Source organism: Emydura macquarii, unplaced genomic scaffold, assembly GCF_026122565.2.
Source record: "Emydura macquarii macquarii isolate MOO-44397 ecotype Brisbane River unplaced genomic scaffold, CSIRO-AGI_Emac_v2 contig_968, whole genome shotgun sequence".
Classification (NCBI taxonomy): domain Eukaryota; kingdom Metazoa; phylum Chordata; order Testudines; family Chelidae; genus Emydura; species Emydura macquarii.
Window position 1 is genome coordinate 5,753,799 of NW_027131105.1, and position 137,664 is coordinate 5,891,462.

Here is a 137,664-nt window from a genome sequence, read left to right on the forward strand (position 1 = left end):
CTCGGCTCGCTCCCCCCATCCCCGCCCGGGCACCCTCCCTCCCCGCACTATCCCCTGCCCTGTCCGCACCCAGAGGTCGCTTCCTTACCTCCGTGGTCCCGAGGGGAAGGGGCGGGGGGGTCTCAGCCTGCAGGATCCCGAGGGGGGGGGCTAGACCCGCTGCCCCCAAGTCTAGCCCGGCTGCTGCTCCCCGAGCTTTTGTTCCCAGGCTCGCAGCGCCCCGCTGTCTCTGCCTGTCCCCATCGCTCCCCAAGCCCGGGCAATGACGTCGCCGCAGCTCGGGGCCAATGGGAGCTAAGGAGGCATGTCCCTTACCTCGCCGGCCCCGCCCCTTGCATCCCAGTGCCCCGGCTTGCCCTGTGGCACGGGGCACAGAGAGCCCCGGAGCCAGCCCCTCGCTGCCCATCAACCCTCCGCTGCTCCGCTGAGCCGGCCACCCGTTGTTTGGGGGAGGGAATAACGGGGTCCCCCAAAGACTCCTTGTTCACAAGGAGGGGCCGGCAGGCTGGATCGGCAACCGCAGCCAGCTCCTTTTCCGGGGCACTCGGGCTCCTAAGCCAGAGGGGAGCCTGGTGTGGCCTGTCCGCGGGAACATTCACGGTTAAATGTCCCCCCGGGTGCCCAGCTGGCCTCCATGGTGCAGGTGTGGGGGAGGCGGCTGCTGGAGGTGCAGGGTGCATGGGGAGACGGGCGGGGGTTTGGAGAAGTTCCTAGCGGGAGAAATAAAAGCAACAAAAACTGAATCAAAACATAAGACGGGCTTCCCTTTTAATACGGGTGTCGCAGTAGCACCTAGGACCCACACTCATGGACCGGGCCCCCACTGTGCTAGGCGCTGTATAACCACAGAAGGAAAGATGGTCCCCGACCCGGGGAGCTTCCTGTCTAAGAAAAAGACAAGAGACAACAGCTGGACAGGGACAGAAGGGAAAGTGCAAGGAACAAGAGGCATTATTGTTTAGCAGAAAGGCAGTGATCTCAGCACACCAGCAGCCTAACTGTTAAGATTTTTATGGGCATCATGGCAAAGGAGAGTTTTAAAGAGGGATGAAGATTGTGTGTGTGTGACACACAGATTGTGGGTGCAAGCATGATACAGTGTATGTGTGAGCAAAAAAGATTTTGTGTGCATGTGTCACAGACTGTGCATGTGTGAGGCAGAAAGATTGTGTGAGTCTGTGTGTGTGTGTGTTAGACAGACTGTATGTCTGAGCGACATCTTCTGCATGTGACTATTTGAGAGGCGAGTGTATGTGAGTGTGAAACAGCCTGTGTGTGAGAGATACAAAGAGACTGTGTGTGTGAGTGATTGTGTATTAGACACTGGGTGTGAGACAGAGAGCATATGTATGTGTGTAAGAGACTGAATGCTTGTGTAAGACGGTGCATGTATGTGTGTGTATGACACACAGACTGTGGGCATGTCTACACCACAAGATTAAATTGATCTAATTTACATTGGCATACAGCCACTGCAGTAATTACATTGCTTGCACATGACTACACTTTGCTTCTTGTGTCGACAGTAACATCCCCACCAGGAGAGCTTGATCAATTGAACCGTCAGTGTGGGGCATTGTGGGACGGCTTCTGAAAGGCAGCAGCAGTTGATGTGAACATCGCAGTGTCTCCAGGACATTTCGTAAACTAACTACATCAACACTGACTCTACGCCCGTCGCAGAGGTGGAGTTATTAAGTCAGCGCAGCAGGCGAGTTACATTGACGGGAGTGAAATTTGAGTGTAGACGCTTACAAAGTTAGGTCAGCGTAAGCTGCCTTGTGCCAACCTAACTCTGTAGTGTAGACCAGGGTTCAGTGTCTATAGGTGTGTACGGACACACGCACGCTCCACTGCCTCCTGCTGCCTGGAAAATCACTTTCCAGGTGACATTAAACAAGAAGAATATTGGTTAGACTAGTGGTTTCCAACCTTTTTGAGTGAAAGCCCCACTAGTAAACGCTAGGTAAAACACGTGCCCCCCTGCCCCGCCCCCTCACCGGCCATAAACACCTATAACCCCTATAAACACGTATAATGATAATAACAACAACACTACATTATATAACTAAATACTGCTACTACTAAATTACACTGACCTGAGTAAGAAGGTGAGCCTGTCCCGGCACAGTCGCCACCACATGCCCATGTGGGCCTGCCTCCTCCCCATCCTTAATGGGGTAATGCAGGTGGGCCCTGGTGGGTTGGCTGGGGCTGCTCCAGGCCCCCACTGGCGCAGGGCTGCTCCTCTCCAGCTGGGCACCTGCCTGGCCGGTGCAGGGCTGTGGGGGGGTTGCTCCTCCACTCCGGCCAGAGCAGAGCTGGGGGGGTCTGCACCCAGTGTGGATCTAGGGGGGCTAAATGACCTCAATATTACTGAAGCCTCATGGACCCCCTGTAATCTTTGGCACCCCTCTAAGGGGGTCCCACCCCCCAGGTTGGGAACCATTAGACTAGAAGATTGGGCGTCAGGATTCCTGTGTTCTATTCCTCTCTCTGGATAGCAAAATTGCTTTACCTATTATTATTATGACAGCACTTTAGAGGACCCAGCTGAGATCAGGGCCCCCATTGTGCCAGGTGCTGCACAGATGCAAATGAGAGGCAGCCCCTGCCCCGGACAAAGGAGAGATTATTCTCCCTGTTTGACAGATGGGGAAACTGAGGAGCAGAGGGATTCATCACCAAGGGGTGTATGTGGCAGAATCCGGACCCCCTGGCTTCTAGTCTGGAGCCTTACCACCAGGCCACCCTAGCTGAGAGGCTCCTGGAGTGGTGAGGACATAATGGGATGTGGCTGTGAGGTCGTGGCTGGTTCTGGAGCAGCCCATGTGCCAGGCTGTGCCAGCTCCCTGGAGATCGGGCCATGGCTGCCATGGTGTGGTTTCTGCCCTTTCTGCTGCACTGGGTTGTCCTGAGCGGGACCCTGTCCCTTGGCCGGGCCGAGGGGCCCTGCGAGAAGCAATTCCGCATCAGGCAGGAGGGGCCTGGGGCAGAGGGCCGGGCAGGGAGCCCAGTGCAGATAGTGATGGTGTGTGGGGTGGTCGTGGCTGTGCTGTATGGCCTCATCAAGGCTGTGGCCTCGGAGCCCGACTGCGAGGAAGAGGAAGAGGCAGAGGAAGCACAGAGTGAGGTGAGGGTGCCCGGATGCTAGCATCTCAAAGGAGGTGGGGATGCCAATCCAATAAAGAGGGCAGAGCCCTAGCCAGGAATAGGGGCAGACACACCAGTTTGGCAAAGGAGGTGGAGCCCCTGGCTTGGCACAGGTGGGTGGGGCAACTGGCCTGGCAAAGGTGGGGCGGGGACATCTCCAATCCAGCAAAGGGGGTGAAGGCCTATGTGTCAATCTGGCAAAGAGGGTGGGGCTAAATCTTGGAGTACATGTCCCTCAGATGACAGCTTCTGCCATGTGCATCACATCCTCCTACCCTCATGGTCCCTGTCCTTGGCTGGGATCTTGCTGACATGGGGGATGGGCTGCCTTGGACATCCTCATGCCCAAGCCCTCGCCCTTTGGCTCTGAGATAATCTAGCCAGGCATGCAGACAAACTGTCCATAGGGTCCTCACAGCAGGAGACAGCTGCGGGTGAGGAGATTGGGGGCCACACACCCCTCGGGCTGCAAGGGCGGATTTGCCATGGGGTCCTGGGAGGAGCCAGGGAAAAAGATGCAAATGGCAGGGAGGGAGGAGGGTGTGGGGCTGCTATGTATGTCCATCTCCGTACACACCTTTCCATCTGTCCATCCCGCCCACATCCATCCATCCCCCACACCCATCCATCCCCCATGATCCCCTCCCTCCATCTTGCCCTATACATACTAGTCTATGTACTCATCCATCAATCAACCCAGCCTCATACACATCCCTCCGCCCACCCATTCGCATACATCGCCTTCCATCCATCCATCCCTGATGTGGGGACTTCCCATGTAGAGAGGAAGTTAGGATCACCCGGGCCCTGACCCCAGCTCTCTCTCCACGGCCAGGCCAGCGAGGGCTCCAGCACGATAGGCAGTGAGGTGGGCAGCGAGGCACTGGCAGTGCCCCCATGCCCTGCACCCACACCCAGGAAGGCCAAAGAGAGATACCTACGGAGGCTGAGCCAGATGGAGAGGGAGCTGCAGGGCTTCCTGAATGAGCTGCGGAAGCGCAAGAAGGTGCTGGAAACTTGGGGGCTGCCGGGGGCTTCGGGGGTGCAGGCAGAGGAGATTTGCCCCCCGGAGTGGGACCTGGACAAGCTGCGCATCACTGTCTATGAGATTTCAGAGGACTCTGACTAAGGGGGTAATAAAGAACTGGGAAGCCCAGTCTGTCTGGTGCTGTGGCATTGTGGGGGGTGGCGGCAGGGGAGTGAGACCCATGACTGTGGGGAAGACGGGGGGCAAAGGGATAGTGGGCGAATCAATGGGGGGAGTTAGGGGGCAAGTGGTGGGGCATTGGGATGGAGGATCAATGATGTAGGGGTAAGAGGAAGAGGGTGGAGGGAGATCAGGGTGGGAGAGGATACGGCATGTGGAGGGAAGAATGTATGATGGAATCTAAGCTTTGAGATATTTGGGGGGAACTTATGTAAAAAGAGGGATAGAGAAAAACTGAGATAGTGTGGGAGGGGGTGGGGGATCTGAGGTTAGGGACAGAAGGGTGTCTGTGGATGGATGAATAAGGGGATTGATGGGGGGATGAATGGGGATGGATAGATGGATGAGTGGCTATGGGGATGGATGGATGAATGTGTATGTGTCTGTGGGGATAAGGGTGTGTGTAGATGGGTATGGGAATGGATTAGTGGTGGGTGTATATGAGGATGGGTGGATGGGCGGAAGGCTGGGTGTATATGGAGATGGACAGATGGGTATGGGAATGGATGGGTGGGTGCACATGGGCTGGGTGGACAGACAGATGGCTGGGTGTATATGGGGATGGATTGACCTGTGTGTGTGTACGGGGATGGGTGGAGAGCTGGGTGGCGATGGGGATGGTGGGGTGCAGGTGGGTGTCTATGAGGTTGGGGGGAGGGATCGATGCCCAGGGTTTGGTGCTCAGCTACAGGGGAATTACAACTGAAGCTGGTTCTGGGCCGCTCACTTGCTCAGTTCCGATCCAGGCCCCGTTGTGGTCCCCCCGCCCCCGCGTCTGGACCAGCCCCCATACAGTCAGCCTCCCCCACCCCATCGTAGCCACCCTCCAGGTGCAGAGTCCCGCTTCCCTGCAGCTCCCCCGGCCCTGGATGGAGTCAGTCCCTCGGCTGAGCAGCAGAGGGCAGTGCAGGACTAATTTTAGGGGGGCAAAGTGTCAGCCATTCCCCCTCCCCCCACATCCCCGCCCTCTCCCTGCCGCGGCCAGTCTCCGTCGCGCAGCGCAGGGGATGCCGCACTAGCCCGCGGGTCCCTGGCTCGAAGGTAGGGGGGCATCGCGCAGCGGGGGGGGGAGGGTCCCCGGGAGGGGAGCAGCTGGAATCGGGGGAGGGGGGGCGCTCCCTGGCGTCTGCACTGGAGCAAGACGCTCCGCCTCGGAGCCGGGAGGGGGCATGGACGCCAGCCCCCGTCCCCCCCTTCAGGCAACCCCCGCCCCGCGGGAATGCCCTGCCGTGGGTGCGGGTGTCTGCAGCACTTCCTGGCCCACGTGGGGAGGGGGACTGGGGAGAAGAGCCCCACCCCCTAGCCGGGGAATGGGCGGGGAGTGGGGTCTAACCACTCGGACTTGGAGGGCTGGGAAGCGCCCAGCTCTTGGGGGGAGGGAGTGGCTTACAGCTGGGGGGTGGGTCAGGATTCCTGGGTGCTAATCCCTGTTTTAACTCTTTGCGTCCCAGTCACCCCACATCCGATTATCCTCTCTCCCACCTCCTCCTCTCCCCCAGACCCACAGTGCCCCCTGCAGCTGCCCAGGGGATTTTCCATGCACACAAATCTTTGTGGAAGGGCAGGACACACCCCCTCTCCTCATCCCCTGCTGTATCTCCACCTCAGCCCCCTTTCCACACACATACACACAGCGACACAGAGTCCCCTAACAATATGCCATTCTCGGCTGGGGGTGAGGACTCCTGGATTCCATCCCCAGCTCTGGGAGGGGAGTGTGATCTAATGGGTAGAGCGGGAGGCACAGTCTCTATAACTCATAGTGAGCTATCCCAGCCTCCTTCAGCCCCTCCTGTGAGCTCCCTTCCTGCCTCCCAGCTGTTGTCGTGTGGCTACAGGCCAGCAGGCTCCCTTAACTATGTGCCCACAGTCTTGGGCTGGGATTCAGTTTGTTCATCTCATTCCCTACCCCACTCCCGCCACCTGGAAAGCCCCAGGAGGCTCCATGGTGCTGGGCCTGGAGATGGAGGCTCTTTGTCAGGCAGAGTGCTGGGTCTGGAGTCAGGCTGGAAAACCCTACTGAGAGGCGGGGGTGGAGGCGGAGTTTAACCCACTTTTCCGTAACTTCCCCCTGTCTTCAGCTTGGGATGGGCGATAGGGAAAGCCCCACTGGGGGTCCCAGCTACTCGCCCTGCCTCCTGGACCCAGGACAGTGTCGGTCACTATGGTCCATCCCCCAAGGATCTGTGCGGATCTAGTTTTCAGTTAACAAAGACTTAAGGCTCGAATGCCTTCCTCCAGGGCGGAATGTCCCAGGAGATCCCAGCGGGCCAAAACAGATCTTGTCATATTCCAACCCACACTGGCAGAGCCCCATAGACAGCAGTGTATCCCAACATGTGACATCAGATCCCAGTGCATCCCAACACATCCCAGCAGGTCTCCACCGATCCCAGCAGATCACAAGAGATCCCAGCAGATCAAAACAGGTCACATCAGATCACAATAGTTCCCCTAAGGCCAGTCTGACCTCCTTTGTATCACAGGCCATTACACTTCACCCAGGTACCCCTAGGCCCAGCTCAATGACTTAATTAGACTGAAGCATTTCAGTCCTCAGATGACCAAACTGCTGTGGGCCCCAGACAGAGGACAGGAGAGAGCCAGGTGTCTTCGGTGTCCAAGGCCCCTGCGGTGGCAGGGAATTGGGGAGGTGAGACATAACCGGATAATCCCAGCAGATGCCCCATGTAGCAGAGGAAGATGGAAGGTCCCTGCCAGTCTGACCTGGGGAGAAATTCCTTCCCAACCCCAAATCTGGCAATCACTTACACCCTGAGCATAGGAGCAAGACTTGCCAGCCAGGCAGCTAAGACCGAGATGTCTCTGGACTGTCTCAGACCAACTGTCCACCCCAAACAGTGTCCCTTCTCCAGCGGCGGCTGATCTCTGAGGCTCCAGAAGAAGGTGGCACCCCTCCTCCCTCCCAGAATCCCTCTGTTCAATTGTGGATTGCGGGCGGAAAATACCTTCCTGTCCCCAGCAGGTAACCAGCTGAAGCCCTGAAGGTGAGATTGCAACACATCTCAGTGGATCTCACTAGATCATAGACGACCACAATGAATCTCTGAAAATCTCAGTAGATTATAGCAGATAAAAACAGATCCCGCAAATCTCAGTAAACCTCAGGGCAGAGTACAACCCATCTCAGCTGATCTCACTACATTTCAGTAGGTCACAGTTTATAAAAGACAGTAAATCTCAGCGGATGCCAACAAATCACAATACATAACAACAGATCTCAATATGTGTCAGCACATTTATGTAGATCACAAGGTCACTGGCTCTCAACAGTGTAATGTTGCACAGAGAATCTGAATGGCTCATAGGGAATCTCAGTGGCTCTCAGCAGATCACAACTGATTCCCATAGGTCCCAACAGAACACAAAAGTAGATGACAATCAATCCCTATCGAGCTGACCAGACCACAGCAGATGCCTGAGAGACCAGTATGGATCTCACACTGGCTAAGCATTGACTGACATAGATCACATAGAGCATGACAAACCAAACTACGCATACTAGATCACTGATCACAACTCTAGTGGATCTCAAACAATCACACTAGATCACCGTGGATCAAACTTGACCACCTGTGGTTGGGAGTCTTTCCCCAGCTCTGGGAGGGGAGTGGAGTCTACTGGGTTAACGTAGGGGGCTGGGAGTCAGGACTCCTGAGTTCTGGGTCCTGGGGATAAATCCCTCACCCTGCTCTGTGCCTTAGTTTCTCTCCTGGCCAAATGGGGAAACACGGCTTGGTCTGTGATGTTGCATCTCCTGGGGAAGGGTGATCCTGGCACCCCCAAGACTAGGGTGACCAGAGAGCAAGTGTGAAAAATCGGGACAGCGGTAATAGGATCTTATGGGGAATAATAGGGTCCTATGTAAGACAAAGCCCCTAATATCAGGACGTCTGGTCATCCTACCCAAGATGGGCTGGGCGTACGGGGGTGGGAAGGTGGTTAGGAAAATTCCTTTCCAGCTCTTTTCTCTCTCTTCCCCTTTCAGGCTGGTTGTGAAATCACTTCTCTCTGGGCCCTTGGGTGCACACCAGGCAGAGACCACAGGTCTGGAGCTAGGCTGGGTGAGGGAGCAGAGAAGGGAGGGCAGTCCCCCAGCATATCTGATTAACCCTTCCCTCTCTGTGCAGCTTTCTCCACAGGCCGGACCCCATTCTTTCCTAGCGATGCAGCGCCCCAGCCTGCTCCCCGTCGGGCTCCCCGGGGCAAGGAGATGCCACACGCGGTCAGGCTGAACTGAACCCCAAACCGGAGTGCCCGGGGGGAGACGATCTAGGAGGGGGTTCAGCCATGGAGGGGCTCAATGGCATCAAGGCCTGTCCGAAAGGCGTCTCCCAGGCCCTGGCTCAGGAAGGGCAGAGTTGCCCTGCTCCAAATGGGGCAAAGGAGGGTGCTCCGGGGGACCCTGCGTGGAGAGGGGAGCCGGTCCAGGGCCCAGTGCTCCCCACGGACTTGGGGGGAGAGGGACCGGCCTTGGATGGTGTAAAGGCATCTCCTGAGGACGTCGCCCCAGAAGGAGTCCTGGCACCGTCTCCTCATGGTCAAGGGACCAAGGGGAACGTGGGTCCCCCTGAGACCCCCCAGCTGCCCCTGCTCAAACACCTGGCTGCAAGGGGGCTTAGCCACGGCCACGGCCACGGACACAGCCGCTCCGTCTCCAGCTCCTCCACCTGCTCCTCCTTCGAGTCCTCGCAGGAGTCTGATGAGGTCTTCAGTGAGGAAGAGGAGAAGAGGCAGCCTGGGAGGAGGAAGCTGCTGAGGAAGGTGAGACAAAGGGTGGAGGTGGAGCTAAATGCTGCTTTCGGGGTGCAAGGGTCTGGCAAGGGACCCAGAATTGGGATAGTAGGGGGCTACAGATTGGGACTGGGAGGGCACCAGCAGAACTGGCGGGGCGAGGAGCCCAGGGCTGGGATAGTGGGGGGATTTGGGTCAGAACTGACAGGTGCCCACTCTTGTAGCACCCTTAGGTGACTCTCGGACCCCCTCCCCCAGTACCTCCAGCCCAGCTGGAGCTGGAGAGGCGGGTGGGACGTACGGCCCTTTTCCGTTCCCCGTCTCTGCTGCCTCCCACGCCTTCCTGCCCACGGCCACGAGCCCGGCCCTGCTGTAGGCGTGGGGGGGAGGGAGTCCCTGGGCTCTGAGCGCATTAGTCTCACTCTGCCCATGCAGTGACACCCCCCTACACACACACGGCCTGGGCTGGTTACTGCACAGAGATGTTGTGTGGTGCTGTGTTGTATATGCTGCACAGAGGGGTTATTGCATAGAGGCTGTGTTGGGTAGAGGTTGTGTGGTGTTGTGATTGCGTTGCATAGGAGAGATGGGTTGTATCTGCTGCACAGAGGGGTTGTATTGTTGTGCTGTGCCTGCTGCGCAGAGGGGCTGTGCTGGCAAAGGTTGTGTTGTGTATGCTGTGCAGAGGGACTGTGTTGTGTAGAGGATGTGTTGGGTAGGAGTTGTGCTGGGACTGTGCTGTGCATGCAGGTTGTGTTGCGTTGTGTTGCAGGAGAGATGTGTGGTGCAGGCGTTCATTGTGTTGCAGTGTGTTGTGTGAGGGTTGCCTGTCTCCTCCCTGCTCCCTCTCTCAGTATCTGCAGGAGGTGGAGGATTCCCCTCTGTGCTCTGATGTCACTTCCTCTCCCCCCCCCACCCTATGTTGGGGGGGGTTTGCGGTTCCCCTGGGTTCCTCAGCACTGGCTGAGCAAATGGTGTGTCCCGTCCCCCCCCTCCCCCCGGAGTCAAGAGAACAGGAAGGAAACTGTTGGGGGGTGGAGGGCTGGCTGCCTCAGGAGGTGGAAATAGGGCATCCCCTGGTAGCTGGTGTCAGTGCCTGGATCCTGCCTCCTGGCCCCATGGAGTCAGAGGCCAAGCCCTGATTAATGGAGGGGGACAATGTTGGCTGCCCTCAAAGCCCGCCCCCCGGGGGTCCCCTGTAGCCAGCACTGGGGCCACAGTCTTTCTGGGCCCCCTCTTTGAGCATCAGGTGCCAGCTGCCTGCCAGAACCTCCCCCTAGCTCACCACCCCCTTCCCATCCTGAGCAGGCACCCGGAAAGTCAGCACCCGCTTGCACCTGCTGCCACAGCCTCCCCTTGGCGTGGCCTAGGGCAGGGAGGGGAACAGGGAGGAGCAGGGGTCTCTGAGCTCCCCCCACCGTGTGCCCGGCCCAGGGGAGGAGGAATATGAGAGTGCATCCTGGCTCCAGCCTTTCTCTTAGCATGTCAGGGAAGGAAGCGGGGGCGGGTATAGAGGGGAATCCATCCCTCCTCCCCACACTCCTGGCTCCCCCTCACCCTCCAGCACCCAGATCAGCCCTACCCCTTCTGGACACTCAGATTTGGACAGATGAACCCCACAGGGATCTGCTGGAGGAAGTCAGGATTGGAAATGGCCCCACTGCCCTCCTCCCCGCTGGGATTCCCTCCTCCCTCTCCCCTGCCCGTGCTCCCTATGTCTCATGCCTCCCACCTCCCCGGAACCCTCCCTGCTCCCCCCACCGTGGCCTGTGCCCCAAGCCGCCTGCCTCTGGCAGGATCCACCCCATCCCCTCCCAGCTTTCCCCACCCCCTGAAGAGTTAATACCACTCTTGGCAGAACCAGGGGCCAGCTGGAGCGACTGTTGTGGAAAAAGTGAGCTCTATTGGGTGGGTGCCAGGCCTTGGGTTTCCTCTGCAGCCTGCAAACTGGCTGGGAGCGGGTCGTTGCTGGAGAGGGGCCAACTGGGCAGGGCTCGTGCCCTGCCTGGAGGTGCTGCATTGGGACCCCTGCAGGCAGCACAGGGGATACAGGGCACTAACGTGATTGCACAAGTGTATTTAAGTTTGAAAAAGCAGGCAGGGCTAGTGCAAGCTCCCCTGCTGCACACTGTAGCAAAGGTTGAAATCAGTGCATGGCACATGCAAAGTGTATGTGTCTGTGTGTGTGAGAGAGAGAGAGAGAGAGAGAGCAGCAAGGCTTTGCACTTGGCTCTGTGCCTCTACAAAGTGTGTGTGAGTGTGTGTATCAATGCATTGCACCTGGCTCCATGCCTCTGCAAAGTGTATGTATCAATGCATTGCACCTGGCTCTATGCCTCTGCAAAGTGTGTATCAATGCATTGCACCTGGCTCCATGCCTCTGCAAAGTGTGTGTATCAATGCATTGCACCTCGCTCCATGCCTCTGCAAAGTGTGTATCAATGCATTGCACCTGGCTCCATGCCTCTGCAAAGTGTGTGAGAGTGTGTTTGTGTGTGTGCGCATCAATGCATTGCACCTGGATCCGTGCCTCTGCAAAGTGTGTATCACTGCATTGCACCTGGCTCCGAGCCTCTGCAAAGTGTGTCTGTATCAATGCATTGCACCTGGCTCTGTGTCTCTGCAAAGCATGCGTACATATGCAGCACTGCTCCATGACTAGCTCAGGGGTTTTTAGGGGTGCTGTTTGCATCCAGGGCACGTCTGCATCAATGCAGAGCCTTGGCTTCAGGGGTGTGCATCATGCCAATCTCAAGACATGATGCCCATGCATCAGTTCTGAGTGTGAGCACACCCCCTGCAGTTTGTGTATGTGTGTTTGTAGCAATGCATCACACCTGGTTGTGCGGTTCTGAGTGTGAGCACACACCAGGCCACTCTGCCTACAAAGAGTGTGTGTGTGGTGTGCGTGCACGCCAGCTGGGAGCTCCTCCCTTCCTGTGGGCCCATGGCCACCAAGGTTGCTGAGCTGAGATTGGAGTGGCTTGGCGTGGCTGTGAACACACAAATCCAAGACAGGCAGCCCCACCACAGCTGCACCTTTCTCTTTGAAATCAACCAGCCTTCCCATCCACACCAGTCCCCTAGCACTAGGGGGGGCTGCCTGGCCCAAGCTGCATGATGCACGCCTGGGGGAGCAGATGTGCTCCCCATCCCTCATGCAAGCACCAGCCCTTCTCTGAGCCCTGGGTGCATTTTATCAAGGCGCCTGCAGCCGGCACTGATGGCAGGAAGGAGGGTTGAGTCACAGCATGGCCAGAACCGTAGCACGGGTGTGACTCAGCACCAGGCAGCTCATGCAGCAGCAAGGCTGGGGCAGGGACGACCTCACCAGGGGACACCGCAACCTGGAGATGCGGCCGCCTCTAAGATGGTGCACGAGGGCTGTTTATACAGGGCTCCCTCACCCACTGCTGAGATGCAGCCACCTCTGGGGTGGGGTGCACAGGCTGTTTATACAGTGAACCATCACCTGGCGCTGAGATGCAGCCACCTCTGGGGTAGGGTATGGGGGTTGCATATACAGGGATCCTTTGCCTGGTGCTGGGATGCAGCCAGCTCTGGGGTGGAGTGCACAGGCTGTTTATGTGTTAGGGGGCTCAGTCCAGCACTAGGACAAGAGTCTCACTTTCAAAGGGGGTGGGAAATAGACTGTGGGGGGATAATCTCAGCCGGGGGGGGGAAACAGTCCCTTGCCAGGCTGACAATTGCCATGTTTCTCTTTAGACTAAGTCCTGGAAGACGTTTTTCACCATGGTACACTGGTCCCTGCGGCGTCACAGCTCCTGGGTGCAGCTGGCAGGGCATGAAGGTGAGGGGGGGGAGGGACTCCAGCCCGGCGCCCTACTCCAGATCGAGAATTGCTGGATTCTCAGCCCAGTTTCTGGTGGTGTGGATGTCCAGGTGCCTGGGGACAGTGTTGGCATGGGGAACTCCTTGCCACTGGCTATCAGTGTGGCAGGGGAATTAGCCAGGGGAATTCCCTGCCACCAGGTATAGCCCCACACCCATTTGTTCCCAGCCAGCCCCAGGACACCTGGCTCCCTGCCTGCCCATCGTTATCCCTTCTTCCTTCCTTAGGTAACTTCAAGCCTAGTGAGGGGGGCCAAATCCTGAAGAAGTTCAGCACAGTGGAGAATGCCTGTCTGGAGGCGCTGATGGGTGACGCACTGCGGCCCTATGTGCCTACCTATCACGGCGTGGTGGTGAAGGATGACGAGCGCTACATCCAGATGGACGACCTGCTGTGCGGCCTTGATGCACCCAGCATCATGGACTGCAAGATGGGGGTGAGGTCAGTGCAGCTGATGGGGGGGACATATGCCTGTGGAACTCCCTGCCACTGGAGAGTGGAAATGATATCCCCTAAAGGAGAAAGGCCCTCTGTCCCATTCCCCACCCCAGCCAACCAGAACCCCACCCTGCAGCCACATTGAAGCTGGCATCCCCTAGAAGCAAAAGACCCCATGTCCCATTCCCCACCCCTCTGCCTTTCTCTGCAGGACATACCTGGAGGAAGAGCTGACCAAGGCCTTGCTGAAGCCAACGCCTCGCAAGGACATGTACCAGAAGATGGTGAAGGTGGATCCAAGTGCTGCTACGGCCGAGGAGCACAGCCAGAGGGCAGTCACCAAGCCCCGCTACATGCAATGGCGCGAGCACATCAGTTCCACCGCCTCCCTGGGCTTCCGCATTGAGGGCGTGACAGTGAGTGAGGGGGAAACGGGCTTCCAGCCCTGCAGGGTTTCAGCTCCAGGCTGCAGCTCTCTATATAAACAGTCCCTGTGCCCCACCCCAGAGGTGGCTGCATTTCAGCACCAGGCGAGGGATCTCTGTATAAGCAGCCCCACACGCCCCACCCCAGAGGAGGCTGCATCTCATCACCAGGCAACGGCTCCCTGTATTGACAGGCCCTTTCCCCAGCCCCAACCCAGTTGCGTATTCGCACTGGATGGTTGCTCTGCTTGGGAAGTCTCCCCAGGGCTGCCCATCTTTCTGAGCCCTGCCGTGTGTCTCTCAGATAGAGGGCGGAGCTGTGCAGAAGGATTTCAAACAGACCAGGACCCAGGAGCAGATCATCGAGACCTTCCTGATTTTCACCAAGAGACAGAAAGGCATCTTGGTAAGGGATAGACACCAGGTTCCACGGGGTCACTGCAGGGGCCCCTCTCTCTGCGGGAGCGGGGAGCCCAGGAAGGGGCGGCATGTGACAGATGGTGGGCTGGTGGTATTCAGAGAGCAAGAGGAATCTCAGCTGAGTCTTGGGGACAGACAGCTCACAGAGGGGCATGGACCAATGGGCAGTGGGACCATGCCATGTTTGACGTGCCCTCAGGTGGGGAGAGACTGTTTGGTTCTCTGCCTGCTCCACACCCCACTGCTCCACAGAGCAGAGACCTCCCTTCCTCCCTCTCCTGGGTACCCTCTGATAGCCTCCCCCTTTACCTTGCAGAGAGCTTACCACAGCCGCCTGGAGAGCATGCGGAGTGCACTGCTCGAATCAGCCTTCTTCCGCACCCATGAGGTGAGTCCAGGGGAACCCAGGCATCCAGGACTTCCCCCTCCCCCAGCACTGTCTGAGAGGTGCAGGGCAGAAGGAGCAGGGGAGGGAGGAGGGAAAAGCAGCTCCCTGCTAAGTGGAGGTGTGTGGGGCCAATCCCCCCGAGCTGAGCCTGCACCTCTAAGTGGGGTGTCCCATTTCCCATTGCCCAAGTCAGCCAGTCCCCCAGCCCCAGGTGGGACCAGATTGGCGCTGGCGCTCCTGACGGGAAATGGCCCGTGTCCCATCCCTCACCTCCCTGGGGCTGCAGTGGAGCTGGTGCCCCCTAGCTGAAACTCCCGCGGATCTCTCCCCCCAGGTCATTGGGAGCTCGCTGCTCTTCATCCACGACCGCCGGGGCCGGGCCAACGTGTGGATGATCGACTTCGGCAAGACGCTGCCAGCGCCGCCCCAGCTGGCCCTGCGCCACGATGTGCCATGGACCCGGGGCAGCCATGAGGACGGCTACCTGATTGGCCTGCACCACCTCACCCACACCCTGCAGGCTGCAGAGCAGCGGCTGGGGCCGGAGGAGACGCCCGCCCTCAGCCAGCCCTGAGGCCGGAACGCCACCGAGCCCTCCGGGCTGGGCAGCCACCTCCTCCGCGGACGCTCCACAGCTGCTCTCACTGTGTGGGAGTTGTGAGACCCCATCTGGACATGACTCCCCTGCCTCCTCACTAGGGCTATTGCGAGGGAGGTGTGTGGGGCTAGATGGGCCCCCAGCACCCTTGTGCATCTCTGCTGGCATCGATGGAGACTCGCCCGCTGGGGCAGGGGCTGAGTGGGTCTTTCCTCCATAGGACGCCCCAGGAGACACCTCCACACCCAGGAGACAACGTAGCCATCAACCCAGCCACTGAAATCTGGGACAGGGCTCTCAGGCAGACGGGCCAAGGGTTCGACGGCCTGGATTTATGCTACTAACTCCTAACAGCCAGCAGCAGGAGGTGACAGGCGGGAGTGTTGAGGGCCGCTAGCCACAGCCCGGGGCTGCCTTTAGTAGCAGTTGCCAGGCAGCAGTAGGCCGTGTTGGCCATAGATCTGGTTGCCTAATCTGGGTGATGGGGGGGAGGGGGAGGGGCAGGAGTTTAACACCCCCTTGGGCACCCAGAGTGGGAAGGAGATTCCCTGCAATGGCGTCAAGATGGCAGCGACCTGCTGCCCCAGGCAGCCCTGAGGCTACTCCACTCTGAGCAGCCTTTACTAGCCCCTGGGGCTGAAGCTTGAACTGGATACAATAAAACATGTTATGCAGGGTGCTGATAAACAGCTCCCACGCACCATCCCAGAGGTGGCTGCCTCTTAGCAACGGGCAAGGGGTCCCTGTGTAAACAGCCCCCATCTCCCACCATAGTGGTGGCTGCATCTCATGCTAGGGGGGAGGGAGGCAGGTGGTGAGACACAATGAAAAGGGGCAGGGAGTGGAATTTAGCCAAGAAGCAAACTGGAGCAATTAAAGCCCCAGCATGTTAGCAAGGAGGATCCAGTTCTGCTCCAGTTTCTGGGGCTCAGAGATTAGGACAGGCTTTATATTTAAGACCTAGCAAGTTCTGTGACTAGAACAGGGCCGAGGGATGCTAGTTTTCCCCCTGTTGCTTCTTCAGCCACAACAGGAGGGGTCACATCCCAAGGAGAGAAATGAATGAGGTGTCCATACAGCCAAGCAGGTGCCGCTCAGGGGCTGGAGTTGGCAAAGGAGCCCCTGGCACATCCCCACGCCCAGGCAGCCAGGTCCCCTGGAGTGATGCTGGCTCATACTGACCAAGCAAATGATAGCATTGGGACAGGTGGCCCCATCTGTGGAGATTTCATACCTCAAGCCCAGCTCCCTGCATTGCCTTAATAAAAGTATGTTAACCCAGCAGCAACTTTCAGCTCTTGCTTTCTCCCCGCTGCATCCAGCAGCTTGATGCCCCTGGCTGAGGGGGAATGGGGGAAGGGACACTTAAGAAGAGGGGGTAGTGTCCTGTGGTCAGTGCATGGGGCTGGGAATCAGGAGTCCTGGGTTCTAATCCTGGTGGGCCCAGAACTGGGGGATACCTACAATCACTTCCTCCCACCTGTCTGGGGGCACAGGCCCACCCCACCACTAATTGCACTTCAGCAGTCTCACGGCTACTTGCCCTCCCTTTCAGCCACCCAGCTCCCCTCTGCAGCCACATACCCCCCTCTAAAGTGTCTGTCACCCCCCACCCTCAAACCCCAACCCTATATCTCTCCCCCCCACAGATCAAAGTGGCTTGGCTGTCCCTTCCAACTCTAATATTCTATGTCTGCATGCATCACACACAGCTAGGGGGTGCTGGGGGGTCCCTAGCCCAGTGGAGCAGGAGTGTGTGTGTGTTTTGGGGGTCACTGAGGCAGGAGTGGGACCCTTTGGGGCATGGGGTGGGGGCAGTGTGTGTGCGCATAGGAGGTTCCCTGCATGCACGTGATGTGGTCAGGCAGGCTAACATTCCAGAGCCCCTCCCCCCCATCACCATGGATACCAAGGCACAAACAAACCCAGTTCAGGGCCGCCCCAGGGCAGCTGGGAGGGGGTGGGGAGCAGCTGAGGGCTCCCTCCCTGCAGGTGCTTGGGAGCCAGGACGCCTGGGTTCTAACCCCATCTCCGCTTCCTTAACCAGGTCCTGGCCTGGGCTCCCTCAGGGTGGATGGGGCCCTGCTCTCTGCGCTGGGTGTTCTCATGCCTGCCCCCACTGGAGCCAACGTCCCAGAGCCAGACACCCCCACCCCTTCCTTCCCCCACCTTTCAGATGGGGAAGGGGAGGTTGCAATCACAGGATGTGTTGCCATGGCGACTGCTGGTGCCAAGGATACAGGTTGTGGGGAGAAGAAAAAAACCAGGGAAATCAGCTCCTTCCCGAGCTGTGCATGGCCCACAGCAGGCGCTCACAGCACAGGCCAGGGGGAGACAGCTCCCCCCAGGCGCACTCAGCTCTGCCTGCCATGCCACTGCTGCCGTGGGCCTGCCTGATGTGCCACCCCCCCCGCCGTAACTACCCCCGCAGCCAAGCTGCCCACACCCAAAACTTCTCGCCCAGTTCACCCTCAAGGTTCAGAGCCTGCTTTGCCCAGCCTGGAGCTGTTTTCCTTGGGCTGCCTGGAAAGGGGAGTCACTTCCACCGAGACACACCCTGAGAAAAGGGCACAAGGATTTTGGGGGCCAGAAGGGACGCGATGGGCTGCGTGGCTGTGCTGCTGCCTAACACTGAGCAGAGAATCGATGCACCTGCCCCCCACTCACTGTAGTAGCTGGGCACATCCCACTCATTACAGGATTGATCCTCATCCCTCTGGCCAGTGCTACTGGCTGCTGTTACAGATGGTGAAATGTAGGCACCGAGGGGGTAAGGGACATCCCAAGCTCCTGAGCCAGACCAGGGACTCACACCCACAGCGTTATTGACCATGATCCAGTTCCCCCTTAAGCTTCTCTTCCCTAACCCCATCACACTGCATGGCCTTTGCCTCTCCCAGCCTTGACTCACTCAACAGGACACTCAGTATGTGCACAGCTGTGGCATGGGTGTGAGCGTTTGCCCCCTCGCTCCTGGGCTGAGTTTCAGGTGTATCACCCTTAATCAACATCAGTACAGAGGCTACAACCCAGCTGCAGTTTCTTACCACTACTGCAGGCAGCAGGGGTGGGGGGCCCTGGGAGCTGGAGCACCCCACAGGGTGGCAGACCTGGATTTCTAAAGGGGCAGGGTTGGTCTTTCCAATTCCACGTGCTGAACTGAGGCTTGGCTTGCAAGAAACTCAGGGCTGGCAAGACGAGCTGCTAGGGAGTGCATGGCCCCCTAATCTGCTCCCATCATGCCCAAGCCCTCCCCGGACAACCCACTCTGGCACCGACATGGGGCAGCAGCCCTCTCCATCGTGCCAGCGAGCCTGCCCCCGCCCCCGCGCAGGCTGGGAGGTGGGGCGAGCTAGCCCCACAGCCAGCATTGTCCAGCCAAGGCACCGTGGCACAGAACGCTGCTGCTTCCCCTGGTGGCAGAAGCTCGCTATTACACACACGGGGGAAGGGGGATGTGAGCATAAGACTTCCCCATTCAGCCAGGCGAAGGGGAAAGTGCAGGGGCCCCGGGCCACACCCTCAACCACACTTCCAAGGCCTGGGTCACTTTAACAGACCGACAGAAGCAGAGGGCACTCCCGCTTCCGCTGGCCTCTGGCTGCTCTAGGAAGCCGACCGTCCCAAAGCTCTCTGGTGCCAGAGGCAAAGGCAAGACGGGACCCAGCAGGCAGACGGGTCGGTTTCACCTGGGCACAGCTACAAACGTGGCCAATAGGGCATAACAACCTACTACCTCTGCCAGCTCCCAGCAATGCTCCTTTAGCTCAACTGGTACAAGCCGGTTCCAGGTGGCTGGGGGTGCCAGATTTGGTTCCTGCTAGCACTCCCCAGGGATAAAATAAGCCAGGCACCAGCTGCATCAGTTTCCACGGGCCAGTGTGTCTGTCGGCCCTGGCTGCACTGCTCCAGGATAGGATACAAATGGGAGAGGGATGAAGGAAGGGCTGCAAGGACAGTTTGAGGCCCAGAACACCTGCCTTACAGTGACAGACAAAAGCAGCTCAAGGCTATTTAGTTTCACCCAGAGGAGGCGAAGGGGGTGACTCGCTGCCAGTCTGTGAACGTGGAAAGGGGAGCTCAGAGATCACAGGGCTCTAAGCCAGCCCAGGCAGAGCGAGATGCAGCATCTGGGTAGCACCTAGGGGAGAAGAGGGGAAGGGAGTGGAGGAGAAAATGTCTCCCCCCCCCACCCCATGCTCACATGCTTGGGAGCTTTAAATTAGGACATCTGGGTGAAAGCTCTGCTCTATCATCAGAGCGGGGCTGGACACAGGGAATTTTGGGTAAAGGTTCTCCCACCTGGTTTATAGAAGAGGCTGCAGCAGATGATCCACAGTCTCTCCTGGCACTGAAATCTGGGCCACAGGGGCTCCCTTGCCACAGTTATAGCCCTAGTCAGCCACTGTAGGGGCAGCGGCGCAGGCGTGGGAGGATGGGGCTCAGGACAACGCAAGCGTGGGCAGTGCCATCCGGCAAAGGGGCACAGCCCAGCCTCTGTCCAGATCAGCACAGGAACCCCTGCTCCTACGCGATGAGAGGAGGAGCCTTGCAGTACAAAGACTAGATTAACTGCCCCTGGGCCAGGAGCTGCCCTCTGCCCCAGACACAAAGCAATGACAACCGCCCCTTTCTTTGCTCTAGCACTGAGAGTACAACACGCCCCTGCAGGCACACTGCCATGGGAAGAAGCTGACATACAGCCAGACAGCAGGCAGCATAAGCCATGCTGGTAGATGAGGAGTCACAACACCTTGTGCCTACTCCCCGCTCCACCCCAACTCAATTCCCTTCACCTAAAAGTTCCCTTCACCGCTCTGTGCCTCAGTTTCCCCTCTCACACTGTCTATTATTCCCTGCCCCAAAGAATTTCCAGTCTGTCTGGCACTGGGGCGGGCTGCATGGTACCCAGCATGACGGCAGCCCACCCTGAGCTTGGTGGGCCAGTGCCTGGCCGAGTGGGCCCGCCCCCCCCAACTCAGTGGGGGCTGCTCTAACAGCGCACACCTGGAGGAGGCTGGGGGCTGAGGAGTACTGTGCTGTACTGTGGCACAGGGAGACAGAGGATTCAGTCCATGACCTCGGCATGGTCCCTTTCTCCCCTGACACAAAGCTCTCTTGGCCCCAGCCTGTACTGAGGCACCATGTGCCAGCAGCTGCGCGACACATGGGAGGGCAGGTGAAGGCGGGCAGGAGGGTGGGAGACTGTGGGCACTGCTGACAGGGGGACAGGCCTTTGGGCCACCCACCCTTGAACAGGGCCACCATCTCCCACCCCAACCAGTGGCTGGGAGGAGGTAAGGGCACAGCAGTGGTGAAAGCGCAGGTGAAGCCAAATTCCCACAATCCCCCCCCATGCCAGCATCTGGGGTCAGAGGCAGGAGGGGTGGCAGGGGTGGTAGTGCTGAGAGCCGGCCATGCAGAAGGTTTTAAAAAAAAATCAAGGGTCTTATTGACTTGTGATCTGATCCCCCTCCCCAGCCCCCCGCAAAGGCTGCTTGGCCCCTGGGGAGGGACAGGGGCTGGAAAAAGCCAGGCCAAGGGACCGAGTGAAAACCACTCACTTCCTCCTTTAATACGCAGTCTCCTCATTTGGTTTGGGGCGGTGGGGGATGCAGGGGTCATGCAGGGGAGGAATCAAGAGGTTCATCAGTATAAAAGCAAGTCCCAGGCAACCATAAGGGGGGGTTAAACTAGAGTCCCCCCCCTTGTCTCAAGGGGACAGCACCTCCCCTTTGCCTCCCGACTCCTGGGTTCAAACTGCAGTCCTCGCCACACTGTGTCCATGGCATGGCCTGATTGGAGGGGCCAGCAGCTCGTAGAAGGGGGTGGGATTTGGCGCCCCCCCCCACTGCCCCGGGGGGCGGATGGTCAGCCGTCACAGTGTCCAGAGGTGGGGCTGGGCTCTTGTCACATGTACCCCCTCAGTCCTGGCTTTCCTCCAGCCGCCACTTGAGAGACTCCTCCTTGCGGGCATCTGGCTTGATCTGGTTGCGCATCCCACCCAGCAGGTTCGAGGTAGCCTCCGAGGCAACGATAAGGGGCTTGACCACGGTGGGAGGTATCTGGCGCAGGACTCCACCCACTGCCCCTGTGATGCCCTTCTGCTCATGGCCCCGGGCAGCCACATCACAGATGGTCTGGGCGGTGTCGATCACGCCCTACAAAGGAGCAAAGTGGAGCTGTTAGGGATGGCTCAGGGTTAACCGTGGAAGTACCTGCCACCGGATTTAACTGGACTCTGAATGATAAGGCTCCCGACCCTAATGCTTCAGGGCACGTCACCTGCCCCAGTCAGGAGGGAATCTCCAGTCGTGGGAATAGCCTTGGTTCTCTGCATGGAAGGGGAAGGGTCTTAGCAGAGGGAGGGACCATACCTCTCGGAAGGTATCATAGGCCTTGGCCACGCCCTCACGGAGGTCAGCTGGCTGCTGGCCCCGCCGCAGTTTCCGGGCATGCTTCTTATCCAGCAGGGTCCGTGTCACAGGGGAGGTTGGAGACAAGATGTCATAGACTGTCTCAGCTGTGGCCTGGAGGGGTGGGTGCATTAAGAGATAAAGAGACCCCAACAGCACTCCCTGTTGAGACCCCTTTCCCCCCACCCCCCCCCCACACATCCCAGCTACCTCCCACACGCCCTCTATGCACAGACCGTCCCCTGCCCCCTCCCTCCCCCTTCCACACACACCCTATGAACCAGAATTGACTTAGGGCAAGAAGAAAAGCATTCCTGGAAGGGGAGTAGAGTCTAGCTGTTAGAGGAGGAGGGTGGGAGACTGGAGCCAGGACTCCTGAGTGCTGCTCCCAGCTCTACCATTGACTTTGGGCAAGTGCCTTCCCTCCCTGACCCGTTTCCCCCATGACACGAAGATTTTGGGCCAGGTGGGGGGAGTATCTGAAGAGCCTTTCCAATGCCATTGCAGACCCTGCCCCTTTCCCCACCCTGCTTTCCATGCTGGCTGGATAGGGCCATCCCGCACCCGCACTGCGGAGGGATGGGAGAGGGGCAGGGTTCTCACCTGTATGGCCTGCACCAGGCGATTGCTGAGTTCCAGGGCGGCCGAGGCCGTGGAGGTCCCGAAGGAGGCAGCCCCACGCTGCAGCCCCCGGATGATGCGCCCGTCCTTGCGGTACTGCTCGATGGGCATCCAGAGCAGGTCGCGCAGGCCGTGGACTGGGGGAGGAGGAAAGAGAAGCCAGCTTAGCAGGAAGCCCCCTCCAGGGCAAAGCACCCTTTCAAATTCCTCCCCCCCCCAAACAAACACCATAGCACCCCTCCCACCACCATCACCCACCCTCCATGCTGGGCTCTAGGGTCCCCCCATTCCCTTCCCCATCACCCACTCCACACTTGGGCCAGGCCTCCCTCCTTCCACTCACCCCAGACCCCCCCATATCCCTTCCCTCCATCACCCACCCACCCTCTCCCCCCGATCCGTAGCGAGGTGGTTCTCCCACACCCAGCACTTGCTGTTGTGGCGGCTTGGCACAAAGCCAAGGCCGGGGGGCCCCCCATGCAGGGATGGGGCAGGGGGGCCATGCTGGGAACTCACAGAGCTGGACGACGGAGTGCATGGGCCCCACGCCACCCAGGATGCCAGGCAGCTGGTTCTTGCGGATGTCCGTCAGCCACTCAGTGAGGGCATAGCTGATCACCTTGTCCACGCCCAGGAGCCTGGCGGGGCACAGACAGAGGGCATTGTGGGAAAGAACGAGCAGCCACTGCCATGCCCTCTTAGACTGGACTGATCCCCGGAGCCATGCTACACAGATGGCGCCGCACCCCCACCTCGGCAACTAGGAGGGCTCCATCGGTGCCATTCAGGGCAAGAGAGCAGGGCAGAAAGAGGCAGTTCCATACGCCAGTCTTAGCCCTGCCCAGGGCTGCCCATGCAAGGGGCACAGATCACACCTCCTGCATGCACTGGCCCTGCCCCCCAGAGTCCGGCAGCTCACCCATGTCTGCAGCAGAGGCGCTTGAGCTTGAGCTCGGAGCAGTTGAGCTGGGCCAAGCCGATGAGGATCCCGGCGAAGGTGCCCTGGGGAGGGAGGAGAAAAAGGGTTAAAGCTCTATTGGTGCACAGCACACCCCCCTCCCCACAGCCCACATGGCAGCCCCTGCATCCCACCTCCTCCCCCCACTCAGCTCCACCCATTTATGCACAGCCCCCCCATGCCACTCCCCAGCTCCCAAACACACACAGCTCCCTCCTCAGCATTCCCCTGCCCCACAACCCCACCTCCCACAGTGCCATGCACACTGACAGCCCCAGCACTTCCCCCCACGCCTCCCAAGAGCAGCGCTGCCAGTCAGGAACTCCCTGCTTCTAAACCTGGCTCCCACACTCTGCCCTCCTTGCCTGAGTTTCCCCAGCTGTGGCATGGGGATTATACCACCTGTGAACAGCCATCCTGCCCCAGACACAGGCGTGTCTCCACCCCCACCCTGCAGATGCCCCTCTGGCAGCAAGAGAGGTTCGCTCGGTCCCCACAGCCCAGGCAACCAGGGGCAGTTTTGATGGGGTCTCCCTTGGCCAGTCTGATCTCACCTGACACCATCCTGACTTGTTCACACACATCATCAACCCCACCCTGATGCCAGCAGGAGTCAAGCCGGTGGCCTAAGGGTCAAAGGCTTCCCCAAGGGTCCCACTGCGCCCTCTAGTGCCAGCTCCAGGGGCTGCATTAAGGCCCACCCCACAACAGCCAAGGGGTGGATTCTGCAACCCCTGGAGAAGATGCTCTGCGCTGCACCCCCAGACCCAGCCGAGAGGGAGCATCATCCCCACCTCCCAACTCTAAAGCCTGCCCCACCCCAACCCTCACCAGCATCAGAGCCCAGTCCGCCTACCCCTGGCCAGAGCCTGCCCACGTATCACTCTAGACCAGATCTACCCATCCCCCCGGGCCAGGTGCCACCCCACTACCAACTCCTACCCCAAAGTACCCCAAGCCCAGATCCTGCCCATAAGGCAGAGCTCATCCCACACTCACCCCCCAGTCCTCCCAGCAAGAGGCAAGGTATGGGATTCCCAGTCACCACCTCCCCCACCACCCAAAGGTTCACTGGCATCTCCCCACACCAGCCCCACTCACCACCTGGTCCATGGTCATGTGCTTCCCTTGATAGTCCAGCCAGATGGGCACTTCCGACGTGAACCGGAACTCCCTGAGGATCAACCAATCGGGACAGAGGGCTAGAGAGACTGGCAGACGAGGGGGCAGGACTTACAGCCAGGCCACCTCATGGGTACAGATTTTATGCTAAGCAGGGTCCAAGCCCGGATGGAGACCACCAAAATCTGGGTGCTGCAGGGAGCACTGATCCCAGCACGGTGCTAGGGGGTGCTGTGCGGCAGGGAGCAGAGGTCAGTGAGAAGCACACTCTCCCCCAGACAGAAGGTATAACTGCGGTCCTGCCGCTGCATGGTCATTGCTGGTCGCCCGGTACTGCCCCCACTGATCAGGCTGTGGGGAACCCCGGCATCCTGGCTGCTTCCATCATTTCTATTCTGCCTCCTTAACTGCTCAAGTTCCCCCACCTGCAGCTGCAATTCAGAAAAAGATTCTCCTTCACTGCTCACTGTTCAGCAGCCCCTGCGTCCTACCCCAGAGGCAGCAGCACCTCATACCTGAAATAGATGGGCTGGTCCGCGGAGGATGACGCATTGGAGGAGGAGCTGTTTTCGCTTAGTGTGGTCTCCACAGAAGCCATCATCTCTACCCCAGCCGCTACCAACCCTGGCCCCCGGCCCCCTTCATGCTCCTTCCCCAGCGATTCTGACTCGGTGGCTGGGCTGGCTCGGATCCCGGGGTCTGGACGGGCTATTGGGGGGAGGGGAGAGAAAAAAGGAGGGATCAATAAACAGGAGCTTCACATTCCTCCCCCCCGCACTTGGCACCTCAGTTTCCCCCTCTCCAACTCTGTTTGCAGCTGCCTTAGCAAGACCTCCATCTTGTGGCACCAGGTGGTAGTACAGCTGGCTGAGCCCATGAAAAGCAAGGTCACCACATGGGTCCAGGAGCCCAGGTTACAGTCATTGTAAAGAACTTGGTGTGGCCAAATGCTCACCTGACCTGAGAATCTGTCCCCTGCCTCAGTTTCTCCAGCATTAGGAAGGTTTATGCAGGGGCTACAGAGCCAGAAGATCCTCGGGGGGGGTGGGGGGGAGCTTAATGCCCCCCCAGCCAGCCAGCACCTCTGGCACAGACAGGGGCTTGGGCTGCCTTTGAACTCACCTTCCGTCCCAGCCTCCATGGGCAACACAGGGTTAATGCTGGCAGCCAGGCTGGTGAAGAAATCCTTCAGGAAAAACAAGGCATCCTGGCAGGGGAGAGGCAGAAACTGGCAGTGTTATGGTAGAAGGTGGGCAGCCCTCGATTCCAGACCTGACTATGCTAACTACCATTCTTTCAGGCTGAATGGCAGGAACAGTTTAGCCCCTTTACGGTAGAGAGAGCGGGAAACAATAGAAGCCACCAACCAAGGTCACAGGCCTGAGCCACGTGGGCTGTGGGGTTTCCCCAAGACTAGTTGCAAATGCAAGGGCTGGGGGATTGTTCGGCAAGCTGGGTGTGTGTGAGAGGCAGAGAATCAGCAGCCAGCAAGAGACGCAGAGGTGAGTGTGGCCCTGGAACACAGCAGAGGCACAGAGCTTGGACACAGGGCTAGGTGGAGAGGCAGGCTTAGAAACTGTGAGCAAGGAACCTGCAAATCGGAGGGGACAGGAAGGACGTTCTTTTAAATAGACAGGATTGCACCGGAGAACATGCCCCCCTTGCATCATCAATTTCTCCTCTTGGGAACAACCTGGCAAGACCCCACATGCTGGCAAATCTCTCAAGCCAAGGGGGCACCAAGTGGAGTCAGAGCCCGTTATTTGGCTTGTTATTTGGCTTGGTTATTTGAATGTAGTCTGGGGAGGGACAATGCTGGAGCCCAAGAAGTTGGGGAGGAGAGAAAGGATTAATCCCATTCAAACAGGTAGACATGGGCCTTTCTACTCTAGGGGGCACCAGCTCTGATCTGTCCCCAGGGCAGGGGACTGGCATATAAGGCCTTTCCCCTCTAGGGGGTGCTGGTCTGAATCCAGAGACAGGTCAATAGGGACCAGTGGGAGATGTATCTGGATCAGGGCTCCCTCCAAGCATGGGGCCAGGGCAGGGAGCCTCTAGGCAGGGCCCCCGGAGATGCCTGCAGCCCCACTCACCTGGTCGATGTTGAGGCGCAGCGGCAAAAGGGAGACACGCAGGCAGCACTCGGGCCCGCCCAGCCCAGACTCAGGGCAGACATGCAGGGCCTTGATGGTGAGCTGCAGGGGAGGCAGCTGTCACTCGTGAGGGGCCGGGGGGTGGCCCACTGCCCTCCATCAGCAGGGATGGAGCGAGAGCCACAGCCCCCGCCCCCAGCCCAGATCCCTCCCCCTCCATGCCCCAGTGCCTATCCCATACAGAGCTCACTGCCCCCCCAACCCAGTTACTCCCCCACACCAACCCTCCCCTCATGCCCACCCGATACCCCCCAATCTGTATTAGCTGCCCCACATCAACAGCCCTCAGAACTCACCCCCTAGCCCAGGCCTAGATCCTACCCCACAGACTCTACTCAAGCCACAGCACTCACCCCATGCCAACTCCCTAGTATCTGCCCCCATTACGATCCAGATCCCAAGACAAAGCCCCAGACTCCACCCCTGCCCTTGCCCATCTCTGTCAGCTCCTGGCAGTACCATGTTGGAGTGGGCCCGGCGCGGCATCTTCTCGCTGGTGTACAGGTAGAGGAACTTGTTGATCTGGGAAGAGGCCAGCCGGTCCCGGATCTCCAGCTCCTGCACAATGAACACCTGCCGTGACATTGGCTGCTCTTCCATCTCCGAGGATGGCTTCTCTGTCCCGCTGGGGTAGCTCTCATGTTGGAAACTCACCTGGAAGGAGGGGGAAGGAAATCGCTGGGGGGCCCCTGGCAAGCCAGGTCCTCCCACACATAAGGGCTGGGAGCAGGATCTGGTCCCATAGTGTCAGGGGAAGTTGAACATCATGTCTATGGACAAAGATCAGCTCAATGGGCCTAGCCAGCCCCGGTATCCAGTGGCAGGGAATTCCCCAGAAGATCCTTTGTGGGATGGATGCAAGTCCCACCTGCTCCCCCTTGCCCTCACCTTGGTGAGCTGTATCTCCATGAGCAGGTCATGGAGGCGCCCGGTCCCGCCCTGCGTGCGCCAGGTGTTCTGGGGCCGGTTGGCAAGGGAAGAGCGGGAAGGGGAGCTGCGAGTGCTTGAAAGGCCGGGCCTCATCCTGCAGGGTGGGGGGAGAAACAGGGTCAGAGCTGCCCAGCTCAGGCCTGGCCACGCCTGGCAGGCATCAAGGTCTCACCTGGGTGAGTGGGCGTGTCCTGGGGGGGCGCGCCCGACCCCGAAGTCCCGCCCTCCATAGAGGTGCCAGACCACCGAGATCTCACGCAGCATGACCCGGCTTTCAGGCAACGGGAAGTGGGCCGGGGCCTTCAGCAGGTCCGTGCTGCCCAGCGGGCGTGAGAAGTAGCCGTCTTTGATGGGCACTGGCCCCTCCAGCAGCTTTGTCACCACTGGCTCGCCGTCCTTGGGCTGGGGGGGGGCGGCAGGGAGACACACACACAGAAGCAGGCCTCAGAGCAAATCAGGGAACCCAGATGTCCAAGCCCTGCCCCTGATATCCCATTGCCTCATGCTTCCCAAAGGAGCCAGGCATTCGGGCCCAATCCTGCCCACCCCAAACCTCTCCCTGTCGCTCCCAGCTCCCCATGTGCCCTGCCCTCTTTTGTCCACAAAGCCCCAGTCCTGGTCAGTCACAGCCCCCAGTGCCCCACAGCCCCCAGGTGCCCTGCCTCCCCTTACTGGGATGCCCATGCCGGGCGCGTCCAGGATGCAGAAGTCATCGTTGTCAGTGACCTCGCTCTCCTCCTCGCTACCCTCCGAGGAGCAGAAATCTAGGCCCACTTCCACAGAGGCAGGGGACAGGGTTGTAGGCGGGGGGGGACAGGGCTTGCCCCCAGCACCATTCTCCCCCGGGAACAGATAGACGGAAACGGGGGAGGCTTGGCGCAACTGCCCGGCCTCTCCTGGGAAGGGAGAGGGATGCAGGTGAGATGGGCCCCCAATGAGATACTCTTGTCACCCCAAATCAGCCCAATGGCCCCCCCAACCCAACATTTCTCCCCCCCCAACACAAATCAGCACCCAGCCCGACATTCCCCCGGCCAGCTGACCATCTGGGGAAGGGGGCAACACTCGTTTCTCTAGCCTCGCAGCAGGAGGGATGCAGCCAAATGCCAGCTGGCCTCCAACCCTCCCCCTGCCCCCGCTGGGCCCTGGGGCTCCCAAGGAGTTTAGGGGGGGGTGAGGGGACAGCCTGGTCCCTAGCCCCCAGGGCCTCACTGGCCCCCCTACCAGGCTCTGATGCCAGGTCCCTCAGGCTGCGGTCGGTGTCGATGAGGGCGTCAGTCAGGTCCCGCTGGTTAATGGTGGCCGACTCGGCGGGCAGGCAAGAGGGCAGCGAGGCCGGGCTCTCCGACAGCTGGGGGCCAACAAGAACCCGGGGGTGGGGGTGAGGGTGGGGTGTGTGTTATGTATGGAGTGGTGGGTTCCCAGGGGTTAGCACCGCCAGGGGACAGTGCCCCCTGCTGGACTGCCACTCTACGGCACAGTGCCCACCAGCACTGCACAGGGGCCCTGGGGTCAGCACGGACGGTGAGGGGAGCGCCTCCTGCTGAGCCCCCTCCCCGCCCCACTGCTGGGCCCCCTGCTGGGCCCCCTACCCTGCTCCCTGCCCCTCAGCGCCCCCTGCTAGGCCCCGCCATGACACTGGAGTCTGCACTGATTGCTAGGGGACAGCATCACCTACTGAGCTCCCGCCAGCTTCTGCTAACATAGGACTTTCCCTCACAGACGTTCCTGTCCACCCTCCCTGTGAGATCCCTGCATCCAGCCCAGATCTGGTGGTTGAGCTAGAGGGCAGCTTGGAGACAAACACCAGAGTCTTGATTTCAAGACCCCAAAGGCTGGAGCCCACCTCTCTTCCCTGCCTAAGTTGCTGCAATGGTGAATCTCCTCCCTGCTAAAAGGAAGTGTGCCTTATTTCTCATCTGATTCGTCCAGCTTCAGCTTCCAGCTGTCGGCTCTCCCTAGGGTAGGTCCTCCAGCCAAGCCCCCAACTGGCTCAACCCTGCCTAACTAAAACAACAAAAGACCTGATCACGTCCCCCATCCAGGCCCTGAACTGGCCTGACCCTGCTTAGCTAGAAATGAAACCGGTCCAGCCTTCTCTGCCTACCTGCACCTTCTGGCCAGCAATCTCCGTGGGACTGTCCTGCCGTGGGGGTGGGTGGAGGTCCCCGTGGTTGACCACGTACTGGATAAGGTTGGCCAGCATGGCGCAGGAGTCGGCACAGGTGTGGAGATGCACCACGTTGTTGGAGCAGCGCAGCTCGAACAGCGGCTGGGTCTGGGGTGGAGCGAGAGGGAGACAGCGCACGTCATAGGGGAGGGGAGATGTCTCCCAAGGGCCAGGGTGTCAGAGCAGACAGCACAGAGCTCCGGCGGGGAGGTGAGACAGCTTAGGTCGCGCAGGCTCAAAACGAAGTGAGGCAGCTTCGGAAACACCAGAAGCTGCACTGGAGAAGGCTCTTGCACCACAAGCTATAGTAACAGACAGGGAGGGCTGGGAAGTCACCAGCCTCCTGTTTGGCCACATGGATCATCCTCCCCACCCCACCCACAGTCCCCTCTTAATGGGGGAGTCCTTCCCAGGATTTACACTGCAGTTACCAGGACCACCTCCTCTCCCCCCCTTTTCCGGCTGGGCTGAGCCTCACCAGCTTCCCGCTGGCATTCCCCTTCCACGTGGTAATGACCAGTTCGAGCAGATCCACGTCCAGGACGCACACGTAATCTGAGGCCCAAGAGAAAAGAGATTCAGCCCAACTGGACTCCTGGGGTCTATTCCAGCTCTGGGAGGGGAGTGATGTGTAGTGGTTAGAGTGGGCGGGGAGAGGGGTTTGGGAGTCAGGACTCCTGGGTTCTACTCCAAGTTCTCTCTGTAATTTGTTGTCTGCCCACTCTTCTTTGTGCATTGATTTCCCTGCAGCAGTAACAGGCTGGGGGGAAGGTTAAATCCATTCAAATATTTAGGAAGCCCTTTGAAATCCACAAATGGAAGATTACGAAATAATACTGGGTGTCTTCTACAGAGCCCCCGACCGGTATGCTGGGCTATCAGTGCCGTACAGACACAGAGCTGGCTCTCCCATCCAAACACTGAGCCAGAGCAACCTGGCTTAGCTTGCAAGATCTGACAAGAGCCCAGCCTGAGAGGCTGTGGGGGCCCAACGCTGTAATGGGAGCCGCAGGTAACTGCGGGTTGGCAGTGCGAGGCGGCCGCCCAGAGCACAGCAGAAGTAAGAATACGCAGCCCGTCCAGCTCCTACCCTTCCGCAGATCGACCGTCTCCACATCGCATTTGTCAGACAGATAGATGGCAGAGTCATCCAGAATAAACCTGGGGGGAGGGGAGATGGAGTTAAACCCTGTCTACACAGGCTGCCCTCCCCAATAGACATACGCCAGCCGGGTTGAGTATACTCAAGATCTTGTCTGTCACTGTACAGTGTCCATGAATCCAAGGACCCCACGCAGCGCAACAGACAGCAGCAGGGCCCTCTGCCTGTGACATGGACCCCAACTCCCACCCTGAATACAGCAAGCAAGTGCCGGGGAGTGGCTGGCTCAAGGAACAGGACGCGGGTCCTTTCCACTCTAGAGGGCACCAGCCCCAAGATGGGAAGATAGGGAATGGCACATGGACCTTTCCCCTCTGCTCTGGCCCCACAGCAGTAGGGCTGGCTGGCTCATGAGGGCGGAGAATGGGCTATAGGGCTTCTATGGATGCTGGCTCAGGGGGCAGGGAATAGGACACAGGGCAGGGGGCCTGACCAGCTCAAGGTGGGGGGTTGGGAGTGTGTGCATGTGCGTCTGTTTCACTTGGAGCTGTGATCATGGTGGGGAGAAGCTGGGTGTCTGAGGGGGTCACAGATGGGTGTGCAGAGACCGTGCATGTTGGAGTGCACTTCGTGGGGTGATCACGTGTGGGGTGAGACTGCTGCAATGAAGGGGAGAGCGGGGGCACGTGTGCCTAGCCCAGTGGTTCACCGCTACCCCCTAAGTTACTGGAGGAGACGCAGGCAGAGAAATCGCTCCCGATTCCTTTGTACAGGGGTCCTCCGACCACATCCACCACCACGGCACCCAGGCACCTGTACGCTGACAAGAAGGTGGCTTCAGAGCTGCTGACCCCAACTTCTCCTACACTAGCCAGCACTTGCTTATCATGAGCAGGCCTAGCGGGAATGGGTCTCAAGGAGCCATGAGAATCTCAGTAGGGAGCCCCCTGAGCTCACCCCCCCGGAGAAGGGAGCAATCCTGGGCCGTCCCTCGCTGGAGGAAGCCTACCTGAGCAGGAAGATCGACGTATCCACGATGATGTTGCTGGACAAGGTGAAGGTCTCGGCGGTGATGAGCACGCGGACGGGGAGGTACAGGGGCCTGAAGGGCGAGAGGGACTTTACCATGCAGGATGGTAGAGACAGAACCAGTGCGGAGGGGGAAGGGATGAGCGGTCTAAGGGAACCTCCTCTCCCTAGCATAGCAGGGGGACAGACGATCCACAGCTACCCTTTGCTGGGTCCTTACTCCTGGCTCTGAAGCACGTAGTACTGGACAAAACACTGTACCCGACAGATGTCGATTCTAATCCTATCTAGCCAGTCCAAGGCTCCTGTCCCAGCTGAGACTATCTCACGGTGCCAGGGGCTCCCACCATCACATCCAGTCTCCGGGATGCCAAGAGAAGCAAGAGCAGACAGCAGAGACCAGGCCGTCAGGTTTTGCTTTAACAAAAAACCCCACTCACCTCTCAGAGCTGGGACAGAACCCAGGAGTCTGGATTCCCCCGGATCAGATCTACCCATGTAAGTTCTAGGTCTCTCCTGTTTTCCTATTGTGTAAACAGCCTAGGGCCTCTCCTATTTTACACCCATCCAGATGGGAAACCCCTTTTCCCCCACCCTGCCCTGCTCCCCTCAGTACCTGTAGTCAACCGCACAGCAGAAGAGGTGGGTGTGCAGCACCGTAATGACCGTTGGTGGGACAAAGCCCAGAATTGGATCGTCCAGTACATCCAGGAAGTCAATCAGCTGAAAGAGAGGGTGAGAGTGCGAGCAGGCGCACACCTGACTACAGATCTTCATGGGGGCAGAAAGGCCCACCCCCAACTCCCCAGCTGGAGAACCTCACCCAGGGACTAGCCCATCACCTGTGGTTGAACTAGGAGGATCTTCTTTACACGGAGAGGGTCAGACATACAGATCCAGCCCCGAATCTCAGCGTTCATTAAAAAAGGAGTCAGTTTCTAGGCCTCACAGCTACAGAGACAGACTCCCCGATGTGGCTGGAGGATGGCGTCTGTCTGAGTCTGCAGAGAGCCTGAGCCAGTGAGGGGGAGACATGGCAGCTGCAAGGAGTGAAAGTGACGCAGCGACCTACTCGTCTCAGAGCCGACCTTTCCACCTGACGCTCTCTCATGTGGCCCAGATCTCTACCATACTTATCCTCACAAACAGCCCTTGCCGGCAGGGCAGGAGTATTATCCTCCTGTTCAGATGGGCAAACTGAGGCACAGAGGGGCAAAGTGATTTGCTCAAGGACACCCGGCAGGCCAGTGGGGGCAGAGCTGGGAAGAGAAGCCAGGTCTCCTGCATCCCAGTCCAGGGCTCTAGCCACTAGACCACACTGCCTCACTCCACCGCCACTTTATAAAACAAGGCACAAAGACTCACACAGAGCCCAGGTCTCAAATGCCAGGCTAGTGCCCTAACCACTGGGCAGTCCTTCCTCTAGTTCAGATCAGCTGTTCCACTCTGACCATTGCAGCGGAAGAAAAAGGGTGAGGGTTTAATCCTTCAAGGGACGAGAACTGCCATAATTGAACAGGGAATCGGGCTCTGTCCAATGAATGAGTTCGACACCCTTCTTTGGGCACCAGGTCTTAAGTCCAAACCTCCCAAGCAATGAAGATTCAACCTGTCCCCTGGGAAAGCTCCCCACCTTGTTATCAGGCTGGAGATGGCCCAGCTTCCACTCCAGGCCCAAATCTCCCTCAACCCCATGGCTGTGACATTGCAGAGCTCCCTCTGCTATTCAGGCTCCCCCCCACCCAGGATGGGTGCTTCTGGCCCAGGCCGTACCTGCGTGTACCAGCTCTGATTGGTCAGTGCCATGTGATGTCGCATGGTGGCTCCCTCGAGCCTCAAGGTGACCAGGAACTCCTGGATTTGGGTGGCAAAAGGGGAGATTGGGGGTTCTGAACAGGAAGCGAAGATAAAAGGGGGGAGACTCCCCAGCCAGGGAAAGGGGGACGCAGTTTATGAACCACCTTATGACATCGCCCTCCCTTTCCCCAAACACACACCAGGGCCAGAGAGCTTCTAGCACCCCCACATGGGAATGCAGGGCTCTTCTGCTCATCCGACCCAGCGGGACCCCATACAGACCCATAGCCGTTCAGGCCAACTCGCCCCCACATGAGGCAGTGCACAGGGAGAGTCACGTCTGCTGATTCACCCCCATGCCAGATCAGAGCAGCCCTATTTGCTTCCACCCAGGACCGTCCTGGTGGCTCTGTGAGGTGGGGAAGGAGTGAGGGTGGGGGCAGGAAGGGACAGAGGAGATCCGACAGGGAAATATCCTCTGGGAACAGCCAAGTCAGATGAAAGTTGGATCTGAGACGTTTTAAAAGTTAAACAATAACTGCAGATCCCAGGAAGGGGGTGGTTTGGCTCTTATCCTGTGAGGAGACAGGGGAGCGGAGGGAGCCCTCCCAGCTGAACCCCCTCCTCCCCAATCCACTGGGGGGATGGAGACAAAATACCTTGATGTTCTTCTTCAAGTCCAGGTTGATGCGGATGGCGGCCGAGAGCATCTTGAGGGGCCTGTCCTTTCTGCCGCCCGCCAGCCCACTCAGCACCCCCTCCTCTGAGGAGTAGATGGTGGGGTGCAGCCCGTCAGGGGGGGTGAAGCTGGGCATCTCCAAACGACTGGCCAGGAAGTAGTCCTCTACCACAGCTGAACAGGACACAGAGCGCTTGTCTGGCTGGCTGTCAATCCATCCCTCCCACTAACTCCCTCCAACTGGGCCCCAGAGAACAGTGCCCTAGTGGCTAGAACACTGGACTGGGACTCGGAGAGCTGGGTTCTGTTCCCAGCTCTATCTTGGGTCACCCAGCAGGCCAGTGGAAGAGTCACTGCCCCTCTATCCCTCAGTTTCCCTCTGTGAAATGGGCTAACGAAACTGGCCTCCTTTGTCAACCACTGACAGCTCTGGATATGACCTAGGGATTAACAAGTCTTGCAGCTGCATCCCCGCCCTCTCCAGCATTGTTCTGTCTCCTTAAGACCCCACCCCACCCTAGATCTTCCCGTCCACTCTGCACTGCCACTGGGTGCAAGAGCCTCCTCCTCTGCAATCCCCACTGCAGGGAACTGCCTCCTAGCAGGCTTTATCCCAGCTGCCTCTTCGGCCCATTAGCTGCTCCCTCCTGCAGTCACCAGGGGTCGGGCACTGAGTGCAGCGCAGGCCCGGCCTGCTGGCCCTTTGGACTGGAGGGGCCAGGTGAAACTCCAGCTCCAAAGTGCTTCATCTGATCCATGGAGAGCAGTGAAGAAAGCAGTCTGGTCCAGAGTGCACTCGGCAGCCAGGGGATCTAGACTGACCGTGGTCCCCAGCCAGTTGCCCCAGTCAGTAAATGGAGATAGGTAGGAATCCATGGCTCAGTGGGAGAGTTGTGAAGAGAACCCCGGAGTCCCGGCTCCTAATCCCAACTCGCTCTAAACCACTGAATTCCCACTTCCCTCCCAGAGCGTCAAATGGAACCCAGGAGTCCTGGCTCCCAGCCCTGCCCCCCATTGCTTGAGCCATACCTTTATGGTAAAGGGTGACTCTCTCCGACTCTATGCAGAGGTAGCCGAGATCCTCCTGGCCCTTGTACTGGGACACGCTGAAGATGGTGCAGTTGTCCACATCCAGCACAATCTCTCCATGGGACTCATCCAGCTTCTTCCCTGCCTCGCTCTGAGGGGAAGGAGGAAGAGGGTCAGACGCCCCAGCGTGGACCGTTGCCCTTCTATCTTGAAGGGTCAGATGGCAAGACAGTCACCCAGCACTGAGATGCAGCAGCCTCCGGGGCTGGACGCAGGGCTATTCATACAGGGCTCCCCTCACCTGGGGCTGAGAGGCAGCCGTCTCTGAGGAAGGGTGTGGGGCTTATTTAAATAGCACCCAGCAACACTATGCAGTGGCGTGGTACAGTAGGGAAGAATGCAGTGTCGAAACAGATCTGCAGAGGGGGTTGAAGGTGGCGGGTGGGCCTCTGGAGAGGCAGAGAAGAAAGACCCAGGCTGGAATCTGGCCTGGCCGTTAGAAGGAGCGGCCCAGTTCTAGGGAAAAGTCGGAGCTCCCTATTGTGGTCCCTGCAGCACAACACCCCCCAGTGCCACACTGGGACCAGCAACGGCTGAGCAGGGAGGGCGCCTCCTGCTCTGCTCTGTGCAGCACACAGAGATCTCTCGTCCAAGCAGCGCCCCGGCCAGGCCCAGTCGAGCGGGAGCTCAGAGGAGACAGCCTGGCAGCGGCTCCCTGGGGGTCACCCTCACCTTGGCCTCACACAGAGCCGTCACCCTGCCCTTCAGGATAGTGACCACGGCCGAGAAATGGCTCTGCTGGCGCTGGCTCCGCTGTTCCCCCTTCCTCTGCTGAGCCACCGCCTCGTCCACCGAGTAGAAGTGAGAGTCCTCATCCTCAGAGTCCGAGTCTGATGGGGACAGGGAAGAGCGGGGGTAGTGGCAGCCCGCATCCCACATTGTGGAGAAACTGAGGCACGGAGGGGAAGGACTTGCCCAAGGTCATGTCAAAGCTGGGTATAGAACCCAGGAGTCCTGACTCCCAGCCCCCCAGACACCCTCCTACCTTCACAGAGCCTGGGACTGGACCCACAAGTCCCTTTCCTTACCCTGCATCCACCACACAGTACGCAACTGTGACGCTATCCCCACCCAGAACCCTTTGCTCCACGTTTCCATTAAAGCTTCACAGGTCCGTGCGGGTAACAGGAGCCGTTCCCCGGGGGTGGGGGAGGAGGAAGGGACCCAGCTCCTTACCCAGTTTAAAGGCAGACTTGCACATCTTGAAGTTGTCCTGCCAATACGCAGGAGGGGGCAGGTGGCTGGGATAGAAGGACATAGGCGCCCCCGCAGACCCGGAGGAGCAAAGCAGGGGGCTGGCTGGCTCCCACATCAGCAAGTCGTTATTTATCCTGGGGAAGGAAAGGAAAGATGCTTCAAGCTCCCAACGGCCTTTGCCTCCCCTAGCCCAGGAGCCCCTCAAAGCACCCCCAACCCTTCCCCAGGCCCCGGTTTGTTATGGACCAGCCCCCAAGATGCTGGGCTGTACTGACACAGAAGGAGAAGGTCCCTGCCTTAGACAGTTTCCCATCTATAGCAGTGCTGACAGGGCATCTCTAGGATGCTGCAGGGAACAAAATGGGCCATTCAATAGGTGCCGTCTCCTAATTTGCAGGTGGGGAAACAGAAGCACAGGAAGGGGATGCAGTTTGCCCAAGATCACACGGGACGGCCCAGCCCTGAGCAGATGATCTTGCCAACCTACAGCTCTTCTAACCCCCCCACACAGACGGAGCCAGACTCCACATGAGCCAGGCACTGCTGGGGCCCCCTTCTGCAGACGGAAGGTCAGAAGTCCAGGGGCCAGAGAGGATTCAGGGCCTGATGCTTCGAGGCTGCCCGGCCTGTGGTTGCTCTGGGCCAACCAGGATACCCAGCTAGATGCGCTCCCGGTACCTGTTATAGATGCTCTCGTAGAACTCCTTGCTAGGCAGGAAGATGTGGACACTGGGCAGGGTCACTTCTAGGGCCGACTGCGAGGCAGCCACCGTCTTGGCCTGGAACTCCGCCATCTCCTCAGGGTCTCCAGGGATCACCATCTTGGGGATAGCCCAACACAGGAGGGGTTAAAGACTTAAAGGGACAGGCACCTGCTTTGGCCCAATATCTACTAAATCAGAGGGTTGTCAACATGGGGGTTTCAATCCACATGACAGGGGGAGGTTGTGACCCTGACCTTTCCTTACTGGTTAATGGGAAGAGAGAGCCCAAGCTAGATGGGAAGGGGTCCAGGTACGAAAGAGGTTAAGAACCCCAATGGGGGTCCTTCCTCAGGATCACTCAGCCCATACCCTAGGTCCTCCCTGCTTTTTCCCTTCTGTCTTCGTGGGCAAAATGAGCCACCTGCCTCAAAGAGACCATTCAACCCTTTCCTGGCAGGATCAGACACTCTGGCAGAGGAAGGTGGCATTCTGTGCCCCCGCCCACAGCACTATTCCCTCCCCACTGAGAGCCATTTAGGGCCCTCTCCCCGCTTACCTCCTCTGTTTCATACATGGTCCTTTTGGAAGAGAAGGGGGAGGGGGAGGGTCGTCGCAACTCACAGGGGCTCTCCACCATTGACAGATCCAACTCCTCCACCTTGTCCATCGCCAAATCCCACTGGGATGGGCTGGGCGGGGGGTTCAGGGTCACCGTGATCCTGCCGCAGGGTGGAGGGGAGGGAAGAAAAAAAATAAATAAAAATAAGACGACAGTGTAGACCCCCACCCCACACAGAGCAACCAGCCCCCTTCTCAGATACAGCAGTGAAATCTTACCCCTAACACATCTGAGCTGCCCCCCACCCCAAACCTGTGCATCAACCGCAGGGGGCGCTCCATGAAACCAGAGGATGCATGATTGGATGACAGTTAGCCAGGATGTAGGTGGGGGAGGGAGCTGATGTGATGGGAGGGGTTCTGTCTGAGGGGACTGCTCCTTCCAGGGTGCACAGGGGCTGGGGGTGAGAGGGAATCAGCTCACCAACGCAGACTCACTTTGGGAAGAGATAGTTCTTGCCTGGTCCTTTGGCCGCAGGGTCAAGGGCTTTGCTCACCCGGATGCAGGGTACGGATAGCTTCTCACCATCTTCATACACACCTGCAATGAGAGTAGCTGGACTCAGTGCCCAGACAGCCCCCCTAGCCCCCTCCCAAACACTCCCTTCTACTCTACGCCAAGGAGGGCTTTGTAAAGGGGCTTGGGGAGAGAAGTCAAGATGCAGGACTCCTGGGTCCTATCCCCAGCTCTGGGAGCAGAGTGAGGTCTCAAGGATAGAGCACGGAGGAGAACAGGAATCAGGATTCTTGGGGTCTGTTTCAGGATCTCAGGGTCTAATGGTTAGAGCAGATGGGAGTGGCAACCAGGACTCCTGGGTTCTATTCCTGGATCTGGCAGAGAGGAGAGCAGCCTACTGGTTAGAATGAAGAATGGTGTCAGAATGGCTCTGGTAATAGCATACAGGTTTTTGTAGGCTCTACAAAAACAAGGAGGGATCCATTTAGAAGCCTCCCCCCTCCAATTTTACAGCAGGAGACCTGAGCCCAACGTTAAGTCAACCTGGGCTGAGGAGTTCCCGTGGGCCTCACGCCTTGTCCCTTCGGCCCCTCAGGCGAACAAGAAACCACCGGGCAGGTCGTTGGCAGCAGGGATACAACCCCGGACCTAGATCCAGAGCAGAGCTTGCCCAAGTCTACTATCCCAGAGGCTACGGCAGCGTCAGCCTCCATGGGGAACCCTGAACCCCCTTCAGGGCAGCCACAGACTTCCCAGGAGGTCTTGTAGCTCAGCCCTTCCCACGCTCACCATGCAGGTCACTGAAGGTCATCTCCAGCCGGGTAGGCTCCCGGGGCCCCACTGGCCCCACCTGCAGCTCCGTCTGCACCACCACCTCGCTCAGCTCCAGTCTCAGGCTCTCCTTGCGCACGGCTTTCTCCATCCAGGGCCGCCGCTCCAGCTCGGGCCGCAGATCCGGCACTGGGAACTGCAACCGCAGGGTGGCGTTGGGAGCCGCCAGCCGCAGGGTCGTGTGCCTCTCGGGGGCATGGGGAGACTCTGCCTGGCGCCCAGCCACAAGAGGGGCAGAGAGGAAAGAGTTAAAAGGGGCCTGGTCTGCCACTGGGTCTGCCCCCCATGCGGGCAGAAGCACCTCCTCCTCCACAGTCATCTGGGAACAGGCTTCCCCTACTGGCAGAGGTTCCATCCCCCACACTCACCACATGCACATCTGCATGGAGGCCAGGCCGTTGATCTTGTACAGATGTCGAGGCTGCCAGATGGAGGAGGGACCCAAGCCGGTCTAGGACACCCAGGTCCACATCAGAGTGGAACTCTGCCAGCTCTGCCAACAGCTCCGAGCTCCGCTTGGCCCCAGCCTTCTTGAGATTGCTCTGCAGGGAGAAACAGAGCCCTGGGAATGCCTCCCCAGCCCGAGGAGAGTGCTGCCCTATGCGGGGGGCTTCTACAGAGCACTAGAGAGTGAGGGGGCAGCACCTGAGCTTTCCCTCGGTGTCTGGGACTGTGCAGACTGTTGTATTATTATAGTGTCTCTTGTGATATTCTAGGGTCACCTAGGTCCACCTGCTTGGCTTCCCCTGCAGCTGATGCAGCCCCACCCAGTCTGGCTGTATAAGATCAGGTGTCCCTGCAGGGCCCAGCACATGAAACAGATCTACGGCCACTTAGCCACATGTCAGGTCAAGCCCACAGAGCGTGACTAAGAGCTTCTGCCACCCTCAGGCCAAGCCAATGGCACACCAACCGCAGGAGAGCTCCCTCTCCCCCACACCTGTTCCGACACATTGTTGAAAGGTGGGCATGTGGTTAAGGGAAAGGAACACTGATCCCAGGAGTGCTCCGATCACAGCAAGGCAGATAACCCAGCGCAACCACATCCCCCCACCTCCCTGCTGGGAGGGCCCAGTGCAACACCATCAAGCTGCAGCCTGGGATGGCTCCACTCCGAGATGCTTTTGTGTGGGGAGGGAGGGGAGAAGCAGCACAGCAATCGCACTGACTCTCAAGACGCCCTCCAGCCTCAGGCAGCGGCTCACCTTGGATGGCAGCCTCTCGGACTGCTTGTAGTGGATCTGGGCGCAGGGCCGGGCCGAGGAATTATAGGTGAAGGCACTGGGGTTCTTGAAGGTCATTAGCTGAAGAGAGAAGGGGTGGGGTGAAGATTTGCACAGCTGGTCCATACAGGAGCTGCTCAGTCAGTTTCCCCAGAAATAGATTCAAGCTGCCCCACCATCCACCCACCCTTCTATGGGGAGATGTTTCATCCCATCAGGTGCTGGCACAGGAGCTGTTGGGGACAGAAGGCTCAGGCGGCCTAGTCCCCTCCTAGCAATGGGCAGAATCATCAGGGACCCTCTCCTCCAGTCCATACAGTCTGTCCTCCAAGCCAGTCCAATGTGCCATGCAACAGGGCTGCTACGGTAACCAGTGGGGGAGTAAGGCTGCGTAAACTGATGAATCCCTTTCATTGTTTGTGATCGGGACAATCTGTGCGGATTGGACCTGCCATTCTGTGACAGAAACGGATCACGTCTGAGAAGCTCGTGAAGGGCCATTAACTCTGAATAACCCCCTCCCGGTGAGGCAGTGCGCCCCTGGCTGGACACTCCCCAGGCTGCTGTGTTTAGACCCATGGGCTTTAAGCTCCTGTTTGTCTGGGCAGACTTCAATCATCATCCCTTTCCTTGTTTTCTCTGCCACACTCCTTGGGCACAAACCATCTGATACCCCTCCACCGAAGTGAGATCCTGCAGCCCAGCTTCCCTAGGCCCCCGGTGCTGAATCCCGCCCACTCCCAGACACTTCAGTAGCTTACGCCGACCCTTTCCCAGAACTTCACCTGTGGGCAGGGCATGCTGGCTCATAGTTAAGGTTAAGATTTTGTCACGGTAATTTTTAGTAAGAGTCAGGGACAGGTCACAGGCAATAAACAAAAATTCACCGAAGCCCGTGACCTGTCCTTGACTTTTACTAAAAATAACTGAGACAAAATGGGGCTGACTGGGGGCATGAGAGCCGGAGCCCTACTGGGAGGGGGGAGGTCCAGCACCCACCAACACTGCAGCTCACAGCTCTGGGGTCCTCTACCACCCTGCTGGGCTGGTGGCTCAGAGCACTGGGTCCCCCCACAGCCCTAAGGCTGAAGCAGAAAATGTCAGGGAGGCCTCCGGAAGTCAAGGAATCCATGAAGTCCATAACAATCTTATCCTTTAACCCCTCGGGACACGTGACAATGCAAGCCAACAGACACAGACTTGCAGAAGGATTTCTGCAACCATCACTGTTCAGACGACACAAGAGATCTACAGATCCAGGTAGAACAGACGCCTACATGCCATTCTCTGCCTCAGTTTCCTCACAACTGGGGTGCTCTTTGTCATGGATGTTTAACCAGCCACACAGCAGGGCCAGAGGATGGAAAAGCCCAGCAAGGGGAGAGAGGCAGGAAAGAGGAGACAGAAGTGGCTTTCCGAAGCAACAGGCTCTCACCAAGGGGCCAGGCAGCTGCAGAACCAGCAGGCTGAGCAGGAGGGCCATGGCATCCCTGAACCCAAGAGACTCTCAGGAGCAGGCAGGGCTCTGAGGGAGGGGATTGTGTTCATGTGTTGGGTGCTCCTCCACAGATCTTCACTCTCTTCTGCTTCCCAAGAGCAGCGTGCGGACGGGGGTTGGGGAGGGGGGCTTAAGGAGCTCCTTGGTGAAGCCTGGGCTCCTTGCTTTAACTGCAACACGGGCCCCCAAGGGTTAAACTATCTACAACTGGAGGGCATACACGGTAGAGCTCTGGGAGAAGCATGCATAAGCTACTTTGGAGATGTGGGGTGACGGCCAGCACTGGTTCGGGGGCCCAGGGCAGCCGGGCTGCAGTGCCCCATCCCTCCAGGAGCAGAGCCAGAAAGGGAGTCTGCACCACAGGAGTGTGCTACCGAGGCCAGGACTGGAGGCAGCTCAGGCCCAGTGAGCTTAAAAACACAGGGGATTCAAAGGTTGGGTCCATGCACCAGCTTGGTGATTGGGGGCCCACTGGGGGGGTGACTCTGCCAGGGCTCTAACACCCCACCCAGCCCTGCCCTTTAGCCTCTGGATTAGGATCCCACAGGCCTAGCCCTGCCCAGGCATCAGCCTGGTCCAGCCTCCCCCCAACAACAGTAATTCCCCTCTCTCCTTGGGGTTCACACCCTTCTGAGCCATGCACATGGTTCTCCCACCCCACTCAGACAGAGCCAATGGAGAACTGATAGCAGGAATGCTCCCCACTCCCCCTAGGCAACGCCAACAGATTCCCCATAGCATAGCCAGCCCTTTCCCCAGGGCTCAGTGCACCATAACTGCAGGCTGAGGTCTAAGCCCCCCAAGTTGCCCCCCCAAAGCCAGGTCAGAAATGAGGAGGGCAGGAGAGCCATTCCTGGGTGCGGCTCTGCCATCTGCCCGCTATGCCTTACCTCAGTGTACTGAGGCTTCTGCTGCCGGCGCTCCGGGCTGGCGCTGGCCCACAGGCACTCCAGGATCTCCAGCATGCCGCAGCTCACCTCCGAGCTGAGCACGTGCAGGTTGCCGGCTGTTCTCTGCTGGTAGGTGACCTGTAGGGCTGCTCCAGTCAGCCTGGGGGCAGGAAGGCGGAGTCAGAGTCTGCAGTGGGAGGAGGGCGGCATTGCCAGCCCTGGTGCTGGGGCCCAGGCTGACCTCACAAGCTAAGCAGGCACAGGGACAGTCAGCACGTGGATGGGAGACCTACAGGAGTGAGGTGGGGGGTGCAGCACAAGGGGCGCTGTGCCACGAGGAGGAGGTGCTCTCCTCTCAGTCAGTGTTGGTCCCAGTACGGTGCTGGGGGCATTGTGATGCAGGAAGTGGGGTGGGAGGTGCCCTCCCCTGGCAATCAGCATTGGCCCCACCTCCCAATGTCCCAGCCCCAGGGAGATCATAGACCTAAAACATCCCGTCACCTGCCTCTGCACCGCTCCCCAGATTGGGGTAAGGAGCAGCCAGGGTGGATCCCAGGTCCCGCACCGGGGCAGGGAGCTGCACCCAGCCTACCTGAGATGACTGCAAGGACAGGCCTTCTCGAAGCCCTGGCGCAGGTGCCCAAAGTCCCGCCCACCGAAGGCAGCGTCTTTGAAGAAGGCCAACTCGGCAAAGAAGTGCTTGGCCAGCTGGGGAGGGGCAGGCGGGCTGGGGCACTGATGTGGGACCGTCAGGGTGAGGCCGCCCACGGTCACTCGGAGCAGCATCTCTGGCCGCAGGCTCTCCAGGGAGGGCAGCTGGGAGGCCTTGCCTGCAGCAGATCAGACAACTCGGATCAGATAGTCCGGGCAGCGAGACATTCCCCCTCCCCCCCCAGGCTAGTCCCAACACTAGCCATTAGCAAAGACCACCCTCCCTACAGCGGGGCTCACATCATGTCTCCCACACCCAACCCCGAGGGTGCTGGGAACCCTGCAAGGGCACTGTCCCTCCAAGCAGGCGATGCCCCGCTGCAGGTTGGCATTCATGGGCTGTGGCAGGAGCGAAGGGACAGGCTGGTGGGAGCCCTGGACCCCAGCACGTCACAGGGAGAAAGAGGTTGTAGTTTGACAGAGGTGGGGTCTTCCAAAGGGGAAGAGCCGGGGGGGGGGGGAAGAGGGAACAAGAGAAGAACCCAGTTGTGACTCCCAGGCCCCCGCCCACTCTAACCCACTAGAGCCCATTGCCCTCCCAGAGCTGGGATAGAACCCAGGAGTCCTGCCTCCCAGCCCCTGCTGATCAACCCCACCAAACCCCACTGTCCTCCCAGAGCTCCCTACCAAAGTGCAGCATGAACCCAGCCGGACGTCCCCCACTCACCTGGCAGTTTGCTCAGGCCCTGCAGGCCGGGGAGGGTCGCAGCAAAGGGGGATCGGCCATAGCGCCTGGGGCTGCTCAGGATCAGCTGCAGAGAGAGGCGGAGGTTAGGGATGTGGAGCCAGACAAGGTCTGGCGGCTTTGGGAACGGAGCAGGCACAGACAGCTCCAGGGGGCTGCGACTGGTTCTAGACGCGGGGAAGAGGGTAGCTAAGGGGGTGGGGAGGAGGAAACCGTGTCAGATGCTGCCAGCTATGCCCTCCCCACACACGTCCCCCCCACCAGCGAGTTCTCACCCCCGGTGCGAAGGAAGGCGGTTGCAGGGGGCAGGTGCTGTAGTCGCTGTGCACGGAGGAGTCGAGGTCGATGTCGGAGAGGTCGCTGACTGAGCGCACAGAGGTCACGCTGCTCGTCATGGCAGCCATGGAGAAGAACATCTCTGGAAGGCAAAAGAGGAGAAGAAAGGTTATGGGAGGGGGAGCCCCAGCAGAGGTATAGGCAGGCTGTTGTACTGGAGACAGGCAGCATGTGGGCAGGCACACCAGAAAGTGCTGCCCTAACGTAAGATTTCACACAGTAAGGGGGCTGCGGGTCAGGCCTGAGGGGCACCAGCAGAGCTGGGGGAAAGGGGAGCAGGGCTGGGATAACACAGGGGCTGTGGGTTAGGAATGAGGGGCACCAGCAGAGCTCAGGGGTTGTGAGTGGGTGAGTCCCGGACGGCAGAAGCACACGCTCTGGTTTTGTAGTGCACCAGTGTGTCATGTAATCCCTCTCGCCCTGCAGCAGGAGGGCCACACAAAGGATAAGAGACCTACTGCTGCTGCCGGCTCAAGGAAATCCTGCCTGAGCTCACGTGGGAGTGGCCTATGCTACTTCTGGAGCCCAAGGGCCCAAGATCCTAGTCTTGGCTCCCCAAGCAGGGTTTGGAGTGGGTGGATTTGTTTAACAGCTGAGTCTTCTCTGCAGCACACAGGCCACAATTTAGCCCAGAATCTAGCACTAACACCCCCCCCTCAGAGCCATCCCTAGGGTAGGGCAAATCGGGGCGACTGCCCCGGACCCGGCACTTTGGGGGGGTCCCATGCTTTGTGCCAGGACCGGACAGGAGGCGGGTGGCTGCAGCCCACGTCCCAGCTGGGAGCAGGGACCAGGCAGGAGGCGGGCAGCTGCCACCAGGGTCCTGGCTTCACCACAGGCCCCGCACTCCCCTAGGGACAGCCCTGCCCCTCCTACATGCACACACCTCAGTGCACCTAGCCCATTCATCACCTCTGTTCTCCAGACCCAGGAAGCTCTCCAACTCGTCAAGCCGGCCCGGCCCCAAGCCCTGGCCTCCATGTAGCTGTTGGCTCAAGTCCTGTTCAATCAGCTTCAGGTCCTCAGAGTCCAGTGGGCGGTTCTTGCTCAGCCTCTCCTGAAGGCCATTGGCTTCTGAGGAGGGAGGGAGGCGAGGAGGAGCCATGGGGGTTAGGAGACAACCCCTGGGTACCAGCTGGGGTAGCAGTGGGGAAAGAGGGGCTTGGGCTGGATTCCCGTGGCACATGGCTCGCCAGGCAGAGACAGCTGCTCCCCAGAGATAGCTCCCCAGGCCAAGGGCAGCACTGCAGCCTCCCGAGATCAAACAGCAGGAGTCAATCCAAGAGTCAGGAGACGTTGGAAAAGATCATGGGTTTGGTCCGGCTCTTGCTGCCCCACATTAGGTACGGTGATGGGCGGGGTGTGTGTGTGTGTGCGTGTGTGCGCGTGTGTGCGTGTGCGTGTGCGTGTGTGCGCGCTGCAGCAGGGGCCGCGCCTGCTCCTCCCCTGCCCACCAATTAATTCTGCCCCCTGCCCGTATGTCCAAGTCAAACCTGTTCCTCCAGCCCCTCCACCCCGTCCCATCCACCCTGCTCCTCACTTCAGCTCCTCCTGGGGTTCTCCAGCCCCCACTTCCCAGGCTGGCCATTGCAAGGAGGGAGGGAGGGAGAAGAGCCATCCTGAGCTCTCTCTGCTCCTCCTCTCCCCATAGCACCCCTAAGCCTTGCTCACGGAGGGGGAAGGACAGAGAACTCAACCCCTCAGCACAGCTCTTCTTCTCCGCCTCCCTTTGTGGGAGAATGGGTTCAGGCTGCTGAAGGAGGGGGAGAGAAAAAAAAAAAACTCTTCCTACAGCAACTCCGATTGGTTGTGCTGCCCCAGGAGGTGGGCAAGTGAGACAGGCAGCCAATCGGAAGGGACTTCCTCCAACCCTCCCCTGCAGGGCTCCCACGCTCCTGGAAGGGCTGAAGCGTCTGGCCCTCTGTCTCTGCCCCCAGGCTGGGCTGCCCAGCCAGCATCCGCCCCCGGCACAGCATGCGGAGAACCGGCAAGGGGCACCTGGTGCCCGGGCAGGCAGCTGAACTCCGAAAGCAGGGGCACAGGGATGCTAGGCATGGAGAGCTGAGCCCAGATCATAACAGCGGCTCCCCAGAGTCTCACAACGGAACAAGGAGCATGGAGCCAGCAAACCAGGCTGGCAAACCCCAGATTTCTCCCCCCAGGGGTCCTGACCCCCAGCCCTCTCCTGCTCTAACCCACTAGATCCCCCCCACCCCGCCCAGAGCTGGGGACTGAACCCAGGAGCCTCTTTAGCTGTTACCAAGAGCTGCGTTTAGCCAGGGGTGGAGGAAAGGGCGAATTGACACCCCAGCGGTGGCTCACCTGAGACACTCAGCGCTGTCAGCAGGTCATGCAGGTAGAAAATCTGCTGGGGGGAAACCAAGAGGTGCAGGGATCCTAGCTTCCCATCCAGCTCCAGCTGGGGAGAGGGGACAAGCAGAACTCAGTAGGCAGGTTCCTCCTTCTCTCCTCCCCCCCTCCCCCTCCCTCCAATTTAGAACAGACCAATGGGCCCATCCAGTACCATCTGGCTCCCCCTCCCAGATCAGACAATGGGCCCCCCAATCTGGCTCCCCTCCCCACCACAGGATGTTACTGAGGCATTGAGTTCCACAGGTGAATACCAGTAGGTGGTGCAGTGCCCCACTGCTCCACGAGACCTTCTCTCAGTTGGGGAAGCGAAGAGGGATGGGATCCCCCCGCCTGTTGTTTCTCACCTTGGGCCCAGGAAAGGCCTCATTCTGCTTGAGTTTGATCCTCATCTCCATGTAGCCGGAGCAGCTGCCAATCTGCAGGGGAGGGCCAGGGGGGTCAGGAACCTCAGGTGCCTCTCCACTGGCTGAGGACAAGGACTCACTCATCTGGGATGGGGGCTGAGAAGATGGAAAGGAGAGTTTGGTTGCTAAAAAGGGGTGAGGACTGATTTGGGACCAGCAGCCCCTCCCCAAAACAGCAGCCCCGTTACCAAAACATTCAGTGGGCTCTCTCTGCATGGAAGCAAGGCCGTGCTGCCAGCCCACACAGCCTTCCCGTGACACAGCCCAGAGCCTGCTTGTCCGCCCCCCTCCCCACCCTAACCCACTAGACTCCAGTCCCCTCCCAGAGCTGGGGATAGAACCCAGGAGTCCTGACTTCCAATCCCATGCCTTGGGTTCAGATCAGGACCCCTGGGTTCTTTCCTGAGTTCTGGAAGGGGAGTGGGATCTAGTCGCTTGAGCAGGGGGCTAGGAGCCAGGACTCCTATACATTAGACCCTAAGCAGGCCCAGCTCTCCCCTTCCAGGGCTGTGCCTTGAGGTACCTGGGAGCTGGGCACAGGCGAGGCTGCAGTATCGGGAAACTCCTCATAGTACAGCAGCACACCACTCAGCTGCAAGATCTTGTGCACGAAGGCCGGGGGTTGGTGGATATCGACTGGGAGCACCTGGCTGGGGTCCTTCACTGCCTCATCGCAGTAATCCAGCCTGCGGGAATGAGTCACAAGGGACGGGGTTAAATGCAGCCCCATGGGTACCAGAGTTGAGCCAAAGGTGGCTTCAGACAGCCGGGACACTCAGCACAGCCTAGCACTTCGAGCACAATCACAGCTGGGAGCCAGGACTCCCAGGCTCTATTCCCAGTTCTGGGGGGAGAGCGGGGCCTGGTGGTTAGAGCAGGGGCTGGGCACCAGGAGCCTGGAGGGAGGAGAGTGGGGTTTAGTGGATTACTGTAATGGGAGGGCTGGAAGTCAGGGCTCCTGGGTTCAATCCCCAGCTCTGGGAGGGTAGTGGGGTAGGCTGGTGGTTAGAGTAGGAGGTGTTGAGAATCAGGATTCCTGCATCATTGGGACAGCACTGAAAGAGGGGCGAGCACCCCTTACTGAGGCCCCCACACAGCTCCCTGTACCACCCCATTCCCCGGGATGTCTCCCATTGATGTACCGGCCTGGCTTGACCTAGTTTAGCCCAAGTTCAGACAGGATCCCAGAGGGGACAGTCTCCTTCTGCACACTTCATCAGATTCCCCCCTGCACACTCAGGATCCAACACCCCCTGCACACTCAGAGATGGGGGAAGCAGAAACCGCCCCACCCTTACCTTTTAATATGCACCTCCAGGGCCACCCCGGTCTGAGAGCTGCTGGGCACGTGCTCTACCCGAACAATGGTATCCAGGAATGTCACCTTGATCCTCCGCAGCACTGGGCAGGGGATGTCAGAGAGAACCGGAGACATTAAGGGACCATCTCACAGCAATTACTGGTTTCCATCCGTAGACCTCAACATGCTTTACAGAGGAGGTCATCCCCATTTTACTGGTGGGGAAATGGAGGCAGAGATTTGCCCAAAAATCACAGTGGCAGACCTGGGAATAGAAACCAGGTCCCCTAAATGCCTAGCCCAGTGCTCTATCCACTAGGCCACACTACCTCCCCACCTAACAGGCTGGAAGACACGCCCCCATTCACCCCCCCAGGGAAGCCTGTACTGAGCCTGTCTCCTCAATCTCACATTGGTTCTTATGAAGGGTGGGTTATAGGGGCTTTCAGCCACACAGCTGAACTCTGCCACAATCTCTCTCCAACCTCTCCCCATGGGGAGGTTGGGGGTGCAGTGGAGAGGTATGTCTTGGTAGTGTTTTGTTTATCTTCCACCCCTATGTACATGTTACTCAGCGTTTATACCAGACAAGAGAAGTTGCTTACCACTTAGATTGGTGGTTAAACTGGCAGCCAGGACTCCTGGGTTCTATTCCCTGCTCTGGGACAGGGGTGGGGTCTGTGTGGATTAGAGCAAGGGAGGCTGGCAATCTGGCCACTTGGTCTCTATCTCCAACTCTGGGAGTGGATTGGGTTCTAGCAGGTTAGAGCAGGGGTGGGACCAGGAGTCAGGACTCCTGGGTTCCATTCGAAGTCTCCGAGCAATTAACCTGCCCCCTTGGTTCCCCAGCTGCAGTCAGATTCCCCTTGCCCCACCCACCACCATTGCCCCCCACACCTACAAGATCCCAAGGGAGACTCACCCGTCTCGATGGTCTGGGCAAACATCTCAAGGCCCTCCAGGGGCTGCGGGGGCTCCTCAGCCTGGTCCTTCAGGCACTCCTGGGCCAGCTGCATGCTCGTGGTCATGCATGACGACCAGCTCTGAGACTCCGTTCCTGGGGCGGCTGTGGGGACGGAGGAGAGCTGCGTTACCGAGGGGTATAGACAGCAAACAATGAAGGGACTGCCGGCCCCAGCCCCCCGAAGGGAAGGCGAGGGAGGCACACGCTCACTGTCCCCTTCAGAGCGCGAAACAGAGGCGCAGAAGAAAGGGACTTGGGCAGAGCCAGGATCTAAGCCCCAGGCCGCCCTAGCCACCAGGCCTTGGTTTCCACACCTAAAACTGGAGATAATCCTTCTTCTGTCCCGCCTGGGAGCAGGGACTGTCTCTTGCTAGGTTGGGGCAGCACCCGCACGGGGGGCCCTTGATCTCAGGCCTGGCGGGGTCGGTGCAGGACCGGCAGTGGTGTGGGGAGGGACTCATGCGCTCACCCTGGGGAGGGATGTCTATAGGGGCCATTTTAATAGCCTCTCAGCATTATTTATTTCTATGGGAGTATTTTCTGCTGGGATCCCAACAGCTCCCCCAGCGCTCGAAGGGCCAACGACCCTCCAGAAGCAGCAGAGACCCCAATCAAGTGCTGGCCAGGGCAGGATGAAGGCTAAGATTGTCACCGTTATTTTAGTAAAAATCACCGACAGGTTACAGGCAAGACACAAAAATTCACAGAAGCCTGCGACCGGTCAGTGACTTTTACTAAAATTAATGGTGGGGGGAGGGAACCTTGAGGGGGACGAGAGCCCTAGCCCCACTGCGGGAGCTATCGGCGCCAGCCCGGACCCCACAGTGCTGGGGCTCCGAGCTCCCCCTTGGTGGCTCAGGGGTCTGGGGTCAACCCCTGCCCATGGCTGGAAGCTGTAGGGTCTGCGCGCCGTGGCTGCTGCCTGCAGGGGCTCCGGGGTGCCCCCCCACCCACCTCACCAGACAGCAGCAGGGTCACAGCAGAGCCACAGGGTCCCTGCCTCTGCTGTGTCTCTGCCACCCATAGCGGCTTGGAGCTCGGGGGTTCCTGCCACCCATAGTGGCTGGGAGCTGCAGGTTCCCCCACCATCCGTGGTGGCTCAGAGCCAGGGATCCCTGCCCCCCGCCCCAGTGGACAGCAGCGGGCTCCCCGCCATGCCAGTGGCTCAGAGCCACCAGGTTTCTATCGCCCACGGGGGCTCAGAGCTGGGGGGCCCTGCTGGCAGCAGGTTGGAGCTGGGGGGGCCTCCACAGCAGCTGAGAGCTGCCCCCCTCTGCTGAGGCCTCTGGGACCCTCGCCGCCTGTGACGGCTGAGAGCTCCCAGGTCCCTGCAGCCCCCAGAAGCTGACAGCCTCAGCCCCACTGCCCCAGGACGGAAGCTGAAGAGCGCAATTTCACAGGCGTCTCTGGAAGTCAGAGGATCCATGACTTCCGCCACCTTCGTGACAGACTCGCAGCCTTCGGGAGGTTCCCTGAAGGCTCATCAAAGCCACCTTTTCTGCAACCCACAGGGCAAAACGCACAAGTCGGGGGGCTGGGGTGGGAGACAGCCCAGCAATTAGCTAACAGGGACCCCACTTCAAGGGATTGGCTGCTTGTGACCTTTGACCTTCACTGGGGCTGCTGGGAAACATGAAAACAGGGTGAAAATCATGGAGTGCCTCCACGCTGCGGGGAGGAAGAGCAGCACATTAAGATGCCAGCCAGCAGCACCGGCTACCAGCACTGCCTGGGCCTGCATGGAGGGCACAGCCCCCCAGGCCCGTTTCAGCCCAGCTCTCACCACTGCGGTACTTGGGCCGGCATGTGATCTGCAGTCCCGTCACCTCCACGGTGCAGTTCTCCGTCACCAGCGCCGACCATGGGATGGTGACTGCGATGCTGTTGATGAAACCATCCACAATTTCCAGTGGGGCGTTCACTGACTCCAGGAGTTCGTTCACCGACTGCAGGGAGAAGAAAGGAACATTTAGACAGGGACCACTCACCTGGTGCAGAGAGGCAGCCACCTCTGGGGTGGCTCAAAGGGGCTGTTTATACAGGCATCCCTTGCCCAGCACTGAGATGCAGCTACTTCTGGGGTGGGATGCAGAAACCAGCAGATAATACCTTCACTGTTGCACAGGGTTATTTGACCAAGGACAGCATGGAAAGTGGATGTCAGTTTTCAGAGTCCCCCCCAGCTGAGAGCTTCCTGGAGTTCAAATCATTGTAACCTTCAGGCCCCAAACTGATTTTGTCAGGGTTCCTCTCTGAGCCAAGGGATTTCCAACTCGTTGCTAAGGCAACCCAGCCATCCTCAGGGGCTGCTGGGCCTTCAGCCCTCCTCAGTGAAGGGCTGCGGGGTTAAGCATCACACCAAGTATTAAAGGCAACTTTACTACCTACCATTCTACTGAGAGGTAAACTGAGGTAGGAAGCCTGGGGTCACACAGCAGGGCAGGGAATAAAACCCAGGAGTCCTGACTCCCAGCCACCCCTACTTGAGCCACTAGACTCTCCCCGCAGAGCCAGGGTTAGGACCCTGACTAGCAGTCTGCTACCCTTTTTGAGAACAGAGCTGACTCAGCACTGCATTCCCCGCTCCTCCAGGCAGAGGCAGCTCACAGCTTCCCAGGGCCTGGAATTAGTAGCCAGATTCCACTTCAGGGCCCATCGTTCATCTCAATTACGAGTGATTCAGTGTGAGAATCCAACTGGCCTGCCCAGATTCCAACAGGGCTTGTGACTAACACGCTGGGCACTTCAGGCAGGCTGCACTTCCTGTCCGAGGCTAACATGCCCTGTAGTGCCCCACTCCAGAGCAGGCTGCATGTCACCCACAGCCCACTGATCCTTGCATGCTGCCCTGTTACCTGGGAATCCTCCCTCTGACGCCAGATGACATGGATTGTTATTCTAAAATCCACCCCGTGACAAGGGCAGGAGAGGTCAGGTGACTTGGTTACAAAACCATTGCAGCAGAGGAAGTAGCAGGCTGCATGGACACAGTTTCCAGCTACTTAGTTGTAGGCCTCATAGAAGTGCTAAGTATAAAGGCTACTGGATTATTCTGACAATAACGCTTGGGGTCCTGACTCAGCTCAGAGCGCCCTGCCCTCCCCCCCAATCAGGCCAGAGGCTCCACAGCCTCCTCCCCAAGATCAAGGCGCTCCTATAGGGCTAAACATTGCCCAGAACAAGATCAGGATCCCCCCAACTAAAATCAGAGGCCCCCGTTGGTCTGGGAGCCATGCAGACCCCCAGACCAAGATCAGGGTCCCCCAATCGCACCAGTCCCCAACCCGATGAGCTTCTAATCTAAAGAGACAAAGGATGGGAGGGGAAACTGAGGCACAGAGCGACAAGACTTGCCACAGGTCAGTGGCAGAGCTGGGAATAGAACCCAAATGTCCTGCATCTGAGCCCAGTGCCCCGGCTACTAACCCACACTGCTGCCACGTGTCACACGGAGCTGGATAGAGCCGCAGGAGGCAGCCTGTCCAGAGGCATCCAGCCGAGGGCTGCGTTTTGCCTCATGGAATAGCTTCCTGGAAAGCCAAGAATCGGGAGGGTGATTGAGACACGGGGAGGAGGGGTAAGTACGGGGGGGACACAGTGGTGGGTGGGACGTACAGGCAGCCAGTCCCAACATGCCAGGGGAACATCGTTGTAATAGGTGTATGGTGACCACAGCTGCTAATTATAACCCACTCAGGAAGGGCAGCAGCCACGTTCCCCAGCAGGTAGGAGAACAATCACCTCAGTGCAAAGGGCAGGCCTCACTGGCACCCAGATTATGGGCTGTCATCATCCCCCACTGCCACCCCCGCCCTGGCAAGGAAACTGAGGCAGGGCTCGACCAGTGCTGAGAAAAAGGGGAGCAGATTTCCTGAGGGGATTTAGTGGGTTAGAGCAGGGGGGCTGGGAGTCAGGACTCCTGGGTGCCGCCCCAGCTCTCCTGCTAACTTCCTGCATGACCTTAGGAGATACAGCCTCGTGCCTCAGTTTCCAATCAAAGACAATGCCTCGCCTCCCAGCCCAGCCCAGCCCATCCTTCCCTTTCCCACCCCAGGAAAGCTCTGTGCTCATTTTGATTTTGAAGCCAGGCACAACAGACATTCAGGAAACCCTGAGTCATGGAGCAGGTTAATGAGCAGCCCCCGGCCGGGCGCCCTGAGGTGAGCCCAGGACATTCATCAGTCCTGGGATCTGACCGCTCCCCCACCCCCTTGGCATTCTCCATGTCCATGGCTCACACCATCAACACACGCACACGCACACGCTAACCTCAGCAAGCAGCGAGGCACAACCAAGAGGGACATGCACACACCAGCCAGGCACTGCTGAATCCATTCATGAGCAGGGAAATCAAGGCAGAGAGGGGAAGGGCAAAGGTCACAGAAGGCACCATGTCAGAGCCGGGATTCTGGCTCCCAGTCCTCCCCTGTTGTAACTACTGACCCTCACACCTCTCCAGAGCTGGAGAGAGAACCCAGGAGTCCTGGCTCTTTGCCCCTGCTCCAACCCACTAGATTCCACTCCCCCATTTTTATACTGACATCAAAAATATCACCCCCTCAATTGCTAAAGAAGGCGGGGGGGTGGGGGGTTGGTTTCAATTCCTCACTCTGCCACAGACTCCCCTTGCAAGTTTGGGCCAGTCACTGCCACTGCTCTGTGCCTCAGTTTACCCATCTGTAAAATGACCTTTCAGGGGGAGAGAAATGGAGAAATCTATTAACAACGTTAGTAAGGCTTCCACAGAGGAAGCCACAGGCGCAGCTTAGCAGTGTGTGTGTGTGTGGGGGGGGGTCGGTCCAGTCCCATAGCAGAGAGCCCAAGAGACCCTGGCAACTTCCTGTGGCCAGGACAGAGTTAAATGAGGCAGCAGCACTCAGAGGAGAGATGCCATGAAGCATGCTGAGCCATCTAGATTGTGCCCTGGCGGTGCCCCCCTCCCACTCGCGCCAGCATGACTGGCTCGCTGAGGAAGCCCATTCCCCCTTGGCTGTCAGGGCCCACCAGCTGAGGGAGGCAGCATGGGCATTGGGGGCAGTATCCTGCAACCCACTAGCAGACTTCCCGCCAAAAACCTTGCTCCCCCTTCCCCCTGCTCTGACCACAGACCCCAGGCCCCTTTCCTTTATCCCTGGGCCCAAATACCCACCAGCCAGGAGATGTCTGGATCCGAGATGGCGTGGGTGGCAGAAATATATGGGGACTCTGCCCACACTCCCAATCCTCCCGGCTGCCCCACCCCAGAAGTGGCTGCATTTCTGGGGTTGGTCAGTGGAGAAGTGAGACAGGAGATGGCAAGGCGGATGGCCAGACACATCAGCTCATGGCTTTTCAGCGCCCAATCCTGGAGGCCAGCTGACTCACCCAGCTGCTGTGGTCACAGTCCACCCCGTGACCGGGACCATGACCCTGGTCCCACTCCCATCTCAATCACAGCACCTGATGTAATAACAGGGGCTCAAGACGACCAGTGACCCCACTGGCAGCAGCTATGAAAGCCCAGGGGAGAGGCAGAGGTACACACATGCTGCATTGGGATCGGCTCCAGAGGAAAGAGACCACCCAAGAGCCATCTACCGCCAGAGTCCAATTCCTGAAGGTTGGATCAGAACCAGACCGCAGCCAGCAGGGATGTGTCACATGAGAGCACCACCCTACCGTGCCAGGGATGCTGTGCTGCAGCGAGTGGGGGGCTCAGTAGGAGACAGTCTCCCCTCCCCGTCAGTGCTGCACCCACTGTCCCAGCCCCAGGGTGGTGCTGAGGAGGCACTGTGCTTCAGAAAGTGGGGTGGGGACTCATCGGGGGCACTCTCCCTTCTGCAAGACCCCAAAGGTGGGTCACAGAACTGGTCCCCCCACCTGCTTGCAAGCAACTAAACCCATCCCTCAGCCCCCTGAGCTCTTCACGCCCCCCCCTCGTTCCGCTGACACCCCTCAATCTCAACCCACAGCCCCATCCGCTATCCCAGCCTGGGGCAGCCCCCACATACACACACAGCTCTGCTGATGCCCCTCAATCCTGCATCATCTCCTCAGTGAGTGGTCACTCTGATTCCCCTTCCAACCCCTCTGCCTCCACTACTCCCCCAAGAGCCACACGCTCCAGGCCCAAGCAGCTTCCTTGTCCTCCCCATTCCCCTCACTGTGGCATGGGGCACTAGAAGTCCTGCCCTGACGCTCACCACAACACCATGCTGGGCTATTATTTGTGACCTGGTGACATGACCCACAATTCAGGGGACACACCCCACTTCCCCAAGACACTACATCCAGGGTGACAGCAAGGTTATTAACCCAACAGCCCTCCTCTACCACAAGGTGGGCAGAAGCCAAGGAAGGGAAGCCCAGCTCTGAGGGAGGTGGGGAAACTGAGGCACAGCATTGACATGAACATAAACCAGGGGAAGAAACGTAAGAATGGGCTAGGTGGGTGAAGGGCTCAGATCCAAGCACCAACCCCACCACGTGGGGTAACACTACAGAGTTGGGTTCCCCCAGGAGTGGGTGTGAAACATACAGCATTAGCTCCATCCCAGCCTAGGTAGGGGTAGGAGACAGAGCACTGGGCTAGGAGAGGTTGCGTCTGTCCAGCCCCATCCTAGTTGTCCCATATCAGCAGAGAAACTGGCTGGACAGAGTCAGTGGAACTTCATCTCCACCAAATGAAATCTACAAGGAACAGGCCATGGAAATATACCGGCATCAGCACCCCATGGACCCGTCCCTAGCACACAAGGTGGTAGTTTAAGGGGTAACCCAGCATTCCAACTTCCCCATGAGGCCACTTTCAAGTGGTTTGACATCCCCTGGCCCCCATACAGCTACTGCCCTACAAGCTGGGTATTTTATAGACATGGCCCTGAGCAGGAAGTACTGTCCGGGCAACCGGGAGGCGGTGAAACGCGCAAGAGGTGGCATCCCATCCCACCAGGAAGTGCTGGCTTCAAGATCAATACACACCCACCCCGATTCTATACCACCTCTTCCCAGTTCCCTCTGCCCTGTGTCCCTGCATACACCTGGGTCCTATGCCAACCCCACCCCCTCCTCATCCACAGAGCCACACTGCCGTGTCCCTCTGCCCCTCACCTACATATCCAGGCAGATGCCCTTTCTGGACCCCATCCCAGGCCCCCAAACCCATAGATTAGGGGATATGACCCCCATCTGGGATCCCCACATCACCTGGTTCTCCCCTCTTCCCCTTCGGCTCCCAGCTCCAGATCTAGGCTTGCCACTTCCAGGGCCTCGGCACAGATTCCAACCTCTCCCCAACCAACCTTCCCGCCCATCCCCATTTCCTCCTCAGCATCCTGTGCCCCCTTGGCTCACCCTGTCTTTCTCCAAGGCCCTGCTGCCAGAGATTGGGGTGAATGTTCCACAGCACCCAGGCCCCCCAGTACTTATTTTAGCCCCGTCCCTTGTCTCATCCCCGCCCAGTTCTCTCCTAGGCCACATCCCCCGCCCCTCACCCAGGTCAAGTGGATGCCCCACAGCGCCCCTACCCCTGGTACCTTCCTCTGCCTCCCCAGGCTCCCACCCTGCCCCAGGGTGCCACAGCCCCTGGTCCTGTTCCCCGGCCCCTCAGCGATGTGTCGAGGTGAGTGTCCCGCAGCGCCCCCGCCCCGATCCCCGCCCAGCCCCAGCCCCGCCCCGATCCCTGCCCCGGGTCCCCGCGGCCCCTCACCCATATGTCGAGGTGGATGTCCCGCAGCGCCCCGGCGCCCTGGTACAGGTCCAGGCTGAGCTGCTCCAGGCTCAGCCGCTCCTCCAGGTAGTGGCCCAGGTAGTGCTGCAGCAGGTAGCGGCAGGCCCGCTTCTTGATGGAGCTGGACCAGGGGAAGAACCAGCGGGACATGGCTGGTGGGGGCCGGGGGCCTGGGGTCGGCTCTACCCGGCCTGCGGTGCGCCCTCCCCGCCTCAACTTCACTCTGGCCCCCCGGCTCCGTCCGCGGCCGGCTTGTTTTCCCCCAGGTTCTCCGGGCCGGCCCGCTGGCAGGGCAGGCCCCGCATTGATTGGCTGGGAGGATGGGGACCGCCCCCTCCCGCTGTGTTCTGATTGGCTCCGCGGGGAAGCGCCACAAAGCGACCCCGGCCGGCATGAAATAGATTCCAGATACAGAGACTGCGCGTGCGCACGTTTTTGCCGCGTTAAAAGGGGTTCGGACCGTGCATGCGTCCTATTGACCAGAGCTACAAATGGACGCTCCGGGTGCTAAATAGGTCCCGACACCTCCTGATCGCGCATGCGCGCAGTGGGCTGAGCTGAAAAAGGACACGCCTAGTGTCAAATAGGTGCCACCCACCCGTCTCCGCAGCGCATGCGGAAAGTGGCCAATACCCGGAAGTTTCTGTGGGAGGTGTAAATAGTGCCTATTGCCTAGCCTTCCTCGCGCCAAATAGGGACCGAAGTTGGAGTGAAATAGTTCCCAAACCCTATTTTACAGTCAAGGAACTGAGGCAGAGAGAGGTTATGTAACTTGCCCAAGGTCACGTGCAAATAAATAACCGAGGCTAGACTGGAACATAGATCTCTTGAGGCATTGTCTTGCATCCTAGACCCTGGACCAGCAGCTTTGTGGCCTTTGTGCAGGCCCAACCAAGGGGCCTAGCTAATATGGTGCCTGGAAGGGGACATAATGGTGAGGGATGAGAAAGGTTCAATTAAACTTTGGACAGGACTTAAGAGGATGGAATTATGTTGCGATGTCATCTCAGTACAATGTGATGCCATCATTCTGTGTGGTGATGTCATTGTGCTCCTTTATGATGTCATTTCACCTCTCTGTGATGCCACAATAAAATAGGGCCCTGCCAGGGCCATGCCTGTAGCACATAACTGTTCAGTCTCCGAGGAATGAAATGCTTTAATTGTGATGTTAACTAAAATATTTGAGCTTAATATTGGTGTAGCTGGGTGAAATTCTCTGGTGTGTGATATAGAGAAGTTCAGACAAGATGATCTAATGATCCCTTCTAACCTTAAACTCTGTACTATGAAACCAACCAGAGACTCCAGCTGGGAGGAGCAAAAGCAGCCAAAACAAGGACCTTTGCACAGCCAGATAACTGTCTACAGTTTGGTTGGACTTTCTCTGCCCTGTGCTGATTGGCTGTTTGCTCCAACCCTCTACCTCCCTCACCCTTTTTCCTCATGCTTCCCTCCACTGGTGTCTCTCTTACCCGCTCCTCCCCTGCCCTGCCTCCCCCACCATCCTTCCCTACACTTTTCTTCCCATTTAGTCTCTCCCCTCCTAACTGAACCCTCCCCAAGCCCCAAAATCATCAGACTAACATGCTACTTGCTTTCATCACATTGATGGCTCTCCCTGTGTCTGATACCCCTTCCTCACCCTATCTATCTGATTATTGAGATTGTAAACTCTTAGGGCCAGTAACTGTCTGCTACTCTGTGTTTGTGCAGTGCCTAGCACAATGGGGTCCCATTCCTGGCTGGTTGTTAGGCCCTACCATAATAAACATGATTAACAACAATAATAGTGCTGCATTGTAATGTCACTGTCACATTGTGATATCCTAGCACTGTACTTTGATGTCATAGTCCAGCACTCTGATGTCATTGCATTACCTTGGGATGTCCTAGTGCTGTGTTATGAAGTCACTGTGTCAGCAGCATGCAAGCTGTATTGTGATGATATTGCACTGCCTCATGATGTCACAGTGCTATATTGTGATGTCACTGTGTCACATTCTGATATCACATTGTGATTAGCTGCATTGTGATGTCATAGTGTTGCCTCATGTCACCGTGTATCTTCACAATGTGCTTGCACCCCAGGAAAATGTCACTGACCGGCACTGGTAAAACCCAGTGAGGCACTGTCAAAACCCACTTGTTCAATGTCATCCAGGTGGCAGTGTGGAAATGCCACCCTGGCAGCACATGCAAAGTGCCCCCACTGTGGCACAGCACCGCAAGCTGGTGTCCATATGCTGCTGCAGCATCAAGCTGTCAGCACAATTACATCAGGACAACCCCCAGGCAGCAGCATGGCACATGGAGGGGATGCTGTGGCATCTTATGGTCTCCCCAACTTCTCCCGGCAGCTGCCAAAACCCAACAAACAGAATCTTCCATGAGGAAACTGGGAAGACTGTGGAGAATCCATGATGGGCAGAAGCTTCAGCTGTGGCTAGGCAATTCCTTTCCTGTACTTGTTCTGTGTTTTGTACAGCACCTAGCGCAACTGGGGCCTGGTCCATGGTTGCAACTCCCAGTGCTGCTTCATTATGGAGAACAAATAACAACAATGATCTCATTTTCTCACCACTATAGTCTTATTTTCCAGCTGCCTCCAACAGGTAACTCTGCAGGCTCCTCAGCAATCACAAAAGCTGTGGCCAGAAGGGCACAGTCAATCGATTCCACCATTTCAGGGAATGTTCTAGATCTCGGTGGGCAGCACTTGAAGGATTATGGGGAAATTCAGAAAACCAGAAGAGCCCTGTTCCACTAAAACGACCAACCTGGTGCAGCAGGCAGAGGAAGCTCTGTGGCGCCACCTGCTGCTGCTTAGGAAAATCACAGGCGGTAATATGATTTTTCTCACCAGGTGGTGTACAGTGTGACCTCCACAAGCAAGAAAATAATGTACAGCGCCTAGCACAGGGGATGCTGATCCATGAGTGGGGCTCCTGAGCACAGCTGAAATGGAAACCCTAAATACCAGAGCAGCCTTCTGAATACCCAAACCTGCTGTGAGAGTTTGTGAGCTGTGACAGCAATCAAAGGGCATCAGCACTGAATGGCTGTCTCCTGGTGAAACAAGGGGGTAGCCACTGGCAGGGCCATTGCCTTTGAAGGGACTCACCTCCCATCCACGGGGTGGCATTTCCACAGCCACAGACACAAGGCCCAGAAGGAACACTTGCATCCACAAAGGACTGGGACCAAACCGGGGCTGAGGTTAGACAGAGGGGACAGCGTTCAGGTGTTTGGTGTTTTCCATAGACCTGATGTATCTCTAGTGCTTTCTGAGAAAGAGAGAGAGTGTGTGTCTGTCCGTAGGTCCCTGCTGCCCCCACCTAGAGGGAATGAGCCCTGCTCTGTGTGCAAGTGCTTAGTCTGTGCTTTGTTGTTTTACTGCTGAGTTATCCCTGAATGGGGTAACTAGAAAGTCCAGAGTTCCCACAGCCAGGTAGACTCCTGGGGTGAAATATATAAGCAAGTGGGGGGCTTGGGAGGACTGGGACACCGTTTCCAGGGTCCAGGCAGTTGAAGGCCCAGGTGGCTGAGCAGCATGTGGGATCCAGTAGTTGGATCCCACCACAACAAACCAGTGCCCATTCAGAAAGCAGGACTGAGCCAGTTTGTGACCCCAGCATGTTGGCAGTTGGCTGTCCTACCTTGCTACATGACATAGCAAACACACGCTACACAGGGTCCATACTAAACCCCATCCTGGACTACTGCAGTCAGTACTAATTCAGGAAGAAGAGCATCCTATTGATTCCTCAACATGGCTTCTTATCAGCTGATATTGCTGTGGCAGGGTATGTGTGTGTGTGTGTGTGTGACCAGATAGCCTTACAAGTTATTTTCCTTACTGTGGAGCAGCATTGTCTTTGAAGTCACACTGTATCATTGTTGGTTTTATGATGCATGGACTTTCTTTTCAGGTTTGCTGCTGTTGTAAAAAGCATGAGAATTTGCTCTTTGCCTTAACTCACATCAGTTCTGTGGGGCAGAGCAGCTCCCAGGGAACCGGTCATTGACGGTTAGGTGGAGTTTACAGAAAGAAGGGATTATCTGTCGTGCTGTTTGTGTCCACCTCTGTTCCAGGACTGGTGCATATAGTGTAGAAAATAAACAAGCTACACTAAGAAAATACCCACAGATTCTGACTCACTTACTTCTCCTCTGATAGGAAATCAATTTACAAGGTTCTGACATCAGCTCTGGCAGAGGGGTGGCGATATTAAATAGGTACATTTCAACAGAGGTCACACAAAAGGCTTTCCATACAAAAACCATTCTTGGCAAAGGAGATTTTCCATGCAGCTAATAGATATTGAGGAAGGTTAACGATACTGAATAAAATACCATCGTGTTAACAGGTGCTAAGCAAATTGATTCAGAGTTCAGGCTCACCAATTTCGCCCCAGCATTTGCTAATCCCTGATGAACCATATGTAAATCAATTGTGATAACCACTGCAAGCACGTCGATTCCACGGTAGTATTTGATCCCTTCCAGAAAGAGTTAAATACCCCAGCTTTCTAATGGTTTGCAGTCATCCTCATGGGAAGAAATTTCTCCCCTCTTGATCATGTGGCAAATGTGCACCAAGAAAACTAAAAATCAAATCTGGAGAATCCCAGATATAAACGACTCTTTCAAGATTTTGCTTGTGTGATAAAAAACTGGATGTCCAGTTCTCTCTATCCATCTAGGTTCTGCAATGGGGTCTCATCATGAGAGTATGTGAGTCTCACACGTATTAACAGATTTATCCCCATAGCCCCCACTGCATAGGAAAGCATCATTAGCCCCACTTTACAGATGGGAAAATTGAGTGCACAGTGATGAAGTGACATGCCCCAGGTCACACAGGGAACCAGGATTTGAACTCAGGTCTCTGGAGGCCGATCCAGTGCCTTACACAAGAGCGTCTGTTTAGAATTTAGTTATTTTGGTTCCCTTGGCTTCTTTCTTCAGTCCCTCTTTCTTGCTCCTTTTCTTTCTTGCTCTACAAACAAAGGGAGAAGGGAAGCAGAAGAAGAAAAAGCACCAAATGGCTGGATCATTAACAATTACAATGAATAAGTAATGACATTTTGTCCTTTCATCCAAGGCTTCTTAAATGCTTTACACATCTGTCCTTCTGTCCATCCCCTAGTCACCCCAAACACCACATCCATCCATCCATCCATCTCCATACTCACACTCCTCTAACCATCCCAAACACTGCAGCTATCGATCCATCCATCCCCAGACACATACTCCTCTATTCATCCCTGTATCGTACCAGGGGCGAGGGATGGGAGGGGACCATGGCCGCGGGGCGCCAGCTGGGCCCTCCTTGGAGGAGCAGCCCCCCGCTGACATCCCCAGCAGCTGTGTCGACCCCGCCCCTCCACTTCCTGGCCCCTCCGCCCCCACGCTGGGCTAGGCGCAATGAGGGAGCTGGGCCTCTGTCGGTTGCAAATCTGATGTCACTGCCGCTGCCCCCACGGGGGGGGGGGGGGAGGAAGAGGGTGAGAGCGGGAAATGGGCCAGCAGACACCCACCCCGCAGGGCGCTGCTGCCACCAATGGGAGAGGGGGGACGCAAATACATGTATTGGCCTCTGGGCGCTGGAAACCCACGGTACACCACTGCCCTGTATTTTGCATTTATCTATCTCATTATCCATCCATGCCCATGCACCCCCGTCTATCTAGCCATCAAGCAGACACTCACACACCTGTGTCCATGTACACACACGTTCTCCTGTTCACACTCATGCTCAGACACACACACTCCATCCCATGCCCAGCCCACTACCCATCAAACCCACCTGTCCTCCACCTGCTCCATCGTGTCAGCTAGTGGGATCCCCAAGGTCTCTGGTAAGCAATTGACGAGGATGCCAGCTGTGATGGGCACTGTCCCGAACAGGAGAGGGGGCAGGAAGGAGCCAAAGGCCTTGGTCATCTGTATCATGGGGGCTGCCACTGCTCCCAGCCGGGCCATCATGTTGGTGACCCCCAGCCCTGTCTGCCTAGGGAGAAGGGGAAGCCACAGAGAATCCCAGTAAGGCTGGATACTGTATGCAATTGAGCAGATGGTCTAATTTGCGATTTTTATGAATAGGCATCCACTTATCTGCATAACCCCCTTGCAGTCAAATCCACTGATTCCTACTCCAGACCTACCAGTTCTCAGCTCTGCCTCCCCACTGGATACAGAAATACATCACTGCGCCCCTCCCTCTGTGAGCCATCCCCAGGAGCTGTGCAAATGAATCAGATGCAGACTCCTTGTTTTATTGTATAAGTGAGAGCGAGGTAGATGTAGATTTTTTCCTTTACTGTTATGATAATGGTGTTAGTACTGTTCAGTGTGGCCTAAGTGAACTCCATCTTGTGAGTTTCTTAAAGTAAACTCTAGTCTTTCCTGAAACTTGTACTATTGAACCTAAAAATACCTTGCTGAATTCGCTTCATGTGTGTGTGTGAGTGAGAGGAATGTATGTGCAGGACATAAAAAGATGCCAACCTAAACTGCTCTGACAACAGAAAGGGGAGTGAAGATGCCACTGCCATCCTGACCCTGAAGACCGAAAAATGCATATCAACAACCCTAAAGTGCAAATAAACTAACCTAAAGTACAGAAGGATCCACCCTGGGAATGGACAAAGTACAGAAATAAGAGAATCGTCATGCTTGCAATTAGCTGGTGATTAACAATGATACTGAACCTGGAGAATTGCTAACATAGTTCCTATTTTTAAGAAAGGGAAAAAAGGTGATCCAGGTAAATACAGGCCTCTTAGTTTGACCTCAGTAGTATGCAAGGTCTTGGAAAAAATTTTGAAAGAGAAAGTAGTTAACATCGAGGTTAATGGTAATTGAAATAAAATACAACATGGGGCTTTATAAAAGGTAGATCGTGCCAGACCAACTTGATCTCCTTTTCTGAGATGATAACAGATTTTTTAGACTAAGGGAATGCAGTGGATCTAATTTACCTAGATTTCAGTAAGGCATTTGATACGGTTCCACATAGGGAATTATTAGTTAAATTGAAAAAGATGGGATTAATATGAAAACTGAAAGGTGAATAAGGAACTGGTTAAAGGGGAGATTACAATGGATCATACCGAAAGGTGAACTGTCAGGCTGGAGGGAGGTTACTAGTGGAGTTCCCCAGGGATCGGTCTTGGGACCAATCTTATTTAACCTTTTTATTACTGAGCTTGACACAAAAAGTGGGAATGTGCTAATAAAGTTTGCAGATGACACAAAGTTGGGAGGCATTGCCAATACAGAGAAGGATTGGGATATCATACAGGAAGATCTGGATGACTTTGTAAACTGGAATAATAGAAATAGGATGAAATTTAATAGTGGAAAGTGCAAAGTCATGCATTTAGGGACTAACAACAAGAATTTCTGCTATAAGCTGGGGACGCATCAATTGGAAGTGACAGAGGAGGAGAAGGACCTGGGCATATTGGTTGAACACAGGATGACTATGAGCCGTCAGTGTCATGTGGCCGTGAAAAAAGGTAATGCGGTCTTTGGATGCATCAGACAAGGTATTTCCAGTAGAGCTAGGGAGGTGTTAGTACCATTATACAAGGTGCTGGTGAGACCTCATCTGGAATACTGTGTGCAGTTCTGCTCCCTCCTTGTGCCCAGCCTAAATAGCCACTAGGCTGGCTCGAGAAATGCATAAAAGGACTGGTAATTATATGACACCCGCTTGCAGAACTTCTTGGGTGTGAATGTGTGTGTGAATGTGACAGCTTTTTGAAATGTGGCGTGTTGCCTTGTCCCCCTGAATAAGATCCTGCTAGTCTTTTCTTTTATAAATACGACACCTCCATTAGGATCCTGCCATGCACAGCTCCAGGGCTCCCCCAATGGGACACCGAAGCACTGCTTGGGAGCTCAAGTGGGGGCAGCTGAAATCAGGAGGCCCCCGGCCAAAAGGGGAAACTCAGCAGGATCTGGGAGCAGATGGGGGAGACACCCCCAGACCTCAGCGATGTACCAGCTGGGGGGGAAGGGGCTGGGAACTGCTAGCTGCAGGAGAGGGGATCACCAGGGAGGGACATCGTGGACTTGAACAACAGGACCCTTAGGCTGGGCCTTAGGGTTTAATTCCTCACCATGTGATGTGGGAGGTATTAGACAGAACGTCCGCAGTCACTGGACCCCACTCCCCATCCGGAGGCAGGGCTGGACCCCAGGAGGTCTGACTCCCACCCCTGCCCCCCTCTGCTTCAGCCAGTGCAGCCGCCATTGATGCTGTCCAGCAGAGGGTGCCACCCCACTCACCTGATGACGGTGGGGTACAGCTCGGTGGTGTAGAGGTAGGAGCAGCAGGAGGAGCAGGAGAAGAGTCCTTTTCCCAGGACAGTCAGGGCGATCTGCAGCACCTCCATGTCTGGGGGGGGAGGGGAGGAGGACCCAGAATGCATCAGGCTGAGAATAGAACCCCCCCCACCCCGCCCGCCAATGCGCTGTATCCCCGTTTGCTCTGGGGGTGCCCGTCATTAACTCAGAGACCAGGCACTGGGTGATGGGGCCCAGCACTCAGCCATGGCTAGCCCAGGGCACCGGTCACTGATCGATCCCCTGGGCCACTCGCAGGGCTAGAATCTCAGTCACTGGCCAAATCCTCCCTCTCCCCCCCCGACCCCAAAACTGCCCCCGATTCCACAACACCATCGCCAGGCCAGCTTCCTGTGCGCTAGGGAGGACGGGAAACCAGGCCAGACGGGGCCATTGGTGTGAACCGAGGTGGCAGGGGGTGGCCAGGCCCATGGGTCTGATGTGGGAGGAGGCTCCGTGCCGATGAAGCCCAGGGCAGCGGGGGATGCTATGCCGGCTGGGCCGCTGGTCGTGTCCTCACCCTGCGGCACAGGGATGCTGGCCAGGATGAAGAGCCCCCCCAGGGACAGGCAGGCGGCCTGCGTGAGCCGACGCCCCAGACAGTTGGCGGCTGTGGCCATCAGCATGCGGAAAGGCATCTCCACCGCGCCAAAGATCAGCTGCACCAGGAAGATGCTGATGCCCCCAAAGCGTTGCAGGTCCAGGGCCAAGTAGTAGAAAGAGAAATTGTTGGAGAACCTGCCGGGGGGCGGGAGGAGAATGGGGTCAGGGACCTCAGAAAATGGGGCTCAAAGGGAGAGACAGAATCTGGCCATCTCCCTGCCCCATTCTTGTCTGTTTCTCTGTCTTTCCCTCTCTCCCCCGTCTGTCTGTCTCCCCTTCATGTCTACCTGTTTCCTCTTGGGGGAGACTTTCCTGTTCACATGAGGGGGGATCCCCACAGGGTTTTGATGACACCCACATTTACTTCCAGGGTGTTCCTCCCACTGAAGAAACTCCTCCCCTGACAAATCCCAGCCACCTGGGGGCCACAGAAAAGTGAAGCGCTTCCCCCCCCTCCTCCCCGACCTCCCATCAGCTTAGATCAGTGCTGGGGAGATAAACACCCCCTCCCATCCTGACTGTGGGGGCTAAGCAGTATGGGGACTAGAATTCAGATCCTCCTGCCATCTGTGCCCCTGGGGAATGCCCCTCCTCAGCCAGCAATACAGGGGCTCTGACACACAGCTGCCCCAAAGCCTCGCCCCCCTGCCATCTGAGCCCCATTCAACTGGGGACACTGGTGCAACCATCCTCCCCAGCCAGTTCACCGCACTAGTATTGTTAGCTTGGCAGGTGCTAATGATGGGAGCAAAGGGAGCCCCTTACCAGGCCAGCATGAGGCAGCAGGTGACCACACGCATGGGCGCTGTCCGGAACAGCTCCAGAGCCGAGCGGCGGGTGGGCCCCGAACTCTCTTCCTCCTGCTGCATCGCCAGCCTCAGTGCCTGGAGAGGGAGAGAAGGTTGGATCTGGGAGCAGGGGGGAGAAATCACCCCTCTTCTTCAGAGGGGGAGATGGGCAGAGCTGGGGAATGAGAACTAGAATCTAACACACTAGGCCCCACACCCCCCCGGAGCCCAGGATAGAACCCAGGAGTGCTGACGCCCCCCCCCCCCACTCTAACCACTAGACCCCTCTCCCTTCCCCTGAGCAAGAATAGGACCCAGGAATCCTGACTTGCAACCCCCACTGCTCTAGCCACTAGACCCCACAGAGTACCCTGTACCCTTCACCTCCAGGGCGGTGCCCTCCCCTTCCAGCTTCTCGCCGTTGAGCCGGGCCACCCTTCGCAGGTTGCTCAGCGCCTTCTCATGCCTGTGGTTGATGATGAGCCAGCGCGCCGACTCTGGGATCCACCTGGGGAGGGGAGGGGTTGGACCCTAGCTCAGAGAGAGAGGAAGGCACGGTGCCCGCTGAAGACCGGGCATCCATGTCCCCAGGGCTCAGAGCAACGGGGGTGGGATTTTGTGCTTCCCTGACAGCTGGTCTATCAGGGGAACAGGGCTGCAGGGTCTCCATTTGTGCCAGGCCACAGGCTACCCCTGCCATGGGGTCTGTGCCCCCTCTGGGCTCCCATCCACAGGGTCCTGCGTCTCCTGTGCCCGCCCTGCCTGGAGCCATAACTCCCTGTGGATGTGAGGTCCCCCTGCCCCCCAGATTCAAGGGCACTTACCAGCTGCAGAGGAAGAAGAGGAAGAAGGGCACGGAGGCTGCCAGCTGCAGCTGGCGCCAGTCACGGATGGCGTATGCCAGTCCAGCCAGCAGCAGCTGGCCAAGCGTCAGGCTGCAGGAGAGGACGGTGGCCACCACGGCCCGGAACCGGGAGGGGATCCACTCCATGGCTGGAGGGCAACGGGAAGGGTGAGAAGCGGCACCCCCAACCTTGGGGAGCGGGGCTCAACCCTGCATCCCTCTGTGCTGGGCGGGCCCAAGGTGGGGCAATGGGGGGAGAGCTGCCTCTCCCACACACAGCCCTCCCCCCACGCGTCCCCCATATCCCCAGGACCCCCATACACACTCTCTTCCCCACACAACCCCACAGCCCCCCAAAATACCCCACAGCCCTTCCCACACACAGCCCCCCTCACAAGTCCCCAACAGCCCACATCTCCAGCCCCCCACCCCCTATATACATCCCCCCCTAAACTCATGGCCCCCACTGCCCCACATACACCCCCAATCCTCTAGCCCACACCCCCCCAACTCACTCAGGCTGAGGCTGTTGAGGACGAAGCCCGCGGTGCCGGTGCCGCTGAAGAAGCGGAAGGCGCAGTAGGCCGCCAGGTTGGGGGCAAAGGCGGCACCGGTGCCCATCACACCCACCTGCAGCAGGGACCAGAGCATCATGGCCCGGCGCCCCAGCCTGCAGCAAGGGAGACAATGCCATTGGTGAAAGGGGGGATATGGGCTGGGTGGACCCATGGGGTGATCCAGGGCATGGGGGGTAATGGCTGGATGGGTCCATAGGGTGATCCAGGGGGATGGGGGGGTAACAGCTGGATGGGCCCATAGGGTGATTCGGTGGGATACTGTTTTACTCACCTGTCTGCCAGGCTCCCATAGACCAGCGCTCCCACCAGCACCCCCGCCATGTAGATGGACTGGGCAAAATCCTTCAGGGCGCTTCGGCCACAGACCAGGTGCCACTGGGGAGGAGAGGGGAGAGGGGTGTGAACCCAGGGGGGCCCCATGGAGCCCCGCCTTGCTGGGCGAAAGGCTGACTGCACAGCCAGGTGGGTTCTGGGGACGCAGCTGGCACAAAGGGTCAGGCACCACACCTATGTCCCCTGTGCCCACCTGAGCTACCGGAGCCCTGGCTATTACCTGTACCATGGCAGCACCTAGAGGCCTGCTGTGCCAGGCACATGTCCAGCTGAGCCACCCACATCTGCCTGTGCCCATCTGTGCCACCCCCACCCACTTACGCTGCCCATGTCCGCCCAACTGCGTCATCCGTGCCCACCTGAGCCCACCTTTGTCCTCCAAGCTCCACACATCCCACCTAAGCCCCGGCTGAGCCCAGCTGTGGCCTCCAAACGCCCAGCACCCTCCTGTGCCATCCAAGGCCACTGATGGGTTCTGAGTGCCCATCTGTGCCCCTTCCCCATCTGCCACTGTGCCATCTGAGCTCACTTGCACCCACCTGGGCCCACCAGGTCAGAGCCCAGCTGGGCCATCCCAGCTGCCTTGCTATCCATGCCCACCTGTGCCACTCAAACCCACCCTTGCTGAGCATGCCTGCCTGCAGCTCCCAAGCCCACCTGAGCCCTGTGACCCCCCCACCTTGTGCCCAAACCTGCCAGCATCCATGCCTTTCAAATGCCCTCTGTCCCCTTCCTGCCATGCTGATTCCACGTCGCCCCTTTGTACACCCGCTGCTACCCGACAAAGTCCTCATCCCCCCCATGGAGCTGAGATTCCACCCCCTCACCCAGGGCTGGAGACAGGACAATGTGTCCCCCCCCGCACACACACACACCAGCTCTGGGGTCTGGAATGATGGGTGGGGCCTGGATCTGGGCGACTATGGGTTGCTCCAAGCAGGTTACTGTGTAACCCAGCGAGTGAGACGCGGGGCGGCTGGCAGCATGGCTTGCCAGGAGTGAGCTAAGGATAGGAGAAGGGACTGGCACGGGATCTGCGCCAAGGAAAACACCCGCTCTGTCATCCATTCTCCCGGCCCTCGGAGGGGTGCTTGGTGAATTTCTGCTGCAGCAGGCCCCCGGGGCAGGAGGTGCACAGTGGCACGGGAGGGGTGATGCCAAGGCAGAGGTGCCATCTTTTGGAGAGGGATCCTGAGCCTCCTGCCCCTTTTGTGGGGAGTAGCCAGTGCCCACCCCGTGGAGCAGGACTGAGAAGGGGTGCTGCCCTGTTAGAGGTGCTCCACCCCCTATTGAGGACCCTCACCCGTTCCTGCAGCACAGCGCCCCCTAGCACTACACTGGGGTACTGGAGTCAGCAATGCCTGCGAGGGGTGCGCGCCCTTGGCAGAGATCCCCCCTGCGCCCTGCTCCCAGCAGCACAGAGCATCGCAGTGCCAGGCTGGGGCAAGCACCAGTTCAGAGGGGAGAGTGCCCACTCCTGAGCCACCCAGCGGCATGGCACAGCGCCCGCTCCCGCTGGGGTCAGCACTGACTCCAAAGGGAGAGGCCTCCTCCCCCAGGCAGCCACCCTCCATCTCCCTGCCGCAGCACAGTCAGCGCTGACCCCACAGGAGAAGCAACCCCCAGGGAGCTCCCACCCTGCTCCTCAGAGAAGTTGGACCCTCCTCCAGGGTCTCCCATCCAACTGCGGCACTGGTGGGGCCTTGCTCAGGTGATGAAACCTGTGAGGGGGCATCTCAGGGTCTCACTGAGTCCTCATGGAGCTCAGCCACCCAGGGAGCCTCCATGCTAGCTCCTCCCACCTCCAGCTAGCTCCTCCCACCTCCAGCTAGCTCCGGACCCCCCTGCCAAGTGTCACCATCATCCAGTGAGCTTGGACCACCAAGCTGTGCGCACCCCCCCACCCTTGCTCTGGGCCCTGCCAGGTCACAGCTTTCGTCCTGATCTACAAAGGCAATCACGGATCAGATGGCAGCTACGGTGGAGGCATCTCCTCCACCTAGGGTGCAGGCAGGGTGCTCCTCCAGGGCCATGCTGACCACAAGCTCAGGCCTGGCCAGCCAACTGCTCCCAGCCCAGGGGAAAGCTTCCAGAGGACAGGGGGCTAAGCCACAGCTCGAAGTTCTCGCCGCTTCTTAGATAAAGGCTTGGCCATCAACTTGATCCAACAGCCCCGCTCCATCGAGCACAGTTCGTACGCCTCCGAGAAGGAAGGAGAGCCAGAGACTCCATGGAGTCCAGTAGGCACCTTGCTATGCCAATCGAATGCATGAGACAGGCTCAGATACTATAGTGAGAGCGAGAGCAACAGAGAGAGAGAGATGAGGAGTGGATGGATAGGTAGTTGGATGGGGCATAGACAGTGGCAAGATGGATGGATAGATGGGTAAGTGGATAGATAAGTGGGTTAGTGGATAGATAAGTAGGTGGGGGGTGGATAGGTAGGTAGGGGAATGGTTAGGTGGGTAGGGGAACAGATAGATGGATAGTGGGATGGACAGATGGATAGTGGGATGGATAGTTGGGTGGGGGATGGATAGATAACCAACCCATGATGTTGTCACAGCTCCAAGTCCCTGCTCCCCTAGAGTGAACCCTCATGCTCCCCTCTGTACCTCAGTGATGATGGTGGAGTTGAAGACACTCCTGTCGTATGCCCACTTATCCAGGCAGGGCTCAGTGGCGTTGACACTGGTACCGTTGGGGGCCAGGAGCTGCCAGTGTGGGTTGCTGAATCGCAGGCACCTCTCTGGCTCCTGGTTGCTATCCATAGGAACATAGATCTTCAGCAGGTCTCCCGTCACCTCCGTGCTGTCATTGGCTCCAGCTGGGATATAGCACCAGTGCCTAGGGACAGCAGCTGTGAAGTTCTGCAGAAAGTTATGGGAAGCCACCATGAGGAGTGGGAGGAAGACCAGGGCAACAAGGACGGTTTGGAAGAAGCCCATGTGTTGCTCCTTCTCCAGCTGGATTCCAGGGGCCATGGAGGCTGTGAGGAGTGGTGGAGACCTTCTGGAAACCCCTTCCTGATTGCCTTCTCCAGATCCCCTGGCTCGTATGGCAGTCAGGCTTTCTGCTCTGCCGTACAGTAGCCCGGCCTTTGGCCTTTGTAAATCGTTGACCAGCGTCAAGGGCAGAGCTCGGTGGGAGACTGAGAACTTGAAGGAAGGGGACAAGGTCCAGCAGAGGCGATACAGACGCATTACTCATCTACCGTGGTGCTGGGGGGGTGACTGGCCAGGTCAAGAAATGGGACACGGGGCCTTTCCCCTCTAGGGCGTGCTGGCTCCAAGCCAGTCACAGGGTGGAGTACTGCCTTGGGAGGGGCAGGGGGAATGGGATACAGGGGCATTTCCCTCTAGGGCTCTGGTTCCCATTCAGCCCCCATGACTGAGTCATTCCCAGGTGATGGCTCCCATGGCCAGACGCCGTGGAGTCCCCTGGGTTCCGCTCCAGTTCCCCCACGTCACAGAAGCTTCCGAGAGCATGAGGCATCAATGAGCCAAGGGGACACAGAGGGCTCCCCTGGGTCAGGGCAACAGACAGGATCGCTGCCTTTGGTCGGGGAGGCTTTAACCGGAATGAGAGTGGGCCCTCATCACAGCCTTCCTCCTGCCTGGCACTGAACTTTGTGAGTGGGTAGAACCTAGAGACCTGTACTGAGAATAGGTGAGGTCCTGTACAAGGCACGGCACAGACCCCAACTGAGATCAGGGCCCCCATCATGTTGTGTGGACACACAGTGAAAGACCGTCCCTGTCCTGAAGAGCTTGCAGTCTTAACAGACAAAGAACGAATTATTGTTCCCATTTTACAGAAGGGGGAAACTGAGGCACACAGTGAGATGGCCATCGCACAAGGAGTCTGTGGTAGAGCCAGGATTTGAACCCCAGTGTGTGAGTCCTCATGTGAGCCATCCCCAGGAGCTGTGCAAACGAATCAGATGTAGTCTCCTTGTTTTACTGTATAAGTGAGAGAGAGGTAGATGTAGATTTTTCCTTTACTGTTGTGATAATGGTATAGTACCGGGTGGCCTAAGTGAACTCCATCTTGTTAGTTTCTTGAAGTAAACTCTAGTCTTTCCTGAAACTTGTACTATTGAACCTAAAAATACCTTGCTGAATTCGCTTCATGTGTGTGTGTGAGTGAGAGGAATGTATGTGCAGGGCATAAAAAGACGCCAACCTAAACTGCTCTGACAACAGAAAGGGGAGTGAAGAAGCTACTGTCATCCTGACCCTGAAGAATGCATCTCAACGACGCTAAAGTGCAGATAAACGACCCTAAAGTACAGAAGGATCCGCTTTGGGAATGGACAAAGTACAGAAATAAGAGAATCGTCACGCTTGCAATTAGCTGGTGATTAACAAGCATGCTGAACCTGGAGGCAGCATGACACAGCAATGCCCATAGACTTACATGAGAGCCAGTAACTATAACAGATGGGGTAAGAACATGGGAACGCTGAGGCTTGGCTCTCTCCTTTTATCTGCCCACCAGCCAAGTTGGCCACTAGGCTTGCTGGAGTTGAGCACCCCATAAAAGGACTAGTAATTATATGACACCAGCTTGCAGAACTTCTTGGGCATGAGTACGTGTGTGAATGTGATGGCTTTATGATGTTCTTACATTTGCAATAAACGCGGCGTATTTGCCTTGGCCCCCTGAATAAGACCCTGCTAGGCTTTTCTTTTCTAAGTATAACACTCATCCAGCGACGTAACTGCATGCCCACCCTTCCTCCTCAACTTGGGACCCCGCAGCCCCGGGCAGCCCAAACCGTGGCAGGCTTTGCAAAGGTTGCCCACAGTCAGTGGAGTCCCCGAAGGGCCTTCTTCTTCTCAGGCCCCTGCAAGGATTTAAGTGGGGTCTGGATGAGCTGCTGCTTTTAGCCTCGTGAATAGGAAACCAGCACCGAAGCAGAAAAAGCAAAGAAACGAAACTTAACGCTCAGAGGAAACACAGCTCGTGCCCTTCTAGAGATCTTAACCTTGTGAGTATATCCTAGCCGCAACGACCCACCCACTCATCCTTTGGCTGGCTCTGTCAACGGCCTATCCCTGTAGCCGCTGTTCGCAAGGCAGGGTTTCTCATCTGGTATCAGATATGGGGCCTCATCCCCTGCTTTCTGAGCATCCGCTAGTTGTTAATGTATTTATCCTCCCAAACCCCCCTGGGAGACCAGCCACTGTAATGATGGGAATTGCACGGTATCCCTTTAAATAACTTATGAGCTCTCGACTGGCGCTCACCGTGTTTGATGGCTGCCAGAAGAGAGCAGCCCTGTGTACATGTGGCTAGGCCTGGCGAGCTTGGGTAACGCTAGTAAACATGGTTATTTGGACCCCACTGGGCCTGGGGAGCGGGGGATGGTTCTTCATACTACTGGTGTGCAAAGAGCAAAGCAGGAAGGTTCATCCCCATTTTAAACGTGGAGAAACAGGCACAGGGTGGTGGGGAAATTGAGGCATGGGGAGACTAAGGGTAAAATTCCTCCCAAGCACCAAAGTGACTTAGCAACCCGAATCTCATTTCCAAAAGGTATTTAGGATCTTTTTTTTTCCCCTCCCCATTTTGCAGCTGGAAAAGCGTGTGTGCGTGTGGGAGGGAGGGAGGGATTCCACTGCAAAGTGTTGAATGAAATGGAAATATTCTGGCTTAAAAACAAAGTTTTGTTTCCCCCCAAAAAGGGCATTTCCTCACCAGTTCTTGGATACCTGCAGCATACCTAAAGTGGTGCTACAGTGCCCACTGGGGGGTCACAGCCAGAGGTCAGCAAGGGGCGTTTTGTCCACCTGAGGCATTTCTGAGCCATGCTTAGCAGAGAAGAGAGAATTTCCCAACCCCTCCTCCTTAGCCTTGTAATGAACCCATGAACCACAGGCAGGAGCTGCTGTGACTGCAGATAAAGAGGGATCTCCTCTAAGCTGGAGACAGCAGTAGTAAGTCTTTTATCCCATCCTTGCTTCACGGCTGTCTCCTGGTTTCTGAGTCACCTGTCCCAGCTTGATACACTTTGGAGTCAGCCTCGATTTCTTTGCTCTTGCTGTTTAACCAGAGCACAGAGAGCTGACTGAGGTTTTCCATAAAATAAAGGGAAGGTTCTGATGTCATCCAGCTGACAGATAAGGGGCTGGATTGGGTGGCCGCGGTGCTGGGCTAATTGTTAGTCATGGGCCCAGGGCTGACACCCAGGAGGGACACCCTGTGCGGGGTGCCACATCTCTCCCAGAGAATGGGGAGCTGACCCCCCCTCCACGCACACACACAGCTACTGCACGCACACACATATACACAGAGAGGTGCACACCCAGGTATACGGCTAGGGCTGGATTAGAACCACATTGAAACTGACATGTGTTGTAAAAGACGGTTAAGGAGAACAAGGCCTAGTGGTGTCTGCCCAGACCCTCGCAGGATGTGGGCTGCAGGTTCCGCTGGGTGTTGTCTGATCAAGTGCCTGTGTGAGAGTGAGATAAGCTGAAGCTCAGACAGAACCGGAGAGGCACGCAGGGACGGAGACACGGAAGCACAGCAAGCAGCAACCTGGAAGCCCGGGGTTGCCCTGGAAGAAGCCTACAGTGGCCCTGGGTCAGGGTGGTGGGCTGAACGAAGCTTGGGCCTGGGAGCATGGCACTGTCTCCTGTTCCTGTGATTCTTCTGAATCCAGGGAAACGGGGCTTGACACTTCCTGTGCAAACGAACAGGATCACATCCAAGGGACCTGACCCCATTGGCAACTTCTCTTCCCAGCTAGAACAACTTGCAGGACCCCAAATTTTTGGCTAGTCGCTCAGGTCAAAAGTGGTAACAGCACAGACACGCACGCGCGCACGCACACACATATGCACACAGACACACACGCATCTGTACACAAACAAACACACATATGCACACAACACGTATATGCCTAATTGCACATGGACATATGTAGACACACACGGAGCTGTGGGTGATTTCCAGCTACTGCTCTGGGCTTATTGTAAGAATAATTCACCTTTCTCTGAGCAGGGCAGGAGAGACTTTAAGCTCTAGGGCTGTGATCCAAGGGGTGCAAAGGTCCCCAGCCCTGGGGTTGGCATGGGGCAAAAACCCAAGAATCCCTGGCCTGCATTTCTCCCCATGCTCTAAGAGTCCAGGGGCAGCAATTTGGATTTTCTTCACCACGCTTGTTCCTGTGAGAGAGCCCCTTATCTATGCACAGGAAGATGACAAACCCAGGGGCAACAACAAACATGACAGGGAACTCCCAGTGTGGGACAAGTTGTGATGGCAAAAGCGCTGGTGGGGCAGACACTGCCCCACAGCCCGGGGCTAAGGACTGCAAGTCACTGAGCTGAGATATTCAGGCCCATTAGCGAGCTGGTGCATCACAAGCTGTCAGGGAGGGATTTCATATGCGTGTGCATGGTGCTTGTGTGTGTGGGTGTAGCCATACATGTGTGGGTGTGTGTCCGTGAAGTGGTCATGTCCGGGGGCCCGGGCGGGAGGTGCCTGGGTGCTTATTTGCATGGGGTGGGCATATCCAAGCACACAGGTATGCATGCATGTGTGCAGGGCTTGCTTGTGGTAGTTGTGCAGGTTTGTGCGTGTGTGAGCACATGCATAGCAGTTGCATGCATGCATGTGGTGGTCATGTCTATGGATGTGTGTGTGTGTGTGTGTGTGTGTGTGTGTGTGTGTGTGTGTGTGAGATGGTTTGTGTGTGTGTGTGCATGTGTGAATGCAAGTGGTGGTCATGCCCATGTGTGTGCACCCATGACGGTTGCATGCATGTTTTTGCAAGTGTGCACCCAGTGGCTGCATGCATGTGTTGCATGTTGTGCTTGCACGTGGTGTGTGTGCATTCCCCTGTGGGGGGCGAGGGTGTTACACACACAGATCTGCATGCGCTGTCAGAGCGCTACCATTCCCCAGCTCTCATTGGGACTTGCAGGGACCCTCACTACCCCACCACCACCTGCAATGTGTCAGCGCTGGTCACTAACGCTTTGCAGTCAAGGGCTCGATACGTGAACACTGCAGTGTGCAGGGAACACGGCCAGGAGGGCATCGCAAATGGGGCCACTCTCTTGGCATTTCCCATTGAAGAGCGCCCACCCTCAGGCCTGATTTGGAGGGGGTGCTCCTATTCGTAGTAATGGCATGGTAACCCCACCGCCGATGAAGGCCCCACTATGGGGTGTGCATTATTAGTAGTATTATGGTAGTGGCTAAAGACCCCCACTGAGATCAGGGCCCCTGTGGCATGGGCTCAGCACAGACACAGACAGTCCCTGCCCTTACAATCCAAACACTCAAAGGGTGGGAGGGGAAACTGAGGCACTGAGAGAGGAAGGTCCTGCCCAAGGTCAGTGGCAGAGCCAGGGTTAGAACCCAGGAGTTCTGCCTCCTGCTGAAATCAGTGGCTCAGGCTGGGGGACAGAATAGTTGGTGTCTAACTGGCCACCCCACATCAGTGGCCCCTTTTGTTCCAGGCATTGCCCTCCCAGCCAGCCGAGGTGCTGCATGGCTGGGGCTCTGTTCCTGTGTGGCAGGCCACCGCTGCGTCTCTTCTGTCAAGCTCTGCTCTGCTTCGCATTCATGGCACTCGGCAGCTTCATACACGGCTGGCCATGATGTCGTTTCTCCAGATGGCAGTCCCAACGGGGGGGGGGGGCAATGTGGTCTCTCTGTGAGCAGGGTGCCCCTCCAGCACCCCAGGAGGGATCGGGGCTGTGAATGCCCCAGCAGACAACAGCCCTGGGAGATCTTCCAGCCCAGTGCCAGCAAGCCAGGGAGATTGTTTAAAATCACCCCAGATAAGACCCACATGTACTTCTTCTTGACTCCCAGCAAACACCCCCCGGCAGCCTAAACTGGGGGTCTGTTGATCTCTCACTACACATCTCTCCTCTCTGCCCCACCTCAGCCACTGGGGCTCCCTTCTCTGCACCTCCATCCACCTGCCCCTTGGGTGCCCCTCTTGGCAGAACTGCCACCCCACAAAGATTGGTGATTACCGTCTGGGATGATCAGGAGACCCACCTGAAATCCAGGGCTAGATTGTCGCCTCCAGTCTGTCCCCTTGGGGGTCTAGTCTACCACAGCACCGAGGTAACACAGGGGTGCTCGTGCCAGACACCCCTGCCCCTTCTTCTAGTAGTCAGCACTCAATGTAGCCTCCTTGGGGTGTGGAAATTGCTATGCAGCATGGTCCCCAGCACCCCCGCAGGAGCCTGCCCGCCTATGATCCCCATCACCCCCACATGGGAAGAGTGTGGTGTATCATGGGAAATGTAGTCTATCCAGGGAGCCCAGTCTAGAGGCAAATGGGTGCATGGAGGCACCCAAACTACATCTCCCATGATGCACCAGTCAGGGATTCCCAAGATGCATTGCCTGCCCATCTACAAGAGGGAAGACCATGGTGCATCACGGGAGATGTAGTCTGACCAGGGAGCCTATCTCATAGAGAAGGTGGGAGCAGGAGGCAGCCACAGTACATCTCCCTAGAGCAGGGGTCGGCAACTGACTTTGACCGGAGCTGCACCACAGACACTGCCGCCACCACTGGGAAAGGGGAGGGGGGAAGACTGGGCACAGTCCTTTGTCAAGGTTGCCGACCCCTGCCCTAGAGGCACTGCAGTGGCATTTCAGAATCCAAATACTTTGTTTTTTGCCAAAAATATCAACATTTTCTGGAGGGAGAAACATGCCCGATTTCCAGAGGAGCTCCAGCTGTGACTCCCTGGAGCAGTTGGGATCTAGGGATTGGAGACGTGGAGCCAGGGGAATTTCAAATGCATCTGGTTTATTTACAAAATGTACACGAGGCCACAAGAATGCAGCACAGGAAATCTCCTCTAGGCACCCCACACACACGCATCCCGCCCCTGCTGCCTGGGGGGCTCGTACCCCACAGAGAAGGGTCCCTCCAAACTCCAGCCCTGTTGGAGAATCTTACCATTGGAATCCAGCCATCCCACCTCCTGTACAGCTTCTGGCTCAGCTGCCTAGCTCACCCCAAACCCTGCACCTAATGGGACCCCATCAATGGCTTCAGAGCCCCTCACCCTTCTCCCCACTCTGCTCTATTTGCCCCAAAGGGGATCGGATCATCAGTTCGGCCACAGGATCCAATCCAAGCCCAGCAGCTGTAAAATCAGTTGGCTGGGCCTCAGCTCGCAGCAGGACGGGCACCAGCAACCTCCATTGCTGGCTGGATGGGCCACGGTCGCTGAGCTCCCCTCCCCCAGTAGAGGGAGGTGGTATCAGGTAATACACACCACTAGGAGGCGCTAGTTCACAGCCCCTTCAGGCCGAGGAAGGAGCAGGGATCAGGCCAATATGCATCACCAGAGGGAGCCCTTCACAGCCCTGTCATCCCAGGTGTCAGGCCAATATACACCACCCAGGGGAGCCATTTCACTGCCCTGCAAGGGCAGAGGGAGTGGTGGGTGTGCAAGGGAGTGGGAATGTTCTTAATGAATACAATGTGTGCCTCAGTTTCCCCTATGTGACATTCAAGTATTTAGGGGTGGGGTTAAGGGTGTGAGATCTTCGTAGTGACCTCTAGAGGGCAGGTGTGGCTGACTCTAGCTGCCTAGGCACAGACAATGGCCGGAGCCCAGCCCACGCAAGGGGCCAGCATGAGGTGTTGAACAAAAGACCAGGTGAGCTGCTTTGCTCCAGGAAAGGAACCGAGGAGGAGGTGGGGCAGCAGGTGGGTCTGATGCTGGGCAGCAGTGGAAGGAAGAGGTCAGTCCCCGCTGGAGGAGCCCAGGGAGGGGAGCTCTGGCACTCCCCACGAGGGGTTTTGTTGTCACTTCTTGATTCACCTGCTAAGAAGATGATTCTGTCCTGCGCGGTGCTCCTGAGGACTAATAAACCCCTCTGATTTCCACGTGGGCGGGCGTGAATCACGTCAGACAGCAGGGCGGGGTGCACGGCCCCTTTGGAGGCGTGTCGGAGCTCCCCCAGCGTCCCATCCAGGGGGACCCACTGAGTGGAGCTCCCGGCGCAGCAAGGGAGCTGAACGCGCCCAGGCCAGAGTCAGGAAGCCGTGAGGGGAGACCCAGTCCATAGAGTCCTGCCTGGCTTCACGCCGATCCTGTGGGCCTCGGTCACAGGGTGTCAGGCCAATATGCACCACCAGGGGGAGCCAGTTCACAGCCCTGCCTGGCAAAGTGGTTTGGGGAGGTGTCTCCCTGAGCTGTCCATGCCCCACGGCTCCGTGCATGTGAGACGCAGGGGCTCCCACTAGGGGGGCAGCTTGGAGGCACACTCGCAGCCGCCCTCCCCACTTTGCCCTGTCTCTAAGGGACCTGATCCCCAAGTTGCAAAGGAAGCAGCAGGTGGCTCCCCCCCCTCCACATGGTCCTTTGGTGCAGCCTGCACCTGTGCACTGGGGGGCCGGGAATGAGGGCCTTGGGGGGCAGGAGGGGAAGGCTGCTCAGATCCTGGTTGAGTGGACGATGTGAGCCATGATCTCCCCGACCGGCGCCGCCTCGCTTTTCCTCCTGGCTCTGGAATACAAGGAGGAGGGCATGAAAAGGACTGGCAGGGCAGGGGGGAGCTGACTGAAAGGGGAAGGAAAAGCGGTTTACAGGGAGCAGGAGAATACAAAAGGGCAGGGGGAGACGTGCACACCTGTCCTCCACCTCATCCACGGTGTCCAGCAGGGGGACGTTGCGCATCTCTGGCAGGAAGCAGGCGGCAGCGCCGGACGCGATGGGAGCCACCCCGAAGATCAGCAGCGGCAGGAAGGGAAGTTGCTCCCCGGCCACCAGCACCACCGGAGCCACCATGCCGCCCAGACGAGCCATCACGGTGGTGAAGCCAGTGCCAGTCTGCCTGTCAGTAACAGTGTGCTGTGAGAGACGCGGAACAACGGCAGCACGCCCAGCATGAAGATGCGGCCGCCTCTGGGGTGGGGCGTGGGGGCGGTTTACACAGGGATCCCGCACCCAGTGCTGAGATGCAGCCACCTCTGGGGTGGGGCACAGGGGCTGTTTGCACAGGGATCCTGTACCCAGTGCTGAGATGCACCCACCTCTGGGGTGGGGCACAGGGGCTGTTTGCACAGGGATCCCGTACCCAGTGCTGAGATGCAGCCACCTCTGGGGTGGGGTGTGGGGGCTGTTTATACAATCATGGAGATGATTTTACCTGACAGCAGTTGGGAAGAGCTCTCCCCCATACAGGTAGGAGCAAACAGAGGAGGCAGCCAGGCATCCTTTTCCCAGTACCACCAGCGCCAGTCGCACCATCAGCATCTCTGGGGAGGGGAGAGATGGGGGGGTGAGGAACTGGCCTGCCCTGAGATCACAAAGCCCTGTGCAGGTTTTAGTCACTGCAGTCCCACATCACAGCTGCCACGTGAGCTGGGTGAAGTATCACGGCAGCATTTCACAGTAGGGAAACTGAGGCATGGGGCGGCATGGGCAAAGTGACTTGTCCAAGGGCAGTGGCAGAGTCATGAATAGAACCCAGGAGTCCTGACTCCCCCTCCCCCCCACTCTCCCACGCTAACCCACTAGCCGTCTCTCCTGAAGATCACGGGACAGGAAACATTTGGCCTACCCATGTCACAAGGGTCTCCCTCCTTTCCCAGCTCAATGATAGCGACCTGGCTCCCACTGCTGCTCTAGGTTGAGTGGGCTGAGAATTGGGGGTTCTGGGGGGGGCTCCTTACCTCTGGGCACAGGGATGGTCCCCAGGAGAAAGACGCCAGCCAGGATGAGGGAGCTGGCCTGGATGGTTCGGCGCCCAAAGTAGTTCAGTGCCAGGGCACAGGCCATCTTGGCCAGGATGTCAATGGCCCCAAAGAACGTCTGCACCAGGAAGATGTCCAGGCCAAAGGCTGGCAGGTCCATGGAGAGCCCGAAGTAGGCCAGGTTGGTGGAGAAGCTGCAGGGCAGAGGGGAGAAGGGTCACGGGGCCGGGCCCAACTCACAGGCGATGAGGAGAACTCAGCGACGTATGTGTGTCCATCCCTCCCCTCTTCCATCCTCATAGACACATCTGTCCCTCTGTCCTTCCCTCCCTCCCTCCTCATAGATCTCCGTCCATCTTCACAGATGTACCTGTGTCCCTCTGTCCATCCATCCCATCCTGAGATCCTGAGATCCATCCTCACTACTAAATCCTAGACCGTTCAGCTGTCTGTCCATCCCTCCCTCTCCCCAGGGATCCTCTCCTTGCCTATCTAGCACCACAGCTGCTCTTCTGTCTCTTTCCAAACACACCCTTCATCCCGCGCCCAACGCCACCTTGCCGTCCCCCCAGACAGACGCTCTGTTCCCTCCGCAGGCGGGTGGCCCTGGCCATGCCCAACCGCACCACTCTCCCTCTGGTGCGTGGGAAGGTCTAAGCCCAGGCTGGCCTGGCAGAGGGGCCTTACCTGACACACATGAGGCAGCAGGAGATGCGTCTCATGGCTGGTGTGCGGAAAAGGCCCAGCCAGGAGCAGGTGCCTTTCCCGGTGGGGCTGCCCCCCATCTTCTCCAGCATCTAGGAGAGAGAAGGTGGCTCAGCAGCAAGCCCCGGGCGCTCAGGGACCCGGGCGAGGAGCAGGGCAGAGGTGGGGTGAGGAGGAGGCTGGACAGAGATTCGCCCCTTCTCTTGCCCCCAGGGCTTGGGGGGCGCTGTCTGCACTGAGCTGGCCCGGCCCAGGCCTAGCGAGCCCCAGAGCCCATCCCCCTTCGCCTTCTCAGCCGGGAGCCTGGCAGGGCTGATGCTGGGAGCAGGAGCTCAGCCCAGGCTGACTCTGCACCACGCTCCGGCCTTGGCATTTGCCCTGGGAGCCTGGGCACTGGGAGAGGGTGAAGGGGAGGGGGGGAAATCCCAGCCCTGAATGGTGGGAGAGGGCCAGGCCCAGAACAACAGCTAGAGAGAGGGAGGGACAGGGTGTGTGTGGGGAGGGAGGGACGGACACATGAATATGCACAGCACTGGCTGGAGGGATATAAAGCCCTTTCAACCCTACACTGGAGCAGGGCCTTTGTTCATTGCGACGTGAACCTCTTCCCCTCATCTCCGTGCCCCCGGAAGGAACGCCCACCCCCCTTGCTGCCCCCATTGTGGGCGGGGGGCTCCTCTCTGGACATGCCCTCTGCCCCAGTCTAGCTTTCCCACCTCCCAGAGACAACGCCAGGGCCAGGAATCTAGCGAGCGAGATGGGCCAGGTGCCAGCCGAACCGGGGCCTTGCCAAGAACCTGCCCTCCCTGCCGGGTCCATTCCCTCCTCGCCTGGGCCAGCCCAGCTGGATATCAGGGCTGGGACTCGCTGGGACCCTCGGTGGTCAAAGGGCATCATCTCACCTCCAGGGAGATGCTGTCCCCACCCAGCTGCTTCCCGTTGATCCGGGCCACCCGTTGCAGGTTGCTCAGCGCCGTCTCGGTCCTGTGGTTTATAATGAGCCAGCGCGCCGACTCTGGGATCCACCTGGGGGGGGGGGAACCAGGACTCCACTCAGAGAGGGCTGATCCCGGGAGATTTCAAAGCCCTTTGATGTCCTTTATTCTGTCCACCTGTTTTATGGAGGGGGAAACTGAGGCATGGGGAGGTGATTTGCCCCCACCAAGGCCACAGAGTTAAGCAGTGGCAGGACTGGGAATAGAAGCCCATCCGTTCCCCTGCTCCAACCACTTGACCCCACTCTCCCCCCTGAGCAAGGGGTAGAACCCAGGAGTCCTGGGCCACAGCCCCACTGTTCTCACCACTGGACCCCATTCCTCTCACAGCCCTTCTGGGGATGAGGGACTCACCAGGCGCAGAGGAAGAAGATGAAGAAGGGGATGGAAATGGCCAGCTGCAACCAGCGCCAGTCCCGGATGCCATAGGCCAGGCCAGCCAGCACCACCTGGCCTGCAGTGCTGCAGTAACTCAGCCATGTCACCACCAGGGCTCGGCTCTTGGTGGGGACCCATTCCAGACCTGGGCAGGGGCAGAGGGAAGGAGCATCTGAGCTGGGGGGTGACTCCTGAGCCCCTTCCTCAGACCAAGCCCCCCCCCCATGCCCATCACTCATGGGCCTCAGCCTTGGGGAGGAGGGGGCTCAGTTTCTGTGGCCCATTCAGCTCCCCCATCCCCAGTCTCCCACAATTAGGGCCAGCTGAAATACTCCTGCTAGGAACTGGGCTGAGACCCAGCAAACTCACTGCACACCATGCAATGGGTCACTGGATGGGGAAGGTCCTTGGGCATCATTAACCTGGATTGGAGCTGGTGCCCCATATGGGGAAGGGCCGCATTCCACACCCCTTTGAGCCAAGCAGTTCCCCCACCCTGGGGCCGGATTGGAGTCAGCGCCCAGCGGAGAGGAAAGACTCCATATCCCATCTCCCCCTCCACCCCCTAGGCCAGCAGGTCCCCCTGCACTGGGGCTGGATTGGCACCGGGTCCCTTCCCCCCTGCCCTGGGGAACACTCACTGAGGCTGAGGTAATTGAGGAGGAAGCCAGACAGGCCAACCCCGCTCAGCAGGCGGAAGGCGCAGTAGGTGTAGAAGTCCGAGGACAAGGCAGCCCCGGTTCCCATGACAGCCACCAACAGCAGAGAAGAGAGCAGGATGACCCGCCGCCCGAACCTGCATCACAGGGGGGAGCGTCCAGGTAAGACCCCAGAGAGAGCAACATACACAGCTCTCGCGTGACAGACCGTTCACCTGCGATACTCACTGCCACAGGAAACGGCAGCACTCGGTCAGGGGTCTCTGATTGTTTGGAGTCGGGAACTGACAGCTGATAACCACAGATCAACAGCCATTCCCCCAGCTCATGGATTAATGTGGGTACCTAGCCGATCATCGACACAAGCGCCAAGCACTTGGTCACTGATCAGCGATGGCCAAGTTATTTGCAATTGACCCAGCTCGCCAAGGCCGTGCCCTCCATTCCCTGGCCTTCCTCCCCCAGCCTGTAACACGATCACCTTTGAACGTGTGTCTGAGCCAGTCCAAAATTACCGGGAACGTTCCAGGCGCCGGCTGCCAAAACCCTATGGGAATTTTAGGCACGGCTGGAAACTGGAAGGAGGAAACGGAGGGTATCCGAAGCCCAGCCGTACTTTAGCGGAGCCACAGCCTCAAGCAGCTCTGCAGCAGATCAAAAAACTGGTCGAGGGCAGCAATGAATGTACCCAGCAACAGCCCATCTCAGCTCTGCCCATCCTCCCAACAGAGCGTAACATGGGGACACCCTGAGTGACATCTCCTCGATGAATAACGAGGGAGGGTAAATAAGGGATCATGGGGGGGAAGGGGACATGCCCACAGCCCCTGCTGCTGGGGGAGAACGGGTGATCTGGCATGAGGGGAGGGAGTAGGGGGTTGCAGCGAGTTCCTGAACTAGAGGGGATGGGAAGGGGGTGCACAAGGAGCTGTGCAGGGGATGGAGGGATGCAAGGAGCTCCTGGTGTGTGCAAGGTGCTCGGCCAACAGAAGCAGTAAAGCAGGGGACCCCCTGGTGAACAAACAAGCCTGGCTAATGTCTATTCGCTGAGTGCTGATCGGTGATGGATGTGGCAGCGACTGTTAACAGCCAGTGCTGGAGAGCTGGGCATCAATAACCAGCCAGGATGTGGCATTGCCTCTCAGCCCAGGAAGTGTTTGCATGCACCGTGTAAGGATCTAGCATTGGACCATGGGTCTGATCTGCCGGGGAGGGCAGGGCGGGGGATACTAGGCTGGATGGGCTCATTGGTCTGATCCTGAGTGGCGGGGGGGAGGGAAGGGTTGATACCGGGCTGGATGGTCCCATTGGTCTGGGCAAGGCGGCAGGGAGAGGGGATCCGATGCAGGGTGGCTGTGTCATGGAGGGTGGGGGTCCGGGAGGTTAGTTTCAGGGCACCTCCCCCTGCACCCACCTGTCTGAGAAGACTCCGAAGAGGAGGGCTCCAAGCAGCACCCCTGCCATGAATAGCGTCTGCGCCAGGGCTGGGAGGGGGCTCAGATCACACACCAGATCCCACTGACAGACAGACGGACAGTCAGTGCCCACAGAGACGGAGCATGGTGCCCCCAGGGGGCCCCTCCCAGTCACTGGCTTGACCTGGGGGACTGGAACTCCATAGCCACATATCCCCCAGCACCCAACCTTCCCCCCACTCCTCTGACCCCCTCCCCAGCCCTTCCTAGCCTCTCTCTCCCCTCCTGTCCCCCCACCTGCCCTCCCTCTCTCCCCAGCCTGGTCTCCCCACAATCCTCACCGTATCCCCTCCCCCTATGTAGGTCCCCCCCATCTCTTCTCCCCCCGTCCCGATCTCTGCCCCCACCCCGTGGGTCTGACTTGGGGCGGTGGGGAAGAAGGGGGGGCTGTCAGCCATACCTCAGTGACGATGGTGGAGGAGAAGGTGCTGCGGTCGTAGCGCCACCCGTCCTGGCAGGGCTCCGTCTTGCCTGCCCTGCCCAGTGAGCCGTTGGATCTTGGATGCTGCTCATGGATGCCCACCAAGCGCCAGCATCGCTCCAGCCTCAGCGCCAGGGAGGCCCCCCCGCGAGCTGCAGTGGTGTTGCCCACCCAGCTGCTGTTGGTGCCGGGGCCGGGGGGGCGGCACTGGTGCTCAGGGGAGGTGGCACTGAAGTTCTGCACCAGGTTGTGGCTGGCGATGAGGAGCGCAGGCGCAGTGAGCAGCAGGACACAGAGGAACTGGAAGGGACCTGCGCTGCCCACCTTCTCCAGGAGGTCTCCAAAAGCCATGGCTGGGGGGGAAGGCGGGGGACACCAGATGGTGGGGGAGATGGGCACGGGTCCTTCTGGGGGTGACTGCAGGGAAAGGCGGGCACCTCAAGGGAGAGACAGGCACGGGCACCTGCAGGGAGTAGTGGGCGCTTCCAGGGAGAGATGGGCACGGGCGCTTCCAGGGAGAGGTGGGCACCTGCAGGGAGAAGTGGGTGCCTCAAGGGAGAGGTGGGCGCAGGTACCTGCAGGGAGAGATAGATACCAGCACAGAGAGATGGGCACGGGCACCCCAGGGAGAGACAGGCACAGGCACCCCAGGGAGAGGTGGGCACCCACAGGGAGAGACAGGCACAGGCTCCCCTCAAAGAGCAGCACTTCCCAGCTCCTGGCTGCCTTATATACCGAGCAGAGGGGAAGGTGGGGAGGGGGGTTAACGATTGACTCCTGCCATGTTATGCTGCTGACCAAAGGTGCCCTCCCGTCTTCCCCCCACCACTAGAGGTACCCGCTAACCAGGAGGAAGCAGGCGTGGCAGCAGAGGGAAATGGGCTCTGGGCAGTGGGAGCCAGGGTTGGGGTTGAAGAGAGACGTCTGGCTGGCTGCCAGACTGGGCACAGACTGGGCACTGAACGCTTCCTCTGCCCCGGCACTTGAGGCAGACCCTGGCACTGCCCCAGCTCTGGCTCATCCCGTAGCAAGCTGGCACCAGCCACAGACCAGTCAAGGGTGTTGATAAAGGTGACACAAAGTGAGACAATTCGGGGGTGAGCTGCCCATCTCTGCTCCCCCAACCCATCCCTCCTGGGTGGCAGGGATCCTTTGCCAGTGTGCCTCACGTGTGGAACGAGCTGTGTCAAGTCTCAGCCCCTGCCAGGAGCCCTGGCTTTGCCCTCATTTACTTTCTATGCCTCTGCCCCTTTGACCTTCTAAACCCTAAACCCTCTTCCATCTCCTCCACACCACCGTCACATCCACCCAGCAAACAACCTTCCTTCATTCCCACCCCCACCCCCCACATGTACATCTTGTTCCAAGGGGATTGGGTCTGGTCACCTCCCCCCAAGGGGTGGGGCCAAGCCCCCCTTCTTACGTCAGAGCAGCACATTTGGGGTTAATCATTACCCCCCTACCGGATTCACCCACCAGCCCATTTCCTGTGGGAGCCAAGATCACCCCCCTGACCCCCAATTTGGTGCCATGAGTTCTGCTACTCAGTCACCTATTGCTGAAGTTTGGCCTCCACAGACCACTCCGTGCATCCACTTCTCATCCGGACACACCCTCCCATGTCGCAAATGGGAGGCAGAGGGCTTCACCTACAAAGGGGAGGTTTGCCCCCAGAATCAACCACCCCATTGTCATAATGTTAATGGTGCTAAGCAAGAGGCTGAAAGGCTGGCCCCATGGGAGGGGGGGGGCACAGAGAGGGCTGAGACCTGGCAGACTCATCACATATGGTGGTTTGGGTGGGGGGGTCCCCAGCAGGAAACCAGCTCCAGGGAGAGAGGCTGAGACCTGCCATAGACTCATCATGTGCCAGGACAAGACTGACCCAAAAATCCTCTGGCAGGGGCTGGTATATCTCATTTCCCCACACACCCAGCCTCACCCCTGACCCTCCCCGTGGCAAGTGTCCAGGGCTTACCTGTCTGCCCTTCAAATTGCACCCTGCAATACCCTCACCCTGTTCCTCGGAGCTAGGGCTGGGCTGGGGAACCAGCACCCTGCAGTCTCCATGTAACCCAGTGGACACCCCTCTCCACCCCTTTTACCACCCCACTGTTGCAACAATTCCCACCAGCACCAGCTGTCCCCTGGTAGGCACAGCAGCATGTATGTGTGAGTTCACGTGTGTGTGTGCACACGTATGTGCGTCTGCATATGTGTATGTCTGAGCACGTGCACGTGTGTGTGTGTGTGTGTGTGTGTGTGCATGAAGCAATCACCACAAGCACAAAGGGATGCTCTCAACCTGGGAAAGGGGGGGGGGACTCCAGCAGCAACAGCAGGGGAGGGGCAGAAAGGAGGGGGCGAGGTGGGGGTGTCTGGAACAGAAGTGACCTTGCTGTCACAGTCTGAGTAGAGGGCTGCTCTAGTCCAGGGCATGGGGAGCTTGTGGGGGTGCAGAACTTGCCCCCCTCCCTGCAGCCCCCTTCACTACCCCACTGCCCAGCCCTGAGGGGCCCAGCCAGGACCCTTCCAGCCCCTCTGCCACTCTCCCTTCAACTCCCTCATCCATTAGCCTTAAGATGCTTACGAGCCTCAAATCCCTGCTCAGTTCAGCCCATGGTGTCCCCTTCCCCACCTGCAGACAAGTTTAGCCACACGTGAAGCCATGGTGTGGACCCGGCTCGGTGGCAGCCATGGCTGGCTCTGTGGGGGGGGGACCTGTCCCAACTCCACAGCCCAGCTCTGGGTCCACAAGACAAGGGGGAGCTGGTCTGACAGCCCTAGAAACTGGGATTCGGCATCTATCCTCAGGCAGTGCTGCTTCAGGCTCACAGGCCCATCCAGCCCGGTATCAACCTCCCTGCCACGCTGGGTCACACCCATGAGCCCATCCAGTTCGGCATCACACTTCCAACCATGCTGCCCCCTCGTGCAATTCTACTCTGCATGACCTGCTCCAAGATAGCCCAATGCACGGTAACCTGGTGCAATGGAATGTGACAGCATCTGTCTTGACTCAGCAACTCCACTACTTCCCCCTCCCTCTAGTGCAATGCAGCCCCTGGCATTCAAGGAGATGCAGGGCATTCCATGCAATTATAGCCCGTGCCACGAAATGCAGCAGAACGCAATGCACTGCAACATAACACAGAGTCAAAATGCTCTTCTCATTTAGGGCTTGAACCTTTGGGGAACCGAGCAGTTGAGGGTGTCTGATAGTTCACAGGTTCAAAGCTATACATGGATGCTGTCTCAGAGCACTCCCTTGTGTCCAGGGACAGCCCTTCAGGAACCCTGCCTCAGTTTCCCTCTGAGTACTGAGAATAATCCAGTTACACCCAGAGTCTTTAAGAACAAGATTTCCCCCTTTCTTAGGGCTAATTAATTCAAATTAACCAGCTACCCTCTTTAAATTCAGGGTTTCCCAGCCCTCCTTCTTGGGGCTGGACGATTTCAATCCTGGTCTGCTTAGCGTGTAAAGTCCTCCCTCAGTTTCAGGGGTTTCACAAGCCCTCCTCATTGGGGCTGTGTCCAGCTGAGCTCTTCCTCTCCATCTCAGCAGTTCCCTCCTTGACTGGGCTTGGAGCCTTCTCTTGAATCAGGCTTTTGATCCTCCTCAGTTGGGTCTAGTAACCCCAACGCTGGGTCTGTGCTGGCTGGGAGAGAGGGAAGCATTGCCCTGCCCACTCTACAAAGCTCCTGGTCCCGGGGCCCTTAAAGGAATAATGGGTTGGGATGGCCCAATATCTCTCCCCTCCCAGACACTAACTGCTTCTCTTCCCAATGGTGGCTTCCATCATTTTTCCAGCCTTCATCTGCTCCCCCCCACAACCCCTGAAATCAGGGTAAATGGCCTCCCAAACTATCCCCTCTGGCCTTAAAAGGCCAGTACACAGTTACAGAAACCTTCCACGGGACAGATGCAGTGACATCTTTGAGATTGTACCAGGGTCACCCATGGGAGAATTTGGCCTCCTGTGAACGCCAGTGCAATTAACTGCACTCCAGATCAAAGCACTGCTCTGCAATTCAGCTGAATGCAACGCAGCTCTGTGCTGTCACCCCAGCTTCAAGGCAGTTCTCTTTGGTGCGATGCACAGCAGTGCAATGTAATTCAATGCAACACATCCTCCAAGTTCGGTGCAGCTCATGACTCCCAGTTGTGTGCAATACAGTCCAGGGCAATCCTTCCCAGTGCAATGCAGCACCCACCAGCATGGCAACAGCTGTAGAGAACTGCATTTTCCTTCCCCTGCCAGACCTCTGCCCCCTCCAGAGGGACCATCTCTAAATCTCCTCAGGCCCCTTTAAGAGTAGATCTGGTGCATTACATCACTACAGGCAGCCATTGCAGAGCCAGGAGGTTAAAGGCTGCCCTGGGCAAGCCACAGCCTGAAGAAGCAGCAGCAGGAGGATAGGCTAGAGTCCCTGTCATGCATCCTCTGCCTACAACTCCCAAGCTGCAATGGGGCAGGTTGCTGATTTAACCCATTAGTGCTCATGCTCCTGCAAGCAGCAATAACACAGCCCCTGACAGTCAATCAGGTGATATGTTTTGGGGGGGATTTGGGCTGAACCCCAAAGTTCAGGGGTTGCAGTAGCTGTGCAGATAAACATTGGGAAGGGAGGCACTGCTAGCCCAGGTTCCACTGATAACTATGTCTGACCAGCCCTAGTATATCACAACCACTGCTGCATGGGCCCAGATGCTCTAAGAGGACCTCAGAGCACACAACAAAAATTCATTAGCAAAGGTTTGCCAGCCTCCTGCCAGCAGGACCCCTGCATGGGGGTGGGGGAAGGGTACACTTTACTGGTGCCTAGAGGGGCCTGGCCCAAGCTGCAGCCTCCATTACCATGAGGAAAAAAAATGTCATGGCTCATGAGATTGTATGTATGGGATGAGGGGCTGGGGAATGTGTGTGGGAGGGGCCCATGTTACATGTTTGTACTGGGCCTGAAAAAAGTATGCTGGGGCCCTGCTTGCCAGTGCCGTTCTCCCCCTTTTACAGATGGGGAAGGGGGGGGAAACTGAGGCACAGAGACAGGGCAGTGACAAAGCCAGAACCCAGGAGTCCTGCCTCTTCAGCCCACAGCGTTGTAATCACTAGACCCTGCCTCACCCGCTGGGGCAGTGACCCCTTTATTCCATCTCTCTGGTGTCCGATTTCTCCTGCCACCTGTTTGGAAAGCCCCGGTCCCGGCAGCAGCATCTCAACCACCTTGGACTCCTACGGAGGAAATCAGGTTGCGACCACGTCGGCTTCGAGCGATTCACGCCAGCGCTGGGGACGGGGGGCGGGCACGCATGGCTTGAAACCCTGCACACACCCTGTCTCTTCAGGGAACGTCCCCCCGCGGGCAATAGTGGGAGCCGCCTCCAGCCTGCAAGGGACACCCCCCCACGGAGTGTCGGTGCATGAGGCGGGAGCTCCGCCGGCACGTGAATGAACATTTCTCCCTGCAACGCGGGGGCCAACAATTCCCGGAGCAGCCGCGCGACCCCTGGTGCACACGCGCGAGCAGCAGCAGCAGCAGTTTCCCTCCCAGCGCCGCCTGCACGGCGCCTGGCGCCTCCCTCCGCTGGCAGACGAGCCCCGGCAGCTCCCCACGGAGCCCTTAGGCAATGCCTAGTACAAGCAAGAGCGCGAGCAGCTCCTGGAGGTGCACCAAGCCCTAGTGCGCCTGACCCACCTGGGCCCTCCCTGAGCAGCACCTGCGCCTTTAAAACTGGGCGGAGTCCTGCTCTCGGCCCAGCCAATGGCCGCTGGGGGTGACATCATTCTACAGCAGTGACGCAGGTTCTATTTTTAAGGAACCAATGGGTTGGCCGGGAGGGCGTCACGTGGCCAGGAGAGGTTACTTAATGTCAGTTTAATGAACGGTGCATCAAAGAGAGGCCGGGAGGTTGCCGGCTGGGGAGGGGGGGGCCTTGCAGGACAAGGGGGGGGACTGGCGCTGCCTCGGCCGGGCGGGATCCCGTGCACCGAGCTGGGGAGCTGCTGCTGCATCATCCAACCGCTGAGCTCGGCCCCAAGCCGTCAGCTGCTCCCTGGATCCGCGCAGGCCGAGCTGCAGAGAGGCGGGGGAGCTGGTCCATGAGGCTGCCGGCACCCCCGGCGGGGCAGCCCCCAGGAAGAGGAGAGGAGCCGAGCAGCTCATCTTAGCTTCTCCGCCGCCCCGTGGGGAGGGGGCCTGGACTGGTGTTGCGAGCCCCGGTTGCACTTGGCTCTCAGGAGGCTGGGAGGGGGCCAGGGAAGGGAGGAGGCCTCGGTCTCTGCATTGCAACAAGGGCAGGCTTCGCAAAGGGGGCTGTTATTTATTTCGTTTGCTTGGCTGTTGACGAGCCTTCCAGCGAGGCAGGGCGTTGGGGAGGGAGCCATGGTAAGATGAGCCCAGCGTGTCTCCAGAGCCCTGACCCTGCCACCTGAGGAAGGCAGCGAGAAGGGGAGCAGGTGGGGGCGTGAACCCGCATCTTCCCCCTGCATAGAGATCTCTTGCTTTCAGCCCAACCCGGCTGTAGGTTGGGAGATGCAGCTTGGTGCAGAATGACCCTTCTCCCCCCACCTGTCGGCCCCAAATCCACCGCAGGTGACTCTGTTGGAGGTGATTACATGGCTGGTGACCCTCGTTTTTCCCCTCCCAGGACACAAATTTCCTCCTTCCTTTCCGACCCTCGGATCTTGCCCACGTCAGAGGGAGACAGGCATCTCCTTCCATGATCTCCTTTTAATTTTTATAACAGGGTTACATTTTTTGGGTGCGTGTGTGAAATCTTCGATCTGTTACATTTTGGCTTAAATATTGTGGCTTGCATCTCTCTCCAAAGGGACAGAAGCTGCCTAGGTAGAGGGCAGAGGAGATTGATCTACCTATAGCGGCCTTAAGCCAAAAGCCTTTGCCAGTGAATGGAAGATTGTGTGTGTGATTTATTTGGTGCATGGTTCTGATTTTTTTTCAAAGGTTAAAGTCTTCCATTTACTTTGCAAAACAAGCTGGGTAGCTGTGTGTATAGTGTTGTAAAAAACATTCACATTTCTCTTCCCCATAGTTGCAGAAGGGTGGGGAACCAAAATCTGTGTCATTTAGCAACTTCCCCCTTTGCAAAGTTTTTGCTGCTTGGATGGGAGTGGAGGGTCAGAGTGGTGTGTGCAATTTACTAGGCTGCTGCTAAATTCAGGAGTTGGTGTTGTGCCCTTGCTTTGGCTTGGGGGTGGGGAAGCGGAAAGCAAATGAACTTAAGGAAGTGTCTTTAGTTTTGGAAGAGATAGTTTACAAACACGTCTTTTAAAATTCAGTCTTAAATGAGAAAGAGTACAGTCAGGTTGGCGTTGAATGCACTATTATTTAGGGGTTGCAAAAAGGGATGGGGTTTTGCTGCTAGAACTGCCTCCTAAAATTTATCCTACAGTCACCAAAGTTTGGCAGGAACCAGTTTCAAATCCTTGTTGGCTTTTGATTCGTCGGGATATCTACTGGGGGGAGAGGTGTCTGAACTGGGCAACTTGAATCTTTACCCTTTGGAGATATGTGAGGAAGAGAAACTTGTGATTCAGAATAAACTCTTCGCTTTTGAAATGCACCAGGAACTTATTCGAATCCAGGCTTGAGGAATTACTGGATTTCAGACGAACTCATCCTCTGCATCGGGGTGCCCCGGGAATAAATACACGATCCCCTGCCACTGTAGCCGAGCAGGGGACAGGTGTGTGTGTGGGGGGGGAATATACCTTCTGCCAAAGCAGGTGTCTCGTGGGGTCCGAAGCTCTGAATGTACCTGTGGACCTAAAGTAAGGCTCCAGGCCTGGAACCCTCTTGGGAATCAGAAGCTGGACGATCACTCCAGCCCGGGAAGCGAAGGGGATCGGAGACGTGCTGCCCTCTTGCCATGGGGCATGTGCTGAGGATGCGAGCAGCCTCTATTCCTGCGATGTTGGACACCTCTCCGGAGTGCTAACGGGCACGGCTTTACCCAGCATCCTCTTGGCTTAGCCAGAGTGGCCCTTTCCATTGGAGGAGGAGCCACCTTGCTCTGATAGCTGCTCCCACCTGCAAACATGGAGACCAAGCTGCCCCCTGCTGGCACCCCCACCAGCCCCTCATCCCCAGGGCTGTCGCCTGTCCCCCCGCCTGATAAAGTGGATGGTTTCTCCCGGCGCTCCCTGCGTCGCTCCCGACAGCGCCGCTCTCACAGCTCGTCCCAGTTCCGGTACCAGAGCAACCAGCAGGAGCTCACACCCCTGCCCCTGCTGAAAGGTGAGTGTCACACAGCTGGCGGGGCTGGAAGCCAGGACTCCTGGGTTCTGTCCCAGCTCTGGGACGGGAGTGGGGTCTTGTTGTTGGAGAAGGGGGTTGGGAGTCCTGGGGTTCTCTCTTCAGCTCTGGACAAGTGCCTCCCCTGTGCCTCAGTTTCCCCATCTCTAAGCGGGGGGATTTCTACCCTACCTGATACTTGCACAAGGCTTGGCCCATACGGCAGGTCTGGGAATGCTCAGTGCGAGCATGAGACCTTTATTTTTCACCTGCCCTCCTTCGCCCCATGTTCCCTTGTCACCCTGCCCTGTCATCCCCAGCCAGACCTGGGCTTTGAGTGCCTTAGCGTTGCCCTGCCCTTGGTGATTCCAAACCACCCCATCCCCAGCATCACCTGGCAGAGGGGTCACGTGGGTTCTCTGGGACTCATTGTTCTTGGTCTTTGTTTTTGTAGGGTCTCCTGGGAGTCCTGGTGCTCTCCGTGTTGGGTTTTATATGGTAGTCTTTTGGGAGCAGCAGGCTTGGCTTTGTTTTTGTAGGGTTGCCCGTGAGTGTTGGGCTTCGTTATTGTAGGGTCTCCTCGGGGCTGCTCCTAACTGTGCTGTAGGGTCCTTTAGTGGAGCTAGGCTAGGTTTGTTGTAGGGTCACTTGGGAGCTCTGGGCCTGCTTTGTTGTTGTAGGGTTGCATGGGAGTTCTGGGCTTGTTGTGATGAGGTTGCTTGCCAATGCTGGGCCTGCCTGCTGCAGTTCCCTTCTCTCCCCACATCCGGGGCTGATCTGGGTTCTGCTGTGTTGCATTCCCTTCCCCTTTCCACAAAGAGGGAAGTGGCTGGAACCCCTTAGTCACCACTGCCCTTCCCTCTTGCCTTGGCCCAACTGGGCCCAATGACTCAGCTGCCCTGCAGGGCACAACCAGCCCCTGGGAAATGAGCCCCAGGGCAGGGGGACTGGCTGCTCAGGCCGTGGGGAATAGGATGTGGGGCCTTTCCTGTCCAGGGGGCACCAGTTCACATCCAGGCTGAGTCACTGCGACATCACTGACCTCTGAGGGCCGTATGGTGGCCCCCAGCATGAGATGAATTTGCCAGGTCCCAGCCTGGCTCCAAGCAGGACATGTGGCTGCACTGCAGAACCAGTGCCCTTGGGACACGGAGCAGGGCTGGGCTGGCCCTGTCCTGTTGGTCTCCAGTCTGCAGTGGCAGGGGTGTGATGCTAACACCACCCCTAGCAGCTCCCGAGCCCTCCTTGTCCTTAGTTCAAACCTTCCTCTTCCTCCCTTCCTTGAGAGCCTCCAGCCCCTGGCCTGCTAGACAGTCCCCATTGCCTTAGCGTCTGTAGGGGCTTGGGACTTGGGAGGAGCCCTGGTGCAGGAGCTGGGGATGGAGGGAGGAGGTGTCATTATCCTTGCGCGGGATGGTACCACTGTAGGGGCAGCTGCTCCCTGGTCATCTAGTGCTTCGTGGTGTGTACAGTCTGCCATGCCGCACAGACCCATGGACTATCTAGCCTGGCCTAGTATCTAGACTCCACTCCCAGAGCTGGGGATAGAACCCAGGAGTCCTGACTCCCAGCCCCCCTGCTCTAACTGCTGGACCCCACTCCCCTCCCAGAACTAGGAATAGAAGCCTGGCTCCCAGCCCCCCTCAGGACAATGCTGGGCATTTGCCTAGTTTCTCTAAGTGCCTTTTGGAGCCAGCAGCCAAATTGATGCTGAGTGTCTCCCTGGGAACCTGTCCAGATACCCACTGGCTCTAGGGCTGGGGGCAGGGTTGCGTGTGAGAGCTCAGGGCTGTAACAGAAGGGCGGCTGCAAGTCAGCGTGAAGAAGGCTTTGCAGCCAATGTCAGGCTCCAGTCGTATAAGTCACCCGGCCGTGCATGTAGCTGGGTTTGATTTGCCCTGACGCTCGTGGGCGCCTCTGAACTGATTTGAGGCGGACCAGGGTCGGCGTGCGGCCGGCCTTCGCACCCGGCCCCGGTGAGAGGATCCCACATGCAGTGGCCAAAGACCAACAGCGTCACTTGTCGCTGGCGACTGCCCTCCGCCCGCATTGGATGGTGGGCTGAGGGCTCTGCGCTTTGCTGCTGAGTCGGCCACAGATGGGCTTGGCAAGCTCCACATCCGCTAAGAAGGGCTAAGGGAGCTGTGGGTCGGGATAGAGGGGCCCCAGCAGAGCTCTGGGCCTGTGTGAGCTCAGCTCTGCAATAGCAAGAAGCTCTTTAAAAACGCACTGTGGGATTTGGCTTCCCACAAGTCTGGCACCCGTGGGGGAGGATCCCTTGGGACTTCCCCTGGATCATGTCCTCATCTTCACGCAGCGATGCCAGCCCTGTGAGCTCCTCTGTTCAGGACTGCTTCGAGGCCAGTACTGCTAGTGGCCTGGGACTTAGGTGAGACCCAGAGGGAGTGGGACTGAACGGCCGTCCCCTGTAGGTGGCCCTGGCTCTAGTCCGGCCCCAGGGTGGGGGACTGGCTGGCTCAGGGGTGGGGAATGGGACAGGGGGCCTTTCCCCTTCAGGGGCCACCAGCGCTGCTGTGGACTGGAATAGCAGCATCTGTCTGCTTGGTGGCCTCTGCCTGGAGTAAATTTTCATGTCTCAGCTAGTTAGAAGCTGGGAGTGGAGTTTGTGCCACCATCCGTCTGCTCCTTCAGTGGCTGAAGCCCTGGTGAATTCACCCTCATCTCAACCATCAATCCCTGCCACCCAGTGCCAGCTGTGCCCCTGGTATCTTCCAGGGCCGGGGGGGGAGGGTGATGGGGAGACGAGTGCCATCTGTGTCCAGCCTGGAGCCCCTCGCCCTGTGCAGGTGAATTTCTGTAGGCCTGTTTTACTGGGTCCTCTCTCTCTCCCTGCCCAGAATGGAACATGAGGCACCAGAGCTGCCTGGCAGGCAGGGAGGTGAGCGACCGAGTGAAGACTGGAGACACGGGGACATTGTCTTGCTCCTGTCTGTCTGAGGGAGCAGGGGCTTCTGGTGGAGCTAGATCCTGGGGAGCCAGGGTCAGGGGACCTTGGCCCAGCTGCATCCCTGGCTGGGGCTGCCCTGTGAGCTGCTGGCCCCCCCGGAAGCTGGAAATGACCTGCCTCAGCAGAGGGCCCTAGGAGGAATATGAGCATCTTCCCTCCCCCACATCTGGCCTTATGCTCCCTCCCCTCCCCCCTGCATCCCAGGGCTCCGGATGCTGCTTCGGCTCAGATCTCTGCTGCTGTGGAGACGACTCCTATGGGGCTTGCTACCCACTGGCCTCCCGGAGGAGCACATCAGGAGTAGGCTTGCTGAGCCAAATCTCTGGACTCCCGAGTCCCGACCCACAGCCCCCTACCCAGCCCCTGCTGAGGCTCCTCAATCCTGACCTACGGGCACCCCTGGCTCAGTGCTGCTCAGTCCCAACCTGCAGCCCCTCTACTACGTCAAACCCTGTGTTAACCTTTCCTGACTCAGATGCACCACCCCTGGTCCAAGGTCCCCCCAACTCGTGTCACTAGTGGCAGGGGCCTATATTCACACCCAGGTCCATGGGGACAAAAGGGGAGTCTTGCACCAGCGCCTCCCACTATCCCATCTGCCTAACCAGGACCCCCTCAGCCTCTTCCTGCTATTATCCCAGCCTCACGTGTCCCAGCTGTGCTCCCGTGTGTTGCTGGAATATTGAGGGCATCGCAGGCAGGTGCTGTGCCAGTCCCAGCCTGGTGGCTTCTTCATGAGCTGTGTTCATTGGGGTGCGGTGCAGGCTGCCTTTTCTTGCTGATCAAAGCTGGCGCCGGTGCCGTCTCTCCAGGGAGCTGTCAGGGCTGAGTAGCTTATTGAGCTCCCATATGGGGATGGTGAGAGGCTGTGATGCTTTGAGAGCAAGGGGTGTGGAATCTGAGATCATCTGTTCAGAGTTTACTGGGGCTCTGCTAGATTCCCCATCCCATGTCTGCCCCACTGTTTTTAGGGGCCCCCTGTGCTGAGCCAGTGGCTGGGGGTGCACTGGGGAGACTTTCTCTGCTGGCCCCAAATTGAGATCCATGGGAGTGCTATAAGAAAACCAGACAGCTCTGCCTGCTGGGGATGGGGGTCTGGCAGTTTTATTGCAGGGTCCCTTGCTCTCTTGGTGGCCCCTGTACACCAGATCTGGGTGGCTGTAGGAGGGTGGGGCAGGTTGAGTGGGGTCTAGGGGCAGGAGCTCTAGGATTCTTGGGTCCTATTTCTGGCTCTGCCACTGACCATAAGCAAGTCCCTTCCCCTCTCTGTGCCTCAGTTACCCGCTCCCACCCTGTGTCTATTTAGACTGAGCTCTTCAAGGCAGGGACTGTCTCTTGAAAGTATCTGTCGTGGAAAGAAAGGACCACGCTATACTTTAGAGTTGGATCGAGTGCAGCTGTAATTGTGACACACACACATATACAAAGTACTTTAGCTAAAGGGAAGCCCAAGCAGCATGTCTACATGCTGATCATTGGTACCAGATACAAAAGACTTGTATAGGGGTTGCTTAGGTTCATTTACATGTTGATCGTATAGTGGAATTTGATTAACAGTTTAGGAAAGACAATTATATGTACAATGGGGTACACCAGATGTTTTCACAGGAAAGACCAAAGAGCCATTTGATAATACAATGTGTTTCAGGTACCCTGGCTATCACCCGAAGATGCGTGGCTACACAATACATGTTAAAATGCTAATTTGTATGGAGTAACTTCCTATGGGGCCAGGAAGACAGGGGGGCACCTACCGATACTTATCAGAACAGGAGATGTTGGTTTACAGACATCAAAAGGGCTAGAGTTCACAAAAGGAGTTTGCATTTAAATGGTGGTCCTGAGACATCCTGTGGGATTTTAGCATCTTTATCTCAGTCTCAGTTTGGGGCATCCTGTCAATGATTTAACCTGAGGGCTTCCATCACAGTTCAGGCTACCCAGTTTCAGGCCAGGCCTTCTATAATCAATTCTATGATTAATTCTTTGATTCCACATATCTGTGCAGTGCTCAGCATGACAGGCCCTTGATCTTGGAGGGGTTGGGGGCTCTGTGCAGTGCTACCCTCAGCCCATAATTATTCAGGTTCTTGCTCCGTTGGGTTATCTGATTCCCTAATGAGCATACCATGCAGAATACTGGACTGGTGCTCAGGACACCTGGGTTCTATTCCTGGCTTTGCTACTGGCCTCCTGGGTGACTTTAGGCAAGTCCCTTCCCTGCTCTGTGCCTCGGTTTCCCCATCTGTAAAATGGGGATGATGCTGACCTCTTTTAGTAAAGTGCTTTGAGATCTATGGGTGAAAAGTGCTGGGGGTTACTACTTGTTAACCCTGCCTCCCTCAGCAGGAATCTGACCTGATTTGCTTCTCAAGGCAGTTTGGGCATCTCAGCAGGAATCCTTGGTCTAATCTGTGGGTCCACACAGGTGTGAATCCCTGCTCAGGCAGACACACGTGCACTAGCTCTGCTTGAGCAAGAGCCTAAAAACAGTAGCCTGGCTGCAGCAGCTTGGGCTGGCTGCCTGAGTACATGCAGGGAGTTGGACAGTAATGGACTCGCTTGGCTAGTCCAAGCCGCTACCCATGCCACCGATATGGCTATCTTCACTAGCACGTGTCTGTCTGCCCGAGCTGGGAAGCACCCTCCCAGGGGCTGTGTAGATGCACCCTGTGTCTCAGCTCTTCCAAGAAACTGTCCTCAATGGTGTCTGCATCCCGTGCTGAGGTTCCCAGGCAGTATGAGGATAGTTGAAGTCCCCCATTATTATTGGGTTGTTTGTTTTTTGTCGCTTCGCTAATCTCCCTGAGAATTTCACAGTCACTGTCACCATCCTGGTCAGGTGGTCGGTAGTGTATTCCTACTGCTATACTTTTAGAAATCCCATGCTTGAATAATATCCCTAAAGCTTCCACGGTACAGTTTGATTAAATTAAATTTTTACTATATTTGACTCTAAGCTTTCTGTCACACAGAGCAGTGGTCCTCAACCAGGGGTATGTGGAGGTCTTCCAAGGGTACATAAACTCATCTAGGTATTTGCCTACATGCACTAGTGAAGTCAGCACAAACTAAAATTTCATACAGACAGTTACTTGTTCATACTGCTGTATATACTGTACACTGAAATGTAAGTACAATATTTATGTTCCAATTGATTTATTTTATAATTCTATGGTAAAAATGAGAAAGTAAGCACTTTTTCAATAGTAGTGTGCTATGACACTTTTGTGTTATGTCTGGATTATTGTGTAAGCAAGTAGTTCTTAAATGAGATGAAACTTGGGGGTACACAAGACAAATCAGACTCCTGAAAGGGGTACAGTAGTCTGGAACAGTTGAGAGCCACTGACATAGAGTGCCACTCCCCCACCAGCACAACTACTCTGTCATTCCTGTGTATTTTGTACCTGGTTATTACTGTGTCCCATTGATAATCATCTGTTCACCAAGTTCCCGTGATGCCTATTATATCAATATTCTCATTCAACACAAGGCACTCAAGTTCACTCCTTGTAGGAATGGTCTCTTCTGCCTTAGAATCTGTGACTCGAAATCAGCCCAAAACCCAGGGTGGAACTTCATTGGCATTAAACAGGGCTTGGATTGTTAATGAATTGCATTGTGGTAGCTCCTAGAAACCCTAGGCATGGAGCTTGCCCCCATTGTGTTAGGTGCTGCACAGACACAGACGGTCCCTGCCCCGAGGAGTTCACAGCAGATGTAATATAACACGGGAAGGGATCAGATGGATGTGAATGGACCTTTTGTGCCAAAGGGCTTTTCTGAAAGGGGAGACACCCCCAAGGAGGGAGCTCCCAGAGCAAGGACTGTGCTGGTTCTCTGCAATCCCCACCCCAGTGTGGCGTTGGGGCTTACCTTCTCTTTGGCTGTTCTGGCAGGGTTGGGGCTTGGGACTAAGCCCCCCGTCCACATAGACTTGGACCATTTCATGTTAAGGGCTGTTGTTTGCTCTGTGCTGACTTTCTCCACCTGCCCCAGATGTGGTGCTGCTGCTCTTCCCCCCTTTGCCCCCCCATGGGAATCGTACCACTTTGTGCTGATGACATGCTCGGTGTGGCACCCAGCTATGTGGGAATGTACCATTTTATACTGGGGGGGTGTGCAGTCTTGGTGCTCTAGAACCTCCGTTCCTGTGTGGGATTGTATCACTTTATGCGTGGGTTGCATGCTTGGTTCTGAACCCCCAACTCACAGTGGATTATACCACTGCCAGGTGAGGAGGGGTGGTGTTGGAATCAAGCTGTTAGTCCATTTGGGATTGTTATGGGGATATGTGTATGTATACACTGTCAGGGTAAGCCCTCCCTTCCCCCCCAGCCCACATGGGATTGTACCACTGTGGAGGTGAGGGGGGTTGGTGTCAGGGCTAAGCCTCCAGCCCACATGGGATTGTACCACTTGCATGGGGGAGGGGGGAATAGTGTCAGGGCTTAAGCTCCAAGTTCATTTGGGATTGTACCACTTTATGGTGGGGGGTGTCCTTGGTGCTGATGGCCTCCTTGCCTTCCAGATGTGGCGGTGTCGGAGCTGCACGAGCTGCTGTGCAAGAAGCTCCAGCAGTGCTGCGTGCTCTTCGACTTCTTGGACTGCGTGGCCGACCTCAAGGGCAAGGAGATCAAGCGGGCGGCGCTCAACGAGCTGGTGGAGTGCGTGGCCACCAACCGTGGCGTCCTCATCGAGCCCGTCTACCCCGAGATCATCAAGATGGTGAGGGAGCAGGGCGGGACGCCTGGGTTCTGTCCCCAGCTCTGGGAGGGCAGTGGGGGCCTAGTGGGCTAGAGCAGGGAGGCTGGGAGCCAGGTCCCCTGGTTCTGTGCCTTTTTCCATTGCTGCTGACCTGCTCATTGAGCATTCTGGGCAGGGCTGATTTCGGTGAAGAACAGGGGCTGGGATTGGCTGGATTGGGGTGTGAGGGTTGGAAGGGGGTTCCCAGGCCCAAGTGACCCCCTCCCCCTCTTTTCTAATTTTCCAGATTTCAGTAAACATCTTTCGGACGCTCCCACCTACTGAGAATCCCGAGTTCGACCCCGAAGAGGATGAGCCCAACCTGGAGCCCTCCTGGCCCCATCTCCAGGTGAGACGCCCCTTGGTGGGAGCGTGTGGCAGGAGGGTTAGGGGTCTGCTGCCAGCGAGGGCTGCGGGATTCATCTTACTGCCCAGGGAGGCAGCAGAATATAGTCGCAGCACCCAGAGTTGGCAGCACTCGCATCCAGTTGGCGGCAGGGCAGGGGTGGAGAGAGGGGGCTTGCTTCTTAGCTCTGCCCCAGGTGGGACCCACCAGCCATTCTTAAGGGGGGTGCGCACTCATGGTCAAAAGAGCAGGGCTATGCTGCAGAGCTGGGTGGCAAGGTGCGAAGATTAAAATGCTGTCTGTGGGGGGAGGGGGAGCCACCATGCATCCAGCAGTGGTCTCAATTCTCTCACTCAGCTGGTGTACGAGTTCTTCCTCCGCTTCCTGGAAAGTCCTGACTTCCAGCCCTCCGTGGCCAAGCGCTACGTCGACCAGAAATTTGTGCTGCTGGTGAGTGGTGCCTGGGAAGGCGGCTGGCTTGGGGGTACTGAGGAATACTGGGGGAGTGGAAGGTCATGAGGGGCTGTTGCTGTTGTGATCCATTGCAGCATGAGGAGTCAATGGGGTGGAGGTGCACCCAGTTGATGGGTGTAATGGCTGCTTCAATGCCCCCAGATCCACATTCATGGGAGTTCTTGGCCTGGATGGTGGAAGCCTGGCTCCTAGCTGGGATGCAGCAAGTTAGCTGGCTCTCAGCCTAACTGGGCTCCAAACCTCCATTATGATGTGGCACATTGGCTGGCAATGGAGACACCACCAGGACTGGACAGGCCCATTGGGAGCAATACCCCCATGGGGTGAGGGGCTTCACCCATGGCAGCCAGTCTTGGGCTGGGAGAGCAGGCAGGAGCCCCAGAGCATGGGTGGGTGGATGTGCTTGGAGCAGCTCTGAGAGCTGGGTTGGTCCCGCACTTGCTGGAGACAAACTAGTCATTGCACCTAGTGTCTGGTGCAGTGTGGGGGGCATGGATCATTTGTGGGGTACCAGGGTTGTGGGGGAAGAGTTAACTCCCCTAGCGTCTATTCAGGCTGGGTATTGGGATGACGGTTGGCGGAGGCTGGGTCGCAAATCATCTGTGAGACCCTCTCCCTGCCCCCAGCTGCTGGAGCTGTTTGACAGCGAGGATCCGCGGGAGCGCGAGTACCTCAAGACCATCCTGCACCGGGTCTACGGCAAGTTCCTCGGGCTGCGCGCCTATATCCGCAAGCAGTGCAACAACATCTTCCTGCGGTGAGCCCCCTGGGCAGCAGGGAGCCTCCTGTGGGGGAGTGGTCCCCTTCCAGACAGTCTTGAGCCAGGCACCATAACCTAACCAAGGAATATGGGCTGCCAGGGCATTTCAGGCATCCCTGGAGAGTGGGACTTCCTGGGGATGATGCTTTATGGAGAGGGGTGGGGTTCCCTGGGCATGAGGCCTCTTTGGGGGCAGGAGGGTGGGACTTCCCAGAAGTATGTCCCCAAAGCAGAAAGCCTCCCAATCTCCTCCTGGTTGGCAGGTGCTTGAGTTGTGTCCCCCAGTCTCAGTGAGGCGGCAGGGCCCTGAGTTCCACCAGTTACCCAGGTCCCCCCTGCCCTAAAGGGGCCCTGTCCCATATGCCCCGTGTGTGGGGTGGGATTGGGGAGATCACCCCGTAAGTTTGACCATGGGGTGTGGGATGACTAGTGCAGGCCTACTGTGAACTCAGCCCATGCTGTAACTCAAGGTGCCCACCAGGGAGCAATGTTCTGCCAGCACAGCAGAGGCTTCTTGGGAGTGTTCTCCAGTGGGTGTGGCCTGAAGTCATGGGGGAGGAGCTAGCCTGCCCACAGCAGCCTCCCCTAGACCCCCCCTTCACTGCTGAGTGCTCAACACGGGTTTCCTTCCTGCCGTACAGCTGGGCAGAGCCGGTTACCTCCCCCTCCAATATGTGGGGGTCGAAGGGGCACAGGCTCCAGCCTCAGCTGGGAGTCGGGGATAGGGGGCTTGGAAAGGCGTTTTCATTTCTTCTTCCCCCCCACACCACTCCCCAGGTTTATCTACGAGACGGAGCATTTCAATGGCGTGGCCGAGCTGCTGGAGATCCTGGGCAGGTAATGGTTGCATGTGGGGGAAGGTATGCATAGGGGAGAGGTGGGGGATGCACATGGGGGGGAAGGTACCCAACCTTACAGGCTCAGCTTGATCCCTCCAAGCATGACCTGCTTTCTGGTAGTCAGCAGAGGGTGCCCCATAGGGATTCACCCCTCCCCAGGGGCGTCCTTCCAATAACCATAGAGTAGCCACACAAGTGTCTGGTACCCCCCAGAGGCTTCTGGGATCTAGGGCTCCCTGTCCCCCATCCTACCACCCCACAGCTTATCCCACTCCCAGATGGAGCCAGCACAGCTCCAGCCTCCTCCCCCCTCCCCCTGGTTCTGGCTCAGCAGCTGGATCCTGGTCTCCCTCTCCCCAGTCGTCTGTGTGAGTGTCACCATATGTCCTTCCCTCCCCCCTTAATGTGCAGCATCATCAATGGCTTTGCCCTGCCACTCAAGACGGAGCACAAGCATTTCCTGGTGCGGGTGCTGATCCCGCTGCACTCCGTCAAATCTCTCTCCATCTTCCATGCCCAGGTAAGTGCCACCCCCTCCTTCCTGGGAGTGGCCCTGAGCCCCAGCCTTCCACCTCCAGGTCAGACAAGGGGTCACCTCCAGGGCTTGATCTGCAGGAGCCTGCTCCTGAAACCATACGAGGAATGGGTGATCCCCAGGGGACGGGCTAGCTGAAGGGGGCAGGGGATGGGCTATAGGGCCCCTGCCCTCTAAAGTCCTGGCTGTCATCTGACCCAGGGCAGGGGGACTAGCTGGTTAGAGGGGCAGGGAATCTGGCCCATGTGACTCTCTTGCGAGGTCTCACCCAGACTCCAGTGGGGGAGGGGAGGGTCCCCGCCAGTACTAGCCGGCAGCCCTGGCAAAGGGGCCAAGAACCCAGTGGGGCCCATGTTCCCTCTCCCTGCCTGGGATCAGGGTTGGGCACGATGCCAGCAGGTGGCAGATTATAGGGCGGCCCCAGTGGTGATGGCCTAGCGCAGCAGCAAAGGGGGGACCCCAGGTCAGTGCTGCCTTTAGCCCCTCCGAGATCTGATTCCCCCCCACCCTCCGCAAGTGCATGCTGTGGTCCCAGGCATTTGGCATTACCTCACTACTGCCCCATTGTGGCTGCCATGTGTCATAGCAGCACTGTTGGCCAAAGCTGGGACAGTGTCTGTCATGAACCCTGCTGATGAAGATCTGACCTTGGGCGGCAGAGGAGGGGGGCAAATCTGGGGGTTGGAGGGGAATCTCTAGGTCTGATGCTGCATATGCTATGGGCATGAGGAGCTGATCCCTATGGGTTCTGGGCTGGTATCCAGGTGATGGGGGGGAGCCCAGTCTCCAGTGCTTGCTGCTGATGGGGAACTGACTTCAGTGGGCTAGGGAGGAATCGAGGGGGCAGGTTTCAGTGCCGGGGATCCCTATCTCTGATGCTGCCCCACCTCCCCTTGCAGCTGGCGTACTGTGTGGTGCAGTTCCTGGAGAAAGATGCCACCCTGACGGAGCATGTAAGTGGAGCCCCATGGTGGGGGGTGGGATCTAGGGCCCAGCGGCTCTGCCCTCTAATCCTGCCGTGTCCCCCTTTCCTCCTCAGGTGATCCGGGGACTGCTGAAATACTGGCCGAAGACCTGCACGCAGAAAGAGGTAGGGCTTGTGCAGGGTGGCGGCGGGGCTTGCTAGCTGGGGAACAGGTTGGCCTGGGGCACTGGAGGGTAAGGTTACAGAGAGGGGCACAGGATGGGGTAAAGAATGGGCTATTGGGGTCTTGAGGGCAGGCTCGGGATGGTTCTTGGGGGACACGCTTGATGGGTGCGGGGAGACATGGTCCGTGGGGATCATGGAGCACTGGGGGGGGTGCACAGGGGCTAGGGTGCATGCAGGGTATCGAGGGCGCCCCTCCCAGCCTTGTAGCTCACAAGGGGGCTCTGCCTCTTCCCTCCCCTGGCAGGTGATGTTCCTGGGCGAGATCGAGGAGATCCTGGACGTGATTGAGCCCTCGCAGTTTGTCAAGGTGCAGGAGCCGCTTTTCAAACAAATCGCACGCTGCATCTCCAGCCCCCACTTCCAGGTGTGTGCAGGCTGGGGGGGGTGGGGCCTGGGCTGGAGGTGGGGCGTAGGCCCCTCATGAGTCTGGGGTCCAGGGCTTCTGCATCAGGATTCTAGGGCACCAAAAGATCATCGCCCCCAATTAGGGGCGGGGGAAGGAGTCTCATTCCCCCTCCCTCCAAGGGTGCCCAGACTTAACCAAGCTGGGGCTCCCTCAGTCTGGGCTGGTCCTGTGTGCTGGGTTCCCCACCCCAGTTTGACAGTTCAGGGGGCCAGGGCTGTCAGGGTGCCAAGAGGCCCTTTCTTTGGGCCCAGGGTGGAGACAAGGCCCCTGCGGGTGGCGATCAGACTCGCACAGGGGAGCCCCTGGATCTGATGCTGTCTTTGCCCTCTGGCTTTGGGGGGGATGAGGAGATGGCCAGGGGCAGTCGGCAGCGCTGACTCAGTCATTCCCCCGCAGCTCGTGAGGTGGGGGGAAGCAAGGGTTGGGTTTAAAGGAGGTCCCAGTTCAGGTTGCAGTGCAAGTGGGAGAAGAGTGTTGGGGGAAGAGCTGATCCTGTTTCCCCTTGTGCCCAATGGGGGGGGGGGGGCTGTGCAGTCCCCAGCCCTGACCCTGTCTCCCCTGTCCCCAGGTGGCAGAGCGGGCTCTGTACTTCTGGAACAACGAATACATCCTGAGTCTGGTCGAGGACAATTGCCACACGGTGCTGCCCGCCATCTTCGGCACCCTCTACCGTGTCTCCAAGGAGCACTGGAACCAGTGAGTGTGTGGGAGGGATGTGTCTCCGCTGCCTGCCCCCTTAGTATCCTGTAGGGCTCCAGGCTCTGAAGATCCCTCCCCTCTGGGGGTCTGTCTTCCCTGCTCCCCACAGCCCCCCAGCTGTGTAAGGAACACGGGGGGGGAAGGGTGTCAAGGGTCTAGAGTACATTGGGGAGTTGGGGTGTGGAGCCTGGCCAGGGAGCCATGGGGTGAGCATCATGGCAAACCCCAGGATGCACTGAGGGCAGAGGCGGATGGGTTCCCAGGGGCAGGGAATCCAGCTGAAGCCGGTCAGGATCTCACCCCTCATCCACCCCCATGCCCCCAGGACGATTGTTTCTCTGGTCTACAACGTGCTCAAGACCTTCATGGAGATGAACGGGAAACTCTTTGACGAGCTCACGGCCTCCTACAAGGTGGAGAAGCAGCAGTAAGTGGGGGCTGAGGAGGGGGAATGTGGGGCACACAGATATTTGAGGGGGGGGCAGTCTCCTCCCCCCACATCCTTGGGGCCAGCCCTCCCCAGGAGAGGTGGGCACTGCTGCCCGGTCATGTGACCTTCTGCCTGGCATCCCAGTGGCCGTACTGGTCTCTTTGCCCTTGTGCGCAGGGTTGGGCAGGGAGCCAGGAGCCCTCTAGTGGTGGGCAGAAGTGGGAGGCCAAGGGGTTGCTGCCGAGGTATGGTGCTTGTCCCCCCACAGTGCCCTCGGGTGACGCTCACCTTGCCTGCACCTCCCCCACAATGCCCTGAGGTGGCCCTGAGCCCATCTTGGCCTGGGTTTCCCAGTGGCTTCTCCAGATTCCCTAGGAGGGCGTTTGACCCCAGCTGCTGCCGTGGGTTATCCACAAGGGGGCCGCGCTGGGTGCTGCTGTTCCCCCTCACTCTCACCCCTGTCTCTGCAGGGAGCTGAAGAAGGAGAAGGAGCGCCAGGAGCTCTGGAAGCAGCTGGATGAGCTGCAGCTGAAGAAGCTGCAGGGTCTGGAGGAGGCACAAATGAACCGGCTCAACCTCCAGCACAGCCTGGGCTTGCAGAGTGGCAACAAGAGTTAGAGAGGTGCCCAGCCGGCCGCCAGCCCCTCCCCTGTCCAGCCTGTGCCAAACCAGAGCCGGCCTCTCCGTGAGGCAGGAGCCCCCCAGCCATCGCCATCCCCATCCCACCAGGGACACAGATCCAAAACAGGAGTGGAGGGGGGCACCCCTGCCTCAGCAATTGCACCTCACTTGGGCTGGCACATCTCCCCATCACATCTCCATGGTGTACGCTTAACACATCACCCCACGTGACCTCCATGGGCCCTAGCTGGCACTGGGGCATGTTATGGGGGGTAGCCCCAGTGCCCCCCACTCTTTCGGGGTGTAGTGTCCAGCCTTAGCCCCTTGCTAAAGGGGCAGGGCCAGGCTATGTCATGGGGTAGGAGCAGGGGAGGGATGCAGTCGGCTGCAGGGGAGCAGCACTTCTGGCGAAGGGGTCCCCATGGCTGCTGGGGGCAGGATGAGGAGCTGGTGACTCTTGGCTTGGCAATCAGCCTGTCTCAGCTGTTCTGGTCCAGGGAGCCACCTCTGATTGGTGTACGGGCTATAACGTGGGGTTAGATGGGGACCCGGATTAGCGATCACAATGTAAGCTGAACCCCTGATGCCCCTGCCATATTCCAGTGGCTTGTGCCTGGCTCTTCTGTAGGGGCAGGATCAGAGGCAGAGTGGCCCCTGTGTTTCTTAAAGCAATAGACCCTCCTGTTCCAACCTAGGGCTCCTAATGCAAGAGGGGAGGGAGCAGAGCCCCTTGCAAGAGGCCTGGAATCCAGTTCCTGCCCCCTCCCCTGCTCTGGGATGGGTGCTATGCTAGCAGGGATGGGCAGGGTCAACTGAAGACCCTGGAGGTGGTGAGATTTAGTGGCTGTGATGGGAAGGACTGAAAAAGAGATCAGCTGAGCCTCACATTGATCCTCCTCCATGCAGCCCCTTGGGTCATTACTGCAGCCCCTGGGGCAGTTCCATCTCTCAGCCCTGGTGCCTGCTCCCCAAAACTTGGCACTTAGCTTAGTGGAGCACCCTCTGAGCTCCCCTATTCATCAGTGCATCCCACACTTCCCACTTCATTCCCCTACAGAAACAGCATGGGGGAGATCTCCCTCTTCCCCATACATCAGTGCACCCCCACAATCCTGACCCTGTCTCCATCCCCATCTCAGTCCCCTGCACAAACAGCATAGGGGAGATCCCCCCTCCCCTAGATATCTGTGCACAATCCTGACTCCCCTGAACAAACATACTTTGGGGAGATTCCCCCCACCACCAGAATCCAGGCTTCTGTGGGATCCTGTTTTCTTCCTCCATCCTCCACTGCTGCCCCAACAGGCAAATGTGTCTCTACTGACATGAATGCCTACATGGCAGAGATGTTGGAGGGGGCTGTGCAGTGCTCTTGATACAGGACCTGCAGCCATGGATGTAACAGCAGGGAAGATGGGGGACTATTAGTGGGGAGGCGAGTGGTGGGTCTGTCTGCCATTATCTGAATTGGCTCCGAGGGGAGAGGAGGAGGGGGAGCCTGGACCTGGGGTCCATGGGTTTTTGCATGGTGGGGGTCCCCCACTCTCTGGAGATGGGGGTGGTGCAAAAAGGAAAGGAAGAGAGCAGGTTTATAGCACTGCAAGCCTAATGCTAATCTCCTCTGCCTCTTCCCCCTCCCAGTCCTCCTTGGTTGAACTCTTGGGACTACATTCCTCCTTACCATGACCCCCTTCCCTCCCCCAGCAGCTGTGAGCTGCTATTGTCACTTTAAATTTTTGCTGCCTCCCTTTTCAATTTCTGTTGGAAACATTTGGGGCAGTTTATTGAAAATGTATGGCCCCCCACTTCAGATGGTACAGTCAATACACCCCTCTCTCCCATTAGATGGTATCATCCATTCTGCTCTTTCCCCCTTAAGGAAAGATCAAGTTGAACCATCCCCTTTTCTAGCTGCCTGAGCCTGAAAAGATTGTATCATCTGGGGCAGTAAAGGGGGGGAGGGAGGAGACTATTTTAAGTGATGTTTTAGTGGATTGTACCATCTATACTCAGTTGTTGCATGGGAGCGGGCTGCATAGGTGCTACCATATGGAAGGGGGAGAAAGGTGTTGAAGTCTGTACCATTTGGAGGTGCTGACTAGGCTGTGCCATCTCAGGAGATGGGGGGAGGAGAGGGGTTTTGGACTGTTCCACTATGGGAGCAGGGGGAATTGAATAGACTAGCATTGCTGGGTTGGGGAAGTTAGACTTGACTGTTCCAACTAGAGCAATTGGGAGGGCGGGTGACTAGATTGTACTGTCAGAGGGTGAGGCAGGTTGGATTTAGCCATTCCAGCTCTGGGAAAGGGATGAGTGTGTAGTTTCTACCATATGAAAGCAGGTGAGCTGGATAGAACCTACCATTGATGGGGTGGCAGTTGGTTTGACCGCTCTGTCTGCCCCCCACTGCTTCCCTTCCCCCCCCCCCCAGATTGAATAGACTATACCGGGTGGGTGGGTGGCAGGCAATGTATCCCATGGGTGAGAAGGAGGAGCCTGAATAGACTACGCCATTTGAAGGGGGTGTAAATAGACTGTACCATCTCAGGTTGTGGGGTAGAAATGTGTAGAAATCCTACATTTCCATTTCTAATCCTGCTGAGCCCATGATCTTTCATCTCCAATGTCTTAATTTTCCTCCCATCATTGAATGCCGGCGCTGGCCGAAAGGCACCCCGGGTATCACATCGTGCCCTCCATACTAGGCATGACTTAAAATATTTTACAGTTCACTGGGGGTTTTGTTATTTTTTAATTACTATTTTATTGGTGGGGGTAGTGGGATATTTTTAATTTAAACCTTAATTTATTTGTAGCAACTCACACCATACGGTGACTGTAGTAACCGGGTGCACAATTGTTGTCTCTTAGATACAGCGGTGACGTAGTTACCATGAGAGGAATTGGGGGTGGGGATGGACACCAGGAGTTATTTTTGAGGGAGGAGGAATTTAGGGGGAGAGGGGTTGAGTAAAAAACAAGAAATTAAATAATTATATTTAAGATAATTTGGTTTAAAGCTGCCCTTCCTCTTTCTCTCCCCTCCCCCATTTCCGTTTGCTGGATAAGTCTGTATTCAATAAAGAGATACTTTCATGTCAGTGGGCTGTGCAGACTCCATTCACAAAGTGTCAGCCTGTAAAGGTGGGAGAAGGGGCTTGGAGGTGGGGGCTGGGTGTCAGGACACCACATCTGGGTTCTTTTATCTGCCATTGATTTTGTTCTGTGACCTTGGGCAGGTTGCAGATCACTGGGTCATTCCTTGCTGTGTCAAATGCACTCACTAGAATGCGGAGTTAATTGCTGGAAGGCCGTAGAGGAGGGCGAAGTATTCTCTTTTCACTGGGCAGAGAGATACAAGTGTTGAAAAGGAGGATGGATGGAAAGACTAGACCCACGCCCCACCCAGAACTGGGCATAGAAGTAAGGACTTCCAGCCTTTGAAATTGGTGACAGGGTCAAATCCATATATTAGCAGGATATGGAGTTTGATGGGTAGAGGAGAGGTTATGCTAGCACCACCCCTCTGGTGGAGAGGAGCAGACCCATGGAGTTCAGAGCTTGCTCTAAATCCTTCTGCAGTGGGTTGGGAAGCAAGATGGCCACCCATGCTTGCTGTGCCCTGAGCTGGGTGGTGGCCTGTTACCCCCCTGCCACCAAGCAGAGCAAAGAGGGATACCAGTGTCCTAGCTTTGGCACCCTGTAATGAATTGGTACCGGCTCTGCCCCAGCAAGGACAGAGCCCAGCACTATTTCTTCCCTAAAGCCTAGGAAGGGCTGGCCTTGCGGGTACTGCTCTGTGCTTGAGACCCTGGAGCCCTGGCTTCAAATTGTGGGGAGGTGTTTCCCATCTCTAAGTGGGTTCTCTATGGGGGATGGGAGAACACTTCTTTAGCCAACAGAGATCTCCATTTGCTGTTCCACTAGTAGGACTGTTATCCTGCCCCACCAGGCTGTGCGCTAGTCACACTCCAAGGTACAGCTCGGATGTTCCCCAGGAGAGCCTGTATCTCTACCAGCAGTTCCCAAACTAGGTTGTGACCCTCCAAAGGGGGTCGTGCTGTCAGCAGATGGGGTTGCAGCGATCCCTATGGGGCAGAGGACGCCATTTTGCTCTGCACAGTATGACCTCATATGTATGGTGCCTGTGAGGTCACACTGCATGGAGGATGCCATTTTGCTCTGCAGACTGGGATCCTGTGCACAGCCTGACTTCCTGCTTCATAAGTATGAATTACGCTGTGCAGAGGCCACCATTTTGTAGAGCAAAATGGCCTTCTCCCGGCAGCCTGATCTTGCACGTACAGTGAGTGCCTGATCGCTCAGGGTGGACAAAACCATTTTGCTCTTCAAAAGGGTGTCCTGCCTCCTCTGTGCTGGCTTGGTCCTGGTAGGAAATTCTTCATTAAAATGCAGTCCTGCCAGTAAATGGTCTATAGAGACTGCTTCTAACCCTTAGCTTAGATATGTTGCTTCCCAGCGTGCAGAGGGCCACATGTCAGCCATGAGCACAGGAGGGGGCTGCCCCACAGGAAGCCCTAGCACCAGCTCTGCACCTTCACCCACCTCCAGCACATCTACCCAACATTAACCCATTGCATGTCTTCCTGCAGGCACTGAGCTGTGGAGTGGCAGGGGCACTGCCTCAAACCCCTGCTGCTGGGGTGGTAGAGAGGGGAGCACTTCCCTGCCATGAGGGTGGGGAGGAAATATGTGAGCTGAACCCTCAGCCAGGGCCTTGTCTCAGGAGTGACGCCACTAGGATGCCCCCTCCTGGTGCACGCTGGGGAAGCAGAGGTGCAGCACCTGTGGGACTCTGCACCTGGAGGATATGGGGGAAATGGAGCCATGGTGTTGAGGTTCAAACCCCAAATACATCTGCTGATTGGCTGCATCAGGCAGATGCTTCCAAGTGGCCACCAGGTGGGGGTGTGGCCTTCTCCATGGGGCAGCCAATGGGCTGCCCAGGCAGGTGTCTGTCTGCTGGTGGTGATTGAGGAGGACCCCCCCCCCCAATGGACCAGTGAGGCGACAGGTCCCTGCAATGTGGCACAGGGCCGTAGGTCAGCGCTGAAGGCTTGGGAGCCTTTCTAGCCTGGATGCCCAAGCAAGGCAGCAGCTGCCAGCCCCCCAGCAGCTTGCAGAGGTCTCCCTCCTTCATGCCCCATGGAGCCTGTTGCTCCCAATGCAGCAATGACCTGGACTGATACCAGGTGGGGGGACAGAGCCTCCAGCTCCTCCCACCCCTCTGCCCTAAAGCTTTTGAGCTGGAGTCTGGTTCCCTGACACAGAAATCAGCCTCCCACTGGTCTCTGCCTCTCCCACCCCAACCTTTCACTGGTCCCGCTCAGCCACAGCCCCTTGCCCTCACCCCACCTGGCTGCAGAGGGGAGCTTGCCACGAAGGCCCCCTGGTTCCTGGCTTGAATCCAATGGCAGTGGGTGCGGGAGGTGGGGGGGTGTTACAGATCGGTTTGCTGAACTGCCTACGCACCTGGGGGGGAAATGAGGCCCTTTACACCACCCGACTGTGGGTCCAGGGTGTCTGCTCAGCAAGGGGCTAGAAATAGGAGAGGACCAGAACCAGAGACGGAACCCTGGAGTCCTGACTCCTAGCCCCTCCCCCTCTAACCCATCAGATTCCACTCTTCTCTCAGCATTGAGAACCCCGATGTCCTGCTTCTCAGTCCCTCTCTGCTCTAACCACTCGGCCCTAGACCTCTTTTCCCTCACAGAGCCTGGAATCGAACCCAAAACCCCACACTGTAACCCTAGACCCCGCTCCACCCCCGCAGAGCTGAGACTGAATTCTGATCTCCTGTTTGTGGTCTGGGCTCTGGCCACTGCTGGCCTCCTCTGGCTCTTCCGACAGACAGGTTCCCTGGTGGAACATTATTCCCCGGTGGGGCCGTGATCCAAGGATGAATGTGGCCCTGTGTCTTTCTAGGACTTGTACAGAAGCTGTCTAAGGATTTAACACCTGTGAAATGAGAGCTAAGAAGGGCACTCCGCTTAGGAACTCCTGGCCACTGCTGGCTGCTGCTCATTTATTTTAATAGCTCACACACTACAGCACTCAGCAAAAGAGTGGACACACAGGCAACCTGAGACCCAATAGAGCATTATTATTCATATTAGAGTCACGGCTAGAGACCTCGACCAAGATCAGGGCCCCCATCGGGCCATGTAGTGCACAGACACATAGAGAAAGATAATTCTTGCCTTAAAGAGCTCACAATCCAACTAGACAAATGGCAGGAGGAGAAAGTGAAGCAGAATAAGAAGCAGGAACATGCTCATGGTCCCCCAGAAAGTCATTAGAAGACCAGTGACTAGATTCCATATAGCCATAAAACACAGCACCCCGGCTACCCCATTACATCACAGCCTCCATTAGCTACCAGGGGTTCTCAAACTGGTGGTTGTGACCCCCTCAGGGGGTTGCAAAGTTATTATGGGGGGCTTGCGAGCTGTCAGCTCCCCCTGGTAAGGTAAGGATGGCATGGGGGTCATCACTTTTGGGGGGGGTCATCACAGCCTGAAATATTTTCAAAGGGGGTCCCAGCAAAAAAAGTTTGAGAACCCCTGAGCTAAACCAGCTCCCCACTGGCCTTTTACCATATCATTAGGTGTGGGTGAGGTCAGATGCGTGCTGCGGGGAGCTGGTTCTAGCTCCCCCTCTGGCATGCCCATATAAACGAGCAGTTGGGAGGCACTTTCCTCTTAGAGATTCCCTAGGAAGCCCACGTTCAGTGGATTCTCCTGGGTAAGTAACTGGGTCTCAGAAGGTGCAGTTTGCGATTAGATCATGCTTCGGGCATGTCCTGCTCATTCAGGGATCTTTCCTGAGAGTGGCAATCCACTCTTAGGCTCCAAGGCATATGCTGATTTTGTGCTTTAGCCATACACATTAAACTGAGATCAGCTGCTGCCTTCTTGGCAGCACGGAAAAGGAGCCCAGAAATTTCACTGACTGGGCCCAGCATGTGGACAGCCCATTTCCAGCCCTATCTAGGCGGGGGAGCCTGGCTCTGTTTGTGGTTTGTTCCAGCTGGGAGCGGTCTAGGGCTGCTCTGCGCTGGCGGCGGTAGTCGAAGGGAGATGCGCAAGCTAATGTAACGCGTGCATTTCCCGTCGACGTACTCACGTTGACATAGTGCAGCGTCTTCGTGACACTGAGTCGATGGGAGACGCCCTCCTGGCGACGCAGCCTTGCTCCTTTTGGGGAGCCGTGGACTAACTGAGTCGACCGGAGAGAGCACAGTGTAGACGTCCCCAGAATGGTATCGGTTTGCAGAGGAACCTACAGCAGCGGCAATGGCAGCGCCCCCTGGTGGCAAAGCGAGCGTGGTGTGGACGGCCGTGCCCCCCAGCGTGAGGGGAACATGTTAATATGCAGGGTTCTAGACAAGCACAGCCTGGGGCTGGGAGTTGCTGGGTGCAGCAGGAGAGGCCCTGCCTGGCCCGGTCAGTATCGGGAGAGGCGGCACATGTCGCACTGGCAGCTCTTGGCGGTGAAGATCTCCAGCTCTTCATGGCGGGTGGTCCCGCAGTGCAAGTGGACTTTGACCTGTGGAGGGGAGGATGGGAGCAGTGGCGTACTGAGGGTCTCCAGCGCCTGGGGGGCCAAGCCTGCATTTGTGGCCTCCCCCACGCCTCACGCCCCCGGCGCAGGGCAGGAGGGGTCCTGGCGCTGCCCCCCAGCTGCCCTGGGGTGTGGTGTGTACCTGTGGGGAGGGGGAGGTCGAGGCTTGCGGGAGCACAAACGCAGGCTTGGCTCTGCTCCTCTCCACCCCCGCACTTACCTTGCGCACAGTGCTCACCCCTGTCACTGCAGCCCGGCACTGGCTCAGCCTGGGGTGGGCGGCCTTTCACGATGCGCAGGAAGGTACTGGGGGGCACCCCTCAGTGCCTCCTGTGTCCCCCAACCCCTCCCGTTGTGAAGGGTCGGCCCGGTGCAGTACGTCCTCCCCCCACTAACCTGCTGCTCCAGCCCAACCGGGGCAGCCCCTCCCACCCAGCCATGGGGTGGGGCGCCAGCCTGGTGCCCCCTGCAGCCTCCCCCTCGGTACGTCACTGGATGGGAGGGTGAGAGAGGGACTGGTGCTAACCCCAGGGCCCTACTTTAATTCTGGGCCCTGGTGCAAGTTAGAGCAGTGTCTGGGCTGCTCTACTTTAAATGCCACTTCCCAGGATCCCTTGGGGGGACCAGAGACTAGCCAAAACATGGTGCATGTTGACCAGGACCCTTCCTGGGAGCAGAGCCCTTTTAACTCCACACTGGCTGGAAGAGCTGGATTCTGAAAGGGCCATGGAGTAGCCCTGAGATTCCAGCCAGTGCAGAAGATCCCCTCTCACGAGCACTGTGCTGGGCTAGGGTGCGCTGCACCTGTGCCAATCACATCACTCGTGTGGCTGTAGCATGTTTAAATCCCCAGTGTAGCTGAGAATTGGTCCTGCTGTGTCCATCCAGCTTCCCCTGCGTGCTTCGCTCCCAGCTGCTGTCTCTGGGACCTGGCCAGTCATCTGGGTTCTACTGGATTCCCCCATACCTGTCTGTCCTCCAACGGATCCCCCTCTCTCCTGCTTCTATCTATCACCCCAGCTCTTGGCTGCACCCAGGAGCCCTATGTCCCCCTAGCTGGCTGAGTTGCTGGGAAGACTCATACCAGGCCTGGGCCCACATTGTGGGGCAGGATCTATGGCATCTCCCCCAGCCCCGCTCACCTTCTGCATCTTGCCGATGGTGCAGCACTGGGACACAGAGGTGATGTTGTGTTTGAAGCTGCTGGCTAGCAGGACAGAGTACTTGGAGGGGAAGGCACTGGATTCACAGTAGCCCACACAGGCCTGGACCACATGGGTCCCCCGGCAGGTCCCACGACGGTCGCTCTTGATGGTCACATCAAATGCTGGGAGGGGGGAAGAGTTCAGTCTTCATGGCCCGGCCAGCATTCAGCCTCTGTACTGATTAGTTAGGGGCTGGGCTGAGAGCCAGCTAACTCCGTCCACACCAAGGCCACAGAGCGGGAATGACCCTACCTGCTCGGGATTGGAACTGGCGACTTTAGGATCCAAAAGACCCACCCTTAGCACCAAACACTCAGTTGGCTTTACAGCCATTAACATCCCTGCAGCGTAGAGGTGTGTAAAAGTCAACTGGGGGGGGCAGGAAGGTTTACTGGTTAGAGCAGAAGGGCTGGGAGCCAGGACTCCTGGGTTCTATTCCTGGTTCTGCCACAGACTGTGCATGACCTCAGGGCCAAGTCCCTTCCCCCTTCTGTGCTTCAGTTTCCCAGTCTGTAAAATGCAGCAATTCCATGAGGCCCCCGTGGGAGTCAGTGTCAGACCCAGGGTTAGGGAAATTCTAGCTCCCCGGTGCCATGGTCAGCCCCTGACATCACTCCTTCCCTCGCTCCCTCCCCGTCCTTACGGTGCAGACGGCAGCCAGGCCCGATGCCCTCATAGCTGCAGCCCGGGGAAGCCAGCACGATCAGCAGCAGGGAGATGATGGTGGCATGGCAGGACAGCATGGTGCATGGGCTCTGCAACGGGAATGGCACAGACTAGGAGAACAGAGACAGGGCAGCAGGAGGGGGGGAGAAGAGGCTGCTCTGATTAGAATACCATGCGTGTGTGCAATCTGAACCTCTAAACTGTGTGTCCTAGCTCCTATACTGTTCATGGGGATTCTTCTTGAGTGGAAGAGCTCTAGCCTTTGGGAACAGAAGAGAATGGGACTTGCTGAGGCAAAGGGCATAGACCAAGTGTCACAGTCTGGGCTGTCCCTTCCCCCCCCCCCCCCCATCTGCACGCACGCACGCACACACTCAGTTTCATAGATTCCAAGGCCAGAAGGGACTATTGTGCTCATCTAGTCTGACCTCCTGCACAGCACAGGCTAGAGAACTTCCCCCAAACCATTCCTAGAGCAGAGCTGTTAGAAATGCAGCCAATCTTGATTTAAAAATTGTCAGCGATGGAAAATCCACCGACCGCCCCCCTTGGGAAGTTGTTCTGATGGTTAATTATTTTTGCTGATAAAAATGCACATCTTTTTTCCAGTCTGAATCCATCTAGCTTCAACTTCAGCCGCTGGGTCATGCTAAACCTTTCCCTGCTAGGCTCAAGAGCCCATTATTAAATAATTGGTTCCCCATGTAGGCACTTCTAGACTGTGATCAAATCACCCCTTCACCTTCTCTTGGGTAAGCTAAACCGATTGAGCTGCTGGAGTCTCTCACGAGAAGGCAGGTTTTCTAAGGGCTTTTATCATTCTTGTGGCTTTTCTTAGAACTCTCTTCACTTGATCCACATCCTCCTTGACACCACAATGGGACACTGTGTTTCCCGCAGTGGCCACACCAGTGCTACACCTCTCTGCGTCCACTGGAGATCACCCTGTTTATGAATCCAAGTATCACATTGGCCCTTTGGCCACAGCATTGCACTGGGAGCTCCCTTCCAGCTGATGATCCCCCACGCCCACCCCAAATCTTTTCCAGAGCCACAGCTTTCCAGGATAGTCCCCCATCATGTAAGCCTGACTGATATTCTTTGTTCTAAAATATATAACTATATTAAAACACATTGTTGGCTTGTGCCCACTCCCTGGCATTTCAGCCTTGTACAGTTCTACCTGCAGTCAAACTGGAACAGAGAATACAGTAAAAAAATCAGTTTTCCTTTTCCCCATTGCAAGTTCTTTCAACTAAACTTCTCTTGTGACTCAAAAGAGCAGCGATCAAAGGGGCATTGACTAGTGTGCAGGGCATGGGTTGGGAGTCAGAACTCCTAGGTTGTATCCCCAACTCTGGGGTCTAGTGACTAGAGCAGGGGGCTGGGACTCCTGGGTTCTAGTCCCAGCTCTGGGAGCAAATTGGCTAGCGTAAGTGTGTGAGCCTGGGATTATCCCTTCTACCCTCTAGCAACTATTCTCTCTTCTGCTACAAACACCTCCTGCCTCAAGGACTGAAAGGACCTGGCACCTGCTCTGCCTTCAGTGCAGCTGAGACCCCAGCTGTTCTGCCCCCTTCACCTCCCCATAGCCGGGAGTGTATCCTACCATCTGTGCTTGGCTGGCAGGGAGTCCGCCGCAGAGGGTGTTAGCAGCTCTCTTGCACAGGGGTCCTGCTGGGCAGCTCCCAAGTCATGGTATCCCGCAGCAAGCGCACCCAGGGGCTATTTCTAGCTCAGGTATTTGCATCTCCACACCTGGGCCTGCCCCTTTGGGACTCTAACTTTTTCCATCCCCACCCCCTGCCCCGCCCTCCCAGCTAAGAAAAATAAATTGCTCTCTAGATTTCCAGAGCCACTAGCTTTTTCCGAGATCCCACCCCATCAACTCCATCAGAGGGATCTTACATTTGACAGCATCTTCCATTCTGACAGATCTCAGAGCGCAGTGCAAACTGTGTATACATTCAATTCTACCTCCCAATGAGATGCAGCTGCATCTGGAGTGGGGTGAGACTTCTTCTCCCACCAGGGAGATGTAGCAGCTATTTAACAGCTTTTGAGAACTGCAAGGAGAATCTTGTTCCTGCAGGTGGAGTTCAGTGAGGCAGAAAAGTCCCCACTCTAGGATGCCGGGGTTCACATGCCAGCTCCTGAGGGACCAAGCCAGAGGACTTTGAATGAGTGGTGAGGACGTGGGTTTTGCATCTCATCTAACGTACCAAATGCTGCCATCCAAACATCTAATGAGTGGCAAGTGCCTCAGACCATGCAAACTGTGCTTCCGAAGTGATGTTTTCCTGCAAGCAGCTTTCCAGCACGGTAGCACAGCAAGTCCCCTTCCAGATGCCCCGCCCGGCGTGCATCCGACTGCCGGTGCAGTGGGAAGATAATTGCATTGCCTTTGCCAGATGTGCCCATTTCTTGCTGATAACAGTTTCTCCAGCCCGGTGCAGGGTCATTCTAGGACACAGCTCCGGCTCCACTGACAGCCCAGCGAGGAACAATGGCTTGTCCTTGTCCAGTGGCTCTTCTCTGAGTGCCTGGGTGTATTAATTATTAATCAGTGGTTTCTAGGACCTAGCTCTGCATAGACTCGCTGGGTGACCTTGGGCAAGAAACCACCCCTCTTTGTGCCTCAGTTTCCCAACCTGTGATAAAGGGATAATTATAATCTAAATAAATTAGACAAAAGAACTATCATTCTAATTTTCCAGGTGGGGAAACTGAGGCCCAGAGAGATTCAGCAACGGGCCCAGGCTCACCCAGGGAGTCTGTGTGGCAGAGCCAGGAAGTGAACCTAGGTCTCTTGCCTTAACAGCCCCATGCCTTAACCCTCTAAATTCCTGCTCTTCTCCATCACTGAACTCTCTTTTGTTTGGTATGGGATGGTGCCAGCTCTGCAGAGACCCTTAAGCCTTCCAGGAAAAGAGGCAAGGGAGACAGTGTTGCACAATGGCTAGTGCTGGGCTGGGGCTCAGGACACTTTGGTCTATTCCTGGCTCTGCTGCAACCCTTGAGCGAAGTCACTTCCTCTAGTACCTTAGAAACAAGAATGAACCTTTCTGGCTCTACTCTGGGGTGGGTCACATTACTGACAGGGAAACTGAGGCCAAGAGCTGGGGAAGTGACTTGGCCAAGGCGAAGTAGTGAGTCAGTTCTTAGAGCCATGATTTCTAACAGTCTAGTGAGATCCAGTGACTAGAAGATGAAGCTAGGCAAACTCAGACTGGGAATAGGGCACAAATGTTTAACAGTGAGGGAGAATTCATCAGTGGAACAACTTCCCAAAGGAGGGGTTGTGAATTCTCCATCACTGCCAATTTGTAAATCAAGACTGGATGTATTTCTAGCAGCTATGCTCTGGTTCCAACAGGAATTAATGCAAGGCTGTCCTATGACTGTGCTTGTACTGGAAGTCACACCAGATGATCATAACAGGCCCTTTTGGCCTCATTGTCTAGGAAAACTGCTGCCTTTCTCCTAATCTTTAGTGATAGTTTTGATCTCGCTCCTGAAGCTGGATTCAAACCTGCCACCCAGAGACCGAAGATGGTTGTCCTTTGTGACGCAAGTTATTTCACAAGGGAGCCTGCGGCTCTAGTCTTGGGAGTCAGAGCAGCGTTCCCAAAAGCTGCTATTATAGAACAGAGGGATCCCCGTGTCTCCTCTGTAGGAGGTTAAATTCAGCTGTGGGGGTGGTAGGCAATTGACCCCAGGCTGGAAATGGCTGAAGTTGAACAACGGGGGAGATCGGGGGGGAGGGGGTTTGTTTTAAAGAGTCTATTTCAAGCCAAAACAAGAAGTTTGGGGTTTTTTGGTGGTGGTTCTTATTTGCCAGGCACAGTAGGGCAAGCTTATTAGAGGCCCTGCCAGGATAAGAGATTTCCAGTTAGGCCAGACACTGCACAGACCCTGACCAAATTCAGGGGGCCCCAGTTTTGCTGGGTGCTGCACAGACCCCAACTGAGATTGGGGTCCCCATTGTGCAGGGTGCCCCACACACCCCCACCCAAGATTGGGCCCTCCATCAGATTAGGCAGGCAGACTGTGAGAGACCGTCCCTGCCTCAAAGAGGTCACAGTTTACATAGACAAAAGGAGAATTCACCTAATTTCTGAGGTGAAAACTGAGGCACAGAGCGGGAAAGTGACTTGCACAAGGCCACCTAAGGAGTCAGTGGCCGAGGCAAGAATCAGACCCAGCCCTCTTGCGGCTTAGTCCAGCCCCGTAGCTACAAGACCATCCTTCCCGCTGTAAGAATAGTGTTGGCTTGTCCTTATTTAGGGATTTATGGATTTAGGCTCCTAACTTTTAAAATCTTAAGGATCAAATTTTCCAAACTGCCTAAACCCCATTTTCAAAGTGACTTGACTTCTGAGGAGTCACTTTTGAAAATGGGGCATAAGTGTCTTTAGAGAACATGACCCCCTGGCCTCTATCTTTGTGGGGTCACTACACCAGACGCTAACTCGATTAGCAGCGCTCTGTGCAGCTCCAAAGCACAGCGGGCTCTTAACTCTTTTCTCCCCTCCAAGCCAATTAAATCTTTCCAGTAGAGTTGAATTAAACTGAAGGGGGTTGTGACTTAACATGTTGGAAGAGAGCAGGGAGAAAGCTCCAATTCTTTACCAGCAACTATTTATATCCCCCAGACATATTTTAGGCATCCGATCAAGTTCAATATATAAACCTGCCATTGTTGGATTGCATCTTTGGGCCAAGCCTTTTCTAAATGGAGGGTTGGTTCAGAAAGCTTAATGCTGCCTAAAGTGGAATTTTGCCGGCGGGGATGAGATGTCAGACTTCCTTGGATAAAGAGGGCTTTGAAAAGCAGGGGGATGCTGGCGTGACTGAAGGCTCGAGTTGGGATCTTCATGGGAGGGGATCATCGGCTGTGTTTCTAGCGGCACTTCTGCTTGTGCGTTTCAGCTCAATCCGGCCGTCTCTGGGGTGGAACGCGGCAGCTGTTGGACGGACAAGAGTTTAGGGGATGAAATTAAGGATCTGGAAACAACAAAGGGTTATTTAGGGTGGCAAAATGCTGGAGCTGGGCTGGGAAGCTAGGGTTCATGCCCTGGCTGGGGGAAGTGCCAAGGGATCTCTGAAGCCCACAAGGGCCTTGGCTTCACATCTCCCATCTGAAATTCAACACTTCTGCCACCATTGTTCCTATCGCCTGGTTCTGGCCTGCAAACAGCTCTTCACTCTGAGCTGTTCATTGCTTATGTTTCCCAAGCCTCAGCACCTACAATTGGGGTCTGATTTCCAGGGGTTTGCTACAAGCCTGGTTGTGTGTGCTGAGCCCTCAGAAGCCCTGGGCTCTTTGGAAGAATCTAGCCCTAGCCAGCTGGCTTGCAGTGCAGAAAGCCTGTCCTCCTTCAGTTATTTCCGAGTGCAGCATGGGGCACATCTGACACTGGCCAGATTCTACTCTGGTGGAACAGATCAGGTGGGACCCAGGGAAGAAAGCCCAGAGTCATTGCAGAAAAGTAACTGCGTCCTGTTTCAATCCAGCTCTAGCATCCCTGAGCTTTCAGTTGTTTCTGGAAGCAAGGAGGCCATAAATTCGTGCGCACATATCCGTCCCAGGGCCCAGTAAAACTTATGGGAAGTGATAATGCAAAAAGAGCAATTACAATATATATTTCATAGGGCTATTTCTGCATTGCTCTCAGCCTGGAGAAATACCAACTGCCCACTCACCTTTAGTCCAAGTATATATCAGTGCTTTTTTTGTCTATCCTACGTACTTATCCGTACCCTCCCCCAATCTCTGTAGTGTCTAGGCACCGCCTGATGTTGAATAGATTTATCCCCACACACCCCTGTGAAGCAGGGCAGTTTACCCTATATTATAGATGGGGAAACCAAGGCACGGTTGCTAGTTTGCCCAAGAACACCCAGCTAGCCTATGACAAAGCAGAGAATGGAACCTTGTTGTCTCCCATGACCCAGGTGAGGGGCCCTAACCACTGACCCATCCTTGCTATCTGTTTGGTTAATTGTTCCTGCTGTGGGCTATGGTTTTTAAAGGGGTGGTCTCGGGAAGTTTGTAACAAGAGAAGTGGATTGTGGCTTGCAGGAAAGAGGTCCAAGCACCCTAGTTCTGTTCTGACTTTGAACACCCCAGAGTCCAAGGAAGGAGCTGGGGAGCTCAGATCTAGGATTGGTGGGGAGGGCAGGCTACCTTTCATTTGCAGTGTAAGTAGGGTGGAATCAAAGAATTAATCATAAAATTGAGTAATAGAAATGCCTAGTCTGAAACTGGTCATAGAAGGCCTGGCCTGAAGTTGTAGCCTGAAACTGAAATAGAAGCCCCAGGCTAAACCATTAACAGAATGCCTCAACTGCAATTAGGATAAAGATGTTAAAATCCCACAGGAGGTCTCTGAACCACACCCGAGAAGCAAGTTCTCTGTTATGAGCCTTAAGCCTTATTGAAGTCTGTGAACAGACTTCACCTGTTTCGATAAGTACCAGTACCTGCCCCTTTGTCTTACTGGCCCCATAGAAACTCACTCCATACAAATTAGCTTTTGAACAGGTATTGTGTCACCACCCATCTTCGGGAGTTAACCAGGGTCCCTGAAAACTACATTGTATACTCAAGTGACTCATTGGGTGTTCCTGTGAAGGCATCTGGTGTGCCCCACTGTGCGTTGATTGTCTTTCCTGTTAAGTATAAACTGTTAATCAAATTCCACTATACGATCAACATGTAAATGAACCTAAGCAACCCCTATATAAGTCTTTTGTATCTGGTAGCCAGGTGAAGTACATTTGCCCAGCATCCAGACATGCTGCTTGACTTCCCTATAGCCACCTGGGTTTTCCCTATGGCTATAGTATTCCCCATAGCTATGGTTATGTGATTGTGTGTGTCACAATTAAAGCTGCACCCGCTCCAACTCTAAAATGTAGCAGTGTGATTCTTTTCCATGACAGTAGCAGAATAGTTAATGACAAGGCAGGTCTGTCACTGGGTAACATAGTGTAACTAAGATCAGAATCAGGCCCTGACCCCATTGCAGTCAGGGCTGACTCTGGATTGACCCCGGAGGAGCTGAGCTCAGACTCTGGTCCCGTCTGACGTTCTAGTGTGGGGCTGCTGTGCTGCCGGGGTGGTCCCCGTTTGGAAGCACCCGACTGCTGACCCCCTCAGAGCAGGGAGGAGTTGGAGTGGGGGAGGTGAGCAGGAAGGCAGCTGCCTCTCTTGAATGACAGTTTGGAGGAAGCTCGGTGGCTGCCTCTGTTGAAAGACAAAGGCCCTGCCAGCTGGGTCTTGTTCCTGCAAGTACCTGTCTGTGCACGCAGGGGGAAGGCAGATGAGCTAATTGAGAAATGCTGAGCAGGGGGGCTTAGGTTAAAGAGCCAGAGAGGGACTGGGCACAGGTTGGGGCTGGCTTTATTTTTCCATCATAAAAGCTGTAGCCAGGGTGACTTGTCCCCAGTCTGATCCCAGTGCAAGCTGTGTAACTGAGGGGTCTGGTGCTGGCTCTGGGCGGGTGTGTGGGCTCGTGGTTGGAGGGGAGGCCAGGACTCCTGGTTTTGGCCTTGTTCTGGGGGCAGGATGTGGTATAGCAGCTAGAGCAGGGCAAAGTGGGAGGGCGTCAGGACTCCTGGGCTATATTCCTAACCTTGCCACTGACTACTCACTGCTGGGTCCAGTGGCTGTTGGGGGCTGGCATGCCCCAGGGCCCAGTTCTCCTCTAGCTGGTGTGACTCAGGTGTAAGTCCATGGAGCCAAGCTCTGGGGCGTTGAAGAGGTGAGGCAGGAGCTCCGGAAATACAGCCCCTACCCTCCATGTGGAAAGTGCTTTGGGTCTAAGCTCAGAGAGGAGTAGACCTCACGTCAGGCTGGTCTCTGGGCTCAGGCACTGGCTGGGAGGGTGTAGCTTGAATGCCTTCAGCCCCAGAAAGTCTGTGCAGTGGCATTGGCTCTTCCACACCGGGCAGAGGGACTGTATCTATGGTGCTGACAAGTCACAGGCCCCTCCCGCCCAGCCAGCATTAAAAGCTGGTGAATTCTCCAGGGCCTACGACAGATTCTGCTTGTTACCCAGATAACAAATATCACAGGATCTTTTTAGGGGATAAGGCAACAAGCCACGTTTATTGTGAACACAGAAACTTGGGAAATAGCATCAAAAAAAGAAAAGTATCAACACTGTAATAACATTAATATTGTGCTTTACTTAGTGAAATAGCATTAATAATAATGTAGACACTAGGAAAACAGTATTAACTTTATATCAATACTACAATTACAGAGACATGTTTCAATTGATGCTTTCATTCACACTCACACACACTGACAGGCACACACAGACAGGGAGACAGACAAACACACATAGGGATCTTCCAGATGTCATAGTTACCAGCTTCTTGGTGCTCATGATAGTCACTGGCCAGGTGACTAGAGCATGAGGATGAGGAGCAAGGTTCTGCCGATGCGCACCGGTACTCCTGGCTGATGTGATGTTGTAGACCTGAACCTCCAGCTTTCATCTTCTTGTCCCATTTTATAGGGAAAGGACCCCATGTCAGTCTATGGGTTTTGCATTGTCATGCTGCAACTGCATTCTTGGTGTGATTCTTAATCATCCACGTTGTTGCAAGCCTGATCAGATTTTGTCCTTTGAAATGGGCTGGCTCCAAAGTTATCAGGGTGGGTTCCTCTTCGGCCATTTGATCATCTTTGCTTCTTTCTTCTTCCCTCAAGCGTTTTAGGTGAGGCTGGTGTTTTCTTCATGTCTGTTTCCATATCCCTTACTCAGACCAATTGTTCAATCACTCTTTTTGTCTACACCCAACTCAATTGCTCGGCTATTCACACTTCAATCACTCAGGGCCAACTCCTAGCTGAAGAACTTATGTATTATTTTTAGAGCAAACCTTATTTCATTTTTGACGGTGTCTTTCACAATTAGATAGATACATTACATTGCACAGTGTGGCTTTTGTACTTAGAATAGGATTTTTACAAATATATTGGAAGCAGGTAAAATTAACAGATAAACTGGCCAGTGGACATGGTACAGACATTTACAAACAATCTTAAAATTATACAAAGTGCAGACAGACTTGAATTAACATTTAAAAGGGTAGAACAGTGAGAGTCAGTTTGAGGTTTTAGCTTTTGATTCAGACTGATGTGCCTTTTGGTAGGAAGCGGGGGGGAGGGGGGGGTGTTTGTGACTCTGTTCTTACATATATTTCAAAAACAAGATTTTGGCCAGCATGCTCCTGGTGTTGTTCAGGGGTGTGCACAGGAATTTAACTTTGATCCCTTTTGGAGGGGCATGTTCTGTGCCCCCTGACTATTTGCCCCCTCCCCCTCCCCAGCTGCAGCTCACTATTCTCTCCCCTCCTGCCCCAGCCAGCCGGAGCTCATGCCCTGGGGCCTGAGGAGTTCTGTACCCCTGACAATTATTGGGGGACCCTGTGCCCCTGATTCCCCCCCCCCCATTGTTCACACTGCTCCTGGTGTCAATCCGGAGTTGCTACCCCCCATTGCAAGTGCAGAGGCCATTGGAAATCGAAGAAGGATTTAGCCTCGATTAGGTCGGGGAGGAGTGGAAGCATCCATCATGATGGCCCAGCCCTATGCTGGAGTGACACCCCCCTTCCCTCCAAGATCCCCTTTCCTTATTAGTTTCTGAGGGGCCCCTGCTAAGACTCCCAGTGAGGGATTTAGTTGTGGTGGCCCCTGGGTATGACTCCCAGTCCCACCTGCTCTAACCAGTATAAAGCTCTGCTTCCCAGAGCTGAGAATGGAACCCAGGAGTTCAGGCACCCAGCCTGCCTGCTGTAACCACCAAACGCCACTGACCTCCCAGAGCCCAGGGGGCAGTGGAGTTAGGCAGGGACTGGGAACCGACACCTGGGTTCTATTTCACAGCCTTGGGAAGGATTTGTAGATAGAATAGAGGTCTGAGAGCCACAGCTCCTGGGTGCTATTCCCAGCTCTAGGAGAAGAGTGGGGTCTAGTGGGTAGAGCCTGGCAGGCTGGCAGTCAGGACTCTGGGTTCTAGTCCCAGCTCTGGGAAGACGTACATTCTAGCAATTAATGCCCTCCCTAAGAGGTGTCTTTGTAGTGCCCTTGCTGTAAATGAGGAGTGTAAGTTGTGGGGGAAGGAGAATTTACTTCTGCACACTTTATTCCTCCAGCACTCTCAGCCTGGGCAGATCCAGGCTCTGCCTAGTCAGAGCACTTTGCCACTTCATAGATCACCACCTCTATCTTGCCAGGGTAGCCATCCTGGAGCATCTTCCCACGTCTGCCCTCTGGAAGCCAGCTCAGGGCATCTCTGCGCCTCCACAGCTCAACCAGGAGCTTCACCAAGTCCTGCTCTGCTTGGTCCAGGCATTTCAGAGAAGAATCAAGGGAGAAGCGCCAATGGGGAGTGTCAGAGTAGCCTGGTGAGCCATCATTCTGCAATGAATCAGGCTGCATTAGTGTGAAGCCAGGAGCTCCCCACACAGGTGAGAAAGTTCACTGTTATAACTCAGTATGTTCTCCTCTCCCTTACAAATCTTCAGTCCTTTTTTGGAACCCTGATAAAGTGTCTCAAGAATCTCTTGTGGCAATCAGTTCCACAGGGTAATAGTTCGTTATATGTGGGAAGATATTTCCTTAGTATCTGTCCACTATCTCCCATCCCTTGTATGTACTTGTAGTATTGCCTAGGAGCCCCAGTCATGGACCAGACCCCTACAGTGCAAGGCGCTGTACAGAGAGAGCACACAGACAGCTCCTGCCCCAAAGAACTTACTAAGATGAGGTGATGGGTGATAGATTGGAGAGAATAACTGGTATCATAATACTACTAATAACGTGCACATCATAACAGGGAAGATATTGGAGGGGTCCCTGGCCTAGGAAGTGCCATAATGCTGCTAATAAGGTGCACACCATAATGGAGCCAGATCTAGATATGCCAGTGATGTAGAAATGATGCTTGCTGGCTGGGACAGGGCTAAGGCTGCCTGCTGGTCCCTCATCTCCTTCTCCTGCTGGTCAGGGAAGTCAGCCAGTAGGCTGGTCAGGCCATACAGCCCCACCATGCTCACCAGCCACAGCACAGCCCTCTGCCCCAGCACCTCGGCCTGGCCCTGCAGATTGGGCCTGGCCCGTCGCCCAGCGCCTCAGCCGTGGGCTCTCTCGGCCCCCCCCGGGGTGGGCTGTCTGGTCATGCAGCACAGGGAGAGCCACAAGAGCCGGCTGCTGTGGGCCATGCCTGCTCACATGCTGCCAGAGGGCACTGGCGGGGGGTCTCAGCCATCCCGGGGGGCCAGTGACATCACAACCCCTGCCCTCCTGCATGGGGCTGGGTTTCATAGGGTCCCAGGCCTGGCACAGCCCCTGCCCTGTGGGTCAGTGGGGCTTCAGCCTGGGTCAGCATGTTGGGGCCGGACCCAGGGCTGCCTAGGCAGAAGGACAAGGAGTGAGGGCCCTGCCCCACACGCTCCACACTGGGGCTGTGTGCCTCTCCTTGCTCCATGCTGGGGGCCTGCCATGGTCATGTCCCACATCAACACTGCCTGCTCCTAGCATCCCCCTGGACTGGGACTGGGCAGGGGGAGCTGCTCTCCTTCCCACTCATGGGCCTGAGAATTGGGGGCTGTCTCCTTCTCCGGCGTCCCATCCTCCTCGGTCCCCAGCCCAGCAGCTATTGTGGGAGCTGATCCCTTTGCCCCTCACCGTCGCCATGACGCCCTAGATTTCCATGGGCCTATGTACTGCTCCTGCAGCTGGGGCGGATCCAGCTGCCTCCGTCCTGGGCTTAAGAGGACTGGCTTCACGTCTGAGCTCTGGGCCCCTGCTGGCACTTGGGGGGTAGGGGCATGCAGCCAGCACCAGGGTGGATTATAACAATGGGCAGATCCCAGCTGCATCCTGTCTGCCTCTCCCTGGCCTTCAGGCCATAAGGTTCAGGGCCGCAGATCAAAGGGTGGCCTGCCCTCTGGTCTAACCAGCTGCTGTCCCCAGCAGCTGCTTCTCCAACCTGACACTGCTGCATCCCGGCTGTTGCTCCCTGCAGATCTAGCGTCAGGCCCCAGTCCCGGTAACATGCTAGCTGGGCCCAGATGCCATCATGAGAACGTTTGGCCTCCCGCTCCCTTATCCTGAGCAAGGCAAAGCCATCCCTCCCTTGCCCTGGATGGCAATCAGGCATTTCATCCTGACCTCAGGAGGCTGATGGGTTGGGGTCAGCAGCATATTCCTTGCAGCAGAAGGGGCTCTGAGGGCAACGAAGCCCAGTCTTGTGGGCTCTGTTAATCTCTGCCCTTGGTGCAAAGGAGTCCTGCCTGGTCCGGGCTGCTAGGAGGCTAAGTCAGGGGAGTGGGCCTGCTCCTGGCTGCAGGGCAGTAGAACCTGGAGTTCTGCCACTGGGAGTAAGTGGCCGGCACACGTAGCTCACCTGTCTCATCTGATATACTAATATCTGTATTACTTGACCCAGACTGGGGACCCCCCACAGTGCCAGTCCCTGCCATGATGGGCTCCCACTCTAAATAGGCAAAGAAAGATGGTTCTCCCCACTTTGTTGGAAGGAAACTGAGGCCCACAAAGATGGACGCGACTTGCCCTCAGTCAAACAGGGCAAGAGCTGGGAATCTAACCCAGATTTCCTGGCGCTCCGCTCCGTGCATTAACCACTAGATCATTCTTCCCCCTCAATCCAGCCTTGCTCAGGGCCTTGTGTCAAGCTGACGTGTTCCACATAAACCTTCTCAAGAAGACGTCTGCAGATTCCAAGATTGCCAGAAAGAGATGGGGGCGGGGGGTGTCACACTGCCAGTCTTCCTCTTTCCAGGGCCTTGCTTCCTGTTAGTGTGACTTTGGCTGTAGCCTCTGGATGCTCTTGTTTGCTCTGTTCAAGGTGAACATGTGGGCCAGGTGCTGTGCCTACCAGACAGCTCTCCTGTCCATCACACATTTGGCTCCCATTGCAGGATGTTTGCTAACCGAGATCCTTGCCCGTTGTGGCACTCTGTATCTCAATGCAACACCCCCGTATTTACCAGTGTCCTATACTTATGGCATGTTCTGCCTTGTGAGGTATCATTTTAAAAGTCTTGATCTGTTGTACATTAGTGTCCTGTTGGATTGTATCTGCTACCATTGTGTGTGAAGTTATGAAGTGTTGCTATGTGTGGGTCACTGAAAGATGTTGTGAGGTTGGGAACACCCACAGCCAGCCTTTCAGGTACAATGGAGTAGCCAGATATGCTGATGACCCATTAAAGAGAATCCACTATCCCAGGAACTGTATACAATGGAGACTTCTCAGAGAAAGCATGTATACAATGGAGACTGCTTGACCAATGGGGGTGGACCCCCATGTCACAAACATGGATCTTTCCAGCAAGCCGGAAGAAACTATAAAAGAGGGGAGTGACATCATCACTTGACCTCTCCCACCCCCTCCAATTCAACACCTGAAAGAAGTGTCTGGAAGACAGAGACTTCGAACTGGGGAAGGGTGGTCCTGGGCTGGAAGGCAGTTCCAGCCTGTGTACTGAGGAATAGAAACCTGTTTGTACCATCTGTCAGGGTGAGACGCTGCTTGATTCAAATCCTGTTTAGTTTGTAGAATTTAGACTGCAAATTTATTTTTATTTCTTAAGAAACCAACTCTAATCTCTATGCTTGCTCCTTATAATCACTTAAAATCTATCTTTCTGGAGTTAATAAATCTGTCTTATGTTTTACCTAAAACAGTGTGTTTTGGTTGAAGTGCTTGGGAAATCTCACCTTGGTTTACAAGGGCTAGTGTGTGTCTTCTCCACATCAAGGGAGGGGCAGACTGGATAATGAACGTACACTGGTCAGGCTTTTCTGACCCATGCAAGCCGGTACAGTTCTGGGATGCGAAGTTGGGGAGCTGGGGGAAATTGGCTGGAGCATCCCTATTGATGCTTTCGCAGCCACTCATGAACCATTCATTTAACTCAGTTGGGTGTGTCCCTGCCTGTGGACAGTACCTGCCAGAGGTTTGTGGCTTGACTCAGCATCACAGTGTGAGAGGGATACCCCAGCTTGGTGGGACGGAGGGCTCAGACCAGGTTGCACCCCGGGAAAACCAGTCACACCAGCGTCCCCACTTTGAAATCCCTTGACTGATTAGTTATAGACCGGCAAATAAAACAGAGGCACTCAAATTCCTGGCACTTCTTAGTTTACAAAGACTGACGCAGCTTGAGGAAGAGCACTGAAAAATAGGGATGGCCCTAGTAGATAAATGACCAAGACTGGGGATCTTCCTCCCGAGTCAGTTCAGGCAGCACAGGGGATAGAATCTGGTGTTGTAGGTGGCTGTGCTGCAGCTGGGAGTGAGCCGCCCAGCCCAGGTAGACACAGACACGCTAGCGCGCTAAAAATAGCGGCATGAGTGTTTGTGGCACAGGCCAACCCAAGTACGGAGGCAGGGGGTTGACTGGGCATGTACTCAAGCAGAGCTAGCACATGGCTGTTTACCCAGGCTAGGAGGAGGGATGCTCCGAGCTGCAGGGGAGACATAGCCTAGGATGGCAGACCCTCGTCTCCTCCAGTTCACCGCACTTCCCTTCAGAACTGATGTGCCAAATCGAGGTGCTAGGCTGTGTGCAACTGCTGCTCAACCTGCCACTCCTGGCTCCCCACCAAAAGCTTGGGTTAAACCCAGGAGTCCTGATTCCCAGCCCCTGCTGCTCTAACCTGCTAGACTGCACTTTTTCCCTAGGGCTGGGGACAGAATCCAGGAGTCCTGACTACCAGCTCACTTCTTGGCCAACCCATCAGCTTCCCCCCTTTTCCCAGACCTGGGCATAGAACCTTAACATGACATTTTGGGACTCAACCCAGACCACAGAGGGGTTGGGTTGGACCCTGTAACTCTGGGTGTCTTCAATGCTATGCTTCTGTGACCCACAACCCAGACACACCAGCCAGCCTTACAAGCATCTAGGTCATACCCTGACTTCCACCACCCAGTTACTGTTTGCAGAGTGGCCCCAAGACCCGAATTTTCCCACAACAGTCTCCCTGCTGTGTCCCCAGCCCTCTCCAGGAACACTCACAGATGTGTTTGTTACTCCTTTAGTGAGCTGCAGTGTGTTGTCTCTTCAATGTAACTGGGGTTCGACAAATGCTCATTTCAATCCAACACTGAATTGATGAACAGTAAAAGTAAAACAAGTTTATTAAACCAAATTCTAGGTTTAAGTGATACCACTTCCAGGAGCAAAGACATCAATGGTTACAAACAAAAGTACAAATACACTTCTAAGACTAAAACGTAACTTGAGCAAGATTCAGTCTTTGCCTAAGCAAGTTTCTCACCTAGCCTCATTTCCCAGAGACTTCAACCACCTTGGTTGAAGGATTCCATGTTCTGTGATTTTAAAAGCTCTGGCCCCTTGAATCCCCCAAATAAGGGACAACTCAAATGTCTTTTCCCCCCCTTATATCACTCCACAGTTTCTGGGGGTCTAAGTTTCAAAAGCCAAAAGGCTTCCTGCTGTTCTTCCCTGTCTTGAGCTTCTCATCCTCCTGCTGATTTACTTGTAAATGGAGTTTCTATTGTTTTGATTCCACGCTGCTTAATTTACACTGGGAAGAGGTAAATAGCTGCCTTCCCTCCTGTCCGGCACAGAACCTGTTTCTCCCTGTTTGGTAACAGATTTTAAACTATAATATCAGTAAGCACCCATTATTCCTCACAGTGTTAATGCAGATATTTCACAATGTCATTAGTCACCAGTGTGTCACCGGTTTTCATAAAAGACCTTACTCTGTTGGAAGCAAAGACATATTTAAGCCTAACAAAAGCCGGCTGTGAATTTTAAGTTTGTTTTAATAATGTTTAACAGTGTAAGCGTAAGTAGAACTGTGTACGTGTAACAAATTGTGAAATATTAGGTTTAGTGTTGTGCACATGTTTAAAAAAATGCAAAGTGATATTGTTTGTCAAAACAAAAAAAGGAACTAAAAAGCTAGAAAAAACACATTTAAACTAAGTCTGTACTGAGGGGAGGAGGTGAATATAAAAATAAATATGTATAAAAAAAGTTATAAATAAGTTTGTGTAACAGAAGGAAGTTACAGCTGTATTGTCAGGTGCTAAAGGCAACTCTAATATCATCTTGATAAGCTTCTTTCTTGTGAGTAATTGATCACTACTTGCAGAGTTTGTTAAACTCATCTGCTAAGTAAATAAATCTCAGTCCAACATACGCAATACACCTTTATAATACAGTATTATTATATACAATCAGTTGATTCACTTGCTTATCGTTTGAGGTTCAGAGGGTTGCCAACCTTCTAGAATTGTCCTGAAGTGACCAGAAATTAAAGATTAATCTTTAATTAAAGATTATGTCATGTGATGAAACCTCCAGGAATACATCCGATCAAAATTGGCAACCCTAGACAGCCCAGTAAACCATTACCTGAGAATACATTTCAAAGTTCCTTTCCTCCTGCTGGGAAGAAACAGCATGTGCTCTGGTGAAGACTTCATACTGGTTCCTTCCTTGATGGTGATAGATGAGTCATTACTTCCTTCTCTTGTTAACTTGGTGGCTTTGTTTATTTCTTATGTAAATACATCTTCACTGGCTCTGCCTGACGACCGAGCTGGTCAGACCAGGGCCCAAGCATAATTTTTTCAGGTCCAGTACAACTTTGTAACACAGGGCCCCCTCCCACACACATACCCCAACCCCTCATCCCATACATACAATCTCATGAGCCATGAAATTTTTTTTCCTCATGATAATGGGGGTTGCAGCCTGGGCCGGACCCCCCAGGGCCTCTGGGCCCAGTAAAGTGTACCCTTTTCCCCCCCATTTGGGGGCCCTGGTCAGAGAAGTTAATACACATCCCATTGTCCAAGGCACACTGGGCTTACACAGTGCTTGCCAAACACATTTTAAGAACATAATTCTAGCACAAATCCATAACTCTTGTACACACCCTGTACATACGGCACACAAATATATTAATGATCAGAGTGTGTAGTGAGGCAGAGTGGCCTCCCTCCAGTACTGAGGGGGTTAATGCCCCCTGGAGAGTGTTGCCAAGCTCACCCCTCCCCCCTCGCAGGAAGTGTGGGGCAGGACAGGAGGTATAAGAGCAGGGCATGCCAGCAGCTCAGTTGTGGCTGGACCAGCAGTGAAGGAGGTAGATGTTCCTTCCAGGGAGCTGAGCTTGTTACGGGCAGTGGGGTGAGAAGGCAACCCACTGTCCCAGAAGATGGAAGGCCCTGTGGAGAGAATGGAAGGACAACTGATCCAAGACTGACAGCCAGGTCCCAGCAGTGACGGAGCAGTGACAGCAGCAGCTAGTAGGAAGTAGCCCAGGGAAACAAGACTTTGGTCCAATTGTGCTGCTGGGATGCGAAGTGGTGACCTCATGTTTCCCTGCTGACCCAGTGGTGGGATTGCCCTGCGCTGCGATCTATGGAGCAAGGTGGGCCTGGGTCCCCCTAACTCAGCCCTGTATGTGGGGCTGGCCGTGCACTAACCTTTAGGCATAAAGACCAGCAATATAGATTGTTTAATGGCTGTTATTTGCCCCAGCCAGGAGGTGGAGCGCTATAAACTGTTTAAGTGCTTTGCCCACAGCCAGAGAGCTGGAGTGCTAGACTGCTGTGCACTCCAACCAGGATTCCAGGGCCACCAGGTGACTGGTGTGTTGATTCCTTCTCTTTAGAGACCTGAGCTGGTATCTGGGTGATTGTGCGGCTGCCAGGTAGAACAGCTGATGGACATACTGACTCCCTGATGCTGCCAAGAGATGGCACCCTGACCCCAAGAGGGAGGACAGTTACAGGGAGTTAGTTTTCCAGAGATATATTACATGCCACTGTTTGGGTCTATATCATGACAACTGTGTGTTGGATGTAGATGTGTGTCAGGCCTAACAAGATTTGGGGACAGTAGTGAGCCACCAATGGCCTCTATGTCACACCTGGTTTCACCCATTAACTGTACTTGCCTTTCAGGATGGATGTCCCAGATCTCTGTGTTCCCACTGGGGAGTGCTGTAGAGATAAATTCATCAGGCCAGCTGAAAAGCCAGCCCTACAGAAACTCAGCAAACCTCGAGTGGAAATTTCTCTCTGGTTAAGTAACCTGGCCATATGGGAATCAGCTACTGAAATTAAATCCAGGTGGTGTGACTGGACAGAACAAGCATGGCTTTCTGTGGTCTACAGTCTCCCAGCAGCAGGTAAGGATGGGAGGGGTATATGAGTAGCACAGATCTCATCCTAGGGTGGCTTGAGGGTAGTGGATGAAACAAAAGGCAGCATTTCAGACACAAAGGAGTTGATGTGGATAGATGTTCATGGGCTGCCTGAGAATTTCCCTTGGTATTTCAGTGTGTGACGGTAAATTTTAGAGTTGGTTGAAAAATTTTCAACCAAACAGGTTTCCATTTAAAAAAACCAAATTGTCAAAACCAGAATTATGTTTAACATTGAAACAAAATGAGAAATTTCCATCAGTGTCATATGTGTTAGTTTGATTTTCTTCTTTTGATTCATTTTGTTTAGACTTTATTATGTTAGAATATTAAATAGTACATTCATCTGGTATGTTACAAATAGAATAATAAAACTATAACCAATATTAAAGTGAATATGCTACTATTATATAAGTCTCAACAGAACATTTGTTACTGTTGAAATGACCAAGTTTTGCCTTATTAAACAAAATGACTCCGTGTTTTGGAATATTGTTGTTGTGGGTTTCTGTTTTTTTGGTGTGTTTTTTTTTTTTTTTTTTTTGTTCGGGAAACTTCCAGAATCCAGCTTTTAGATTCAGAATGAAACATCGTTGGAGATGTCAGAGTTTTCCTCAGACGGGGGATTCTGGATTCCAACTAGCTATAGTTAATTTCCCTTGGGAAGTTCCATCTGCCATGGCACTCCCAGATCTCCACTTTAGCTGGTGCTGGACATACTGCAAGGCGGTAGCCTAGGAAAGGCTGGACTGGATCAGACCAGTAGGCCCATCTAGCCTAGTATCCTGTCTCTGTCACTGGCTAGCACTAGGTGCTTCCCAGGAAGGTGCAAGGAAGCCTGCATTTAGGGGATAACCTGCCCCAGGGACAGCAACCTCCTGACCCCCCATTAGTTAGAGGTGAATTTATGCTTTGAAGTAGATTGGGACCAGTAGGTGTTACAGTAATACTACTAATAATGCACATATTATCATGGGCCCTGACCTTGGCTGGGGCTCCTAGGTACAACTAATATACACACCCTAGTTGAGCCCTGATCTTGTTTTTGGCTTGTGCTACTAACTAGTAGCTGAAAGCCCATGCTGTTGTAGGTATTCTCCTTGTTTTAGACTCTCTGGGGCCAGTGAAGGGGTGTGTGTGTGTGTGTGTGTGTGTGTGTGTGTGTGTGTGTGTGTGTGTGTGTGTGTGTGTGTGTGTGTGTGTGTGTGTGTGTGTGTGTGTGTGTGTGTGTGACCAAAGCTAACAGCAGTAGTGATAATGGTGTCACCATCTATCAGTAAATACAGGAACTGTCCCCTGGCCGGAGGCACAAGCCCCCTGTGTTAGCACCTGACGCTGTTCTGCCTGTCTTCTCTGAGCAGCTGTCCCATTTCAACTGCCATAGACCCTTTGGGCTCCAGCATCCCAGCCCGTGCTGCCACTGCCCAGCGTGGATTGAACCTGGTGCCCTGCTGAACAAAAAGAGCTCTGAACTGTGCTTGTAGCTGCTTCCATCACTTCCCTCTGCCTGGACACGTTGCAGGCTTCAGAGTGGCAGTCCTGGAAGGCTGGGGGTGGTGGAGGGAGTGAATGGTGTGTGTGTGTGGGTGGGTGGGAGGAGGCATAATTTTGAAGAACTGTGGTAGCCGAGACAACTAAGCCATGGTCTGTACAGGCTCCCTCCTACAACCAACAAACATTGGTGATGCAGCATAGCTGTAGC

The 137,664-nt window shown here is 56.5% G+C and overlaps 6 protein-coding genes across 11 annotated transcripts; 2 read left to right on the forward strand and 4 right to left on the reverse strand.

Annotated features, from left to right (window-relative positions):
• Positions 1 to 5,389: 5,389 nt before the first annotated feature.
• On the forward strand, positions 5,390 to 15,698 carry LOC137150191 (inositol-trisphosphate 3-kinase B-like). The gene is made up of 9 exons (XM_067543944.1): positions 5,390 to 5,401; positions 7,223 to 7,368; positions 8,512 to 9,145; positions 12,842 to 12,926; positions 13,196 to 13,409; positions 13,618 to 13,822; positions 14,136 to 14,237; positions 14,568 to 14,639; positions 14,974 to 15,698. Exons 3-9 carry the CDS (start codon positions 8,672 to 8,674, stop codon positions 15,211 to 15,213), a joined length of 1,392 nt encoding a protein of 463 aa, XP_067400045.1. The 5' UTR covers positions 5,390 to 5,401; positions 7,223 to 7,368; positions 8,512 to 8,671; the 3' UTR covers positions 15,214 to 15,698.
• A 3,234-nt stretch (positions 15,699 to 18,932) lies between these two features.
• On the reverse strand, positions 18,933 to 57,455 carry ATG2A (autophagy related 2A). Of its 4 annotated transcripts, none has more exons than XM_067543928.1 (42): positions 57,182 to 57,455; positions 51,278 to 51,440; positions 49,453 to 49,596; positions 48,529 to 48,631; positions 47,754 to 47,916; positions 47,171 to 47,326; positions 46,776 to 46,872; positions 45,366 to 45,527; positions 44,393 to 44,535; positions 44,100 to 44,184; positions 43,314 to 43,551; positions 42,722 to 42,881; positions 40,316 to 40,414; positions 39,479 to 39,652; positions 39,069 to 39,321; positions 38,261 to 38,363; positions 37,761 to 37,923; positions 37,179 to 37,321; positions 36,480 to 36,634; positions 35,976 to 36,133; positions 35,244 to 35,394; positions 34,195 to 34,388; positions 33,512 to 33,592; positions 32,355 to 32,461; positions 31,719 to 31,811; positions 30,698 to 30,768; positions 30,086 to 30,162; positions 29,545 to 29,715; positions 28,662 to 28,788; positions 28,110 to 28,333; positions 27,610 to 27,839; positions 27,396 to 27,531; positions 26,967 to 27,161; positions 26,448 to 26,549; positions 25,477 to 25,561; positions 24,870 to 25,062; positions 24,337 to 24,406; positions 23,194 to 23,276; positions 22,791 to 22,912; positions 22,257 to 22,411; positions 21,615 to 21,767; positions 18,933 to 21,398 (listed from the first exon to the last, which is right to left on the reverse strand). In XM_067543928.1, exons 1-42 carry the CDS (start codon positions 57,350 to 57,352, stop codon positions 21,162 to 21,164), a joined length of 6,090 nt encoding a protein of 2,029 aa, XP_067400029.1. In that variant the 5' UTR covers positions 57,353 to 57,455; the 3' UTR covers positions 18,933 to 21,161. The 4 variants fall into 4 exon arrangements, 2 of the variants coding, with proteins under 2 accessions (XP_067400029.1, XP_067400028.1); XM_067543927.1 differs by having other exon boundaries at positions 24,334 to 24,406; XR_010918929.1 differs by lacking the exons at positions 18,933 to 21,398; positions 21,615 to 21,767 and having other exon boundaries at positions 22,272 to 22,411; positions 24,337 to 24,443.
• A 3,174-nt stretch (positions 57,456 to 60,629) lies between these two features.
• LOC137150186 (solute carrier family 22 member 6-B-like) lies at positions 60,630 to 71,733 on the reverse strand. Of its 2 annotated transcripts, none has more exons than XM_067543937.1 (10): positions 71,322 to 71,733; positions 68,645 to 68,748; positions 68,311 to 68,465; positions 67,776 to 67,944; positions 67,336 to 67,459; positions 66,929 to 67,047; positions 66,081 to 66,298; positions 65,504 to 65,612; positions 63,015 to 63,218; positions 60,630 to 62,204 (listed from the first exon to the last, which is right to left on the reverse strand). In XM_067543937.1, the coding sequence occupies exons 1-10, from the start codon at positions 71,688 to 71,690 to the stop codon at positions 62,132 to 62,134; spliced, it is 1,644 nt and encodes a 547-aa protein (XP_067400038.1). In that variant the 5' UTR covers positions 71,691 to 71,733; the 3' UTR covers positions 60,630 to 62,131. The 2 variants fall into 2 exon arrangements, with proteins under 2 accessions (XP_067400038.1, XP_067400039.1); XM_067543938.1 differs by lacking the exon at positions 71,322 to 71,733 and adding an exon at positions 70,344 to 70,421.
• An 8,267-nt stretch (positions 71,734 to 80,000) lies between these two features.
• Positions 80,001 to 86,387, reverse strand: LOC137150189 (solute carrier family 22 member 6-like). Its single transcript, XM_067543940.1, has 10 exons — positions 86,016 to 86,387; positions 85,555 to 85,658; positions 84,123 to 84,277; positions 83,458 to 83,626; positions 83,011 to 83,134; positions 82,091 to 82,200; positions 81,383 to 81,597; positions 80,857 to 80,965; positions 80,338 to 80,541; positions 80,001 to 80,213 (listed from the first exon to the last, which is right to left on the reverse strand). The coding sequence occupies exons 1-10, from the start codon at positions 86,385 to 86,387 to the stop codon at positions 80,141 to 80,143; spliced, it is 1,635 nt and encodes a 544-aa protein (XP_067400041.1). The 3' UTR covers positions 80,001 to 80,140.
• A 5,598-nt stretch (positions 86,388 to 91,985) lies between these two features.
• Positions 91,986 to 111,914, forward strand: PPP2R5B (protein phosphatase 2 regulatory subunit B'beta). 2 transcript variants are annotated; one of them, XM_067543941.1, is made up of 13 exons: positions 91,986 to 94,295; positions 101,795 to 101,991; positions 102,257 to 102,358; positions 102,713 to 102,805; positions 103,456 to 103,586; positions 104,367 to 104,426; positions 104,840 to 104,948; positions 105,863 to 105,916; positions 106,003 to 106,053; positions 106,358 to 106,477; positions 107,088 to 107,215; positions 107,544 to 107,645; positions 108,119 to 111,914. In XM_067543941.1, the coding sequence occupies exons 1-13, from the start codon at positions 94,097 to 94,099 to the stop codon at positions 108,264 to 108,266; spliced, it is 1,494 nt and encodes a 497-aa protein (XP_067400042.1). In that variant the 5' UTR covers positions 91,986 to 94,096; the 3' UTR covers positions 108,267 to 111,914. The 2 variants fall into 2 exon arrangements, with proteins under 2 accessions (XP_067400042.1, XP_067400043.1); XM_067543942.1 differs by having other exon boundaries at positions 108,129 to 111,914.
• A 3,822-nt stretch (positions 111,915 to 115,736) lies between these two features.
• On the reverse strand, positions 115,737 to 119,474 carry GPHA2 (glycoprotein hormone subunit alpha 2). Its single transcript, XM_067544433.1, is given in 4 exon segments — positions 115,737 to 115,838; positions 116,996 to 117,180; positions 117,702 to 117,813; positions 119,334 to 119,474. Coding segments are annotated over 4 exon segments (540 nt in total).
• Positions 119,475 to 137,664: the final 18,190 nt, after the last annotated feature.

Bases quoted from the DNA above. Each gene is read 5' to 3' on its own strand.
- LOC137150186 (XM_067543937.1), bottom strand. From the start codon at position 71,690: ATGGCCCCTGGAATCCAGCTGGAGAAGGAGCAACACATGGGCTTCTTC. The intron at 65,613-66,080 runs GTGAGGACACGA...CTCCCCCCCCAG, and splicing joins CAGCATCCCTGTGCCGCAGG to ACATGGAGGTGCTGCAGATC. The intron at 62,205-63,014 runs GTGGGTTTGATG...CTTTGTTTGTAG, and splicing joins ATGGAGCAGGTGGAGGACAG to AGCAAGAAAGAAAAGGAGCA.
- PPP2R5B (XM_067543941.1), top strand. From the start codon at position 94,097: ATGGAGACCAAGCTGCCCCCTGCTGGCACCCCCACCAGCCCCTCATCC. The intron at 104,949-105,862 runs GTAAGTGCCACC...CTCCCCTTGCAG, and splicing joins TCTCCATCTTCCATGCCCAG to CTGGCGTACTGTGTGGTGCA. The intron at 107,646-108,118 runs GTAAGTGGGGGC...CTGTCTCTGCAG, and splicing joins TACAAGGTGGAGAAGCAGCA to GGAGCTGAAGAAGGAGAAGG.
- ATG2A (XM_067543927.1), bottom strand. From the start codon at position 57,352: ATGTCCCGCTGGTTCTTCCCCTGGTCCAGCTCCATCAAGAAGCGGGCC. The intron at 32,462-33,511 runs GTACGGCCTGGG...CCTCTCTTTCAG, and splicing joins ATCAGAGCTGGTACACGCAG to CTGATTGACTTCCTGGATGT. The intron at 25,562-26,447 runs GTGAGTGGGGCT...CTCCCCTGCCAG, and splicing joins TGCGCCTCAACATCGACCAG to GATGCCTTGTTTTTCCTGAA.
- LOC137150191 (XM_067543944.1), top strand. From the start codon at position 8,672: ATGGAGGGGCTCAATGGCATCAAGGCCTGTCCGAAAGGCGTCTCCCAG. The intron at 13,823-14,135 runs GTGAGTGAGGGG...TGTGTCTCTCAG, and splicing joins TCCGCATTGAGGGCGTGACA to ATAGAGGGCGGAGCTGTGCA. The intron at 14,238-14,567 runs GTAAGGGATAGA...TTTACCTTGCAG, and splicing joins AGAGACAGAAAGGCATCTTG to AGAGCTTACCACAGCCGCCT.
- LOC137150189 (XM_067543940.1), bottom strand. From the start codon at position 86,387: ATGGCTTTTGGAGACCTCCTGGAGAAGGTGGGCAGCGCAGGTCCCTTC. The intron at 85,659-86,015 runs GTATGGCTGACA...TCTGTCTGTCAG, and splicing joins CCTCCACCATCGTCACTGAG to TGGGATCTGGTGTGTGATCT. The intron at 80,966-81,382 runs GTAAGGAGCCCC...TCCCCTCCCCAG, and splicing joins GACCATCCCTGTGCCCAGAG to AGATGCTGATGGTGCGACTG.